Source organism: Coenobita brevimanus, chromosome 52, assembly GCF_032717465.1.
Source record: "Coenobita brevimanus isolate Jiangsu-jjx chromosome 52, ASM3271746v2, whole genome shotgun sequence".
NCBI classification, from domain to species: Eukaryota; Metazoa; Arthropoda; class Malacostraca; order Decapoda; family Coenobitidae; genus Coenobita; species Coenobita brevimanus.
In genome coordinates, this window is record NC_137005.1 from 20,420,425 (window position 1) to 20,564,603 (window position 144,179).

Here is a 144,179-nt window from a genome sequence, read left to right on the forward strand (position 1 = left end):
TTCTCCCTGAATAGCCTACCTTGATTGAACCAATATCTGGCTGCTTTTGCCTGCAAACTTCTCTGTCTCATCTCTCCACCTCGTATATCACCTTTTTCCACTACACTTGCAATCTTTTGGTGTCAGGTCAGTCAGCCTCTTGCTCCATCAGTTATCCGTTATCCTTGCTATATAACCTGTCAACCTCAATTTCTGTTCTCTTATAACGTCTACAATGTATTTTGACTTCAGTCTGCTCTCTCATCCAAGTTGATCCTATCCTGACTCTCAAAGATTTCCCCAATACTGTCCTTTCCATTGCTCTTCGTAAATAGATTATTTGATTTTCCATCGATGTTGTGGGTGTCCAAGTCTCGCAACGGGACATCATAGCTGAGATTATTCGTTCTATACTTTTTGTTTCATACCTATTGGCAAGGTACTTTTCATGATGCTTCTATATTTACCAGAAGCTTTCCATCCAATTGTATTGCAGTCTTCCGTTAGTTTTAGTATTTGCCGAAAATAATATTATTGTACTCCTCTACTTCTTCAAGAATGTATTCGTTTATTCAGATGACTCTCTTCTGTGTATTTGGATTAAACTTTACTTAGTTTTACTCCAGTGCATCTTTAGCCCTACTCTGAGATTTTCTCAATTTAGGTTATTTACCATTTCTTGCAATGTTCTGCCGTTTCTTTGCATAGGACAGCGATAACGGCAAATCTTGAGTTGTTTAAGTTTTCTATGTCAATACTTTGCTTTCCCAGTCTATCTTTTTGAAAATACTGTCAAGCCATGCCGTAAATAATTTTGGTGAGATTGTATCTCCCTGACGCACATCTTCCTCAGCCTTTTTTTTTTTTTTTTTTTTTTTTTTCATATTCCTCATGTAGCCTACTTGTAGCAGTTCCCTCTTTATATATACTCTAGATTATTATTATTATATATATATTTTTTCAGATTCAGTAATTTATTGCCGTAATATAATACAAAGATTTACAATATATAAACTAAACAATATTTGGCCAAGCCTACCAGGTTGTGGTAGACAGAGTGATACATACAAAAGGTTAAGGCATTACTGACTGGTAGCACTGTAGTGCCGGTAAATTAGATTAAGATGTAATATTAGTGTAACTTAGATGTAAGATAGTTGTAATTTAGTAATTAAGAACAATTTATTATGCGTGTGAATAATAATGTATAAGTGTGCTGTATCATATAAGAGTGAATTTTGTACCGCTGAGATAAGTTAGAAGTGAACATCTATGTATTATGTAGTTCACATTATTACATTAGCCGACAACACTCCCTCCTCCCCTCCATACACTTCCCCCCTCCCCCCCTCCATAAAATACGCTGATAGCGGAGTTTGACGAACATTTAAATTGGCTTAATCTTCATAACCTCTTACTTGAGTAAATTCAAAGATATCTTTCGGTCTCAATTCATTTTAGAGTTAGAAATGCTAATTGAGAAAGTGCCAGAAGGGGAGAAACAGACCATAATATTCTATATATTTAGTTACCTCGAAATATCGCTCGTAGTACATTCCCACGCTTAGTTAACTGACAAAATGGCATCCGAACATCATTACGAAGGCTTGATATTAAGTGATGTGATCATTCTCGATACTACTAAAATTTTCCCCATCGTCTTGTAATTTTGGTGAGATACGATAAACTCTAAAGAGGTCAATTCCCAAAAAAGTGTTGCGAGACATACTTGTTAAAGTGAAAGCTGTAACCGGAAGATAACATCCTCGAATGAAATCGGACTGAGGTATCCGAGGTTAAATAAGGCATGGATAAGCATGACTGCGTGCACACACCACAAAGTAGGGGTGGGCGATACCAGCAAAAAATGGTAATCATGATTACTGATTACTTTTATGAAAGTTATCGATTACTATTTCGATTACTATTTCGATTACTATCAATATATAAGTACAGTATAACCATTATAATGTGATGGTTTGAGTGCAGTCAGTTACAAAGTGCTCACAGCAGATAGTTTCCTGGTACCTGGTAGTTTGTGTGTGTGGGTATACGTGTGGTAATATGAAATATCAATATATTTAAAGTTCTGAGAGGGGAGGGTGGAGGTATGTCTGACCACTACCTGGTGGAGGGAAAGTTAAGAGTAGGTAAGAGATGGGTGAGAGCTAGGAGGGTTAGGTGTGGCAGGGAGGTTTTGAAAGTGAGTGAGTTGGATAAAAGAGAGAAAAAGATAGAGTATCAGGAGAAATTGGAAGATGAGTGGAACGCAGTGAAAGATCGTGAAAATGGCAGCGTGGAGGAGGAATGGCAGTTGTTTAAGAGTGCTGTGGTGGGGCATGCAGAAGAGGTGTGTGGTGTGAGACGTGTGGGTGGTGGTGTAAGAAAAGGAAGTGAATGGTGGTGCGAGGAAGTAAGTATGGCTGTGGCTGAGAAGAGACGTGCATATGAAGTGTGGCTGCAGAGGAAGGATGAGATGTCATATGAAAGGTATAAGGAAAAGAGGAATAGAGCGAGAAGGGCTGTGCGTGATGCTAAAGTGGCAGCAGATGAGAGGTGGGGTAGGCGGCTGACAGAGAATTTTCAACAGAATAAGAAAATGTTTTGGAAGGAGGTGAAAAGGGTGCGAAAGGGAGAGTCTGGGAAGGAAGAACGAGTAAAAGTAGAGGATGGAAGGATGTTAATTGAGATGGATGCAGTAAGGAAGAGATGGGCAGAGTATTTTGAAAGATTGTTAAATGTAGAGGAGGAAGGGGTGGCTGAGATTGTGGCGGATAGAAGGGTGCAAGGAATAAATGTGTTGGGAGAGTTAAATGATTCTTTGATCACGAAGGAGGAAGTGGAGAAGGCAGTAAAGGAGATGAAAACAGGGAAAGCTGCAGGTATGGATGGGTGTGCTGTGGAATGCCTGAAGGGTGGTGGAGTGACTATTGTTGACTGGTTAGTAAGATTGTTGAATGTGTGCTTTGAGAAAGGTATGGTGCCATTTGACTGGGCAAGTGCTTGTGTGGTCCCGTTGTATAAAGGCAAGGGTGATAAGTATGAATGTACTAGCTTTAGGGGTATAAGTCTGTTGAGTGTTGTAGGTAAAGTGTATGGTAGAGTGTTAATTATGAGAGTTAGAGAGGGTACAGAGGGAGTGATTAGTGATGAGCAGTGTGGCTTTAGGAGAGGGAGGGGATGCGTTGATCAGGTGTTTGCTGTGAGACAAGTGTGTGAAAAGTATTTAGCGAAAGGCAAGGAGGTGTTTTGGGCATTTATGGATTTAGAGAAAGCTTATGATAGAATTGATAGGGAGGTTTTGTGGACTGTTTTAAGATTGTATGGACTTGATGGTAGGTTACTAAAAGGGGTGAAAAGTTTTTATGTAAATAGTAGAGCGTGTGTAAGAGTGGGAAATGCTGTGAGTGATTGGTTTCCCGTGAGAGTGGGGCTGCGACAGGGATGTGTGATGTCGCCTTGGTTGTTTAACATTTACATGGATGGTGTTGTAAGAGAGGTGAATGCAAGGGTTTTAGGTGGAGGTCTGAGTCTGGTAAATGTCGATGGAGGAGAGTGGAATCTGAAGCAGCTGCTGTTTGCAGATGATACTGCACTGGTGACTGATTCAGAGGAGAGATTGAGACAGTTGGTAGAGGAGTTTGGAAGGGTGTGTGAAAGGAGGAAATTGAAAGTAAATGAGAATAAAGTAAAGTGATGAAGTGTACGAGGTTGATAGATGGTAGGGGGATGAATATAGTTTTGAATGGTGAGTTGCTTGAGGAGGTAGATTGTTTTAAATATCTAGGGTCACATGTTGCTGTGGATGGAAGAATAGATGCAGAAGTGAAGTTTAGAATAAATGAAGTAGGAAAGGTGCTGGGAGGAATGAAAAAAGTGTTTAAATGTCGTTCGCTTAGAATGGATGTAAAGAGAAGGCTATATGAGGGTGTTGTGGTACCGACTGCATTATATGGGGCTGAAACATGGAATATAGGTGTAGCAGAGAGGAAAAGTTTGAATGTAATGGAGATGAGATGTCTGAGGAGTATGTGTGGAGTGACGCGTATGGATCGAGTGCGAAATGATGAAGTGCGAAGGAGAACTGGAGTTGTTCGGGAGATGGCTGGTAGAGTTGAGCAGAGGGTGTTGCAATGGTTTGGGCATATGGAGAGAATGGATAATGAGCGATTGGTGAAAAAGATAACTAGATCTGATGTGAGAGGTGTAAGGCTGAGAGGAAGACCACGAATAGGATGGATGGACAGTGGGAAGAGAGCGCTGGATGCGAGAGGGATGTCTGTTGAGCAAGGAAGAGTGGCTGTGCGTGACAGAAATAAATGGAGAGAAATTGTGAATGAATAAGTGATGACGCAGCCCTGAGGGGATATTCTCCCGCATTTGGTCTGATCAGCTAGTCAGGTCAGGTGCGGGTAAGGGGATGGATCTCTTATGATGTGGCAGGGGTAAACCAGTTCTGCTGTCGGGCCCTGCTGCGGATGTCACTGATTGTATTGCGCAGTTGACCCTTGTGCGGTGTGATGTGGTGAGGATCTGTCCGTTCTCCCCTTTGGAGCTAAGATGCGAATGAATGTGTTTGAATGGATGAGTAAATGGAGAGTGAGTCGTCCTGTCTCGGCTACCTCCCTTTTCTTGGGGGAAGCAGCCTAGGTATATAGATAGATAGATAGAAAATTTATAGCTACATAAGCTAAAAAGTACCCCAAATTGAAGCTACATTACGTAAATAGAAAATATAATAAAGCCTTACAGGAATAAAGGGTATATATTCACAAAGATCTATTTTTATGTTTAATAGCTGTTTGGAAGTAATAGTCATTACATTGTACTGTATTACATCACACTCATGACATAATGATAAGTAGCACATTGATTACGACATATTTCAAATCATCATAGAAAAATATATCTTGTACTATCAAAGTAATTATAAATAAAATAAGCCTCTGTTAAATGTATCACACATTCATAATCACAGACTCACACGACTGATTCCTATTACGATACAATAATAATTGTACTCCATGGAGAAATTATGACTAAAGTTATACTCTTTGCTTTGGTAAGTAACCTATTAATAATGGCGACATACTGTAGAAATCTGAATTAGTTTTCATGAACATTATGAGGTAGGTAAATATTGTACATGAGATATATATACTTTATCCTAATATCAGAATTATCTCCGATGCCTTACCTCCTCTCAGGAAGCTCCCTCAAATACATGTATGAAATATAAAGTTACCCCTCCTGAATAAATAATAAACTCTAATGCTTTATTCTGAATTATATCATGTCTTAACAGATCCTTAGGCTGTCAGGATAAATGGAACTGATGGATAATGCCAAACAAAAACTCCAAAACCTTCCACTAAAAACTAAAACTATAAAGTGGTGGTGGTTTTAGTAGTAGTAGTAGTAGCATCCTCAGCTGTGCATTCCGCGGGAGACAATCTCGTCTTGTGTATGGTACTGTTCTTATGCATGTCTATAAAATCCGCTTCAAAAAGAAATCTTACAAAACTGTAATGTAACATGAATAATAAGCTTAATGTTAAAGAAAATCATATGGGTCATCTTAAAGTTTCTGATGTCCAATCCCCAAAACGAAGATAGGTTATTTGGAAGTCGTCACTTTATTGGTATTTCCGCCAAATATCATGCTTACAAAATGAAATACCAGTGATCAATATCAATGTTCTCACAAATAAAATACATACCTAGGAGTTGGCAGCTAAATCGCCTATCTATGCCACTGAGACGGGGGATTCATTTACAACTTGCTGTATAAAAATGCCTCCAGTTTTTCGAGTCGCGAAGGACTGCAAGTGCATTGCCAAACGTAAGATGTTTAACAAACCATAACCTGGCATGTTAATGGCTAGAAGTATGACAAAAATCCACCAAAAGTACTCAATAAAATAATCGATTACTGGAAAAATAATCGATTACAATATTTTTCTGGCGAGTAATCGAAGTAATCGATTACAAATAATCGACTACGCCCACCCCTACCACAAAGCCCGCCAGGAGACAGGACGTGTGTGCTGGGCAATCCCCAGGTCCTGTCCTCCCCACTTAATATATTTTAACCAGCCCTTACCCCACTGACCGGGCTAATGTATGGCCCGGCCTGCACTATACGTGCAGGAAATCTTCGAACGAACGATGACTGCGTGACTCATTCCACCGCCTTTGATTCACAGGTTAATGCTAGTGATGGGCGATACTCGATATTTACTGTAATCGATTATTTCAATTACTTTTGTGGTCAGTAATCGATTACTTTTTTATTACTTTTACCTTAAAATAGATATTATATGGGTATATAGGTAAAGTACAGTATAATGTAAAATGGCTTCATTGTAGTCTCTCTCCAAGCATGAAGTGAAAGAAAAAGATCCGGGAAAAGTGAAAACATTATTCACTGCTGAAAATTGAATTAACCAGTAATTAGATCTATTGAGCCGCCCACTGCACAGTCACACGACTCTGCCACGCAGCTTGCAGCTATGCAGTGCACACCGGTGTATCATTAAATCGTGAGGACCGTGAAAACCTGAGAACGAGGGCACCAGGCACACCCCAAAAATTCTCGGCTAATTTTCACCATTCATAAGTGAATTCATCGCCATAAAACCTACATCATCGTCTTTGTCGATGTTTTTTCGGTCAAATTTTACACATTGCCCTCATCCGACTTTCGACTTTTCGTTAACATTTTCTAGTAGAATTGGTCATTCTAAGAGTCTTTTCTATGACATTTCTCTCGCAAATTAATAATAAACGAGTTACACGCGATTTACTTCCGCCGATCACAATCACATAGGTGATATTTCGTACTTACACTCAACTCACTGACAACAAAAGTGGCTAACTCACCTTATACTTTACGCAATTCTAAGCATTTTTTCTTCTATGACACTTCCGACTTAAATCAACCGTTGATGAGCTATGCAATTTATTACACTTATTATTTTGAATGCGAGAGATTTTCCCTGCCGTGGTCGGACAGTTGTGTGTTCGTTGGTGCGTGTTGTGTGTGGGTGGATAAAGCGCATGCTTGGCACATGTATCAGCCAATCACAAACTAGAATTTCAAATGCCCCACGTTTGGGCCCTCAAGATTTGAAAGTCAGTTTGTCTGCAACCATGGACTGGGAGGCCTGCAAAATTTATTAGTTCACTGCTATTTCACAGTTCTACCAGCAAGAAGATAAAGCCGTTGCCCTTGTGCGATCGCATGATATTTTACCATCAACAGGAACATAGTACCCAAATCAAGGCAAAAGTCTCATTTTACGTGAGGATCAGAAAGTGTTGCTCTGTCGCCCGTCACCAGTTGCCGTTACAGCTACAGACGACTATTCAGATGCAGATGAGGAACTTAAACTGTTAGGTAAATGCATTATTTCTTATTGACACCCGGTTAGGTTAGGTTAGATGAGGTTTGGTTAATGTCATGGGGGGGTCTGGGGGGCGAAGCCCCCTAGTTAGGAAGCACGGCCAGGGTTGGGGGGTCTGGGGGGCGAAGCCCCCTAGTTAGGAAACACGAACTCCCTAAGAAGCTTAACATTATTTTCTTCCGAAGGATTTTAGTGTTTTTCGTATGATTTTGAGAGTTCCAGTAGGAAATCACTCGCTTTTGCGTGTTTCCCCCACCCAAAATCCCGGTTTCCCACAGGTCCCCCAGTATTCCTGGGGGGAGGGGGAAGAACCGCAAAAAATTACGTTTCACGTGATAACAGGCATTCAACCGGAGTGTTTTCTGTTGTTTTTGGTGTGATTTTTGTTGATTTGGACCGGTCCTTTCCACCGGAAGTCGCTAATGGCGTTCAACAAAAACTGGCGACCTGCGATAGAAACGAAGGTCAAAATCGATCGAATCACACCAAAAACAACAGGAAACACTCAGGTTGGATGAAAAAATCGGATGAGGGCAACGTGTAAAAATTGATCGTTTTTTCCAGCTGTTAAGCTGAAATTCATTTAACTGTGCGTGAGTATATATTTTCTTCACCTTAAGGTGCTAGTATTTGATTTCCCCCCCTTTTTTTCATGCTTATCAACTGGAAAAACCATCGACAAAGACGATGATGTAGGTTTTATGGCGATGAATACACTTATGAATGGTGAAAATTAGCCGAGAAAAGAATTTTTGGGGTGTGCCTGGTGCCCTCGTCCTCAGGTTTTCACGGTCCTCACGATTTAATGATACACCGGCCGTAGTCTACACAGTACACGGCAGTACACAGAAACTGTGCACGAACGAGTTTTTTGTTGTGTTAGATTTGTTTTCTCCAGTGCCTGAGGCCCCGGCTTTTTATTCCACTCGTACTGTATATAGGCGCTATTAATTCTCGGCTACCTCTTTTTACATGTCTTTATATAAATTAATGCGTTTATTATAAAACAGATATATATTAGATAAAATCCATTGAAATGCACGTGTCTATAATATATATTTAATGTGTAATTTATGCTGGGAGTAATCGTTTGGTAATCGATTAGTGGGAACTATAATCGATTAGTGATAATTTTTGCCTTGTAATCGATGTAATTGATTACGCCCACCACTAGTTAATACTAAAGCCTCAATCTCCCCCCTTCCGTTGTTTTCGCATTGAGAGTTACATAAATAGAGTGATTATGATTAATACTGTGTTCAATAGCAAAGTTCTTGTGTGACTTATTCCACCGTCTTTGTCTGATTCACAGATCTTAACATCAAATCAAGTCGTAATCTGCCAAACGCGTCACCACACTTACATATCATACCCCTCCCCCCATTCTTTGTGTTAGGCAAAAATCTAAATCATTGTACCTTAACCTAAGCCGGGGAATTTTATGTATTATGTCACAAGGGAAATAATGTAATTGAAGTGCGTTTCATTAGTCTAAAATGATAAAATAATTCTCGGAAGTTGTGTATTGTTAGGCCATTTTTGGGTCTTACCATTAATTGAGCGGTGTTATGGTTAAGTCTCACCACTGATGTGAAAGTGTTATTGTTGGAGAGGGGTGCAGGATGTATTATTAAGTGGTCTTTATATCGCTTTAGTATCGTCCTTCCTCGAGTCCTTCAGTGACCAAGGAGAACGACATTCACTCGTAACTCGTATGGTCTTTCTGTTTCAAGTGTTATTAGAACAGTGTTAACTAGGAAAGTGAGTCTGGATTTAAGCATTCATATAATTTTGAGTATGATTAAAATCAGTGTTATACTCTTTAAATTTGGGTTTCCAACTACCCTTCTTTGATGGCTATGGTGGCCCGCAAGGTGTATTAGGGGGAAAAACAACTCGATAACCTAAGCCTACCTAAATTCATGCTAACCCATTCGGTATGAAATCTGATCCTACAGTTTGGACATAAGTCGGATAATTCATTGGTATCTATTTCGGAGTAAGGGGAGTAAAACATTCCAGTTGGTTTGGGTTATACTAAAAACAGGCTTAATAACTTAATGGCAGCCACGCTGGTAAGTTCAAAATGTTATGCTCAAGGTCAGTACAGTGACGGCTAGCCATAAAGAATATCACGCTACTACACCTACCATTCTCCATAAATTCTATACAACCTTGAACTATGACGACTAGAACCGGCATAGAAACTTCACCTGATACTAAATTCCCATTACCAACTGACACCTTTATAATCTCAATTTTAAATTCAGTGTGCTTTCTGGTGATTTACACTCCAACGCTAAGCGGTGATATATGATATTGTATAAGAGGAAAGATTGTTGTGACATCAAAGTTTTGTGGGATCAGAATCATCTAACATTACTCTGGCATCATAACAGTGACAGATAATGAAAATGCTCTAGCAGTACACTGTGGTTAGCAGTGAGATATTCACTAAAAAGGCTAGGACAATACACAGGTGGCATATATATTAAATTCCTGCCATTACACTGGTGGCTAGAGTGGTGGGATAATAAATATTCTCCGTAACTAAAGTGCTCTAGAGGCCTGCCTATCTTATATGGTTAACAGTCCCAGGTAACATGCTAAAAGCATCTCTAGTAGGCCATAGTCAGATTCCTTGATTGTTGGAGACCTCGAGTGTAGTTCCCCCTTCCTCTTTTCATTATGAGTAGACACGATACTGCCAGTTGTAGACCTAAGTCCGAGGAAAGGGAGGATGAGCGGTCAGTGAGGGATAGAATAGCAAGAGAGATGAGATGGAGCCCCCATTACCCCCTGCCAACCCTTTTCAACCAGCACACTCAACCCCTCACTCTTTCACGAGAATGAAGGAGATGGTTCACACTAAGCCCCGGGATATTCCAGTCCTGGAACTTCACCATTTGAAAGGACTCGATGCAATGATCAGTTTAGAAATGTTATTTGAACTTGTGGAAGAATGCGACCCAAACAATTCCACCCGCATGGAAATCGCTAAGAGTAGGGTCGGTTTGGAGTTAGCCATATTTATACACAACCATCAAAGAAACCATTGAGCAGACTCCTGTCTAATACTTAAACATCTCCTTAGAACAGAGTTTGCAATAGTAGCGTCGAATCACCCCAGGCTTTTGCCCATGGGTTCATTTGTCAACACGCAGTAATCGAATCAAAGTTCCCTAATGAGAAATTTCCTAATCGAGACCGATGAATAAAGAGGAAGCTGTGGTATGGCTTACCTGCTGCTTCACGAGAGAAGCTGCAGGGATTTCAAGATGATTAGTATCCATTGCGCAAATTCCTTGACAGTATGGAACGTGAACGACAGTTACTGGAAGAGAGGCAGTCCTCTCAAATCAATGCGGTACCAGTGAAAAGTAATAGTAACAGGGAAAAGACCGGCACACGTTCTACCCCTTCTGTTCCTGAGGACCCGGTCAGTAGTCAGAATATGGCAGAAACTAAGAATGAAATGGAAGAACAGAGAGCCCAAGTGTGGGAAGTGAAAACAAACTTAGGGCGCGTAAGTAAGAGGCAAATGAGCGATCAGGGGACCCCCTGTCGAAAATATTGTAGTCACTGCCAAGCAACGTCCCACACTCTACAAGAGTGCTGGCGGAAACCCCCACCCGGTCACTGTTTTGACTGTCGCAGACCTGGATTTTGTCGAGGAAACCGTGGGTCCCCCAGACATAAGCAGGAAGCCTCAACCCAGGCTAATTCCAACATGAACATTTCCCAGGACCCTAGTCCAAGAACATGAGTAGCCGGTGGTCATACCTCTCTTACCACTGGTATCATTGCCAATGGGAAGGTGGTAGAGGCACTAGATGATACAGGGAGCAGTTACACACTAATAAAGGAATCGACTGCCAAGCAAATACGAGGAGAAATAAATTCACAGCGAAACCCTCCTCGACTACAAGGAGTCACAGGTGCACCTTTGAGAATTTTAGGAATGCTTTGGACTGAAATTGGGGTTGGTGATGTAAAAACTCACAAACAGTGGTTCTCCGTAGTACCTAACTCGTACGTCAATGCTGACCTACTCCTTGGGTGTGACATACTGAGTCAAGCCCCCCTTGTTTGGAACGGCAAAAGAAGAGTCATGGAATGGGGAGGCACCTCTTATGCAGTAAATCATATTCCTCACCAGAAGAATAAAGTCAAAAGAGTAAAGGTGAACCCTGTAGTGGTCACGAATCCATCACAACTTTTCACTCAGATCAATCTCTTTATGGTGGAAAAGCTTAGTCCCTACCAGTCCAAATTTGTGTCTGTCCATGTAAGAGAAGACCCAGGAACTAATCTGATTGTTCACCCGCAAGCCAAATTCGTCATAACAGTCACCCCTATCTAGTCCAAGTTCAGACAACACCATCCACCTACCGCTCACTAATGCCACTAAGCAGGAAAAGACATATAAGAAGGGCACAATTGTTGGGTCTTATGAGAAAATCGACAACCCTCCCAACTATTAGCACCACCACCCAAATCCATAACGACTTACTGCAGCAAAATGATCAAGCGCGAGAGAGCAGGATGCATGAACAGAGGTTAAAAGAACTCATCAAGAGGCAAAAGTTGCAACATCTCACCAATGCTCAACGTAAAGACCTGTCACAGTTAATACTCAGGTATGATCCCCTTTTCATCCATGATGAGAAGGAGTTTGGGACTATCAGTGTTCCATTCATATTAAGGTGGCTGATCCCCAGCCCAGTCATGGACCAATGTACCGTTACCCCGAGCATGCCAAGCAGATTATATCGGACATGCTCCAAGACATGGATGATCTGGAGATCATAGAACGATCAGCAGCGGCTTGGTTGTCACCTATAATACTAGTGAATAAACCTGATGAGAGTAAATGGATGTGCTTAGACTACCAACATGTCAACAAACATCTCACCATTGACATTTATCCTCTTCCTTGGTTGGAAGAATTAGTGAAACAAGCAGCCGATCATCAATACTATGTCACCTTTGACATGCGAGAAGCGCACTTTCAAATCATGCTAGATGAAGGGAGCCGCAACCTTACTACTTTCAGCGATGGAGTTACTTTGTGTAGGTTCAGACGGCTCCCATTTGGACTTAACTGCTCCCCTGCGATCTTTTTCAGGCAGATGGCTTCAGTACTTACACCACGCCTACAGGAAGGATGTGTCAGAAATTACGTGGATGACTTGATTCTTTGGGCTCATGACTTTCCTACTCTACTAGATCACCTGAGGCGACTTTTCCAACTACTCACTGAAAATGGCGTAAAACTGAATCTTAGTAAGTGCATGTTTGGTCTTAAAGAGGTTACTTTCTTGGGTCACAAAATCTCAGCAGACAGAAGCAAACACAACCTGAAGAACATAGAGGCGATCGCGAAAATGAAAGCACCCACTACAGTGAAAGAAGTACGTCGTTTCCTAGGCATGTGTGGTTTCTACAGAAAGCATATCCCCTCCTTTGCTAGAATTACTGTACCTCTCACCAACCTAACTAAATCTCGAGTAACGTTTAACTGGATGGACGAATGTCAGAAAGCCTTTCAACATCTAAAGTCTTGTCTCATCAACACCCCTGTCTTGGTTAAAGCTCAGATAGAACAACCACTCATTCTCACCACTGACGTCAGTAACACCCATGTTGGCGGAGTCCTGAGTCAGATTCAATCAGACAGGACTAACAAACTGGTCAGGTATTTCTCTAAAAAGTTGAACCCCTGTGAGACTCAATATTCAGCAACAGATAAAGAGGCCCCAGTTGTAGTTCTTGCGTGTCATAATTTCCATCATTATCTGTGGGGTGCCCGTTTCACCGTAATAACTGACCACCAACCTCTCACTAGTATATTCAAATGGAAGACTAAATCGCCTTGAATGAACCGGTGCATACTTGAAATGCGAGAGTATCATTATGACATCCAGTACCTCCAAGAAGAACAGCATTGTAGCGGACCAGCAGTCACACCCAGTTAGAGTAGTAGTCCGTCCACCTGAAGCCACTTGGCTCGGGTTAGATCAAGAACAAATGAAGGCCCGCCAAAGAGACAAACTCGTGTGGCAAGAACTAGCGCGATATCTTGAGAGTGGAGCAGTCCCGACCAAATGACTGCCCAAGGCTACTTCAGATCAGTTTGCTCTCATAGACGAAGTTCTACATTTTGTGAAAGAGAAGACGGATGGAAGCCTACATTACAGTCTCATAGTCCCTCATGCGTTAGTTAACCTGTCACAACCCGACCGATTTTCCACCACTGACTCCCGCCATTCCCGACCAATTTTGGAAAAAAAAAAAATTGGCTCAAACCTCCGCTTTTGGTGAGAAACATCGAAAATTCATAGAGAAATCGCTCACCTGAGGTTTAGAATACTCAATACAGATAGCAGTACTCCTTACCTTACTGGGTTTTCTATCATGCTGGCTCCAAAGAAAACGAGTTCTGTGGGAGGGTAACTATTCCACACCACTCAGAAATGGTATTTATTTATTTATTTGGTACGAATTTATATGTAGTATGAGAGTATATTGGTTTTCAAACAGTAATATAGGCAATATAAGCATTGTTTCACTCACTGACACAACATACCTGACCTTTTTTGGTGACATTATCTGATCATCATTTCTGACTGTTTCTTCCTCTAATGCTACCTAAACTTTGTCCTCCACATTATCATCGATTGGGGAATCACTCTGGCCCTGAATGCCTTTATTGGCCAGGTCACTGGTAACAGGTGAATTGCTGCGACAATGGCATGCAGGGGGGGGAGGTCATGCAGGGTAAGGCATTGTCCCTGCCTGGCATCTTGTAGAGGAATAGAGGAAGGTGTCCCGTGTATATGTACCAAAAATCACGCACGAAAATTGAAAATTGTGCAAATTATGAACCTTGCAATTGCGCGATGTACCGATACGTCAACGAGTCTGTGACAAAACGTTGCGATGTACCCGTACGTGGGATGCCTCGGGTTAAACAAGCGCTCCAACACACATATAAATTATCAGGACATCTCTGGCAAAAGAAAACTATCAAGATGGCAGAGGAGTTATATTATTGGCAGAATCTCAAGGTTGATGTATGTGAATATGTTAAAAAGTGCATTACTTGTCAAAGATTCAAAGGGGACACTGGATTGCAGCAACAGTGGAAAGAACTGCCTCCAGTGAATAAACCATTGGAGAGGATTGGAATAGATATTACTGATATGGTTGCTGGAATCCAGGGTTAACGATATGTCTTTAAATTAATAGATCATTACATTTGCTTTGTTAGGTTGTTCCCCCTAAAGACCAAACACTCTACACACATAATAGCAAACTTTGGCGATACATGGCAGATTACAGATCACCTCAGAGTATTGTCCTGGATAACATAGGCGAATTCACCAGTAGAGACTTCCAGAAATTCTGCCAGCAACATCAAATCACCTTATACTACACCACCCCTTACCATCCTCAAGGCAACGGTATCACAGAAAGGATGCACCTTACCCTCAAGTCGGTCCTTTCTGTCTTATGTCAAGGACACCCCTTTCGTTGACCCCAACTGCTCCAACTATGTCAGATTGTCATGAATCAGGCTACTTACACCTCAACGGGCAGCAGCCATACTTTGCGTTCTTCTCCCGTCTTCCTCCCAGACTGGTGAATGCACGACTTCCCTTGATCGATTATGAAGAAGACGAGTTGACCACTGTGCACTCACTCATCAGGGAAACTCACCAGAAGATGGCACGCCGGTACTGAGACATAGCAAATAAAAGGAAGAATCAGACTGTCAGTGTGAGGAGCTTGGTGTGGGTCAAAAAGGGAAAAGTGGTGCCAGGTTCTTACCAGAAGTTAAATGTGAAGTGGGATGGTCCATATTGTGTAGTGGAAATGTTGTTGGACGGCAGTGTATATATAGTAGAGAATGTCTTTACTGGAAAGCGAATACAGAGAGCTGCTGGGCAGGTGAAACCTTATCATGGTAGTGAAAAGTGGCTGTTGGAACCCCTAGAAAATGCCTTTATGCCTGACCTGGTAGATGAACAATTACCGCCCCGTGAAAGACGGCCTCCTCTCCGACTCATTGAGGAATGTAGATAAATCTGTGAGGACTAAAGAGTGTAATGATTTATGGAGTGGATAAGGAAGTGTGTGCGGGTCGGACTGGCTGACAATTGACTGCAAAGAGCTATAGTTTCAGGGAGAGAGAGAGTGAAATAGGCTCAGCCCAGTTCAGTTGGGATACTCCGAGAACTTACTTTCAGGGGCCAAGCGCGCCTACCCCTCACATTACAATTGACATGGCCTAGAGTGTGGTCGTGACTTCAGGACCTGTCAAGCACTCGTTATTCACTAGGTGGAAGGCTGGAAACGAAAGTATCGAATGGAAGAAGTGTGAGTGAGACTGAGTGACAGCGAGTGTGAATGGGAAGCGCCCCTGGGACGATCTTGGCAACGAGAGTACGAGTCCACCCAGCTGGGTGACTATGCCATTACTCAGGCAGGAGGTTAACAGGGGTTTCTCTTCTCCACTGGACATATTTTTCTTTGTAAATTCATTAGTGACGTGAAACGACCCCCTGGGGTACGGGGTGTATTATGTGGACCGACAGGTGCCATTTATTGTGGGGAGAGTGTCAATGTACGGTGTGTTTAAAAGGAGTCTCGCAGTCAAGATGGTAAGTCTGTCCCGTCCCCACACGCATCCTTGGAATATGTATTAATGCTTGTGTTGAAAAGACTCCGATGGTGAAAATTTGTTTCCCAGAGGAAGGACCCGTGTAGTGTCAGTAAATTAGGTTGAGATGTAATATAAGTGTTACTTAGTTGTAAGACAATTGTAATTTAGTAATTAACCCTTTTGTGCGCGGATAAATTAATAAGTTTTGTGGGACATGATGCACCTGCTTTTCTCCCTTCCCCACGGCCCACTGCGTGCTCCAAATATTTGTATTCTTGGCTTATTTTCACCACCCAAACATATTTATTTTGCCACAAAACTCACATATTCCTATTCGTCGATGTTTGTTCTACGTGATAAGCAAAAAACACACACACAAAAAAACACGCTATACATATGTTAGGGCTGTGTGAATAAACATTCAAGACCATACATTTCATTTCCCAACATCATAAGTCGAATGTTTACCACTCAATCTCTACATGTTATACTGTCATTGGAAAGAGAATTTTATTAGCTTTCGAATGCCGGAGGTCCTAGTATGGTGTTCGAGTAATTAGTAAAAAAGTAAAACCAATTTCCGACAGACAACAGATTTTTTTTTTTTTTCGGGAGCTCTAATGAAAAACGTTTCTGCCACTGTCATGTTTTTATTTTATCATCATATGCAGAATTTAATTGGCTTTCATTTGAGTCACAAGGGTGATCCTAGGCCTCATAGTTTTCGAGAAAAATGCAAAAAATTATGGTGCACCGTTGCCGTGCCGTGACCGTAGGGTAGTTTCCTGCCTTCCTCTAAGCTACTGCATGTATTTCACCAATTCTTTGTACACTAGATATGCACACTATATTCACATGATTCACTGTCAATATTATTATAGTTGAATACTCACATTTGATGCAGGGTAGAGGCAGTTTAGTTGATTAGAAACAGTAGTATAATCTTCGTTGGGCCAATGATTGATAATGACCAGGATTGCTTCACAAACACCAAATATCCTATTGCAAACACCAAATCTAATCACAACAGTGCCCAAACACTATACACAAGCACTACTGGTATAGTGAAATGTGTTGCACAGCCAGGATGGGAGTAAGAGTAGATTTTTAAAGGGACAGAGCTGTGCAGTACCTTCCCTACTCACAGCTCATTTGGTACTGAATAACCTGTCCGCTTTCTTGCTGGTATCGGGACCCACAGTTGCAAACTCATTACTTTTGACAAGGAGCAGGGAAGCTATGACACCTCCAAAAATGACGCCGATTGGCCCAAAACTTTTCCTCTGATGAAAGTTTTTATGTTTTAATGATGCTAAAAACGTCAGCAAGTATAGTCGCAGCCACACCGTTATGACGACAAATGCGTCGTCATGTACGCTGTAGTATAAGTGTGAAATATTATATTCTAGTATAAGTGTGCTATAAGTATCATATATGAGTGATTTTTGTATCTTACAGATAAGATGTAGTTTGCATTAAGTATTACATCAGCCAGCCACACTCCCTCCTCCCCTCCATACACTTCCCCCCCTCCAGAAAATACGATGATAGCGGAGTTTAACGAACATTTATATTGGCTTAATCTTCATAACCTCATACTTGAGTAAACTCAAAGATATCTGTCGGTCTCAGTTCATTTTAGTGTTAGAAATGCTAATTGAGAAAGTGCCAGAAGGGGAGAAAGTCCATAATATTCTATATATTTAGGTACCTTGAAATATCGATTGTTGTACATTCCCACACTTAGCCAACTGACAAAATACCATCTGAACATCATTATGAAGGCTTGATATTAAGTGATGTGATCATTCTCGATGCTACTCAAATTTTCTCCATCATCGTGTAATCTTGGTGAGATACAATAAGCTCTAAAGAAGTCAGTTCCCAAATGAGTGTTGTGAGACATACTTGTTAACATGAAAACTGTAACCGGAAGATAACATCCTCGAATGCAACCGGACTAATGTATCTGAGGTTATATAAGGCATGGATGAGCAAGTGACTGCATGACTCATTCCACCACCTTTGTCTGATTCACAGGTTAATGCTAAAGCCTCATAATCTCCCCCGTTCCTTTCTTTTCACATGGAGTGATATATAGAATAGAGTGATTAATAGTGTGTTCAATAGCAAAGTTCTTGTGTGACTCATTCCATCGCCTTTGTCAGATTCACAGATCTTAACATCAAATCAAGTTGTAATCTGCTAAACGCATCACCACACTTACATAATTATCATACACCCCCCCCCCATTCATTGTGTTAGGCAAAAATCTAAATCATTGTACCTTAACTTAAGTCGGGGAGTTTTCTGTAATATAAGTCACAAGGGAAATAATGTAATTGAAGTGCGTTTCATTAGTCTAAAATGGTAAAATAATTCTTGGAAGTTGTGTAAGTGTTAAGTTAGGTCATTTTTGGGTCTTACCATTAATTGAGCAGAGTGTTATGGTTAAGTCTCACCACTGATGTGAAAGTGTTATTGTTGGAGAGGGGTGCAGGATGTATTATTAAGTGGTCATTATATCGTTTAGTATCGTCCCTCCTCGAGTCCTTCAGTGACCAAGGAGAACGACATCCACTCATAACTCGTATGGTCTTTCTTTTTCAAGTGCTATTAGAACAGTGTTAACTAGGGAAGTGAGTCTATGGATTTAAGCATGCATCTGATTTTAGGCATGATTAAAATCAATGTTATACTCTTTAAATTTGGGTTTCCAACTACTTTTCTTTGATGGCTATATACAGGGCGGCCCGCAAGGTGTATTAGGGGGAATAACAACTCGATAACCTAAGCCTACCTAAATTCATGCTAACCCAATCTGTATGAAATCTGATCCTACAGTTTGGACATAAGTCGGTTAATTCATTGGTATCTATTTCGGAGTAAGGGGAGTAAAACACCCCAGTTGGTTCGGGTTATACTAAAAACAGGCTCAGGAACTTAATGGTAGCCACGTTGGTAAGTTCAAAGTGTTATGCTCAAAGTCAGTACAGTGACGGATAGTCATAAAGAATACCGCGCTACAAATTCTAATACAACCTTGAATTGAACTAAAACGACTAGAACCGGCATAGAAACTTCACCTGATACTAAATTCCCATTACCAACTGACACCATTATAATCTCAATTTAAATTCAGAGCGCTTCCTTGTGATTTACACTCCAACGCTAAGCGATGATATAAGAAATTGTTGTAAGAGGAGAGATTTTAGTGACATCAAAGTTTTGTGGGAACAGAATCATCGTAACATTATACTGGCGTCATTACAGTGAGAGATAATTAAAATGCTATAGAAGTACACTGTGGTTAATAGTGAGATATTCACTAAAAAGACTAGGACAATGCACAGGTGGCATATATATTAAATTTCTGTCATTACAGCACAACGGACCACGAGCATATTAAGTGACATCAAACACCAATGGTCATAAATACAATAAATAAAAGGTAATCACCAACTTTCGTGTTACAACCTATGATCATTTTAAAATAAAACAAAATGGACCTTTTACATTGTTTGGGGGCTTCTAAAAGGAAATTTTTCAATGTTCTTTTAAAAATGAGAATAGTTTTTGTACCTTTTGTTCCCGCAATGAATTTATGATTGCTATGAGGTCTACTGAGTTGAAAGCCTTTTCGTAATCGAGAGAACCTAATCACAGTGTTCTTTATATTCTGTAAAAATCTCAGTTAGCTGATTCATTGTGTGTATCGATCACTAAACGAATATTGTTTGTAATAACTTTAGTGAATAGTTTGTAAATAACTGATAATAAGCCAGTAAGTTGATAGATAATTAGATAATTTTTTTCCCCTCTCCTGAAAATTTAAAAAAATTATTGTCTTGCACCATATTTTGGGAATTTCCTTTATCGTACAGTCACCCCAAGAAGTGATGGCAGAGTTTTAGATTTCTTTGGTCACTCTGCACTGATATACGTTCAGTGAAAACTTAGTGAATATATGGTAAAACTTCTGTGACGTTTTAGATTTCTTTGGTCACTCTGCACTGATATACGTTCAGTGAAAACTTAGTGAATATATGGTAAAACTTCTGTGACTCCATTACGTCATAAAAAATACAATATATATATATATATATATATATATATATATATATATTATATCACGCTAGGAATCATGTAATAACATGAGGTAGTGATATATCAGAAGTTAACACGCAGATACTTCTCCCGATCTGAATGAATGTGTAATGTGTTACTCGCTCGCGGCGCACAGCATAATCCCACGTTCCTGATGTAAATGCTTCCCAGGATTTCAAATACAGATGCTTTAGTTTCGGAGACCAGTCAAGTTAAAACTCAAGTGACTGCAATACACTATTTTTTTTTTTTTTTCAAATGCTATGGTGATGATACAGCAACAATAAGGATGCCACAACAATGAAGTTTTTCTTAGTAATGATACCCTACCGTGGCGGTATCAGCAAGACCATTCTGCCTTATATTCCTTGTCTTCCCCTTGCCTATAATGATTTGCGACTTTATTCCTAATTAATGCAAAATTATTTCAAGTTGTAAGAAGATATGAGATTTTATCTTTTTCTCATACATTAGGCTGTGAAAAGGACCAAAGCATAAGTTTATACTCTTGCAGTGCAAAAGCACATACCTTTGCTCTATTAATCTCTATTTTCTTTTTAAATAAACTTCTTTGTCCTGCTTAACTGAAAATGCTGATATGAAGGTTCTGAACTCAGTTATTTGCGTATGAACATCTGCATTCTGAGGATACTGGGCTATGACAAGTTTGTCATTCTCCAAGGAGCCCGACTCTCGGGAAATTTTCGAAGTTTTCCTTATTTTTCGTTCATTGATAGTCCCCTGGCTTATCTTAAAACTTAAAGAGAATTTTCTTAATGAAAAACTGGCCAGATGCAGTGTAATAAGTTCATGTCTTTGAGTAAAAGCTGTTACTTTCCGTGCATGTTGATCGAACCATTTACAATAGCCTAGTAACTTACGCCGCATTCCTGCTTTCTGTCGTCGTCCATGGATACAACAATAATGGATATCAATGACTGAATTATTCCTTAGTATTGTAAAGGAAATTATTTTATAAATAATAATGACTGATTATAATTGATTATTAAAGCCTTTTTCTGTTTAGTATTACGCTGCTAAAAAAATATTGCGTTTTACCATATTAGATGTGAACTCCGCAAATTATTTCTGACTGTCCCTGAGCGATAGTTCTGAAGTTTCAGTTAGTTCCGTTCAGAATTTTCTATTATCGTAGTTAACGAACTGCTTCCTACAGCTCTGAAATATACCGGTACTTGTTCATTGACTTACTGTTTTCTATTTGTTTCCCGTAAGCCAAGAAACCATTTACAATGCTGGGTGGTAACTATATAACCAAACCGTACGTGCTCCCTACGTGTCAACAAGTGGGTTGGTGGAGGGTTATCTGTCTATTGACAGACGCCATAATCCCGTAAGGGTGGCCATTTGAGTTATTTGTTTTACGGGGAGGGGCACTAACCTTCCACCAACCCACTTGCTGAGACGTAGGGAGCACGTATGGTTTGGTTATATGGTTACCACCCAGCATTGTAAATAGTTTCTTGGCTTACAGGAAACCATTTGGCCTGTCACTTAATGTAAAGCCACCTGTAATGGAAAGAATAGCAATAGGAAGTGAAAGGAAAGATGGGAGAAATAGGAAGAGAGGAGGGCAGGCACAGAAAAAGAATGATAAAGGCTAAGGCAGAAGTAGGCAGCACTACATCAAGTGAGTGATTGATGGTCGCCGTTTTCTGTAACAATTTTACATAATAAGTTTCACCTGGTAAAGATATAAGGAAGAAAATGTACATTATCGATGACCAAAACTTCTGGATATTCTGTCGTCACTTCTTAGGCCGACCGTACATTGAATAAATGGGTGGGCGAACCTGTTTTGAATTCCTTCATCCGACAATAAATCTGTTAATATTCTGTTTCCTCCGGGGGCCCTCCTTCATTTCATAATTCTAAAAGAAGCTTTTTCTTTCTCTGGTGTTACCTCTGGTATTTCACTTGTGTCAAGTGAAAAGATAGTGGTCGGTACTACTATTTTTGATGCATACTGTTTTGATTGTTTGTTTGTTTTGTCAGTTCCTTCAGCTCTCATCACCATCTTCTGTCTGCATTTAAAGACTTCACCATTTTATCCGTCAGTGATATAATTTGTTGCTTTCCTAGTGCCATTTTGATTAAGACCCGTTTCACTTTTTCCATTTTTTCTTTTTTCTTTTTCTTTTTTGATCTGATTCATGGTTATCTTGCGTCTCTCTCTCTCTCTCTCTCTCTCTCTCTCTCTCTCTCTCTCTCTCTCTCTCTCTCTCTCTTTCTCTCTCTCTCTCTCTCTCTTGTTTATAAGATTATTTAATTCAGCCCTTTCTGTTCCAACTTTATTTTCACTTTTATCTCCTTTCATTCCATGAGCTCCAAAGTCACCTTTGAATACTTGTTAACTTTGGTTGTATTAGCTTCCTCTCCAACCTCCGCTGATTCCCATAACACTGTTGTTAGTCTATCATTACACTCACCAGTGTCATACTCAGCATGATTTTTAGCCTGAAATCTGTTCTTTATTTCTAAAAGGCAGCTTTGTTTTTCGAATACGTATATTGGGCATATCTATTTTTTTCTCAACTTCGTTCTGTCACTTCTGAAATTGAATCTGGCTGTGCAACCCACCGTCCTTTAGTCACTTCCTATATATATTTACTTTGTTGATAACTGTGACGTTAGTGATCGTGTTCTTCTTCTCTGCTATAATGAAGTCGATTTCATTCCTTGTTTCTCCATTTTGGCGACTCCATGTTCATTTTCTCCCTGTTCTGTTGTAGTGGAATATGTTCATATCCTCATCTTATACATTTCAACAAAATTTTCCACCATTTCACTTCTGTAATTCCTTTCTCATATTCCAGATTTTTCCATACATTATTCTCCATTTTTCTGTTTGACAACTTTTGCATTAAGCCTCCCATGAATGTATATATATTTTTTCTTTTTTCGAAACTCTAGGAGATATCATCATAGAATATCTGCTTCTTCATCTGTTTGAAACTTGGGTGCATATACTTGTATTACTTCAAGGGTGTATTTTTTGCATAATCTAATTGCAGTCCATGCTTTTATGTCAGACAGTGCTGAATTTAACAATGTTCTCAGCAAGATTCCTGTTTATTGGAAATCCTACACTACTATTTCATTTATTCTACCTTCCTATGTGGTAGAATAGGCGATTACTGTCTTGGAATTGAATTATATTTTCTAGTTTTTTGTGGATCTCGTTCAGACTTACTAGATCCAAAACTAATGTTTTCTGATATTGTTATTGAGGTTTCAAGTTTGTAATCTTCTGCGAGGCTTCCAACATTGTCTATCTGTCGATCTATTGCCAGACGCCTTAATCCCTTAAGGGGTGGCCACAAACAAATCGTCTCCATGTCGCCCTGTCCCCTTCCATATCTAATACCCTTTTCCCAGCTCACACCCTCCTCTCTCATATACCTCCCCACCCCATCGCTCCACCTCATCCTTGGCCTCCTCATCCCTCTCCTTCGCTCCACCTCATTCACACACACTCTCCCGGTCAGTCGCTCGCTCTCAATCCTCTCCACATGGCCAAACCGCCTCAGTGCGTTCCTCTTGACGCTTCATATCACACCCACATCCACACCACAATGCTCCTTCGCTTTCTCATTGGTCAGTCTGTCTCTCCATGTGACTCCAGATGCTCCTCTCAAATAACTCATTTCCACTGCTCTCACCTTTGACTTGTGTCCCTCCAGCAAGGTCCAGGCTTCACTTCCATACGTTAGAGTTGGTATTACAATACTGTCATTCAGCACCTTCATCATTTCCATGCTGACTTCCCTGTTTCTTATCACTGCCTTCAAAGAACGAGCAACCATTCTTCCCCGTTGTATCCTTTCAAGCACTTCACCCTCTAAACTTCCATCCTTACTCATCACATTACCTAATACTTAAATACACTCACATTTTTCATTTCCTCCTCATCCAGCCTTACTATACATTCAGTGACTTCATTTCTCTCGAAGACCATAATTTTACTCTTCCCTACATTCACCTTTAAATTCCGTTTCTTACACACACGCTCCCAAACTCATTCACCATGCCGTGCAGCTCCTCCTCGTCTTCACTTTACAACACAGTATCATCTGCAATCAACAGTACAGGGAGTTTCCACACACTGCCGTTTCTCATTACGGCCACTTCAACATCCATTGTCTTACCTTGGATCTCTTTTATAACCCCATCCATATACAGACTGAACAACCACAGAGATATGACACAACCTGTTTCAGTCCAACCTTCAAAACGAAAAAGTTACTCAGTTCAATGTCCTCACGCACTGCAGCCATGGCATCCACATACATACTTTTCACGGCATTCAACAACTTCCCATTTTCTCCATATACAGTATTTGATAATACTTTCCACAACCCTTGTCTATCCACTCTGTCGTATGTTTTCTCCACGTCCATGAAGGCCGCATACTACTTCTTTCCGTTCTCTAGATTTTGTAGGTAGGGGATTTAGGATACAACCTTTCACCTGTGTCACGAATCAGTTCGCGACATTTCCCTTTTGTGAGAAGCCACGAACTACTAGTGGAAAACTCACTGTGTATCGCTCAGCTAACCGTTTCTCCCTCCATTTCGGAGTATACTTTTCAAAACATTCGTCACCGTTTTCAAAGGTGACCGATTAGTGCACGTCACTAAGTGCTGTACTGAGTGATACTATTGTTTTTTTATTGTTCGCCTCTGCTTGCCTCTGACCGTTAGAAAATGCGGCCGAGTGCTCCGCTTTTCTTTCCCACGACTTGGTCAGTCCAGTTGTTGCTGCGACGGAGAGAGGTCCTGTGTTAGCAGTGTGAGGTCAGCTAGTACCCAAACTCCACAGTTCTTCAGTACTTCCATCCTAGTTCTGCTTGGGTGATACGCAGCATTCATCGACTATAGTATTTCTTTTGTGTATTTCCTAGTTATAAGAGTTTAATTAAGGTGTTTTTTTTTCTAGACGTAAGTATTTAGCTATTGCGTCTCATTTAATTTGATTTGAATTGTAACGTTAAATTTATTTTTTGTAATTAATAAATTTAACAGTTCCTTTCTCGAGCTTAATGTAAAGTAAAATCTTGTTTCATTTCTCCATAATTAAGCTTATTTTCCATATAGCTCCTGGCTTGCATAAACGTTTGCTTTCATAACTGGTACTTAGACCAGTCTTGTTGTATTAACTTAATATCCGTTGTGCCACCTGGGAGTTAAGCATCAGCAAGAACCTGATGTTAGTATTAGTTATTTATTGTCAGGGGTGATGTAACTTTCTCCAGAGGCTAACAGTACAGTAATTCAGCAATTGTGAGTAATTAGTCTCTGCTGTGTACTGTTGAGAAAGTTTATAAATTCTCGTTCTTGAGAATCTTAGCAAGTCAGCGTAAAGTAATCGTTGCTTGATGTAGCAAGACAATCATTGTCTCTGCTCTTCAATATTATTGAATATTATTATCAAATTAAACAATATTTAACCATTTATTTTAAAATTGCTCTGTTATTATAAAAACCCCGTGACAATTGGCGACCTCATTCCAGGATATTAACTCCTAACCCTAAAGCTATTCACGAGATAGTGCTCACTCATTCATATTTAGGTATTTATCATTAAAGTTTATAGACACAAGTTTACTGGTGTTTACCGTTAATTTAGCAAGTGAATTTTGCTTTATCAATCCATAGAGTACTTAACTCTAGTTTATTTTTGGTAACACCAGACGATTTTATTCACTCCTGAGAAGTCGCCGTACCCATTGTGTTTATTATTGAGTCTTCCCAGTTATTTGCATTTTTTATTTATTCTTTGCCAGTTAACTGGATAAGACTGGTCACCACTAGCTTGTGTCTGTACTCTTTACTTGTGTTTATTAGCATTCGTTTGCGAAGCAGCAATCAGTACTGAGTCGCTAGTTATTTAGATTGAGCCAGCATCATGGCTACAGCTGTATTTTTACAGGAAGCCAAAGATATGGGTCTTACGGACCCAACTGAAATCAAAGAATACATACTTTCACGGTTCAATTACGAGCAAGAACGTGAGAAAGATGCTCGTGAAGAGCTTAGAATTCAGCGCGAATACGAGCGAGAACAGCGTGAACACGAGGAAAAACAGCGCGAACTCGACTTAGAACATGTGCGGGAACAACGTGAATATGAACGTGCCGAACGTGAAGCACGCGAGAAACATGAACTTGAAGTGCTGAAGCTCAAGCGAGATTCCTTGGCTTCAGACACATCTGGTGCAGTTGGTTCAAGCTCCACGACCGCTCTCCCTGCACATGTTATGGCGACCCCACACATCAAGCTTCCCCCATACAAAGATGGCGAGCGAATCGAGCCATACATAGCTCGATTTGAAGACATGGCTCAGCTTTACCAGCTCGATGATGCAGCTAAGCGGCTTCAGTTTCTTAGCCTGTTTGAAGGCCCTGCCATCGATATTCTCCACAGAATTCGTGGAGACAATCTCACGTATGAAGTGATGAAAGCTGCACTCATTAAGGCGTATGGTCTCACAGTAGACGACGCCAAAGCTCAGTTCATGCGAGCTCGTCTCCAAGACAAGGAGACAGCTGTTCAGTTCCTCGACCGTCTTACTGCTTACCTAGGTGAGTGGATGGAGAAAGATGAAACTCCTTCCACGCGTGAGGGGATAATTGACCTTATGCTGCGTACACAGCTAGAGAGGGCGTGGCCTGCTGAGCTCATAGCACAGCTTAAGATCTGCCAGGTGAAAGATGCCAGCCAAATGGTAGAGAAGGCTGACGCATTCTTTACTGCATACGGGTATCAAGCTCGTAAGCAAAACATCTGGAGCAGAAAAGATACTGCCAAGTCTGGGAAGCCGTCTCAGACTGAATCCCAGCACCAAGGCCGTTCTCAGAGTAATGGTCAAGGTCCAAGCAAACCACAGAAGGACCAGGGGCAAAATACACAGCAGCCTGCTTGGAAGCGGTACAACAAGCACCCCAACCAGCAGCAGTTCCCCAAGCAGCAGCAGCAGCAATACAAGGACAAGCCACGTAACCTTCAGTCAGGTCAATTAGTGTATCAGAGGCAGGAGGCAAATGCAGCCTTCATTCCACAAGTACCCGGTGGTGCCATCTCTACCAGTACAGGTACTTCACAACAGTTCACAAGTTCCCCTCCGACCATGAACTCTCCTCAGACACCTAGTTCCCAGGGCGCCACGTTTGCTGCATCGGTTGTTCCGCAGTCTCATGAATGATTGGCTGCTACCTCCTCAGACCCTTCCACCAGCAACACTGCCTTTCTTGTTCAGCCAGGGTCTGTGGGAGGTGTTTCTGTAAATGTCCTGAGGGACAATGGTTCCTCAGGTTGCTCTGTTAAGCAGAGTTTAGTTCGGCCTGATGAGTATACAGGTCGACAGATCCAAGTTAGACTTATTGATGGATCAGTGAGATTGTTCCCTGAGGCACGTATCCAGGTGGCATCTCCATTTTTCACTGGCTTGACAGCTGCAGTTGTCATGCCAGAACCTTTATTTGACCTCATCTTAGGCAACATACCTGGCATCAAAAATAGTTGTGCCGTAGATGTTGCTACTCAGACTTCGACTGCTGCGATAACACGAGCCATGGCCAAGGCTCCAAATCGCATCACTCCGTTGACCGTCGCAACGCCGCAAGATCTGATTCGTAGTCAAGATGTTGTCCAAGAGCAACAGACTGACTCGACACTTGCCTCAGTGCGCAAGAAGCTGGAGGGTAAAGTGATCAAGTATTCACGGGGAGGTCAAGCCAGGTTCCTTCGTAAGCGAGGACGGCTGTACCGTGAGTCACAGACACCCCAGGGTGAGGTTCGACTGCAGTTTGTCGTTCCTGCAAAGTATCGACGAGCAGTGTTTGAATTAGGTCACTGTTCAGCGATGGGAGGTCACATGGGTCAAAAGAAGACCTCTGACCGCATCCATGCTGACTTTTTCTGGCAAGGAATGGGACGGGAAATAACGAGGCTCGTACGTTCCTGTGATGTGTGTCAGCGTACCACTGACCGGGGACGTGTCCGTCCTCCTTCATTGAAGCCAATGCCCATAATCTCTGAACCGTTCGAGAGAGTAGCAGTTGACATAGTTGGGCCAATCTCTCCTAGGGCTAGTGATGGATCAAAGTATATCCTCACTATAGTTGATTTCAGCACACGGTGGCCTGAAGCCGTGGCCCTTAAGAATATAGAGGCCATCACTGTTGCTGAGGCATTAATTGAAGTGTTCTGTCGTGTAGGTATCCCTAAGGAGGTCTTGAGCGACCGGGGTTCGCAGTTCACTTCGGCAATGATGAACGAAACGTTCAGGTTGCTGTCCATCCGAGGCTTACGAACTACGCCGTATCATCCCATGTGTAACGGGTTGTGTGAGAGGTTCAATGGAACTCTCAAGATGTTGAGGCGCATGACCGCCGAACAGCCAAAGGAATGGCCGCGGTTCATCGCTCCTCTTCTATTTGCTTATCGAGAAGCCCCACAGCATTCATTGAAATTCTCACCCTTTGAACTGGTGTATGGGAGGTCGGTCCGAGGCCCACTTCAAGTCCTTCGTGAGTTATGGGACGATGAAGAACCTGACCCTGAAGTCAAGACCACCTACACCTACGTCCTTGATTTGGCTGACCGCCTCCAGTCGACGTGCGAGTTAGCTAAGGAAGAACTGATTAAGGCGCGTGAAGTTCAAAAGGCTTATTACGATAAGAAGGCAAAGCTTCGGAAGTTTAGTCCAGGCGATAAATGCTTGGTATTACTCCCCACTGCCCAGAACAAGTTGTTGGCGCAGTGGAAGGGTCCATTCGATGTAGTAGAGCGCATTTCAGACCTCAACTACATAATACAGATGGGGAATCTTCGTAAAAGGTTCCACATTAACATGTTGAAGGCTTATCATGAGTCAGACCCCGAGGAGACTGGCCTACTAGTAGCTGATGATAGTGACCAGCCACTGGAAGAAACCGGGGCAGCTGCGGTGATCCCAGCTGATGACCATGCCCACCCCCCCCCCCCCGCTCAGTCCCATCAGGAAGAGACTGTCGGAGATATTTTACTTAACCCTGACTTAGCAGTAGGGGACCAAAATGCCTTATGGTCACTGCTCTGTCAGTATGCTGATGACTTCTCAGACCAACCTAGACTTGCAAAGGTTGCGTGTCATAAAATTGAGTTGACCAGCAATGCTCCTATTAAGGTTAAGCCATATCCGATTCCCATGCGACTACAGGGTGCAGTAGATAAGGAAATTGCTGACATGGAGACTGCAGGCATTATCGAAAAGTCCTCATCTCCTTACTGTAGTCCGATGGTAGTAGTCCGCAAGAAAGATGGTGGAGTCAGGATATGTGGTGACTATAGAAGGCTCAATGCAATCACTAAAGTGGATGCTGAGCCAATGGGTGACCATATTGCCATCTTCTCCAAGCTGGCAGGGTCACGATATTTCACGAAGCTTGACCTAGTGAAGGGATTCTTCCAGATTCCCCTTCATCCTGAGAGTCGTCAGTTCACTGCCTTTGCTACTCCTAGGGGGTTGTACCAGTATAAAGTCCTCCCATTTGGACTTACCAATTCCCCAGCAGTATTCAATCGTGCCATGAGACAAGTGCTCCATGGTATTGTAGGAGTAGAGATGTTCGTTGACGATGTCCTCGTTCATTCCGCCACATTGGAGGAGCACCTCAGACTCTTGGAAATTGTCTTCAGTAGACTCCAGAGTTTCAACATGACTGTGAAGCCTAGCAAATGCAAGATTGCTCACAGTGAGGTGGAGTTCCTCGGTCATATTGTTGGCAACAATCACTGCAGGTGTCAGGGTGACAAGATCAGGAAAGTTAGAGAAGCCCCGAGACCCGTGACCAAGAAACAGGTTAGGGCATTTCTTGGCCTAGTGGGATATTATAGGAGTTTTATCCCCAACTTTGCTCTCATTGCCCAACCGTTGTACGAAGTGCTACGGAAATATGCTCCAAACACCATTGAGTGGGGAGAAGCGCAAGAGAGATCCTTTATTGCTCTTAAGAACATGTTGTGCAAGGAGCCTATCTTGCAGTTGCCTGATTCCAGCAAACCTTTCATACTGCGCACTGATGCTTCACAAGATGGAGTAGGTGCCGTATTGATGCAGGAATCGGAAGGTGGAATCTTCCCAGTGGCATACCACAGCCGTAGGCTAAAACCTGCCGAGAGGAATTACAGTACTGTTGAGAAGGAACTCTTGGCTGTGGTTGATGGTGTTAAAAAATATTATTATCTTTTTGGGGCACCATTTACTCTGGAAACTGATCATATGCCACTCACTAGCCTTAGCACGACCAAGACGGCTAATGCAAGATTGACACGCTGGACACTGTATTTACAGCAGTTTAACCTTGTTGTGAGATACATCAAGGGAAGTGATAACGTAGGTGCAGACCTGTTGTCTCGCCTGCTAACTGCTGACTAATATGGGCAATTGTTGCATGCTGGGTTCCGTAAGATAGGCATCCTAAGCGAGTTGAGTAATCCAAGGACCAGCCTGGTTCCCAGTTAAAAGTGTAGACCAGACGTCTCACTCGTCGGCCCTACAGGACACAGTATATCCAGGGCTTGTACATACATGTATACCATAAGTTAAGGGGGAAGTTTGAGAACCTTGCAGAGACAGTCCGAGGCTGTGTATGAATTACCTTGTGGAATGTCTCGAGCTGTGGGCCTGTCTGAGGATTCCCGGAGAATGCACATTACCCACATGAGTGTTCACACCCACGGTGGGTGTTAAAACGTGACCTGCCCGAGATTGCGTAGTGATTTTCGGCTTCCTGTATTACTCGTAAGTGTAGAGTTAGGTTAACCAGTAAACCGCCCGTTCTAAGCAATTTGTGAATTCAAGAACTGGCACGTTTCCTGGTTAATAATGTTAGGTTAACTAGTAAACTGCCCATTCTAAGAGATTTGAGTAATTCAAGAATTGGCACATTTCCTAGTTAATAAGCGTTAACCAGTAAGCTATAAGGGTTTTAAGCAATTTGTGAATTCAAGAATTACGTTTCCTGGTTAATAATGACATAAGTACTGATTGCTAGGCAGAGAGAGAGAGAGAGAGAGACAGAAATAACAGTTTTGATGCTCCACCTTAATTCCTTTCGCAGGTGTAGCTGGTGGGTGCAGCATTGCCGTGCAGATCAACTGGCCATTCCTGTTGCATGCTGACGCCCCTTCTCTTCTGCCTCGTCATCATTATTTTACTATAAATTTGTATTACTGTGTCATTTTACACGTAGGTACAGTTACACTACAACTGTCACACCTACACCGTGTATTACATACACTACACTACATAACAATTAGTTGTTAATGTAAATGTAGCTAACTTTCGCTCAGAGTGACCTGAGTACAGGATTTTCACAGTCGTCACGGAGTTTTTCCCTCAAGCTTGTTTCTATTAACGTAAATACGAGGTTTTTTCGCTCACTGGCGACTGCGACTTTCTCCTGTAGCAGGATAGCACACACACCACAGTGTGAATCTTGTGCGAATGACTTAGGATGTGTACATATATATATATATCCACAAATTTTTTCCCATAAGGAAAAAATTTAACTTTGTAAGGACGTAATGTCACGAATCAGTTCGCGACATTTCCCTTTTGTGAAAAGCCACGAACTATTAGTGGAAAACTCACTGTGTATCGCTCAGCTAACCGTTTCTCCCTCCATTTCGGAGTATACTTTTCAAAACATTCGTCACCGTTTTCAAAGGTGACCGATTAGTGCACGTCACTAAGTGCTGTACTGAGCGATACTATTGTTTTTTTATTGTTCGCCTCTGCTTACCTCTGACCGTTAGAAAATGCGGTCGAGTGCTCCGCATTTCTTTCCCACGACTTGGTCAGTCCAGTCGTTGCTGCGACGGAGAGAGGTCCTGTGTTAGCAGTGTGAGGTCAGCTAGTACCCAAACTCCACAGTTCTTCAGTACTTCCATCCTAGTTCTGCTTGGGTGATACGCAGCATTCATCGACTATAGTATTTCTTTTGTGTATTTCCTAGTTATAAGAGTTTAATTAAGGTGTTTTTTTTCTAGACGTAAGTATTTAGCTATTGCGTGAGTGAGTGAGTGCGTCTCATTTAATTTGATTTGAATTGTAATGTTAAATTTATTTTTTGTAATTAATAAATTTAACAGTTCCTTTCTCGAGCTTAATGTAAAGTAAAATCTTGTTTCATTTCTCCATAATTAAGCTTATTTTCCATATAGCTCCTGGCTTGCATAAACGTTTGCTTTCATAACTGGTACTTAGACCAGTCTTGTTGTATTAACTTAATATCCGTTGTGCCACCTGGGAGTTAAGCATCGGCAAGAACCTGATGTTAGTATTAGTTATTTATTATCAGGGGTGATGTAACTTTCTCCAGAGGCTAACAGTACAGTAATTCAGCAATTGTGAGTAATTAGTCTCTGCTGTGTACTGTTGAGAAAGTTTATAAATTCTCGTTCTTGAGAATCTTAGCAAGTCAGCGTAAAGTAATCGTTGCTTGATGTAGCAAGACAATCATTGTCTCTGCTCTTCAATATTATTGAATATTATTATCAAATTAAATAATATTTAACCATTTATTTTAAAATTGCTGTGTTATTATAAAAACCCCGTGACAACCTGCAGGCTAACAGTAGAGATAAACTTAAAATTCCCAACTTTTCATATCTTCTCCCCCTTCTTACATTGTACGTGTAAGTTTTCATGGATTTCAAAAGAGACGTAGTGGTATGCGAAATCGATTGCGAGATATTGCTGGTTTCGTGTGTTCGGTGCTGGGAGGAGGCAGAGCATAATTAGACTATCAGACATGAAAGGATTCATCTTGCTGGTGAGTCTCTTGGGTATGTTGAAAAGTTTTGTTATCTGGGGGAATGTTATGTGCTCGAGGTGGGGCTGGAGCTAGTAGCTCTGTGGCTAGGGTTAGGAGTTATTGGAGAAAGTTCAGGGAGCTGATGCCTCACCCGACATTGAGAGAGCTCTTGAGGGCTTTCCCTCTGAGGAAAGGGATCTTGATACTTGGCATTTGTTAGGGGTGTAATGTTGTACGGTATTGTGACACCTGGGCAGTAAAGAACGAGGATATTCGTAGGCTCAAACGTACAGGAACGACAATGACTAGGTGGATGTGTAGTGCATCCTTGAATCTGGAGTCTGCTGGGGCAAGTTACGGTATACGATTGTGGAGTTGAGAGGAAGGATGAAACTATAATGTATTAGTGCTGTGATGAGGACGAGCAAGTTAAGACGGTTTAGGGATTTGTGGAGAAGATGGAGGATGACATTTGGGTGCGGAAAGTGAGAAGTGTGAACGTCGGCGGTAGGGTTGCGATAGACAGACCGAAAAGGACTTGGTCATAGATTGTGGCCTCATGGATAAGGGATTGAACAGGAAGGCAGCCAGAGATCAGGCAGCGTGGATAGCCGCCTTTAGGTCACCTAGGCCAATGAATGGAAGAATGTTGGGGCCTTTATATATATATATATATATATATATATATATATATATATATATATATAGATAGATATGTTTGTATATATATATATATATATATATATATATAGATAGATAGATAGATAGATATGTTTATATATATATATATATATATATATATATATATATATATATATATATATATATACATATATATATATATATATATATATATATATATATATATACATATATATATATATATATATATATATATATATATATATATATATATATATATACAGTATATGTATATATATATAATATATATATATATATATATATATATATATATATATATATATATATATATATATATTTGTGTGTGCGTGTGTGTGTGTGTGTGTGTGTGTGTGTGTGTTAAAGTTGTTTGTTTCACAGTGAGCTCATTTTTGTTTCACCGTGCAGGAATGAGTCATATGGAAGAATTCTAAACATGTATAAAATAGTCTCTACCTATTCTTCAAGCAACTATAATCTTTCTCTGTTTTCTACCACGTTATAACCATCTAATCTTCCCTTTACCACTTCGTACAGTTTCTTCATTAAGCATCATTCTCAGACTATCCAGCTCATTCATTTCCTCCGCCAACTGTGCTGGAGTGTATCGCCCCATGTGTGTTTTTTGTTTCTTTGTGTGTCTACATGATAACTCAAGGAGTTAATGATGAATTTCACCGAAATTTTGTGGATGTGTGATTCATGGGTCAACGAAGAGTCGAAAAAAGATTTGTGGCGATCTGTTTTCAAGTCCTGGTTCAGGATATTTTTGTTTGTTTGTCATTATGCAAGGTTATATTTTAAAATGAAGAACATGTAATGTCGCATACTGACAGATGTTTACACTGGCCACGTTCTGGAAATCTACAAACACTGAAGAACGCCCCTCATGGGGTAGCGAGTAACCCGCAGGGCAGACAATACCATTTTTTTTTTTAACCAAAGAACGTGATGTTGTGCACAATGGCAGATTTTTACTGAGGTCACTTTTTAGGCAGGGTGATTCCCCACATGCCATCCCCCACAGGGTACAGGAGAGAGGAAGGAAGACACAAGATGTTCTGGCGCCTTTTTGCACGATCATATGTTTTAACCCATGAATACAATATGTTATATCCTTCCAAAATATCCAGTTCGTTTAGGCGTTGTCCCTCACGGGAGTTCCCCTACGTGCGACGTTGCCACAGTTTCTGCTGGGCCAATTATCGGATTAGAGTCAAGGGTTAACCCTCAATCCCAGCTCTCTCTCTCTCTCTCTCTCTCTCTCTCTCTGCATATAAAATCAACATTTTATGGAGATTTCTATAAAAAGTCTATACGGTTTTATGAATTATTAAAATTTCAAGAAAAGCCTCCTGACTTTGTCTGTCTGTCTGTCTGTCTGTCTGCCTCTCTCTGTTACTTCACTCACGTTAGTGGCCTTTGCTGTTCGAGCAACAGCTTTTGAGGGATCAATTATAGGTCCCCTGTTTGCCTTCTTCTCTAAACAATACTTATTTATGCTGTAAATAAGTTCTTTTTCTCAACTGTGGAGCAGACGAGGGCGAGTAGTAGCGGTAGGAGCTTATCTTTGATGGAGGTCAGAGAGGAAGTGACTTGCTAATTGACACCTGACCTACTCTCACTGACTCACCTACAAGCGTGACAGATTTGGAAAGCAACGTTGCCAAGTGTTGAGGTATTTATAAAAAGTCATTGTTATTATTAAAAACAATAGGGATTTTCTTACACTACATAGCCTTATTAGAGAGTTACCGTATATACATAATTATCATAAATAAATTTCATTTAGGAGTAGTAAATAGCTGACATGAGACAGAGAGGTGTGTTTTGGTACAGATTCAGCAGGGTCGCGCGAAGGGGAACTCCCGTGAGGAACAACGCCCAAACGATCTGGATATTATGGAAGGACTATACATACTGTTATACGCTCACCCAATTGCATTTTAGACAAGGTGCCACCCTTGACGTCCACCCATCATCAGGGAGATTGCTCCTAGGCAGAGAATGCCATAGTTTTGACATAGGCAAACAAAATTTTGCACAGTAGTAGACCTTCACCTAAACCAAAGTTTGTAGAGGGTGGTACCCTCAGAGTTTGCTCCCCTGCCTTCATTGTAAATAATTAGGTCTTTCCCCATACAATATTGCAGGGGCCATTCGAGCTATCAATGGTGTCCTTTGTCTCATTCTAACCATTTTCTGCCATATCCATTACTCTCCTTCATCTGAGCAATATATAATATATACCTAGCCTTATTATCCACTTCTTCTTTATTGCTCCCTGGGACGTTCTTCCCACGTTTCTTCAATTTTTCTTTGCCTCACATATTTCATCGCTTTTATCTGTCCTGTAACCAGTCCTCATAACCTTACGGCTGTGACGCACTCATGACCTGGTACATTTTTCCGGCAGAGAGTACATACATTGCTTCAAAGGTATCACTCCATTTTGGCCCTCGGAAAAGATTCACGAACATTTTCCAAGCAATACTTAGTTGTGTCCATGTACAGCTAGTTCATTTTAAATATTTTGTCTATCTTTGTTTTTTTCACTTACGGTATACGTAATGCCATTGTGCATCACCCTTTACAGACACAACACATTAATGATATTTTCCTTATTGCATCTAGAGGTACACGGATGAAGACTAGTAGGGGTACCCGGCATTGCCCAGGTAAATCCTATTATTGAGCATATCGACATTGCATAGTAGCTTGGACGGCCTCTCCTCTTGCGGGAAAAGACTTCCCTGGGTCCCATTTTACTTACTGAACCAAAGCTCCTATCTGAGACCATTTTCCCAGGGATATATTCCCCTTGATCCTATTCTTAACACTGATCAGTTTTCCCAATACACACCCATGTACCAACCCTTCCCAAACACCATGCATACCTACCTACCCACTTGCCCAACCCATCCATCAACACACCTCCCCACCCAACCTGCCCATCCACTCAAACACTCACCAACCCATCCTGCCCACCCACTCATCAACCCTTGCTGCCCCATCACACCCTACCTTTAAGTCCACCCACCCTGCCTCTCCACACCCACTCATCCACCCAACCCTGCCCACCCTCCCCATCCAACCTGCCCACCTCACGACTCTGTCTACCCATTTGATCAGTTGTAGCAAATAATGATATGGTTGTAGAAGTAACGAACTATATGGCAGTTTGCTACGATGTTTCCATCATGTTGACTTTTTTTTTTAATGCAAGGAAAAAGGAACCAAAGGCTGAGCCAGCAGAACGTTCCTTCCAAGAGAAAAGAAATACAAAAGAGAGCCAAATTCAAGATCCATTCATTTCGATATGCCTGGACATGCTGCGTTTGAAAGACTGGAGATCATAGGAAGTAGGAAATACCGACAAAGGGAGACAGTTCCAGAGTTGACCTGTTGCTTAAATGAAGGACTGGCAGATATGGTTAACTCTTGCATTAGATACTTGGACACAAAAGGGATGAGAGTTTATTGCCAGACAGGTGCTACGCGCCTGTTGTAGAGGTGGAAGGATGCAAACAGACAGTTCAGAGAAGCAGTGATCACTGAAGTTGCAATAGAAAAGAGATAAAGAGGCAACAGTGCGGTGGAGAGACAGAGGTTTGAAGGAGCCGGTAAGAGGAGGAGAGTTGATGAGACGAATAGCATTTGACTCCACCCTATTGAGAAAAGCTGTATGTGGGGAGCCTCCCCACACATGAGAGTTGTTATCTAAACGGGCGAATAAAACCCGTGTATATGCAGGGGTAAAGGAGGCATGGAGTCGGCTTAACACACCTAATCTGTTGGAAGCAGATTTTACAAGAGAAGCAATATGATCTTTCCAAGATAAGTCCCGTGTGAATGAAATCCCAAGCATGTTCAAGGATGATGCAGGATTGAGCTGGATATTATTAAGCATTATTGGGTACTCCTGTGGAAGATTTTGACGGGTTGATAACCATAGAAACTGAATCTTTGATGCATTAAAAACAACAAGATTATTTTTACCCCAGTCAGAGATATAAGCCAAGTCACATTAGGTGTGCAATAGTCTCATACTTTGTTGAAATAACTGCTGAGATGGACGTTGTGGAAACTGAATGGAAATGTGAAAGGTAGAATCATCAGCTTATGAGTGGATAGGATTAGATGTACAGCTTAGGTCTTTAATGAATAAAGAGAAGAGAGTTGGTGATAGCAGAGTCCTGAGGAACACCACTGTTGATAGATCTAGGAGAAGAACGATGGCCGTCTACAACAGCAGCTATAGAACGACCAGAAAGGAAGCTGTAGATGAAGGCACGGATAGTAGGATAGAAACCGTAAGAGGGCAGTTTGGAAATTAAAGATTTATGCCAGACTTGATCGAAAGCCTTTGAGATGTCAAGTGCAATGGCAAAGCTTTCGCCAAAGTCACGAAAGGAGGATGACCAGGAGTCTGAAAGGTAGGTGAGAAGATGGCCAGTGGAGGGTCCCTGAGGGAACCCATACTGAGGATCAGAAAGAAGGTTGTGATAGGAAAGATGCTTTATAATTTTTCTGTTAAGAATAGACTCGAAAACATTTGAGACTCAGGATGTTAAAGCAATTGGACGATAGTCAGCGGGTTGGGAATGGTCACCCTTCTTTGGGACTGGCTGAATGAGAGCAAACTTCCCGCAAGAAGGAAACGTACAAGTTGAAAGGCAAAGGCGAAAGAGTTTACCTAGGCAGGGTGTAAGCACAAAAGCACAGTTCTTGAGGACAATAGGAGGGACTCTATCAGGCCCATATGCCTTGTAAGTATTGAAGCCAGTGATGGCAGAAAATACATCAGCTGAAGAAATTTTAATGTCAGTCATGAGGAAGTCAGAGAGGGGAAGTGATGGAGGAACAGCACCGGAATTGTCTAAGATGGAATTGAAGGAGAAAGTCTGAGCGAAGAGATCTGCTTTATCAGTAGAAGAAATAGCTACAGAGCTATCAGAGTAGAAAAGACGAGGGAAGGGTGATGAGGTAACGTTGTTAGAAAGGTTTTTGGCAAGGTGCCAGAAGGAGCGGGAATTCGAGTTGGAGAGTTCAGAGCATTTAGTATGGATGAAATTATTTTTAGCAGAGCGAAGAACAGACATAACACATTTCCGGGCAGAAACAAAAGCAAGTTGTGATTCAGGGGTGGGTTGGTTCTGGTACCATTTATAGGCCCTAACCTTGTTGCAGACAGCATTAGAATAAGCGCAAAGAACATGAGAAAGGAATGTATGCTTCCAAGCCTGAGAGAATAACCTCCGTAATGCGCAAGGCACACTCGGATGGCTCCAGGCCATGGAAGCAATAATCATTCTAGGGAAAATAAAAGAAGTACTGCCTGATGGCCTTCCAATCCACACCTCCAAAGTACCACAGATGACGTTTCTTTGGAGGGTCCACAGGCCGTACTGGAACGATAGGACTGGTTAAGGTAACAAGATTATGATCGGAGGAGCCCAATGGAGAGAAAAGATTAACACTGTAGGCAGAGGGATCAATTGTAAGGAAGAGGTCAAGTGTGTTGGAGCTCTCTCCAAGGCGGTCAGGGATACGGGTAGGGTGCTGTACAAGCTGCTCTAGGTCATTAATGATAGAAAACTTGTAGGCTTGTCCACCAGGTGGATCAATGAAAGGAGATGAGAACCAAAGGTGGTGGTGAACACTGAAATCTCCTAGAATAGAGATTTCAGGGAAAGGAGAAATGGATAGAATGTTTTCCATCGAAGAAGTAAGATAGTCGAAAAAATTTTCATAGTCAGTAGAATTAGGAGATAAATAAACAGCGCAGATATATTTAGTCAGGGAATGACAGGAGAGCCGAAGCCAGATAGTAGAGAATTCAGAAGAATCAAGTTCAGGAACACTAGAGCAAGAGAGGTCGTTGCTTACATATACACAACATCCATCTTTGGCTTTGTAATGTGTATAGAGAAAGTAGGAGGATACAGAAAAGGGTTTGCTGTCAGTTGCCTCAGACAGCTGAGTCTCATCAAGGAAGTGAAAGTGCGGTTTACAGGAGGAGAGGTGGTGTTCGACAGAAAGGCCGCGAATTTTGCAGAAGTGAAGTGGATCCTGGCATCTCAAAGAGTCGTCCCTGGGAGAGGGGCAGATGGTGGGGGCATTTAGGTCTCCCCTCCACCCCCCGGGACTCCGAGGCATGGTTGTGCCATTTTTCTTATTTTTTCAATTTTGAAAAGGAAGTGTAGTGTGTACTGTTCCAATCATGACCATCATGGGTACCACTTTATTAGTTGTAAGGTACTTTGCACATTTAAAGGCTGAGAGGAAGACCACGAACAGGATGGATGGACAGTGTGAAGAGAGCGCTGGATGCGAGAGGGATGACTATTGAGCAAGGAAGAGTGGCTGTGCGTGACAGAAATGGGTGGAGAGAAATTGTGAATGAATAAGTGATGACGCAGTCCTGAGGGGATATTCTCCCGCATTTGGTCTGCTCAGCTATTTCAGGATTTCAGGTCAGGTGCAGGTAAGGGGATGAGTCTTATGATGTGGCAGGGGTAAACCAGCTCTGCTGTCGGGCCCTGCTGCGGATGTCACTGATTGCATTGCGCTGTTGACCTTTGTGCAGTGTGGTGCGGTGAGGATCTGTCCGTTCTCCCCTTTGGGGCTAAGATGAGAATGAATGTGTTTGAATGGATGAGTAAATGGGGAGTGTGTCGTCCTGTCTCACCCTAGGTATATATATATATATATATATATATATATATATATATATATATATATATATATATATATATATATATATATATATATATATATATATATATATATATATATATATCCTATATATATATATCCTACTCGATTTCTATAAAGAGCAGACAGACGGACAGACTGCCAAGCAAAGAAACATTCTCTTTTACATACATATGGATTATATGATTCATAATTTAATCTGAATCATATTCTCTGAGCCCAACCCTTAAATGTAAATGTGATTTTCTGTTTGCACTGCACGCACCTCTTGCCGGCCTGCTCTGCTCCGATGCAACAATAAACCATTGTTAGATAAACCATAAAGCGTGCAGTTCCAATTTGGACCAACAGAGGGACACTAAGAAAACCCACTTTGGGGCGAATTTTAGTAACGTTTCGCAATTTGGGGGAACTGTAATGTACACCATTAAATTTAGTTCCATATTTCTCAGATGCTTCATGAGTTAACATGAATGACCTTCATTAGTTCCTGTTATATGATTCATCAGTTAATCTGAATTATGCTTTCTGAACCAAGACCTCAAATTCACACATGAATTTTTCGACCTGACGGCGCTGCTCTCCCAGCATGCTTTGCTCCGACACTCCAAAAAGTGCTCCTAACACGTGAAGTTGTAATTTGGTCCAATAGAGGAAACTAAGAAAATTCACCTTCTTGCAGTTTTAGCAACGTTTCGTAAAGCTTTGGTAACTGCAATGTACACATCTAAATTCGCGGTAAAAAGTTACACCTGCCAAAGCTGTTTAGAAAGGTTTATATGCATTCCCCTCGATTTACATGAGGACAGACAGATAGGCAGAAGGACTGACGAACAAACATTATCATTTATACTGTATATATACAAACGACAATGAAAAATGTCAAAGACAGCACAGCTACCCATGCGACAAAATAAGGAGCTATGGTCATGGTGGTGAGGGATTGGAGGCCCGCTCACTAAGACAAGCGTAAAAGTCATCATGACTGCCTCCACCCAAGTGACGTCAAGCGCTGCCCCACAACGTCTATCTACCTATCTATTGCCAGACGCCGTAATCCCGTAAGGGGTGGCCACAAACAAATCGCCTTCATGTCGCTCTGTCCCCCAGCTCACACACCCCTCTCTCATATACCTCTCCACTCCATCCCTCCACCTCATCCTTGGCCTACCCCTCCCTCTCCCCCCCTCCACCTCACTCACATACACTCTCCTCGTCAGTCTGTCATTCTCCATCCTCTCCACACGGCCAAACCATCTCAGTGTGTTTCTCTTAACACTTCCTATCATATCCACACCTCAACGCTCCTTCACTTCCTCATTTGTCAGTCTGTCTCTCCATGTGACTCCACAGGCTCCTTTCAAATAACTCATTTCCACTGCTCTCACTCTTGACTTCTGTCCCTCCAGCAAGGTCCAATCTTCACTTCCATAGGTTATAGTTGGTATCACAATACTGTCATGTAGTAGCTTTTTTACTTCCATGCTCACTCCCCTGTTTCTTGTCACTGCTTTCAAGGAACCAGCAACCTTTCTACCCTGTTGCGCTCTTTCAAGCACCTCACCCTCTAAACATCCATCCTTACTCATCACCACAACGTAAACGGTGCAAAAGAGGTGCCATGTCCGATGGATGAAAGTTTACGAAGTGGTCAACGAATAATAAACATATTCGTTTGCATTCTTTATTAATACTAGGACTAGTTTATACACCTTATGTATATAATGCAAGCTATACTTTGATTATTCTTACTGGAGCAGAAGCCACCCATAATGTAAATTGATAGGCTGGCGTTAGCACGTGTAACAAAGAGATTATTTTATTTTTTATAAAAGGTTTAATAGAGGATGTTTTCAACGTCTGAAAATCACGAAACTAACCCAGAGGTGAATGGACTTACCTGCCAAGAGAAGAGACAGAACATTAACACATCACGAAATTATTTTAATAGGAAACCGAGAATTTCAAAGCCTGAATGACGAGCGAAAGGGAGGCGGTTCAGATTTTATTATGATAGCTCTCATTTCATTTTTTCCCCTCCCCGTTCCTGGCCACTACTTACGCCATTTAAAGCAGAGGGTAATTAGGATAATGATTAAGTCAGAAAACGTTTTGATAAACAATTTGGAAGAAAGGAAATTGGGAAAGTCTTAGGTTATATACAGTAGTCAGATGTGGCAACGAGAAAGGTGTATTTGCATACCAGCCAAGCCGACCATTACGCAGATATACTCCCTGCATATTCACTTGTTTACACATCCACACGCCATAGTACACACAGACGCATGGGCCCACAAACCATGCATTCAAGATGCACAAAAGGTGCGTGATAACGCAGATGCTAAGCAATGTTTGTTTAAGCACTGGGGAGACACTGGGAATTGCGGTGTATCAGAATCAGAGTACTTACAACAATTTCATCTTTATTAATATTTAAATAAGAGAAGCATCAATGTGTGTACGCATAATATTAAGAAGATATAATCAGGAAAAAAATAAAAAGAGGCGCAAAGCTAACATTACCTTAATGCCATACCATATTTCCTTTCTCGCTCCCTGTTCCATACGAATACATTCCATAGTTTCTTTTCATGCTCTGGCTGGAACCAAGGTGTTCTTCTTTCGAACTGTGTGTGCCTTGTTGTCGGCTTCTGAAAGTTTGCCTTACCCTACACTACATTATGCGCTAATAATATGTACTAAAAATACAACCATGTAGGCTACATGCGTACTGCTGAGTCATACCGTTGACATTTACGGACATTGACGCGTACAAATATAGTTAACAGTTCAGTTCTCACTTTGACCATTATTATTATATCCACCCTTTCTCAATTAGCACCGGGACAGCGAAATGAGCTACTAGGTACAGTAAGTTACCTCCCCCCGCCTCCATAAAAATATTTGTACCTGTGGAGAGGCTCACGTTCTTGATTCTTAAGTGATTCATAAATCCTCACTCTCCCTGTCTCTTTTCTTTCCACACTGACCCTCATTACCGATATTTATTTTCCTTTTCTTTTCTTCTTAATCTTCAATTCTCCTTCCACTTCTGTATGGGGTCATACGGCTTGGGCCTGAAGATTCAGCTAGTTTCTCCCCTCTAATAGTTAAACCTGACCCAAGAGTTTAAGAGTGAATGGTAAGGGCAGGAAGCAGGGGAAATAATGATAAAAAAAAAGGATTCGGAATGGGGGAGGGGAAAAAGAGGGTGATAAGAGGAAGGGAGAGGGGAGAGGGGAAAAAAGGAGGAAATAACTTTGAGAGAGAGAGAGAGAGAGAGAGAGAGAGAGAGAGAGAGAGAGAGAGCGAGAGAGAGAGAGCGGAGGGGGGAAAGCACTGATATATTCATTCTTGCAAGGTGATCAGCCGTAAAAGAAGAAGCTCTCATCCCTCTCTCTTTGTTGCTATATCTGTTTTCCTCTTATTATTTATTCATAAATATAATAATAATAAAAGAAAAATCTACTCTAATATCGTATCACTGATAAAATTTAGTTACACATCGCTACCCTACACTGAAGTCTAATGATACAAATAGCTAAACTCCATTTAAGAGTCACTGTGAGTTTACACTAAAAGGTACAATACCTAATCCAACAGAACACCATCCACTGCAAATGTGCCTTGCTCTTCATTACACACTTGCACTCATCAGCTGCTGACTGTCTGGGGTGGCATATATATTAATATGAGGCATCAGTATATGAACAGAATCAGATGAGTCAGGAACAATTCCATACACGACAATTGTCATCCCTAAGAAATATATAAGTTTAGGTAGAAAATTTACATAAGTATGAAAGATATAATACCACACCCAACAGAACACCATCGACTAGAAGTGCACAGTACCTCTCTACACTGCACACTTGCACTCGTCGACTTGTGTGACTCAGGCGAGGCACGTGGTTTAATATAGGGAACATCAATATAGGAAATAAAACAGTCAGAAGTTGAAACTGTTTCAAATACTTCAACTGTCTACCTTAATTAACATCACTCTGAATAACCTGGTCTTCTTCAAGAAAGCCATCAGTTTATGTCATAATAAGATCCCCATCACCCATGATGGTGGAAAGGGTGAAAGGAACGTCAGCTACTCAGCGGTAATTTGTAAGTGAAGCATGTTCATGAATTAATCGCCGAAAGGGTATAGGACAATATGACCGAGAGATAACAACGCACCGTCGTTTTTTTTTCTCTTTCTCTCTCTCATTTTTCAGTATATGGCAATATCCAGAGACGCTAGGAATTCATTCTTAATCGTACCAATATTCTTTCCTCATTGCGATTGGGACGATTTGCCATATCCCATTCGCTAAGCAGTGGCTTCCAAGTTGTAATAAGTCCTATCTAGCGACCTTGCCATAGAAAGTTTACTTATTTTTTTTCTGAGGGATAAACTCTGCATTTGATCATGAGGAACGTCCCAAGTCACCTAGAGTATATGAGTCTCCTCTCTGCTTTCCATCAATTATTAGTTCTGTTATGAATATTGGCTGTTTATCTCCTGGCCCGAATTAAAAATTATGAGGGGTGTTCTAAGTCAGTTTAATTCATCCTGCAATTGCCCCTCAGAATATAGTCTCAGAGCTCGAAGATTAAAGTAGTATGAATTCCCCGTTTGTCTCTTGGTTATTCCAGAATAAAAGTGTACAAAATCATAATAGTGTACACAATCATTTGTTTTCTAAACACTTCAGATTTTAACATGTTACCTTGCTTGATTAAAATTGTGTCCAGAAAAGGTAATCTATCGTCATTCACGTACTCTAGCGTAGCAGAATGTTTGGTTCCACGCAGTTTATCTCTAATATTGTTTAAAGGAAGTCTATACGGAGTTATTAACACGTCGTCGACATACCTAAACTAAATAACATACATAGGAATTACAGTGCTAAAGCTTTCAGTCTATAAAGGTTCTGAAAACAGGTTTGCTAAGACGGCGCTAAAAGAGGAGCCGATCGCAAGTCCCGTCCTCTGTCTGTGAAACCTGCAATTAACAGTAAAACAACAGTATGACATAAAGTGAGATTACCTAGCAAGGGCCAGTAAGTATCTCTGTTCTATGTAATGCACTTTTTTTCTCTCTCTTTCTCTCTCTCTCTCTCTCTTGTAAACAAAGCGGACAACAAAACACGAATGTATAGAGGAGTCACTGTAGCTTCCATTGTACTACCTTGTATTGCAGGTATCAGGGCAAGGGGCAGGGGTGAGCGCGAAAGGGAGAGGGGATGGGTAAAAGGGATTAGAGAAGAGGAGGTGAGGGAGAGGAAAGGTGAAAGAGAAAAGAGAAGAGGAGGGGATAGGTGCTAGAGAGGGGATGTGAGAGGTTAGATATTGAAGTGGTGGTGGAGACGAAAGGGGGCATAAATCCTGGTAAAGGAATGGGATACAGAGGAGAGTTCATGAGAAAAGAACTGAAGGAGTGAGAGAAGAGAAAGTCAATAGGGACTCGAAGAGGGAACTATTATATCTGTGGGTTGTGAGCCCGTAGATTTACCATCGGGATTTCAGGTTAATCTTAAAAATTCAATATTAGTGCTGGTTGCTTTATTGGAAGCTTAGATGTTACACCCGCGGAGTGAAGCTGATCTCTCATATAATCTTTTAGGGCACGAGTAGAGAGTTTCCTTTGTGTGTGTTACCGAATGTCATGGCTACATTGTTAACACATAGAACTGTTTCTTCAGTAGAATTTGCAAGAAGTCAACTGGCCCCTGCCTGACTCAGGAAGTACAGCTTTGTCCGACCTAGATGCATCAGCAACATACATCCGTTCGCTTATATTTCCCTCCCTTGATAGAGTAGAAATCTCTTGACATTTGTGTTTTTACTGATACAGGGAATAATAGAAGAGAACTAAAATGGTAAAACAACACTGATTTTATTAGTGAATAATAAGAAAATTATATGATAATATACTAATAAGAAGAGTATACTAGTTAACAGGGTGAATATCTAAATGTATATGCATAAGAGAAAATATTAATATATGTTACGTACCCTCGGATGCGAAAAGGTAAATTTAGGAATAATTGATGTTCTGCACGTCTTTAACCCCTACATCGCGGGGTTGTTTTAGCGCTCCTTGCGTGTCCCGCGAGGATATTCGCGCTCTGACTGACATTTTAAATATATTTGCTAAAATTCAGTTATTAGTCCTAGAATGTTATAATTAAGTGTCCATATGGCACATACCTTCAGCTTTCTCCTGGGATGTTTGTTGAGCCTTCGTCGAGTACCGTAGGACTTGTGGAGACTTCTGAAGTTGGGTATCGAAGTCTCCACTTTACACTTCCCAACACCCCGTAATATGATTACCACAGCCTGATATTATCACTAGAAACACTATTGTATGATTTTCAAATAGTTTGAAATCCATACTTAAAAAAAAAAAAACACTGTGAAAGCAATGAAAATTACGAGCGCGTACGAGCTTCCCACTTGCGCTCGTTTCCCGCTGGTACTCTGTCATTTATTATTCATAAAAACACTCACACTTTATATTCCTATTACTATATAACACTTATATATATCTGCAGTATTTATCCATAAGTTTCCTTCAGTAATAGTAGTTTATTGTCACTGTAGACATTCAATTTCTCTTTCAGTATAATACGTAGAGAGCCAAGGTTTCACTTTCACAACTTCAAGTATTTCTACTCATATTCTTACAGTACTAATTATTTACATTTCTATTTACATTTTCTATTGTATTTTCAATATTTATGCTTCTATTTTACTTACACTATGTTATGCACTGTCACTTGCAGTAACTTATAAAACTATAATACACTGTTCCCTCATATTTACATCCATTACTTTCATTTGCTATTTACACATTTTTTTACACATTATTTACACATTATTTACATTTTCCACTTGCACTTTTAGAACTGCTTCAGGCTGTGGTAATCAAAAAAGCAGGTAATTCAGAGGGGAACCTGGCACTCAGTGTACTGCCAAGTGGTGCGTTTGTGCTCAAGTGTGTGTCTGGTGGTATGTGCACACACCTGGCACCTGCAGATTGCAGCCTTCCTCTTGGTTGTGGCAGGCATTTGCACCAGTCTGTGCCAATCCATGTACGCCCTCTGCTCAAGTCTGTCGGGAAGTTTTACAGCATGGCGCCTTGGAGCTGCTGCTCTCACCCTGCCATATCTCTCAAGCAGCTGCTGAACACAAGTCCTGGTGAACAACCTCAGGGAGAAGGACTTGGGTGGCTTTACCTTCATCTTGTACAGGATGAAGGCGTTCAGCATCGTCATGTCAATGAGATGCAGAAAAACTTTCCTGTACCACCTAGTATTCTTCCTGAGGCAGTCAATCCCTTCAATCATCATGTCGGACTTGTCCACCAGCCGCATGTTGATATTATAGTCGATGACAGCATCAGGTTTCCTCACAGAATTCGCCTGTCCTACGGTCGACCTTCCCACTGTCTTTCAGTTCCCCCTTGCGTACGGTGGTGAGCATGTGCACGACCCTCTTGTCATGCCACTGTATTGCCAGCATCTTCTCAGACTTGAGTAGGTGCACATCTCCTCGTTGCGAGTTTCCTGCCTCAGGGAATTTGGGGAAGTTGGCACGATTGCTCTTCACAGTGCCGCAGGAGCCAATGCCGTGATCTGAAAGGTATTTAGCATGTTTCAGTGCTGTATAGTAGTTGTCAGTACACAGCACATGATTTCCACCAAAATACCTTTCAAGCAGCACTTTCACTACACAGCCTGAGAAGCCAAGGGGGTGTGTTCTTTCCAGATCGACAGTGCTGGCTGAATAGATGACGAAGACAAGGATGTACCCCGTCTTACAGTCGCACAGCACAAAGAACTTGATTCCAAAGCGATGACGTTTGCTTGGAATGTACTGTACAAACCTAAGACGTCCTCTGAACAAAACCAAGGATTCGTCTATGACAGCCTTCTGAAATGGGTGGAAGAATGACATAAACTTATCCTTCATTCTGCTCAGAATCTCCCGGATCTTCCAGAGTGGGTCAGTCTGGAAAGATATATCGTTGTTGGCGAAGTGCAGGTTTCTCATGATGTTCTGGAAGCGATCTCTGGCCATGTACTGTACTTATTGAAGGTGAGTGAGGGTAGTAAGGAGTCCATGGACCAGTAATCTTGCAACTCATGCTTCTTTGAGTGTGGCATGAGAAGCATGAGGGCGAAGAACACATACAGCTCCTGCACTTCTAGCACGGTCCACTGTTGCATCTTCGCTGCACCTGCACCACTTGCAGCACATTGTGACTCGTACCTGTTTGTCTCATCACATATGTGCTGCATGACTTCATCGAGGAAGGCCAAAAGGAAGTCCACACACTCAGCATCCTCGTCAAGAGTGAAGGCAGGCTGTATCCCTGAGGAACTCTCGTCGAAATGAATATGTTCAGGGACGAAATCGGAACCTTCCGTCCACACGAAGGTGTCCAGGATTCCCTGTCGTGGTGGTGTAGGGTGGGTGAGGATGGAGGGTGGCTGTGAGGCAGACTGGGCTGTTTCAAGGTCACTCTCACTGATCCTAGGTTGCCGTGTAGCACTAGCAGCCCTTACTCTACTTGCTACTCTACTTTTACGTGTCAGGGATTTACCTCTACCCCTACGGCCTGCCTTCACTGTAGGTGCTGGTGGAGACTCCGACAATGAGGACTCAGGAGAAAATTCCGCTGAAGATGAGGAAGAAATTAGTGAAGTGGGGCTGGGGGAGCGGGGAGGTGATTCACCTTGGGACTCATGGCGGGCTGGGTCATGCGGGGCCATTGTTCCGGGGCTAACCTGCCGCCTTTTCACTCCCTTCTCAAATTCCTTCCCTTGCTGCACTAAGGGCTCCTTTCCCTTGGAGCTAAGGATAACTTGGGACACTGAAGTACTCGTACTAGGAGTTTCTGTCACGATTTCATCCCCAGGCTCATCACACGATTCACCCGAAGGATCACTATCCATCATTATCATTGATAATTATGCCAGTTCATGTTCCACTGCTGAGTCACTTAGTCCTTTACTGCTACCCCAGAGTTTCTAGGGGTAGAGGTCACAGGGCCCTTTGCAATGGGCACAGAAGCGGCGGAAATGGCGGGGCACGAGTGCGACATAGTTTCACCTCAGAGGATGACAAGGAACTGAATTACACAGCGTATATGGGCAGGCAAGGGTTGACAATGTCAATAGGGTGACACCTGCTAATTTACATGTTATGAAATGATTGGTAGGAAATCTCAACAATATATAAAAAAATAGGTAGTTTCAGGTGAATGTAAATATGACTTAGGCTTCTCCCTTCCTTTCTTATATATATTTTTATTACAAGAATTGATTATACAGCATATCTCAAGGGGAAATTACCGGGGGAAATTAGCAAACGAGTGCATGTGAGGTGTTGTCAGGTGATAATTAGCCAATTGCAGGTGTATGGCACTATCACTTACCTTATTTCTTTTTTGTATATATTATTTTGTGTAAGAATAGAGCATAGGGCTTATTTCAATGGATGAAATCATTGGAAAACTCCAGGGAAGGTTTGCTTAGCGCTGAGTGGTTGGGCAGGCGAGAGGAGAGGGTAATGGAGGGGAGATAGGGAGGGGAGTCAAGAATGGGGAAAAATGGCTAAATTGTCAACAATGGATGGGAGTAGAGATGACATTAGAAGCGCTGACATTGGCAGTACTGATAGATGATACAAGCCACCACTTGTAAGCCCGGGAGAATTCAAAATAACACAGAATCACAAAAGTGACGCCCCGCGGTATGATCCATTGTGCCCGAGCGTCATGAAAGTGATGCCCCACGGTTAAGGGGTTAAACCATTTAGTAGGACTTCAAAGTTTTCTGTTCTAATTCTTCGATTTATTCTACTTATTTACTTATCTTCATTTACAACATTATATGACTGAGAAATCATATCATAATGTGTTTTTTGCACACTAGGAAACCATTTACTATGCTGGGTGATAATCATATAACCAAATTATGGCACCTAGTGGTTTAGTGGGTAATTAAGGCTCCCAAATCTGATTGAGCGTGGGCAGGTTTATATCCAAGGAGTGGTTGGGGTTTATTACTCATGTAATGCCACTCAGGGATGAGTGAGGCTGGTCACTCTCATCTTAAATGTCAGGACGACCAACTTGCCAAGTCCCGGGCTCCTGCGCTCGTCAGGGGGCAACACAGGATTATGATGATATAACTGAGCATCTGTAAGGACCAAGTTGCCATTAAGTCTGCCCCTAACACTTTTCGAATCACTGGCAATTAGGCAAGAGTTGCCTTGTATGTTTTTCAGTTTTTAGATGTGGGAGTATCTCTACGAACGAGGCTTTCCGTCAGTCACTCGCTGACGGTTTTGGATGACAGGCTAGATGTGCATTAATCAAAGGCACTGAAGCTCCCGCATCAAAGATTTAAGCGCTAGTTCCTTTATCATAGATTCCTCATAATCCTTAACCAAATTTCTATAATTTTTACGTTCCTTTCCAAGCAAGGAATAGTTGTGGTTTGGTGCCGAGCATGGCAGGGGTCTAGTATGGAGAGAATGGTTACATATTTGTAGAGCGAACATGATGGTGTTGTGGCCTTAATGGTGGTGGTGCTGGTGGAGTGGTAGGTTCGTTGGTTCGGGGTGGCAGTGTTTGTAGACGAGTGTTGGAGAGTTAGTGTGGTAGTTGCCAGCATTTTTAATGCATGGAAGAAAGGAACCAATGGCAGGAGGCTAGGAATTTTGACAATAACAAGGGAAAAGAAGATAAACTGAAGATCCGTTGATTTCGAAATGCCATGACTTAATACATTTCAAAGACTGGAGGTCATTAGCAGAAGGAAATAGATACAGGGGAAGGCATAGCACGGTTGACTTGTTGGATACAGGAAGAACTGAGAATATCATTTAATCCTTGTATTAAAGAACTAAACTGAAAAATGGGGAGAGTCTGTTACCAAACAGTTGCTTTCTGCCCACCGTAATGGAGGAAGGAAGCAAGCAGAGAGTTTAGAAAGGGGATAAATAGTGAAACAGCGATAGAAAAGAGATAAAGATGCAACAGTCCGGGATAGAGAGGGAGATGGAAGGAAGTCAGTAGGGGTAGGAGAGTTAACGAGAAGAAAAGTTTTTGACTTCACCCTGTTGAGAAAAGCTGTATGCGGGGAGCCCCTCCCCCGACACATGAGAGTTGTGCTTTAAACAGGTGGCTAATAAAAGCAATAAAAAGTCGACAGATGTGCGGGGAAAAAGAAGGTACGGAGTCGGCTTAACACACCTAATCCAATGGAGAAGGATTTTGCGAGAGAGGTAGCATGACCTTTCCGTGATAAATCACGAGAGAATGGAACTCCATATATCTTCAGAGAAGTTGCAGGACTGAGGTGGATATGTTAAATATTACAGGATACATCTATGAAAGATTTTGGCGAGTCGAAAGTTGTAGAAACTTAGTTTCTGATGCATCAAAAACAACGTTCTTTATACCGGAATGGGAAATATGAGACAAATCAGAAAGCAGATAATGTCATAGCCTCATCCTGTGTTTGTTGAAGTAACCAGTGCGAAAGAAGCTTAGAGGAGAGGATGAAAAGTTAAAGGGTGGAGTAATCAGCGTCAGAGTGGATTCGGTTAGATATACAGCTTAGAAGGTCATTGATGAGCAGAAGAAACAGAGTTGTTGACAGGACGAATTCTGTGGAACACCACTATCGATAGCTCTGGGAGAAAGCTGTTGGCCGTCTTCAGCAGTAGCTATAGAATGACCAGAAAGGAAGCTACTGTAGAATTAACGGCAGACAGGAGGATAGCATCCGTAAGAGGGCAGTTTTGGAAATCAAAGATTTATGCGAGTGGTGGTGGTGGTGTCGTAGGATGTGTTAGTGACGCTATGAGGGTTATGGTGGTGGTTGGTTGGGTGTGTGGTGCTGTGGCAATGAGGGTGGTGGTGGTGGTGTGTACTAGGGTTAGTGAGGTAGTAAGGATGGTGGTGATGTAATGAGAGTAATTGTAGTGTTGCAGGGGCAGAGTAGGATGAGATGGTGGTACTGTGGTAGAATGAGAGTAATGGTGAGGTGGCAAAGTGTGGTGGTTATGTGAAAAATGTGGATGAAACAGCGGTGTTGTAGAAGTAAGTTTGTGATACGGTAGAGGGAGTGTGACTGTGTGGTTCAGTGTGTGATGGTGCTGTGCTAGAAGAGTGATGGTGATGTGACAGACTAAGTGTGGTAATGATGTGGTAGGGTAATTGTGTTGGTGATGTTACTGAGTGAATGTGGTGGTGATGAGATACAGTGAGTGTGATGGTGATGTGGTAGTGAGGCGTGTTGCCAGTGATGTAGAGTGAGTGTTTTGTTGGTGTGGTAGAGTGTGTTGGTGTGGCAGAGTGAGTGTGTTGTCGTTGCGGTAGAGTGAATGTGTTGTCGGTGTCGTAGAGAAAGTGTGTTGTCGGTGTGGTAGTGTGAGTGTGTTGTCGGTGTGGTAAAGTGAGTGTGTTGGTGGTGTGGTAGAATGTGTGTGATGGTGATGTGATAGAGTGGGTGTGATGGTGCTGCCGCAAAGTAAGTGTGTCCGTGTGGTACAGTGAGTGCAGTCGTGATGTGGTAGAATGAGTGTGTTCGTAGTGTGGCAGAGTGAGTTTGGTGCATGTGATAAAGTGGGTGTGGTGGAGATGTGGCAGAGTAAGTGTAGTGATGGTGAGGTAGATTGAGTGTGGTAGTGGTGTGTTAGAGCGAGTGTGGTGGTGTACCGGTAAAGTGAGTGTAGTGACGTGGTAGTGAGTGTCGTGGTGATGTGATGGTGTGCTGGTGTAATGGTAAGGTGAGTATGGTGGTGTGGTAGAGTATGTAAGGTCTTGGGGTAATGAGTGTGGTGGTAATGCAGTAGTGGGAGTGTGGTGTGGTTGTAATAAAAACAGAGAGAGGGTGAAGGTACTGTATGCAAGTGTGGCTGGTGCCAGACAATACAGGTGAGGGCTAGAAGTACAATGCTCTTTTTAATTCGAAATATTTTCTGGCATAAAAATTTAAAACACCAACTCACGTTTTTCCCTAATTCGATAAGGACATGATCAAAAAGGATCCAATAGAATATGAATAATATATGATTTTTTTTTTTTTAGGTATAAGGATAGAATCCCCAAAGCTTTATGCTCTGACACGGTGTACAAGTTTAATTGTTCCTACTGTAATGCAAGATATATTGGGAGTTCTATTGGAAACCTGAAAATTAGGATGTTCGAACACAAGGGCCTGTCATATAGAACCACTTTACCTCTCTCAAACCCCCCCTTCTCGGAAATTAGGGAACATTCATTTGTTTCGGGTCATACATTTGATCTGGATGATTTTGAGATTTTAATGACAAATAATGATAAAACTAGTCTTAGAATAGCGGAATCATTGTTTTATACATGACTTAAATCCTTCACTGAATATCTATGATTCTTCCATTAAATTATTTACTCACTGATTCACTGGTTCGATTCAGCAGTCTCGTACAGCTCATCCAATTTTACCTTTCCACAGACTTTCGTCTACTGAACAGTTGCTTTGTGTAGTTGCCACGGTGTAGACGTATAGGTTAGATTTTTAGTAATTTTGTGAATGACTTTTTTTTTTTTAACATTTTTAAATTTAATTGTATATATTTTATTGGTTTTATTTGTGAATGAGGTTTTGGTGAAACTTCACTTTCTAATTCATTTTACGTGTTTTAGTTTGTCTGATGATGAGGTTGGATTTCCTCGAAACGTCACTGAAATAAATCGTGAACATGGCCCCAGTCCATCGTCTCCTTGTCCTGGCCTTCAGTTTTATATATATATATATATATATATATATATATATATATATATATATATATATATATATATATATATAGTCAAGTTCAAGTTTGAGAAGGTGAAAGTGTCATTGATTGTAGTGATTGCACCGTGTGAGGACAGGAGTGAAAGAGAGAGACGGGATGAGCTGGATGAAGCAGTGGTAGAAATGCCCAGGAGCTACAAGGTGATCATAATAGGGGATATGAACGGATGAGTAGGCACTGGTCCAGAGGATGACATAATGGGTTGTTATGGAGTACCAGGAGAAAATGATAATGGGAATCAACTGAAGGATATGTGCCAGGAGAGGAGGGTGTGCATTTGTAATTCGTATTTCAAACACAAAGATGCACATAAATATACATGGTTTAGAGAAAACAGGGATCATGTTGATAGAAGCCTGATTGATTACATGCTTGTAGAGAGGTCGATGATGGGAATGATTGCTGATACGAGGGCTGTGAGAGGACGAAGTGGAAGTCTGTCAGACCAAATGATTGTGGTATGCAAGATCAAGCTTAGAGGAGTGAGGTGGATCAAGAGAAAGAAGAGCAATCAGGGTGAAAGACTGAAAGTTGAGAAGCTGAGGATCAAAGAAGTGGCAGATGATAAAAGGACCAAAGTAGAGGACAAGTTAGATTCGATGAACTGGATTGAATTGGATCTGGACAGCCTGTGGAATGCATATAGGGATTGCTTAGTTAGGAATGCTAAAGAGGTGTGTGGTGTGGCAAGAGTATCAACAAAAAAGAAGGGTATGGCATGGTGGGATGAGGAGGTTAAGAGAGCGGTGGAGAAAAAGAGGAAGAAGTGGCTAAAGTGGTTACAGGATAGGGGTTCAGTTGAAATAAGAACTGAGTATATCGAGAGCAAGAAGCACGTAAAGAGACTAGTGAAGAGCAAAAAAAAAGGAGGTAAATGATGATCTGGGAAGAAAAATGAATGGTAACTACTCTGAAAATAGGAAGTTATTCTGGAAAGAGGTGCGGAAATGTAGAAGTGAAAGCAGAAAGAAATGTAATTGTGTGAAGGATGCAGGTTGTAGGTTACTAATCCATGGAGATGAAGTAAGGACCAGATGGAAAGAATATTTTGAAAGCCTGATGAATGGGAATAGAGAGAGCAGAGCGGCTGTAAACTTGACTGGTTTTGGGGGTGTGCAGAGAAGGAATGCAGTGCCAGGAGACGTGACACTCGCACAGGTGAAGAGCGCTGTGAAACGGCTGAAAAAAGGGAAAGCAGCTGGGGATGATGAGGTGTAGGCAGAGATGCTTAAGTGTAATGGAAAGAGTGGAATGAAGTGCTTGTTAGAGATATGTAACAAGGCATGGATGAGTGAAACTTCGCCTGCAGAGTGGAAAAAGGCTGTGATAGTACCCCTGTGCAAAAATAAAGGTGAGCAAAGTGAGTGCAAGAATTATATTGGCTTAAGTTTATTTAGTGTGGTAGGGAAGGTATATGGAAGAATTATTATAGAGACAGTAAGAGAGATATCAGAAGTCCTAGTAAGTGATGAACAGGGTAGCTTTAGGAGTGGCAGAGGATGTGTGGATCAAGTATTTGCAGTGAGACAGATAACAGAAGGTTTGTGAGAAGGATCATAAGGTGTTTATGGCATTCATGGATCTGGAAAAAACATACAGTACGACAAGGTAGACAGAGAGGGGTTGTGGAAAGTTTTGCGCATGTATGGTGTAGATGGTAAGCTGCTAGGTGCTGTCAAGAGTTTTTATGATGGTAGTGAAGCATGTATGAGGGTTAATGGGCATCTAAGTGAACAGTTCACGAACCGTGTGGGCGTGCGACAAGGTTGCGAGATGTTCCCATGGTTGTTCAGTGTATATATATGGATGGGGTGATGAGAGAAGTGAAAACACGAGTAATGGAGAGAGGGATGGCGTTGGTAATGAATGGTGATGGATGGAATATTTCAAAACTGTTGTATGCTGATGATGCAGTACTGCTTGCAAGTACCGGACAGGAGCTTGGTAGACTAATGCAGAGTTTTGCTGATGTCTGTGAGCGTCGTGCCTTAAGAGTAAATGTAGAGAAGAGTAAAGTGATGGTTACTGAGAGAGAAGGGGACTCTCAGTGTGATATCATAGTGAGAGACTGGAATTGGTGAGAGAGTTCAAATACTTGGGTACAGTGATAGAAATGAGAGGAAAATGTGCAAAAGAAGTTGAAAGCAGAGTGACACAAGGAAGAAAAGTAGCTGGTACAATGAACGCCTTGATAAGATACGGAGGCTTAAGTGTTGCAGCTGCACGAGGCTTACATGAGGGAGTGCTAGTGCCAACTCTAACATATGGTGGGACTATGGTGTGGCATGAAAATGAAAAGTCAAGAGCAAGAACAGTGGAGATGGGACTGTTGAGAAATATATGTGGAGTACAGAGGGTGGATAGGATACGAAATAGTGTGATTCGTGCAAGGTGTGGAGTGAGGAAGTCGGTGGACACCAGAATTGAAGAGTGTCCTGAGATGGTATGGTCATTGGGAGAGAATGGATAACAATAGAGTCGTGTAAAAGGTATACCTGAGCGAATTTGAAGGAGGAAGGAGGCGAGGTAGGCCAAGGAGAAGGTGGAGAGATATGGTGGATGAGTGTTTGAGGAAGAGTGGATTGGAAGTCGATGAGGCTAGGGAACTGACAAGAGATCAAGCTGCCAGGATGAATGTTGTGAGGAGAAATGCATGATCAGGAATTTTGGCACCCATTGTGAGCATGGCAGCATCCTGATTGACTCAATCGGATACGTTTGTGTGAAGTTGCAGAATGTGGTAAATGTTTTTTGGTGTATCCAATAGAGCCAGGATTCTGGGGGTTTGAATGATGAGTGAATAGAAGTGTGGCCTATTTCGATTGGGCAAGTTTGTGCTGTCTGGACATTGCTACTCCCACCCTGCCCTTGGGTGGGAAAGGAGGTCCGGATGATGATGATGATGATGATGATATACATATACAGTGTATATATATATATATATATATATATATATATATATATATATATATATATATATATATATATATATATATATACTGTATATGTATATCATCATCATCATCATCATCATCATCATCATCATCATCCTGACCTCCTTTTCCACCGCAGAGCAGGATGAGGAGAAGCAATGCATTGCCAGCCCAAGTTTGCCCACTTCAATGGGCCATGAAACCACTCATCATTCAAGACCCCGGAATCCTGGCTGTATCTGATACGCCAAAAAACCTTCACCATATTCCATAGCTTCACATAAACGTATCCGGTAGAGTCAATTCGGACGCTGTCATGTTAAAAAAAAAAAAAAAAAAAAAAAAAAAAGGGTGCCAAATCCATGATCATGCACTTCTCACAACATTCATCCACCCAGCTCGATTTCTTGTCGGTTCCTTAGCCTCACCGATTTCCATATTTCTCTTCCTCACACACGTACCCACCATATCCCTCCACCTTCTTTGCCTACCTCGCCTCCTCCCTCCTTCAAGTTCTCTCAGATATACCTTTTCCATCACTCTATTATTATCCATTCTCTTCACATGACCATACCATCTCAGTACACTCTCTTCGATTCTGATGTCCACAGACTTCCATACTCCTCATCTTTCACGAATCACATTATTTCGTCTCCTATCCACTCTCTGTACTCCACACACACTCCTCAGCAGTCTCATCTTCACTGCTCTCACTCTTGTCTTTTCATTTTCATGCCGCACCATAGGTTCACATTCATATGGTAAAGTTGGCACTAACACATCTTCGTGTAAGCCTCGCTGAGCTTTTTTTTTTTATTATTATTATTGAAAGGTACAAGGAACCAAAGGCCAGGAGCCCGGAAACTGTTCCTGCCAAGAAAAAAAAAAAAATACAAAAGAGAGCCAAATATACGATCCGTTGATTTTGAGACGCCTGGACACACTGCACTTGAAAAAGTGGAGATCATAGGAAGTAGGAAATATAGACAGAGGGAGACAGTTCCAGAGTTTACCTCTTGCATAAATGAAGGGCTGGAAGTAATTGTTAACTCTTGCATTAAAGAGCTGGACAGAAAAGGGATGAGAGTTTGTTGCCAGAAGTGTGCTATGCACCGTCGTAGAGGTGGAGGGATGCAAGCAGACAGCCCAGTGGAGCATTGACCATTTATGTAGCGATAGAGAAGAGATAAAGATGCAACAATGCGGCGTAGAGACAGAGGTTGAAGGAGCCATTAAGAGAAGGAGAGTTAATAAGACAAAAAAAACTTTGACTCCACCGTATTGAGAAGAACTGTGTGTGGGGATCCTCCCCACACATGAGAGTTGTACTCAACATGGGGGCGAATAAAACCTGTGTATAAAGTCAGTAACTGTGCAGGGGCAAAGAAGGTCGGGAGTCCGCTTAGTACAACTAATTTCTTGGAAGCAGATTTTACAAGAAATGTAATATGACCTTTCCAAGATAAATGCCGAGAGAATGAAACCCCAAGTATGTTTAAGGATGATGAGGATTGAGTTGGATATTATTAAACATTAGTGGGTACTCCTGTGAAAGATTTTGTCGAGTTGATAGGTGTAAGATTTGAGTCTTTGATGCATTAAAAAAAAAAAAAAAAAAAAAGATTACTTTTACCCCAGTCAGAGATACAAGCCAAGTCAAACATTAGGTGTGCCATAGCCTCATCCCTTGTTTGTTGAAGTAACTGCTTAGATGGACCTTGAGGGAACAGAATGGAAAGGTGAAGGGTGGAGTCATCAGCATATGGGTGGAAAGGGTTAGATGTACAGCTTAGAATGTCACTGAGGAACAAAAAGAAGAGAGTTGGTAATACGACAGAGCCCCGAGGAACACCACTGTTGATAGATCTAGGAGAAAAACGGTGGCTGTCTGCAACAGCAGCTATAGAACGACCACAAAGTAAGATACAGATGAAGGCACTGATAGAAGGATAGAAACCATAAGAGGGCAGTTTGGAAATTAAAGATTTATACCAGACTCGATCGAAAGCCTTTGAGATGTCAAGTGCAATGGCAAAACTTTCGCCAGAGTCCCGAAACGAGGATGACCAGGAGTCCGAAAGGTAGGTGAGAAGATTGTCAGTGAAGCGTCCCTCACGCAACCCATACTGAGGATCAGAAAGAAAGTTGTGATAGGAAAGATGCTTTAAAATTTTTCTGTTAAAAATATACTTGAAAACTTTTGACAGACAGGATGTTAAAGTAATTGGCCGATAAATAGAGAGTTGGGAATGGTCACCCTTCTTTGGGACTGGCTGAATGAGCAAACTTTCAGCAAGAAGGGAAGGTACAAGTTGACAGACAAAGGCGAAAGAGTTTACCTTGGCAGGGTGTAAGCACAGAAGCACAGTTCTTGAGGACAACAGAAGGGACTCCATCAGGCCCATATGCCTTGTTAGTGTTGAGGCCAGTGATGGTAGTAAATACATCAGCTGAAGAAATTTTAATGTCAGACATGAGGAAGTCACAGGGGGGGAAGTGATGGAGGAACAGCGCCGGAATCTTCTAAGGTGGAATTGGAGGAGAAAGTCTGAGTGAAAAGATCTGCTTCATCAGTAGATGAAATAGCTACAGAGCCATCAGAGCTGAAATGAGGAGGGAAGGATGATGAGGTAAAGTTGTTACAAAAGTTTTTGGGAAGGTGCCAGGAGGAGCGGGAAGAACTCGAGTTTGAGAGTTGAGAGTATTTAGTAGGGATGAAATTATTTTTAGCATAGTGAAGAACAGACTTAGCGTGATTCAGGGCACACACACACACACACACACACACACACACACACACACATACAATGTGATTCAGGGGTGGGATGGCCCTGGAACCTTTTATAGGCCCTCTCCTTGTTGCGGACAGCATTAGCACAAGCGTGATTAAACCAAGCTGTAACACTGAAGCCTGTTTCTAATCAAGGCCCTCATAGCACCAGCTACATTCCACTTCTTTTGCATAGTTTCATCTCTTTTCTGTCACAGTACCCAGCTATTAGAACTCTCAAACCAATTCCAGTCTCTCTCCATTCACTGTAACATCACACTGGGAGTCACCTTCTCTCTCTCGATAAACCACCACTTTACTCTTTTCTATATTTACACTCAAGGCATGATGCTCAAAAACATCAGCAAAGCTCTGCACTAGTCTAGCAAGTTCTTGTTTGGTATTTGCAAGTAGTACTGCACCATCAGATACAACAAATTTGAGATATTCCGTCCATCACCATTCAATACCAGCTTCATTCCTCTCTCCATTACTAGTGTTATTACTTCTCTCATCACCCCACCCATGTATTGTGTGTACTGAACAACCAAGGGGACATCACACAACCTTCTCGCACACCCGCACTGATCGCGAACCATTCAATTTGATGCCCTTTTGCCCTTACACATGCCCAACTATCATCATAAAAACTTTGACGGCACCTAGCAGCTTACCATTTACACCGTACATGCGTGAAACTTTCCTCAATCCTTCTCTGTCTACTTTGTCGTACGCTTTTTCCAGATCCACTAATGCCATAAACACCTTATAGTCCTTCTCAGAAGCCTTCCCCACTATCTGTCTCACTACAGGTATTTGATCCACACATCCTCTGCCACTCCTAAAGTAACCCTGTTCATCAATCACTAGGACTTTTGATATCTCTGTTACATTCTTTATAATACTTCTTCCATACATCTTCCCTACAACACTCAGTAATTTATGCTACGAAAATTCTTGCACTCACTTCGCTCACACACACACACACACACACACACACACACCACTCGCTGGTGCAGTGGTAACGCTCTCGCCTAGCATCTGCTAAGACGGGGGTTCGCGCCTTGCTCGGGATGCGAAAAAGTTTCACTGACAAAGCGGGTGGTCACTGTCCTCCTTGAGCAAGAGGATGGGTGTGTGCGTGTGTGAAGGTCACAGCCTTGCCCTTAGATCGGACTATATGAGCTCTCAGCTCCCTTCCGGGAGGGTAAAAGCTGACGATCACGACCATCAAGTGATCCTGACCAACCCGGTGTATTACACTCATATATATATATATATATATATATATATATATATATATATATATATATATATATATATATATATATATATATCCAGCCATCATCCAATCCTACAATGCCCCATGAGGAGCGTAGGAGCCCGGGGCTAAGCAGTTGGTCCCGAAATATAAGATGAGTGACCAGCCTCACTCATCCCTGAGTGGCATTACATGAGCAATCAACCTCAACCACCCCTTGGATATAAACCTTCACCGGCTCAATCCGATTGGAGCGCAATAATTACCCACTAAACCACCAGGCGCCAAAATTTGGTTATATGGTTACCACCCAGCATAGTAATTGGTTTTCTAGTGCACAAGAAACCATTTGGCTTGTCACTTAGTGTAGAGTCACCCACAGGCTGAAGGAAGTGGAAAAAATGAAGGAAAGAAAGACAGAAGAGGGAGTGTAGAGTCACCCGTAGGCAGAAGGACAATGAGAGAATGAAGGATAGAAAGACAGAAGAGAATGGAAGGAAAGAAGGATGGAGAGGAAAGGGCAGACACCCGAGGCCAGCACTACATCGAGTGAGTGGATGGTAAGTAATATATATATATATATATATATATATATATATATATATATATATGTGTGTGTGTGTGTGTGTGTGTGTGTGTGCATTTTCGTACGCTGGAGAGCGAGGGTCCGTGCTCCGCCAGGGTAGTAAACTTTGGGAGCATTCTCCTGGCCACGTACCGCTTTGGCGGACAAGGGGTGCAGTGGCTGAACCAGTGTCGTATGCTTCCACCTAGTTGGCTTGCGCTGGCTGATTACATTTGGTTCACAGATTGCACACACATCCATAGCCACTCCAACTCTACAATCACACTTACAAGCACTTCTCACTCTACATACAATCTCTACCAGACAGCCAAGCCACTTGGTAAAGATACATAGGCTGTATCTTCCCCACTTCGATTGGGATAGGCCGGCCCTGCAGTGATCCCAGGGGTGCAGGGCGAGGCATCGCACTGGGAGGGTACTAAGCGTACCGCCCTCCGCCTATCGGCTCATAGTCGCGAAGATCATAGGTCCCTACCCGGGGGTTCCCTACTTTATAAAGACTTGAAAAATCCCAGTTCTGTCCGATACTCAGGACACTGGGCTCGAATGTGTTAAATATATATATATATATATATATATATATATATATATATATATATATATATATATATATATATATATTGTTACATAGCCTATGATTTCATCATCCTTTGTGTAATTCTAACGTACAGTATGCTGCATGTTTGATCACGAGCGTGTTCTACCTCACTCTCCCCTTCTACCCTTATAGTAAAGTAAGTCGTTCTTTCTGTTGTTCAGAGCAGGATTGTCAACTCTTTGTCCCCATGGCTTCATTTGCGCGTCATTCTTACAAGTTGTATCAAGCTCAGCTGGCCCCTATATAATGAGCTCAGTCTCTGCATTATTGCCACTTAGATCTACTCCTCATTTTGTTCACATCTCTGTCCTCCCCTGTACAGTTGTTATTATTGTGAGTGCTCAGGAAGTCTCCAACCATCTAGCAGCTGTGTGTAATTTGAGTATAACTGTTATTGCATTTTTTCTTTTACTGTGTAGCGTAAGGTGTTAGTTCTTAGGCCTAGTAAGGTTTTGGTGATTCATGTGTTTTGGGTGTCAGCTCTTATTAATAATACTTTCGTTCGTTCATTCGTTTAAAGTTTCCCTGCACATATAGTGCAGGCCGGGCCATACATTAGCCCGGTCAGTGGTGTATGGGCTGATTAAAAAACAGTAAGTGGGGAGGACAGGACCTGGGGAATGCCCAGCACACACGTCCTGTTTTCTGACTGGCTTTGTGGTGTGTGAATAATACTTTGTATCTGTAATAATATATCTTGCATTCACTGAGTATTATCTGGTATTCTCATTTTATCAGGGCTGACTTAGATAAATTTACTCATGCTAATTTCGTGTTAATAGAGGCTATTGCAGTTAACCATATATTTAACCTGTTTTTTGGCATTACATTATCCTTATGAGTCCTGAATGTTTTATTGTTAGTTTGAGCATTAAACTTTAACTTGTAATTTTACCTAACTCTTTTGTTTTGAACCTGGAACTTTACGGGACAGTAGTGATTTTTAGTATTCTCACTTAAAGTGTACATTATCTTCTGTTCCGTAACAATATATATATATATATATATATATATATATATATATATATATATATATATATATATATATATATATATATAACGTGAGAGATCAATATGAATGAACAGCGCGTGAGGAGACATTGAAGGTGGGGGCTGTGTGAAACAGTGTGTGATGTGGGGGTAGTGTGGGAGAAACAGTGTTATCACAGAGAAAAACATAGGAAGAGAATCTCGGAAAAAAGCAACGGTTGAAACAAATCTGAGGAAGAAGTAGATAGGCACCAATGAAAACTGAAGAATTACAGTAAGAAAACAGCAGTGACAATACTTCGTATACATTTGTCAGACTAGTAAGTTATCACGATTAGAAGTGTTCAGTGAATTAAGTTTCCAAATATATTTTTGGTGTCCCCAGTTAACGGTGCAGCTATTAAAATAGAGGTAGATAGATAGATAGATAGATAGAGAGAGAGAGAGAGAGAGAATGCTCCGTCCTCCGTCAAAAACTCAGATTCTTTTATATACTTACTTGGAGTAACTCTTAAAAGGCTTAAGAGAGAGAGAGAGAGAGAGAGAGAGAGAGAGAGATGCTCCGTTCTCCGCCAAAAACTCGCATTCTTTTATATACTTGCTTGGAGTAACTCTTAAAAGGCTTGAGAGAGAGAGAGAGAGAGAGAGAGAGAGAGAGAGAGAGAGAGAGAGAGAGAGCAAATTAAAACAAACGAGTACTTACTCTCCCTAATGGTCATATTCTTTTTAGTTTAACCCTTCCAGGCGGATTAGCTGACTTGAACCGCAAAGACTATAAAAGGTCACTATAAAAGGTCTTCCCTAAGCTAGGTAGGTTACTGTTGTCTGTGGCGTCACGATTAAGACAGAACAATTAAAACAATAATCCAAAACTTATTTTTACTTTCATTCGCTACAAATGGCCTCTTTAAGCAAAATAAAATCATCTGGATGTGGCAAGATTAAAACAGTACAGGCGTCATAGTCAAGGAGTTGATGGTGGTTGTTCTAACTCATTGATCTACGAGAAGACAAGGCTGACTGAACTCGTTCGGCGGTGGCAGGAGTTAAATGAGACTCCTGTGACGGAGGAAACAAGTGTAATTTTAGCGACTCCCAAGGCCGAGGGAGACTCCAGTTATGTTGCGACTATTTATACAGTATTTACAACAAAAACAATATGATTTTGCTTCAAGACCGAATGGAGTAAACAACTGTAACTTCAGTGATTCCTTAGCTCGTGCCATTCAGTCCCTTTAACACCCACCATATTCCTGTCATGCCGGCCACGACAGGTCTCTCGCCAAGATATTCCCAGAACAGTTCTAATACACCGAGCTGAAATTAGATGTCTTGTCACATACAAAACAATGAACATTATTCATCAATAAATTTATATTTTGTTTAAGTTGGTACACGTTCTCCTTACACTGCAAACATTGGCATACAAAATCACTTTCACTTGTCTCCCACAAAAAGCCAAGCAGTTTTCACAAAGTGTTTACAACGAATCTCGTCAAGGAACAAAAATGCCATACTCTAAAGAATGTTAGTTTTATATTATTAATCTGCAAACACAAAAGTACAGAGCAAACAAACGAAAAAAAAAAATGTTGCATCAAGGAACTTTTAAAGTAAGCATATATTTAGTGAAATGAAATGCAACGAATCATAATACATAAATTATTTGGCATTAAGATGATACTGTATTGTTACGTGAAGACGAAGAGGAACTGCAAGGCTTGTGAATGAGTTTGGAGTATCCCCGTGTTTTTATCGTCCAAGCTGGAGCTTGGGATTCGAAGCGCGTCTTGGGGCGCTTGGTTTGTCCGCAAAAACTGCCGAAAAATTACACTTGCCGAACGCAATGTAAACAGATGGATACGCCAAGACGCCGAAGAAGATATCTGACGAGAAGAAAATGGTTGGAGAACCTTCAGAAAAGCAATATTTAGCTTTGATGTTATCGTAGGTTCTGGATGACGATCCACCAATTCTATTTAAGTTAGTACGAAAATATTACTCCATGAATTTAGTATCTCTCACAAATTGTGTATTTCTTTGTTAAGGGTACATTAAAGTAGATCAAGCATTGCTGATTGCTCTTTTAAGTCAGCAGTATTGTGGTAAAGAGGCAGTGAAGGATTATTAATCTTTGTCACGTACCACCTCACTGAAATAATGGTAACAATTAAAATTTTCAGTGCCATGGCACAAACTGTGCAGCATCAGATTAACACGAATGCGTTGGTACAGTCTGCTCTTCTTGCATCATGTGATAGGTAAGAGGAAATGGGGAATTTGCTGTTCTTGATCACTGTAATATTGATAAGTAAACAGTACATATTTGAGTGTGTCCATGACAGTTGCTCAAGGAAGGTGATGTGAGTCATGATTTTGGCAGGTGATTGATATTATGAACCAAGATTAAGGCAGGTGATTGGTATTATGAGTTTTGATTAAAGAAGGTGATTGATATTATGAGCCTTGATCCATTTCCATGATCATATGCCACACCCAAACTCATGTTTGTTTGCATTGCTTGCCTTGGTTTCAGTTTCAGTGTACAGGTAGTTTCGCATGTTAATTGTGAACAGGTATGTGGAGTGTATTACACCCCATTGATAACCTTGACATAATTACTGTAGAGCATAACCATCTCGGGTAACGTTGTAGAGTTAGAGTACCACCTGAAGCTGCTTATGTTAAAAAAAAAAAAAAAAAAATGGAATACCACCGAGTAATTGGTAGTTATGACAATGTTTGGCATTCTCTTGGTTAGGGACAGTTGCTGATTTAGGTGTTTTTTAAGGTGTTGTATGGTGCTCTCTTGGCATTTTAGGGGGGGGGAGGAATTCTCATGAAAACCGTGAGGATGATTCTCTCAGGACTTTGATATTATTCACAGGAAATAACCTCTGTGAAACCAGACGGAATATGAGCCGCAGTCAAGAAACATCTTACATGCTTACGAACAAAAAAGCGCCAGTGCACCACATAGTAAATCACTCTTCCAGTCTTTCACAGTTAACATTTTCCTCAAGTATTATCCATTCTGAAAACCAACACAACCTACCCTACTCCAACAACCTATCATAATCTAGCCAAATCAACTAAGCTAAGATACAATAACATAACCTATCCAATCCTAAAGTAACTAATCCTTTCATAACCTAACCTAGCATAACCTAAATTGTCTCGTCACGCAAGGAAAGACTTGGAATTACAGGTAACCTCCCTCAAATAATGTTTATTTGCTAAAATTTTTCCCCATCCATTACTGATATGCATGAATAGCCTAAAACATATATACATATTTTGTCTCGTGCAAATTCGTACTCAGTAATATCCTGTATTATCCAAATGTTTATTTGTTAGTTCAGTAATGAAAATATACAAAACAAAAAATCTTTTTCAGGGAAGAACACACGTGACAACAAGGCTTTGCAGACCACCTGCAGGAGAAATCAAATTATGATTTCTTTCGTAATTTAAGGGTTACGAAAGAGACATTCGGTTTTCTCTTGTAGATTTTCAAGAGAGAGTATGACCCTTACCACCAAGGAGGACATCAACATTTGCCAACTGAAACCATTTTGTTTGTTACATTGTGGTATCTAGGTAATCAAGGGAGCTATACAGAAATTGCTGAATTATTGGTGTATCAGAAGGTGCAGTACATAGAAGTGTAAAAAAGGGCATTCAGGTTTTATGTAATGTGGCACCACAGTTTATAAAATGGCCATCAAGTGACGAAAAACCCGAAGTTGAAAACAAATTCAATAACATTCAGGATTTCCTGGTGTGGTTGGGGCTGTACATGGCTGCCATATAAAAATAAAAGCCCCTGAAGAATTTCAAGCTGAAACACATAATGTTAATTGGATGGCTGTTTGTGATGGTGACAAGAAATTTACATTCATTAATGCAGGGTTTGCTGGATCAGCTCATGACAGCAGAGTCTTTAAGCTATGCCAATTGTATAGGAGGATTTTGACAAATCCAGATTCAGTTTTTCCCTCAAATTACTACCATCTCAATGGAGATTCTGGCTTCCAGTTGACACCATTCTTATTAGTCCCCTTTAAAGATTATGAAAACTTGGATGCAGTGAAGTGCAGGTACAAAAGAAAACTTTCACAAACCCGCTGTGTGATTGAGCATGCATTTGGCTTGTTAAAGGGTAGATTTAGAAGGCTAAAATACATTGATGCTGATATAGATAGAAATCCCAATACCATCTTAGCCTGTTGTGACCTGCATAATATCACATTAGGACAAGCTAATGAAGAAGCATTTCTTACGGCTGAGAGGTTCGTCTGTTCCTCAACTGAAAATGAAGACCTGGCAGAAGCCAGAGATCTGCCTGCAGAGAATGGTGGTAGTGAAAAAGAGAGACTTTGTTGCCCCATTTCTCTAACCACAGTAAAAGTATTTTGCTAAAAGCATTTTGTCAGCAAATAGTGATTAGCCCTTCAGATTCTATATAACAAGCATTTGATAGGGTAAAAAGAGAAAGGTTATGGATGTTTCTATATGTAGAGTGTAGATGGTAAGCTTCTGAGGGCTAAGAGCTTTAACGGTGGTTGTGACGCATGTGTAAGTGAGCATATAAGTGAATGGTTTGATATCAGTGTCGGTGCGAGGCAAGGTTGCGTGATGTACCCATGGCTGTTCAATATATATATATATATATATATATATATATATATATATATATATATATATATATATATATATATATATATATATATATATATATATATGGGGGTAATGGACAAAGAAAAAACACAAGAAATCCAAAGAGGGATGGTAATGATTAATAACTATGAAAGTTGGAATATCTCAAAAATTTGATTTATGATGATGCAGTGTTACCAGTAATGAACAAGAATTCTGTAAACTGGGGCAAAGCTTTGTAGATGTTTGTGAGCGTCATGCTTTGAAAGTAAATATACACAAGAGTTAAGTGATGTAGTTGAGAGAGAAGGTGACTCGGATTGTGAGGTTAGAATGAATGGAGAGAAGTTAAAGTACCTGGGTGCTGTAATAGAAAAAAAGAGAAGTAAATGTACAAAAGAAGCTGAGAGTACAGTGGCACCGGGAGGAAAGTGGCAGGTGCAATGAAGGCCTTGATAGGTGCCAGAGGTCTTAGTGTGGCAGCCAAGAGGCTTCATGAAGGAATGTTAGTGCCTGCTCAGGCATATGGATGTGAGACTATGGTGTGGCATGAAAATGAAAAGTCAAAAGAGTAAGAGCAGTGGAGATGGGATTGTTAAAGAATGTGTGTGGAGTCAGGAGAATGGATAGGATAAGGAATAAGGTGATTTGTGAAAGATGTGGAAAAGAAAGTCAGTGGATACCAGAGATGAAGATAGTGTGCTCAGGTGAAATGGTGTTATGGAGAGAATGGATGTGAGTACAATGTTGGAAAAGGTACATCTAAACTAGTTTCAAGGTGCAAGGAGGCGTGGTAGACCAAGAAGGTCACTAGACATGGGAAATGAGTGTTTGAGAAGGAGAGGTAAGGCAAATGTTGAGGCAGGGGAACCTTTGAGAGACTTGAGTCGGCTGGATGAATTTAGTGTGGAGTGGACCACCAGAGGCAAGCATCCCTTTATAACCCAACAGCTGTCGGACTGACTTCAGTGGATGTATAAGTCGGAAGCTACTGTATGTGGTGGAATTTTTTGGCCAACAAGGTCGAGCCAGTAGTCTGAAGGCGTGAATGAAAGTGTGGTCCATTACAATTGGGCAAACTTTTGCTAGTACCTCTCTGCCTTTCTACCAAGATACTTTTCTGGCTCTCTGGACCTTATCTCACCCCACTCTAGGGTGGGAAAGGAGGTCTGGATAATGAATGAATGCAAGGTTATCATCATATCACAATTCAGTTATGCTTTGTTGTAAAGCAAGAGGTATGTTTTGTTTTAGCATCAAATACAAAATATTTTAAGCCTGTCTCAGTTTTTTATTTTTTCACCATCCTGAATTATTACTAAACAATTAAAATTTCCCAGTTATCTGGAGATTTGAAGGGAATATCTGTTAAAACTTGCAAGAACAACGTATAAAAATTTATTCATACTGTGCACCGTAGCATAAAAACACATCACAAAATACTGTATATACTAATTAATGAAACTTCACATACCATAGTTCTGATTGGTAGTTACCTCAACAGAAAGCAATATTTGACTTTGGGCTGAATAAAAATCACAAATTTCCTGAGATTATGGTAAAATAACATTCTACACTGTACTGTACAATAAAATAAAGCATAGAACCACCATAGTAAAGGGGAGAGGGGCAATGCCACGGCTGACAGGGCTGGTATATAGTTACAGAAATATATATACCTAGGCTGCTTCCCCCACGGAAAGGGAGGTAGCCGAGACAGGACGACACACTCCCCATTTACTCATCCATTCAAACACATTCATTCCCATCTTAGAGATTAGTAGGTGCCGCAACAGAAATAAAAAGTTTACTTTGGTAATTTTAAAAGTCCCGTTACTGATGAAGTGATAAAGTATACAATAAAACAACACACTTAACTGATAAGTATTGAATACCTTGGGTATTATAAAAAAAAGAAAAAAGTTGTACAGTTTTAAAATAGGGAAAGATTTTATTAAAACAAATAATTTCTGATTAACATGTTTGGCATAATACTGCAGTATGAGAAAGAAAGTACTTCCTGTGGGACTACATATTATAATTGCAAATCATAATAGATAGATAGATAAATAGATAGATAGAGAGACAGATAGAAGCAGGGAGTCAAATGATGAGAAGGTATTGTGTCTGCGAGAATCGAGCAACGCTAAACATGCTTACACACCCTTAACGCAAGGAATGCTTGATAGGCACACGACAGCGCCTAGTAACCATACACACACATATACACACATACTCACACACAGGCTTCTTAAACTTTCCATCCACGAGGAACACACGTGACACACCCCTGCTACATCAGAATTTAGGAGAGCTCAGACAGAGGTTAGCTATAGAACAGAGAGGTTGAGAAGGAGACAAGCCTTAGAACAGGCAGGTAATGGGGAGAAGGGCTTAGCAACTTTGAGAGAGAGACAGGGAGACAGGGACTCTGCTCAACTCACTTGTGAGTGAGAGACTTGTTAATATTTCCAAGACAAATAAAAATAGTCCCATACTATTCTTTACCTCTCCTGTCACTACATGACAAATGGGAAGCTACTCCAAGATATAACAACCGCTCGTCCATAAATCTAAAATATATATATAACTTAACCACAAAGGAACCTACACAGTCTTTTATGACACAAAGTCATTTATGACATTTGGTGGCAGCGGTGGGATATGAACCCATGCCTCCGAAGAGACTGGTGACATTTGGTAGCAGCGAACGTATACGAACCTCGTCTACGAATCAACATTGAATTCTTACAAAATATCAAGATTGAAAACAAAAAGAATATCTCTCTCAACCAACAACACAACCAGCTCCTGACAGTTTTCTCTTCAACCAGCCCCCTCCGTCTCCCAGATCATCATGCTGATGCAGAGGTGAAGAGATCACACGACGCCTTGCAAGTAGTTTAACAAAACATTGATACGATCTTGCAATTTCTACGACGAACCAGCGAATCTACGGACATCGTCTCCGAATTGAAAGCAAATTTCTACAAAAGCAGGCGAGACTCTACAAGATTAGCTTCAGTCTACAGTGAATCCCTACAAAATACAGCCTACAATGCAAATAGTGTACAAGTCTACAAAACAACTCTATAATCTTCACGTAACTTCAAGCAGCAACAAGAAGAATATAAAACAAAGCAAGTAAAGAAGAGGAGAAAGCAACAAGCACACAAAATCCCCCACCACTCACTCCCACCTACGCCTGACGCAGAGGTCAAGACACGCAGCAAATCACCTGAGCCACATTTATAACGCGACTTACTTACCTTTCTTCACCCAGCTTAAGCATCGCTACTCAGTATTCACCACAGCTACCAGTGTGGGAAGCCGACGTCACCATGTGCTGAGACGACAACACGCCAATCAACCCATGAAGAACAACGCTATCACCACGTGCAACACCACTCACACCATTTCCTCCACGGTAAAAATTAGTGAGTTACATAGTTACTTCATTTATACAATACACAGTGATAGACAATAAGCTTCTGCACAAACATATAAAACGTGCTGTATAATTACAACTTAAATACACATATTTACTTCAGTTATCTGCATAACTCAAACACTAAATAATCACCATCAATAAATATTCTACACTGTATATATTCATTCATTTATTATAACATTTATTTACTACCAACGAGTATTACCATTTATACCTACATAAAATACGTGTTTCATATATACAGCTATACATTATTGCATCTACAAAGTAATAAAGAAAATATACCATCACAGTTACTCAGTGCGCAATTAAAAGAACTGCATTAAACATTTATTAATTAAAGCTACCTAGTGGAAACATATAAATTAAGTTACAAGGTAAACTAGAAAAAAAAAATGGCCAACACAAATGACGTTAGCAAGAGTGAACATCTTCAACATAATCGTGAAGACAATGATTTCCACACAGTGCTGACACACATATTACTCACGATAGGTACAGGTGAACAACAAGTCAGTGTGTATAGTTAATACTGTATATAGTGTATATATATATATATTTTTTATATAAAATAACAAAATATGGGACTATATAATATCATTTTATAATCTCTGTGCAATATAAACTAAACTTTAAAAAAGTATCCCAAGGAAATTAGCCAGTAATTATGCAACCATGAACAACATAGAAAAAGCGTACACAAGCGAAGTAAAACAAACTATGGAAAATCAATACATACAAAAAAAACAAAAAAAGAAAGAAAAGTAAGAAAGAAAAAAGAGAAATAGAGTAAGATCACATAACAAACAAATGAAAATAAGTGTAAGTGTTACTACATATGTCAAAATACCACATAAACTACAAACAAAAAAGCAAATTGTTGTCTCCACAAACAAGTGGCATGGCACATCATCACTATCATCGACCGCAGCATATGTTAGGACTGCAATTATTACAATTATGTAACTCCATATTATAATTATGTAACGACAAACGATTACATTATGTTACACTTGCTACAATTATGTAACTACAAACAATATGTACCAATTTATGTGACAGTTGCATTAACAAGATGTAACTTTTATGTAACCTTAACTACAATTATGTAACTACAAACAATACTACAAACAATATGTACCAATTCATGTGACAGTTGCATTAACAAGATGTAACTTTTATGTAACCTTAACTACAATTATGTAACTACAAACAATACTACAAACAATATGTACCATTTCTGTGACAGTGGCATTAACAAGATGTAACTTTTATGTAACTTTAACTACAATAATGTAACTACAAACGATATGTAACAATTATGTAACGACAAACGATTGCATTGTTACACTTTGCCAATTAACAGTTGCATTAACAAGATACAACTTTTATGTAACTTTAACTACAATTATAAGGCCAAGACACTTATGTAATAGTTGCATTAACAAAATGTAACTACAATTATAAGGCCAACACAATTATGCATTAACACAATATAAGTCATACAATTATAGCACAATTCTGTATTACCAGTATCATCATACAAGTTAGGTGAAATATTAGACATTACTAAAGTGATAACTCTATGTAATGTATAACCTAGCAGTATTACCATTGCACAATTATATGCGTATGTCTGTTGTACATGCATGTCTTACAAAGTGTTATACAACAACCATTGCATTTATTCAAATATGTATACAACTTGTTTAAAATGTAATATTACTGAATAATCACTATTTACTATATTATATGTATACAATATTCATACAATTATGTTACTTTTACAATATTATGTATTTCACTTAATTAGATTATAAGTTCATTATAATGTGTATATAATATATATTAATATGTTAGGACTATTGACTGTCGATGGTACGCCATTTTCACGCTGCCGATCAGTATGTGGGACTACATATTATAATTGCAAATCATAATAGATAGATAGATAAATAGATAGATAGAGAGACAGATAGAAGCAGGGAGTCAAATGATGAGAAGGTATTGTGTCTGCAAGAATCGAGCAACGCTAAACATGCTTACACACTCTTAACGCAAGGAATGCTTGATAGGCACATGACAGCGCCTAGTAACCATACACACGCATATACACACATACTTACACACAGGCTTCTTAAACTTTCCATCCACGAGGAACACACGTGACACACCCCTGCTACACCAGAATTTAGGAAAGAGAGCTCAGACGGAGGTTAGCTATAGAACAGAGAGGTCGAGAAGGAGACAAGCCTTAGAACAGGCAGGTAATGGGGAGAAGGGCTTAGCAACTTTGAGAGAGAGACAGGGAGACAGGGACTCTGCTCAACTCACTCGTGAGTGAGAGACTTGTTAATATTTCCAAGACAAATAAAAATAGTCCCATACTATTCTTTACCTCTCCTGTCACTACATGACAAATGGGAAGCTACTCCAAGATATAAAAACCGCTCGTCCATAAATCTAAAATATATATATAACTCAACCACAAAGGAACCTACACAGTCTTTTATGACACAAAGTCATTTATGACAGTAGGTGCCGCAACAGAAATAAAAAGTTTACTTTTGGTAATTTTAAAAGTCCCGTTACTGGTAAAGTGATAAAGTATACAATAAAACAACACACTTAACTGATAAGTATTGAATACCTTGGGTATTATAAAAAAAGAAAAAAGTTGTACAGTTTTAAAATAGGGAAAGATTTTATTAAAACAAATAATTTCTGATTAACATGTTTGGCATAATACTGCAGTATGAGAAAGAAAGTACTTCCTGAGATGGTTCCTGAAGTAATACTTTATGTGCACACAGACCAGTGTAGGGAATACAAAATAGATCAAACTGTTTAGTGTACAAGCAAAACCATATATGGACATTAGTGTAAAACACTTTCAGCAGGTCCCAGCACTTGACGGATTGGACTGTAAATGGGACATATTAAATAATTAAATTCTATTTGGGTATACAGTGCTATGGCAAATTATCGTCAGAATTGTAAGCACTCTATCCTCTGAGAAAAGAAAATGATAAAAATTTTCAGTGTCTGAGTCCCTACTTTCATTACTCAGATTAAATATTCTTTTCAATAGATTATTCCTCTCTGCTTGTGCCTCTTTGTACATATCTAATACTTTTTGTTGATTTTCAAGTATCTTGATATTCTGCTGTTTGATTTCGTTCAGTAGACTCGTATGTAGTTTTCCATGCGCTCTGAATGGGATGGAGGCCGTACCTTACGTCGCTTTGGCCTCGGCACTGGAGAACAAGGAGGCAAGTGAAAGGGCTCAGTTTCATGTTCCTCCTCCTCTTGAGATCCCTCAGGTTGATCACTAGGAGTTCCTCTTTCCTCTTGGATTGGATTGAGGCCACAAGAAACTGTATGTGGCGTATCCAAAGGTCTCTCCCCATAAATAGAATAAAGAAGATCATAATGGGGAGGTGCCTTAACATGGGGGTTTCCAGTCTTCGAAACTGCTTCCCTATATGAACGGAAAAGCTGCCTGAGGTTTTTCAGCTTGTTCTTGAGCTGATCTTCTGTGACCTCTGGCATGTAAGAGGAAAAAAAAAAAACATTATGATTTCAGTCTCAAGTGGTAAAACTCTAACCAACACTTTGATTATTGCAAGTGTTGATGGCAATAATCCAGACTATTTGAGCCACTTTCCACGACCACTCTGGTCATTAGGAAATGAATATATAGCTGCTTCACAGAAGATATTCACTATAGAATACTGATGTATGATAGTTTAATACAACATCACATTTCAAAAAACAATCAGTGTACAGCACTGAATCCCCACTAAATATAGACCAATAAACCAACAAGCTTCCCAGGCATTTTCACAGAACTGCACAGTCAAGACTGCATGTAGGCAAGCAAGACGCAGGCATTGAAAATAAGACTGACTTACTTCATTACTGGAATCCTGCAGCTGTCCAAAGAAAAAATAAATGACATTAAATCCTCAGGGAAGCTTAGTTTATGGTTGTATGAAAGTCAGCTTCAGTTGCAGAAATGTCACAGTTGAAACTGAAGCATACCACCTGAGAAATATAGGCCTTATTGTTCTCAGAAAAAATATTTTATACTGTAATGAAATATTTCACGGGCCATAATATTTTTTAATGAATTACTTATGTGAAAGAAACTAAGAACAAATAAGTAATTCAAGTTACTGATTAATTTTCTGGCTGACAACTTTTTTGCATGTTTCCAGACCTTGCATATTTTAAAACAATGTCCCTTACAAGATCAGAAAGCTAAATGTGATGTGATTGTTTATGAAAGAAAATTACCATTATCCACGCAACAAGCACACGAGTCCAATAGTTTACTGCCAAATAATGAATGTTCATTACTGCTGACCTCCCCCCCCCCAAAAAAAAAAGAAAGAGGTTCTGGCTCACCATAAGCTGCATTTTCCTGTGAATGTCACGCCATACTTTTGCACGTGTGTGCACCTTCCCACTTAATGCTGCAAAATTCTCCTTGATGATGTGAAGGAAATACTCGGTGAGTGGCAATGTCCATGAATCTACATTCCTAACCCCCCCATGCTTTCGCTTCTTTCCAGTCATCCCAGAATCTGTTGAAGTGCCAGCCACATCTACAAAAAGTTATTGCATAGAACAGGTAGATGAAGGCTGTAAAAATAAGAAGAAAAGTAAAATGGTGGTTTGGCCATGTGGAGAGGATGGAGAGTGAGACTAACGAGGAGACTGTATGTGAGTGAGGTGGAGGCCAAGGATGAGATGGAGGGATGGAGTGGAGATGTATATGACAGAGGGGGGTGTGAGCTGGGAGTGGGGCAGTGAAATGGCAGGGGACAGGGCGAGATGGAGGCGATTTGTTTGTGGCCACCTCTTATGGGATTAAGGGGTCTGGCAATAGATAGACAGATACACAAGTACAGTAGTAGTGGTAGATGATGTTGTTCCCTAAGCAGCCTGGCCGAACAGCCCCGAGTCCCTAAGGAAGGCCACGGCCGAGACTGGGTTTTCCTCCATAGCTTTCAAGGAGTGTATGTTGTGTTGCTGGCGCAGGTGATCATGTGCAATGCAATCTTCCATAATTTACTTAATAGTATGGGGTACTGTGTTGCATCCTGGACAGGCATCAGCGACGGAGTCATTCAGCCTCTCCTTTTCTAACTCAAGAGAGCTGGGTGATGCCCATATCTCAGCCTGGCCAGATGGACCCTGTCATCATGAGGGAGGTAGGATTCAGAAGGGTGGATATCAGGAGGCCGTGCATGCAGCTGTGTGTTGTCTCTGAGTGACTGAATGGAGCGGCGAGTGATCTGAGCATAGATATGCTTCTGGAAGCTGGCCTGAGGTGGGCGAGGGTGGAGAGTTGACAGTATTTGTGTATGATATCGTGTGCTGGGTGTTGTTTTGATGTTCCTTGGTGTGTCTGGATGTGCTGGCTGCAGCAAGACTTTGGTATGTTACACCAAGTACTTTATGTGTGTGTGTGTGTGTGTGTGTGTGTGTGTGTGTGTGTATGTATGGTAGGGGAGTGTTGTTTATGGTGAGGTGTGGAATGTGACTGTTCTGCTGTCTTGTTTGAGATGGGTCACTAGATTTGGCTGGGGCTATTTTGAGCCTGTTTGTGGTGAACCAATTGTGTAGTGTGTTGAGGTAAGGTTAGAGGATGTGTGCGGCTGTGTTTGAGTTTTGGTGTGTACATATAAGTGGTATGTCGACCGCACAGGAAGCTATGTGTATTTCTAATGTGTGGGGTGTGGGTATGTCGTGCACGCAGTAAGGTCACCTGCATCAGGAGTTTGACTAAAAAAAATACAAATAAATAAATAAATAAACTATTTCAGGTAAATAATTAAGTCATACACAATTACAATACTGTACTTTGTATTTCAAAATTTCCATTATGACTTTCTGCTGTGGAAGTTGAGGGTACTGGTCCAGGATCCTGTGAGGCTAGACTTGGTTCCTCAGTTTCAGCCTCTAGAGGATGGGTATGTTTTTTTTTTTTTTTTTTAATGTGTCCGACTCTGGGCATAGGCTTCACAGCCTGCCATCAAGGCCCAACAGTCCTCCTACATACCATACACCTCTACATGTCACCACTTCGGCGCTAACACCCACCGTCCATATTGCATACATGCTAGGGCTGTCTCATACAGGACTGGTGAATTGGTATTAGCGGGGGTATATTTATGACATGTCGGCGGGTCTTCTGGTAGATTAGTAAAGCCTGATTTAATGAAATTCAAATCCTTAAACTATTCCCTGCCCCGGCCGGGAATTGAACCTGGGTCCGTTAGGACTGCAGGCCACCTCTCTACCGATTGAGGCACCGCCTCCCCCAAATCATACACCTGCATGCATCCTCAGGATCACTGAAGGACCTGTCACAGTACATGCAAACAGTATTGGAATAAAAATACCTTAGTTTTACTTCCAGGTGTAACCATATTATGTTGTGACTACTTTATTATTATAACCATACTATATAAGTCTAACCATACTATATAACCATACATTACAGTGCCTTCAACCTGTGTGCTTGATGAAGAATGCATGTATCAGCTAAATTAATAAATTGGAAACGCAAGCACCAGCTGGCTTTGCCATCGCTCTGCCCCTGGGTGGTAGTTGGTGCCTTAACACAGAGCAGATAGGACCTGTGGAGTTCTCTAAATACACCTCTGTTATACACCATTCAAAACCTCTGGATTACTCCTAACTGGGGATCGAGAGGGGGGTGGCAGACTTGAACTGGAAACAGCAACAAGCAAAGAAGTAACTGATAAGACAATTACTGTGGGCTATCTATGTCTGGCACATATGCCTGTAATTCTGTAAAAATATTCTCATCCCTTCTTAAGTTCATGTTACATTTTCCAATGGAAAATGTAATATTTGAGAGGCATGATTTAGCTATAATAGTCACATATGTGATCTCCAAATGCATATACTAGATAAAGGTACTTAACCCGCCACTTCCTAGTAACATATAAGTACGTTGCAATGTTTTGTCATGCTCAGTCCTGACAACGTACTCATATGTTTTGCAATTGCGAGGTCCGTCATTTGGACATTTTTCAAATTTCGCACATGAATTTTGGTATGTATACTCAGGACACCTTCCTCTACCCACCACCAGGTGGGGAGATTACCTTACCCAGCATGCCCCCACCCCCGGAAACCACTGTCTCGGCAACTCACCTGTTAGCAGTGGCCTGGCCAGTAAAGACATGTCGTGCCACAGTACTAAATTCAAGGCGAGAGTGATTCCCCAATCGATGATGATGTGGAGGACAAAGATTACATGGTGCCAGAGGAAGAAACGAGCAGAAGTGATGAGGAGGTAATGTCGCCAAGGAAGGTGCAGTATGTTGATGTGTTCAGTGAGTGAAACAACGCTTATACCGCCTGTATTAATTTGTGAAAACTAATATGTTCTTGTACTACATAAAAATTCGTACCAAATGAACAAATATCTACCTATTCTGAGTGGTTTGCAATACTTACTGCTACCATAGAAAATGCAAAACCCACAGCGTGGCTCCACAGAACACAGTACCAGGTGTTTAAATGGTTACCGTTTAGCCCATTTGTAAGCTCAGGTGAGCATTTTTTCTGTGATTTACCTGTGTTTCTCACAAAGTGGAGGTTTGAGCCACCCCCCCAAAAAAAAATCGAAAATCGGTCAGGATTTGGAGGGGGGGGGGTCATTGGTGAAAAATCGGTCAGGATGCGACGGGTTAATTTTTTTCTATCAATGGGTTAATTAATTTTATTCTAGTAAACTTAACTCCTCACCTAATCTCTGTTAATATTTATGAGAAATGAAATTGTACCAAGTGACAGTTAATAGCATCTTTATAAAGATCTTACCAACTGCAATGAATTTTCCAAACCCAAAACTTTAACCTTGTCTATTTTATTTTATTTAGCCCTCCTATCCTTTGATTTTACAAAGACTACATGATTAGCCTAAACTTAACCTCCTGTCATTTAGTGTTTTACTGATTAGACCTAACTTTCCTGTTATTTAGTGTTTTACTGATTAGACCTAACCTTCCTGTCCCATGGTGATTTACTGAATAGAGCTAACCTTACTATCCTTTGAAGTGTTTTACTGATCAGACCAAACCTTCCTGTACTTTGGTGTTTTAGTAATTAAACCTAACCTTCCTGTCCTTTGGTGTTTTACTAATTTGACCTAACCATCCTGACCATTGGTGTTCTACTAGTTAGACCTAACCTTCCTGTCCTTTGTTGTTTTACTAGTTAGACCTAACCTTCCTCTCTTCTGGTGTTTAACAAATCAGATCTAACCTTCCTGTCCTTTGGTGTTTTACTAATTAACCTAACCATCCTGACCTTTGGTGTTTTACTAATTTATTAGAGCTGACCTTCCTCTCCTTTGGTGTTTAACAAATCAGACCCAACCTTCCTGTCCTTTTGGTATATTACCAAAATGTTACTGGTCGCACCAATCATGTCCTTGGGAGTTTTAATACGATCTGACTAACCAAATACAACCATAATTTTCAGGCTATCGTTGTTATTACTGTACTAGTAAAAGCATTTATTTCCACTGTTAATCCCCAGCTACTGTCAGCATTTTGATAACAAGTACGGACACAGAAAAGTCAGTCAGTTCAAGGGAATTTTCTAATTTTCACATTCCTGCTCAAAGTAAAATACTTGTGAATAACCTGCTGTACTGGGATGATATATCACGACGGTTAACTTCAATATGTAATTTACACATAGCCCTTATTTGTGCTCAAGTGGCTCTTTATGTCGTTAATATTACCCCACATGCATCCAGTTTTATGTACATCGTGCTAATTTCGTTACATTTATCACTTACGTGTAATTCCTGGCCATTCTCACCATCCCCAAGCTGCACCAAGACTGCTCCCGATCCCGGCCACGCTTGGGCCGGCTTCGTATCACTTTGGCTGACAAAAACGGTGCAGCTTGGTTTCACCGAAGATGGCTTCGAATCCGATCCGTCAGCCTGGACGACAAAAACGCGGCTGTAAGAAACGGAATCCAAAGGCAATGTAGGGAAGAGTACAGATTCGGTCTTCGAGAGAAGTCAAGTAACTGAATGCACACTGAGGCTGGATAATGAAGAAATGGAAAATGTGAGTGCATTTAAGTACTAATGAGTATGGATGGAGGTTTGTAGGATTAAGTATTTGAAAGGGTACAGCAAAAAACAAAGTTTGCAGGTTCATTGAAAGCAATGATAAGAAATTGGGAAGTGGGCATGGAAGTAGAAAAGTCGCTGCATGACTACCACTCCAGCGTATGGAAGCAAAGCTTGAACTTTGTTGGAATGACATTAGTCAGGAGTGAGTGCATTGGAAATGAGTTACGGTAGGCCCCTATATGTGTGGAGCATGTGGAGTTTTATGTAGAGACAGACTGACAAATGAGGAAGTGAAGGAACATTGTGGTGTGGATGTGGATGTGACAGGAAGCATTAGGAGAAATAAACTAACGCGATTTGGGCATGTGGAGAGGATGGAGAATGAGTGACTAAGTGGGAGAACGTATGTGAGTAAGGTGGAACAGGGGAGAAGGAGGGGGAGACCGTGGATAAAATGGAGGGTTGGAATAGTGGCATATGTGAGAGGGGGTGTAAGTTGGAGAAGGACAGCGAAATAGCAGGGACAGGGCGACATAGAGGCGATTTATTTGTAGCCACCCCTATGGGATTGAGACGTCTGGTTAAATAGAGATAGAAGATACATCATCATCATCATCATCATCCGGACATCCTCTCCCACCCTAGGGCAGGGTGAGGAGTAGCAATGTCCAGACAGACCAATTTTGCCTACTCCAATGGCCCACGCTTTCATTCACTCATCATTCAAGCCCCCGGAAGCCTGACTCTATCGGATATGCCTAAAACATTCACCACGTTCTGTAGCTTCACGTAATTGTATCCGATAGAGTCAATCAAGACGCTGCCATGTTAAAAAGGGGTGCCAGAATCCCTGATCATGCACTTCTCCTCACAACATTTATCCAGTCAGCTCGATCTCGTGTCAGTTCCCTAGTCTCACCGACTTTCAAACCTCTCTTCCTCACACATTCATCCACCATATCTCTTCAACTTTTCCTTTGCCCACCTCGCCTCCTCCCTCCTTCGAATTCGCTCAGATATACCTTTTTCACCACTATTGTTATCCATTCTCTCCACATGACCATACCATCTCAGTACACTTTCTTCGATTCTGGTGTCCACCGACTTCCTCACTCCGCATCCTTCATGAATCACATTATTTTGTATCCTATCCACCCTCTGTACTCCACATAGATTCCTCAGCAGTGGAAAATAATCCAAAATTTGCAAGAAAAACAGAAATACACATAGACAAATCAGGACAGAGCTGCCTCACTTTCATTTATTAGCTCGTGACACACTGTCGGAAAAATTTCCGCAGCTCCTCTAATTTTCCAACCTGGCGATTCAGTTTTCCGTGTCATTTATGAATACATTCCCATTACTAGCCAACAATCCTTTGTTTTTCCATTTTCTTAGTCTTTCTTGCCTGCCACAATTATTTTACCCATTATTCTTATTGATGACATCCTTGTTGATGTAAATGGGTTGCTCATTAGTAAAATCACTGAGGCCTTTTGAGAATCAGTTTCCTCGGCTACTGTCATTTCCCCATGGCATCTCCTTTGATCTTCCACGGGTCATTCAGGTCCCCCCTCCTCTGCTTTGGATTCTGTAGCACTAATTATGGAAGCCAGCCTGGTATGTTCAGTATGTTATGCCAGTTGCATTAGGTTAGCATTTTATATTGGAGATGTAAGGAACACTCTAGAAATTGTTATGCAAGTGGAATTAGGTTAGTGTTTTATATCTGGAGATGTGAGAAAAATTTTTAAATTAAGTGTTGTGCCATAGGATTAGGGTAATGTTCATATCTGGAGAGGCAAGGAACATTCTGGAGATTTCGGCATCTTTGTTATATTTTATACCTTACCTTAGGAATTAGTTCTTGTCATTATTGTTACTGTGTATTGTTGAGGTATGTTCATTATTGCCTGAGTAAGTGTGAATTCTCTACTAATGTCCAGAATATTCTGTGCTGCGCCAGTAGGGAGAGCCGAGGGGGGGGAGGGTAAAAAGCCTACCGCATCCTAGACGGCCAGACTTAGCTAGTGTGTTTGAGAGTTGAATAACAGAGTGAGCTTATGTGCAGTGAGAACCAATTACAGAGTGAATTGGAGTCAGTAACGGACAATCAGTGAGCAGTGAGACAGCAAACACTTAGTGAGTCAGTGGCAAGCGGACTGATAGTCAGTGACAGTTTGTGAGTCAGACAGCGAGGGCTAATCAGTGAATGTGGCGTAATCAGAGTCTGCAGGTGAAGGTCAGTTAGCCAGTCACTGTATGGACAGTGAGCGAATATTAGTGAGTGAAGGAGTGTGGTAACCTGAGAGGGAATATCAGCGATGTGCTAGTGTACCTATGCTGAGCGTAGGAGGAATAAAACCTAGAAGTGTTCAGCCTGTCTATTTGTCGTCTTCGACATGTCATCGAAACCACAACCATTATGGTGTAACAAGTACATATAGAAACTACCCAATATAGGCCAAGCTGTGCTATCCTCTCGAGGTTGCCTCAAGTTATGAACCAAATTCATCTCGTTCACTGTAATGGGCCGCTACAAGGGAAGCTAGAGGTTGAAGAAACTTTGAAGTATACTGTAGATAAAAGTTGGAGAAAATAATAGTGCTGCCTTCTTGTGGCTAGGGCACCTCGGCAAAGAAAATGGGTATGTGGAAATAAAAGAAAGTTATCAGGAATTGAGGGTACATGTAAACATTGTGTATTAGTCTACCCGCTTCTGAATCCCTCCCCAGACTGTTTGCCAATACTTTATTAATCCATGGTGGCCACTAATGACGTTTTCTCCTAGAATGTTCGGACCAGCAGCAATGTGGTAGGTAATGAAGGCTCACTGTAAGTTCAAAGAAGAAACTGTATTGCAAGGCTATTCAGCTGGCTGGACCAAATCCAGCCCTTGAGTCGTTTTTTTTACTGGACCTTTGACAGACTCGGAAGAATGCAAATAAACAGAGTAACAAAAATAAAAAATTTGCATGTTTATTTTTAATTCAGTGTCTGGCAGAAAATGTAAAAGCAAATTATATATCAGTTTTTCGTATCCTTCTGTGTATACTTGTTTAGATAGTGGAAAAAATGGCGTTTAATAATAAATATAGGGCCCTTCTATCATTCTGAGTGTCATAATTCGGTCCTGCTTCTAAAGTACTTGAACAGCCCTGCTGTATTGTATCATAATTATTCATAGCTATGTAACGAAATATACGATTAACCACTGATGAGCGTTATGAAAATTTTTCAAGGGCTTTACCAATTATTCGCTATAAATAGCACATCAGTTTCATAATGGGTCTTAGAGCCGTAATTCCGGGGGGGGGGGGGGGGCTATAGTGCCCCAGTGTTTTCTGTAACTTCAACTAAGATTGGGAGCTCGGTAACCTGAATCCTACCGCAGACGTGTAGGAACAGTCTTGAGGAGGATCCTGCATAATGCATACAAAATGTTAAGTGGCCAAATTGTTAGTCACAGTCTGGGTCGAAAATTCACACTGTCAGAAAGTGAAGCTTTTTATTTAAACACCCAGCTCCATCACTAAACATATATGCCTCGTAAAACATCAACTTTTAGGTAAAATCGAACTGAAGAATACCGCATGGTCTGCAAACTTATTCGTTTTGGTTTAATATTAAGTTCGTAGTACGGAGATACAAACATTTGTCTAGTCCTCCAAAATCTGTTGAAAATTACGGGACTGGGTTACAGTTACTGTCTATTATTTGTAGTCACACACACACACACACACACACACACACACACACACACACACACACACACACACACACATTTTAGTCTAAATATTCAAGTCAGCATATGCATATATATGCAGCGTTTTTCAGTCCACAATGTGATATAGGCTAATATTAATTTGGCAGGCAGTGCATTTATAGCCGAGTGTTTCCGGAAAGCTGGTAATCCCGTAATGACATAACATGGCAAAACTGTTGGTAAAAGTTTCATCATAGGTTATTTAATAGTCAGTTTCGGAAATCCAGTTTCACTCACAAAGAGGCACTTTCTATTATCTCAGGAGAACAAATGAAGCTTCAGTCGTGGTTAAGTGCAACATTACTTTCCATATGCAAGCATGCTTGAAGTATGAGGGCGGCATGATGACTACGGCGACTGGATAGTTTACATTTTTTACTACTTTGCTCCTTCTCGCCTCACAGCAGCAGACGACAAGAATGACACAACTGCTATCTAGTGCGGAAGCTACAGCGGAAAACTGTCCTCGCTGTGCCCCGTAAAGCACAGAGTCAACATTCTCCAACTCTAACTTCCTTTGCTACAACACATAAAGTCTCTGTTCATCATTTCCGTAATAGTAGATACCTTATCTTCATTTTGTCTGTCAGGACCTCCAGAGATTCATAAATTATTTCTCCTTGTATAATGCTCCTACCTGTTTACTTCATCTTTCAGCCCCCCAAATTCTGCCTGCAGCGCTGATATCTTCTTGTCACACTCCTGAACAAATTGTTTCAACTGATTTACCTCTTTAGTAAGTTGTCTGGATATGAAAGATTCTGATTTTTTTGATGACTGTGAATCACTCAAAGCGAAAATAAAAAGTTTTCACATAATCTTGGTCGATCCCCCACAGTGGTGGATAAGTGCCTTGCCCACATTATGTATCAATAATCCACTTGTTGACGTCTAGCTGAGGGACAGTGTCTCCAATTTCTGCTTCAGTTGCCTGATTTACATCGACTTGAGAACCAACTCACTGATATTTTCATTGTTTTCATCACATACAGTATATAGGTCAGTTTTAATTTGCCGACACAGTATGCTCTTCTTCACGTATTCACAAATTTGTTGTAACATTTTCATCAACCCTGGGACTCTGGGTTCACGGTTGTAATGTCCAATAAATGAGGAGCTCAACAGCTGCCACCTCCCTCCTTCCCAGCCACCACACACGCATAATCTTGCAAAGTTTAACCCGTGCCGTCCCGAGGACGTACTTCCACGTCCTCACGTTTTGTCACAGCTAATCCCGAGGACGTACTTCAACGTCCTGCAATTGCAAGGTTCATAATTTCCACAATTTTCAATTTTCGCGAGTCATTTTTGGTACGTATACACGGGACACCTGCCTCAACAAGATGCCAGGCAGAGACAATGCCTTACCCAGCATGACCTCCTCCCCCCCCCTGCATGCCCTTTTCTCAGCAATTCACCTGTTATCAGTGACCTGGCCAGTATAGCCATGTCATGCCACGGTACGAAATTCAGGGCCAGAGTGATTCCCCAATCAATGACAATGTGGAGGACAAACTTTACATAGCTTTAGAGGAAGAAACAGTTAGAAATGATGATCAGGTAATGTGGCAAAAAAGGGTCAGGTATTAGCGAGTGAAACAATGCTTATAATGCCTATATTACTGCTTGAAAACCAATATACTTTTGTACTACATATAAATTCGTAACAGTAGATAAATAAATACCGTTTATGAGTGGTGTGAAATAGTTATCCTCCCATAGAACTCGTTTTCTTTGGCGCCAGCCTGATAGAAAACCCAGTAAAGTAAAGAGGCTCTCCTACCTGTAATGAGTATTTTAAACCTCAGGTGAGCGATTTCTCTATGAATTTTCGATGTTTCTCACCAAAAGCGAAAGTTTTAGCAAAAAAAAAAAAGGTCAAAAATTGCCCGGGATTGGGGGGTACCAGTGGTCAAAAAGTGGCCGGGACTGGGCGGGTTAAAATAAAATATAGAATGCTTCTTATATGCAGAACACTGAGTTCCCAACTTAGTGAATTTGTCATTAGACCCACAAATATCTTCTTTTGTTTAGTGACAATTATAAAATGTAGGAAACATTATACTAAAATTCCCAAGATATTTCTGTCAAGATTTCTGGTTTCTGTGTTGAGGAAGAAAAACAAGACTTCGACAGTGGGTAAAAATATCTTATATTCTGATGAAAATATTCTCTCTTAAAACGCTAACACTGACGCTAGACTTTTCCGGTCACCAGTTAGGATGGATAATGTCCTATTCTTTCCAGGTATACTAAAGTGATACAAACCCTTCTGGTTTCCAGTGCTGAATGATAGAAAGTATTTTCTTTGGTTAACTTGAAAAAAATGAGCAACGGGCTTAAACAGAGAATTTGGCAAGCGTATTAAACTGTGGAGAAGACATAATATTATGTGGAGTGTGTAAATCTTGTTCTGAAATGCACCGAGATAAAATCTGTGAAAAAGACTTGTGCCTGAATGGCATCATAATTAAGTAATAACTGAGAATATATTTGAAACTAAGTGCAGTAGATATATTTTGTGCTGTGGGGATATAATGACAACTTATTACCTCGTCCAGACGGAGTCCGCGATGTATTGTTTTTGATCGATTGCTTGTTTGTTGTTTGGTTGGTTGGTTTCTTTGTTTCTCAGCAACATTTCGGGAAAACGGCTGAATTAAACTACATGAAACTATCAGGATATGTGGGCACTGGTTACCAAAGAAAGTTATTATAATCTGGAGGTAACTGAGTGACCCTGAAAGGTCAAAATCAAGGTCATGGATTTTCATAGGGCTATAACTTGAAAACCGTTAGAGATATTTAATTATTAGGAACATACAGGAACTCATAATATGGGCTTTTATTTGGCACTAAGACCTTTGACCTTGAATGAACCTAAAAGGTCAAGCTCAAGGTCACGGATATTCAGGGGGCTATTACTCAAAACTGCTGTTGGGTGAGGTTTGTTGTGCCTGGCACCACTATTTTTTCCCCTGCAGGACAAAACATATATATTTTTCTCATAAAAATGCACTGAAAATTAATAGATATTTTTACCTCCTCAGGACGAAGTCCGACTAAGTACTGTTTTTGGTTGTTTGTTTATTTGTGTGTTTGTTTGTTGTTAGCAACATCACGGAAAAAACAACTTAATGAAATTACATGAAACTTTCAGGATATGTGGGCACTGGTCCCAAAAGTAATTGATTAAATTTCGGAAGTAATCAAGTGACCCTGAAAGGACAAAATCAAGGGCATGGATTTTCTGAGGGCTATAACTTGAAAACGGTTGTAAATATATTTATTATTAGGAACATACAGGACATCGTAATATGGGTTTCATTTGACAAAAAGGCCTGTGACTTTGAATGACTTTGAAAGGTGAAACTCAAGGTCATGAATTTTCAGGAGGCTATAACTCCAAACTAGTTGAAGACAGGTATTTACTAGTATCAACATAAAGGAAATCCCATATGGGTTTTTAATTGGTACCTTTACCTTTGACCATAAGTGACCCTGAAAGATCAAACTCAAGGTCACGGATATTCAGGGAGCTATGACTCGAAACTCGTTGAAGATAGAGATATTTATTACTATCAAGATGTAGGAAGTCTCATATGGGCTTTGAATTGGGAGCATGACCTTTGACCTTGAGTGAACTTGAAAAGGTTAGTGCAAGATCACTGATTTTCAGAGGGAATAACTTGAAAACTTTTGTGTCATTACCTTAGACTTTAATTGTGTACTGACTAAATGGTAGAAACAAGTCAAGTCAGTACTTGATAGCAATAGAATGACTGCTGCCGGGCGAGGTTTGTTGTACCTAGCACCAACTATTGTTTTTTATTTTTTTTTTCTCTTGTATTCAGTCAGTGATTTGCCTGCAGGCTGCACAATCATTTTTTTTTTTATCTAGTCAGTATTATGTATAGCAGTGAGCTAAGTTAGCCACCAACCATTTGGAAGTATTGTGGCCTGCCTTCCATGTTTCTTATTCCTCTCCTGTCGGCAGAGAGTATCCTTTCCTCTCATATCCTTCTGTTGTTTGATTCAAGTTGGTATGACATAAATGTATTCCAAATAATGATATCCATTACTGCAGCCTCCAAGGGAAGTGTTTGCAAACTTTGGGTTATGGCTGCACACTGTACAGTCAGCAACATAAGTCCTGCTCAGCTCAAAATCATAGTTTGACCCTAAAGCATCTGAGATTCGAAGACTGAAGGGGTTTATAGACAGCAGATGTCGGAATGAAGTGGTTATGGGGGAAGGGATAAGGGAGGATGAGGGTCGGTGAAGTGATGGGATGGATCTGGAGAAGTTATGATGGATGCAGTCAAGATTAGAATGAAATGTGCAGTCCCATGTTAACCCTGGAACTGTAACACTAAACTAGACTGACGCATAATGAAATGTGGGTCCGTTCAGACCCAACATAGAATAATACAGGGGTAAATTATCACACAAATGAAATTTGTGGGTCAGACTGGAGTCACTCTGAACCTTGATTCTTATCTGCCAGTGCGTACCTAGCATGTGGAGGGAAGAGAGCATCCTGCCACCTCTAGCTGTAACTGGGTTCAGGCGGACCCACTATTCACACCCTGCCACTACTATGAAAAAGAGCGAAATTTTTCAAAATAAAAAAAGTGTGGGTCTGTCCGGACCCACACTTAGCGGGAATGTTAAGAAAAAAAAATGTGGGTCCACCCAGACCCAGCATCAAAATCCCAGGGTTAATAAAACAACAATAGATTGTCTTATTAGTCACACACACACACACACACACACACACACACACACACACACACACACAAAACGATAGTCTGTTAACCTTATCAGCTGAAGAGTTCACCATTAGCTGACTAATCGGTGCTAATATAGTGTGTGGTCTACCGGGACATTTACACTACAGCCTGCGATTAGGATAGGATAGGAAAGGACAGGTTAGGTTAGGTTAGGCTGGGTTAGGTTAAGTTATGATGGGATAAGATATGTTAGGTTAAGATAGAATATGACAGGACAGAACCTAGCCTACACTAACCTATCCTATCCTGTACTCTCCTGTTCTCTCCTAGCCTGACCTAACCTAACCTATCCTATCCTGTTCCAATCGCATGCTCTAATGGAAACGTCCCGGTAGAATGCACGTAAATGTCCCGTTGAGTGCCATGCTGTAGTGCAAATGTCCCAGTAGACTGCATGCTATACAGTAGTGTAATAGTCCCAGGACCCCACATGCTATATAGTAGTGAAAATGTCCCGGTAGACTGCATGCTATAATGTAAATGTCTCGGTAGACCTCATGCTATAGTGTAAATGTCCCGATAGACCTCATGCTATAATGTAATTATCCTGGTAGACCTCATGCTATAGTGCCAATGTCCCGGTAGACTGCATGCTACAGTGTAAATGTCCTGGTAGACCTCATGCTATAGTGTAAATGTCCCGGTAGATCGCATGCTATAGTGTAAACAAGTGCTGGTGGGTCCTTCAGGCCCTATTGCACTTGCTCCTCCAGAGGGTTCTCTCACTGCGCCCTCACTTTCTTGTGCTTCACACTCGTATCCTCGTGCTTCTCACTCGTTTCTGTGTTACGATCATTTCAGGTAATTCGAGTCACGTTAATGTGCTGTTCTAGTCTACCGTTGTCACTAACAGCCATCAAGGTGACATCCAAGGGCCCATTGTGGTCCGTTTATGTGCTGTTCTAGTTTAACTTTGTCACTTGGATTTTTTACAGCAGATAAAACAAAAGTGATGATATCTAGGGTTGGTGGCGGTACTGTCAAAGACGAGGGAGAGTGGCCATGTACAGTTTGCCACAAGGGCGTGGGAAGTAATTCCGTCTTGTGCGGTGTTTGTGATAAATGGGTGCATAAGAGATGTAGTGGGATCAAAGATAGACTGCAAGATCAAGCTGATTTTATGTGTACGGCGTGTCGGGGTGAGCAGGTGGAGATTGTCAGATGTGAAAGGATTGAACTTGCTGGTGAATCTCTTGAGTATATGGAAGAGTTTTGTTATTTGGGAGATATTTTGTGTGCTGGAGGTGGGGCTGGAGCTATCTCTGTGGCTAGGGTGAGAAGTGGTTGGAAGAAGTTCAGGGAGCTCTTGCCTCTCCTGACATGGAGAGGACTCTCCCTACGTGCTAAGGGGTCTTTGTATGCAGCATGTGTTAGGAGTGTAATGCTGTATGGTACTGAGACCTGGGCAGTGAAGGAGGAAGATATCCGCTGGCTCAGACCTACAGAAATGACAATGATTAGGTGGATGTGCAAGGCCTGGAGGGGCTGGGTTTATAATGGAAGAGTTGAGAGGTAGGATGGGACTGGAGTGTATTGGTGTTGTGATGAGGAGAGGTAGATTGAGATGGTTTGGACATGTGGAGAGGATGGGGGATGATAATTGGGTGAGGAGGGTGGGAAGTGTTAATATTGGGGGTGGGGTTGTGAGGGGTAGACCGAGGACATGAGACGAGGTCATTAGGTGTGACCTCGGGGTAAGGGAGCTGAACAGGGAGGCTGCAATGGATCGTGCAGCGTGGAGAGCCGCCATTAGGTGACCAAGGCCGACACATGCAAGCATGTTGGAGCCTTTAAAAATGAAAACGAACGAAAACGAAAACAAAAACGATAACTAATTGATCGTGTTATTTGCAGTTTCGGGAATGGAACCCAAATTGTCCGCACGCAAGTCTGAGATATTAACCACTCAGCCACGACAACCGACCGAGAGCCGGAATTGGCATTTTTTGGTCAAAATTTGATCGCTCATTAAATAAAGTAAAAGTTTTTCAATCGTGGTGGGACAAAGTTTTTTCACATCAGCGAATTTTTTGTGATTTTTTTGCCAATTTTCCTGAGATTTGAATGTGTAGTTTCAGTTGCCCGAAATGCACAGACACACACAGACACATGGCTACTGCTATAGTATATTAGATTTTTTTTTTTATGTGTGGAAGAACGAGCCAAAGGCAATGAGCCCGCAAAACTGTTCCTTCCAAGAGAAAAACAAAATACAAGAGAGAGCCAAATTCAAGATCCATTCATTTCGAGATGCCTGGACACACTGCCTTTGAAAGACCGAAGATCATAGGAAGCAGGAAATACAGACAGAGGGAGACAGTTCCAGAGTTGACCTGTTGCATAAATGAAGGACTGGGAGTAACGGTTAACTCATGCATTAGAGAGTTGGACAGAAAAGGGGTGAGAGTTTGCTGCTAGATGGGTGCTACGCGCCCGTCGTAGAAGTGGAGGAATGCATGCAGACAGTTCAGAGGAAGTGACCATTGAAGTAGCGATAGAAAAGAGATAAAGATGCAACATTGCGGCGAAGAGACAGAGGTTGAAGGGAGTCAGTAAGAGGGGGAGAGTTAATGAGACGAAATGCCTTTGACTCCACCCTATTGAGAAGAGCTGCATGTGGGGAGCCTCCCCACACATGAGAGTTGTACTCCACACAGGGGCAGATAAAACCCCTGCATGGAGTCAACAATTGTGCAGGGGCAATGAAGGAACAGAGTCGGCTTAGCACACCCAATCGCTTGGAAGCAGATTTTACAAGAGATGTAATATGATCTTTCCAAGACATGTCCTGAGCAAATGAAACCCCAAGCATGTTCAGCAATGATGCAGGATTAAGTTGATTATTATTAAACATAAGTGGGTATACCTGTGGAAGATTTTGTCGGGTTGATAGGTGCAAAAACTGTGTCTTTGATGCATTAAAAACAACCAGATTATTTTTACCCCAGTCAGAGATACGAGCCAAGTCAGACATTAGGTGTGCCATAGCCTCATCCCTTGCCTGTTGAAGTAACTGCTGAGATGGACGTTGTGGGAATCGAATGGAAAGGTGAAGGGTGGAGTCATCAGCATATGAGTGGATAGGGTTAGATGTACGGCTTAGAAGGTCATTGATGAATAAAAGGAGAGTTGGTGATAGAACAGAGCCCTGAGGAACACCATTGTTAATAGATCTAGAAGAAGAACGATAGCCGTCCACAACAGCGGCTATAGAACGACCAGAAAGGAAGCTAGAGATGAAGGCACAGATAGAAGGATAGAAACCGTAAGAGGGCAGTTTGGAAATTAAAGATTTATGCCAGACTCGATGGAAAGCCTTTGAGATGTCAAGTGCAATGGCAAAGCTTTCGCCAAAGTCCCGAAAGGAAGATGACCAGGAGTCTGAAAGGTAGGTGAGAAGATCGCCTGTGGAGCGTCCCTGACGGAACCCATACTGACGATCAGAAAGAAGGTTGTGATAGGAAAGATGCTTTAAAATTTTTCTGTTAAGAATAGACTCAAAAACTTTTGCGATACAGGATGTTAAAGCAATTGGACGATAGTTAGAGGGTTGGGAATGGTCACCCTTCATTGGGACTGGCTGAATGAGAGCAAACTTCCAGCAAGAAGGAAATGTACAAGTTGACAGACAAAGGCGAAAGAGTTTGCCTAGGCAGGGTGTAAGCACAGAAGCACAGTTCTTGAGAACAACAGGAGGGACTCCATCAGGCTCATATGCCTTATTAGTACTGAGGCCAGCAATGGCAAAAAATACATCAGCTGAAGAAATTTTAATGGTTGCCATGAGGAAGTCAGAGGGGGGAGGAGATGGAGGAACAGCACCGGAATCGTCTAAGGTGGAATTGGAGGAGAAAGTCTGAATGAAGAGATCTGCTTTATCAGTAGAAGAAATAGCTACAGAGCCATCAGAGTAGAAAAGAGTAGGGAAGGATGATGAGGTAAAGTTGTTAGAAAGGTTTTTGGCAAGGTGCCAGAAGGAGCGAGAAGAGTTTGAGTTAGAGAGTTGAGAGCACTTTGTACGGATGAAATTATTTTTAGCAGAGCGAAGAACAGACTTAGCATGATTCCGGGCAGAAATGTATAAAAGATGTGATTCAGGGGTGGGTTGGCTCCGGTACCTTTTATAGGCCCTCTCCTTGTTGCGGACAGCATTAGAACAAACGTGATTAAACCAAGGCTTTCGTGCATTAGTCAAAGGATATGAGAAAGGAATGTATGCTTCCATGCCTGAGAGAATAACCTCTGTAATGCGCGAAGCACACCCAGATGGCTCCCGGCCATGGAAGCAATAATCATTCCAGGTAGACTGCATGGTATAGTGTAAATATTCCAGTAGACGTCATGCTATAGTGTAAATGTCCCGGTAGACCACATGCTATAATGTAAATGTCCTGGTAAACTGCACACTGTAGTGGCACCGACTAATCTCATTTTAGCTACATTATATGAATAGGTTTGTCAGAGTACAAGCTTCAACCAGGGGCAGCAGCAACACTTGTCAATCTAATAACATAATTTCCTCTGAGAGTTACTCGAAATAAGCATACATTACTTTCATTGTTAATACTATAGGCATCACTTTAAACAATTGGTGATAGTCAATTAAAACGCCAGCAAGGCCATAAGCTTACTTAATAACTAGTGGTAAAGGCCGTGCGAACCAAGAGCTAATAAAATATAGACTAATATTCTTGCACTGAAGCCTAGATGCTTTCAATAGTATGTATAATTTAGGTTTGTGAATGAGATTAGGAACACTCACATTAACTGCCCCATTTTATTAATGCACTGTAATTTCGGTAACATAGAATTAACACTCGTTGTGTCATATGGGGATATGACTATTCCATACATTCATAATCATTATAGTTAAAGTAAAATGTAAACTTTATCATTATATGGAAATTTGATTACATAAATTACCACTAATCAGACCTTTTGCATCGTATTATCGTCACACACCCTCCCTTGCCCTCCCCCCTCTTCCACAACATTCCGACATCTGTTGGCTGGGGAATGAACTACTATTGCCTCCGTCCTCAAACCTCATATGCTTCAGGCTCCAGCGTCGATTGTTGACTGTGCAGGACTTTCGTTGTTGACTGTATACCTTTCCCAAAATTATATACACTATATCCGGTACATATTTTGTATCTCTGCTGTACTCAAATGTATCAAAGAAACTATCTAAAATGTAATGGACAAGTTAGCAAACATTTAACAAAATATTTTTAAAGTCTGGCATATTTTGGACTAAGTTAGCACATTTTAAAAACCAACTTAGCGTATTTTCGTTTCTGTGATATGTTAACACTGTTGCCCGTCGATTCTGCCGTGCTGCGGGGAGATAATGGAAAACTGTGAAGGAGTGGCAAGGGAAATGAAGAGAGCAGGGAAATTACGGAAGCAGTAGGACTGACTTTAAAATAAAAGGGAAGAGGAAGAATACGAGAATGCGGGAGCGAGGGGAATGGAAAATGAAGAGAAGGAAGGATGAGGATGAAAAGTGAAAAACAGTTGGTAGAAGGAATGACTGAGTGTTATATGCGACTGTGAAGTTACCATGGAAAACGGGAGACGTTGGTGAAGGAAAAGGAATGGAAAGAGGGGAGCAGGAATAAAGGAAGGATGAAAGTGAAAGGACTTAACTGCGATAACGTGAAGAAATCGTGGATACAGTGAATGGTCTAAGAATGAGAAAGAAGAAAGGGAGAACAAGAGGAGGGAAAGGATGAAAGATGGGGAAGTACAATGCAGGAAACAGTACAGAAGGAGTTTGGAATGGAGAAATGGAATTTGCGTGGCAGTCCCAAAACAAATGGAAGTGGTGCGAATTATGTGAGAATGAGAAATGGAGATGGAAAGAGGGAACAGAGGGTAGGGAAAATAAAGAATATAAGGAAGAAAAGGGAAAGAGGAGTGCATAGAAAGGGAATGGGAATAACAGAGAAAATGTAAGGAAGAGAGGGAGAACTTTATGCGAAGGTTCGAATATTATCCAAGTGCCAGGAGTCATATGGAAATGAGAACGTAAGAAGGAGAGAAGGAATGAATAAAGAAAAGGGAAAGTGCTGGATGGTTGAATTTTTTTCCGGTGAAAAAAGAGGAAAAAAAAAGAAAGGAAAAGGAGGAAGTAAGGGGTGGAAAGAAAACCAAAAGGGGGAGAAGAGAATGAAGGGAAATTAAACAAGAACTGAGGAACGCAGGAAAGTAATATGCAATAATGCAGACGCTATGAAGGCGGTGAGAGTGATGTGAGCGAGTGAATGTGCGAGAGAGAAGGGGTAGAGACAAACAGCAAAAGATTAATGTATTTAGGAAAAGACTGGACAGAAAGAAAGAGGGGGAAGGAAATTGAGATATACAGGGAATGAAGCACGGGATTATAATCAAGATACCTCATATTTACAAAAGCAGTAAAGCAGTATGAACAATGAGAGAATGGGAGATAAGGAAGAAGGCAGACAGATAAGAAAAAAAATTGTCACTGGAAGGAAAAAAAAGCAGGCAGATTTGAAGTAAGGAAATACACACACACACACACACACACACACACACACACACACCCACACACACATATATATATATATATATATATATATATATATATATATATATATATATATATGTATGTATTGCTTTTACATGTATTAATGTATAAAAAGGAAAATATTTGCATAAACGGCAAGAAAATTTTAACGTAAAGGGAAGACACAACAGTAGAAGAAAATGAAAGAAGAGAACTGAATAATTCAAAGAAAAACGAAATTCAAGAGAAAAATACAGGAAGAGGGAGGCATGAAAAAATAATATGAATAATAAAACAAGACCATAGAGTCATCATCATCATCGCCCTGTTTCCTACTAATCCTTCGTGTTCAAAGGTTTTACATAAAATTATAACATAGTGTCATTACTTTATTAACATTACAATAAAGTGAATGGTTAGAACTGGAATCAGGAAAAATATAGAGGACACAAGATCAGGACATCTTCAGAGTACCCCGCATTACAGGAACACTAATTCACTCATCAAGGATGAGATAAAAAGATAGAAAATAAAAATGAATAACACCCAGAAGAAGGAAGGGAATAAAAAAAAAACGTGTGCAGAAGGGAAGAATAGAAAAAATGCACTGAAAAAGCAGCGCGTTAACACAACCTCAGAATATTGTTGAGAAAGAGAGAGAGAGAGAGAGAGAGAGAGAGAGAGAGAGAATTCATACACATAAATCAAAGGTACTGGAAGGTAGAGTTAAACGGAGCTGAAGGACAAGGTAAGGGAGGGGGGGGGGATGTTTAAAAGGAGCGGGAGGAAAGGAAAGGAAAGGAAACATGAGACACATTGACTGTTGTATAGAAAAATGTAAGACAATGGAAGGGAGGTTTGGAAAAGACGAGAGCGGTGAAGAAGGGAAACCAAAAAATGCGGGAGAGGGGAAAGTGAGCTCAGAGGAGGGAGAGAAAAGGTACGATGAAGCCGAGAACACGATAAAAACTGAGAGAAAATATCAAGATAGGATGGACGGGAGGGACTCAGTGGTGAGGGCTGGTAAGGTGGTAGATGGTGGCTGGCAGGGTCTGTAATAATGGTGGGTGATGTGAGCTGGGATGGTGGCATATGATGGGTGGTGTGAGCTGGGATGGTGGTAGGTGATGGGTGGTGTGAGCTGGGATGGTGGCATATGATGGGTGGTGTGGGCTGGGATGGTGGTAGGTGATGGGTGGTGTGGGCTGGGATGGTGGTAGGTGATGGGTGGTGTGGGCTGGGATGGTGGTAGGTGATGGGTGGTGTGAGCTGGGATGGTGGTAGGTGATGGGTGGTGTGGGCTGGGATGGTGGTAGGTGATGGGTGGTGTGGGCTGGGATGGTGGTAGGTGATGGGTGGTGTGGGCTGGGATGGTTGTAGGTGATGGGTGGTGTGGGCTGGGATGGTGGTAGGTGATGGGTGGTGTGGGCTGGGATGGTGGTAGGTGATGGGTGGTGTGAGCTGGGATGGTGGTAGGTGATGGGTGGTGTGGGCTGGGATGGTGGTAGGTGATGGGTGGTGTGAGCTGGGATGGTGGTAGGTGATGGGTGGTGTGGGTTGGGATGGTAGTAGGTGATGGGTGGTGTGGGTTGGGATGGTTGTAGGTGATGGGTGGTGTGGGTTGGGATGGTGGTAGGTGATGGGTGGTGTGGGTTGGGATGGTGGTAGGTGATGGGTGGTGTGGCTGGGATGGTAGTAGGTGATGGGTGGTGTGGGCTGGGATGGTTGTAGGTGAAGGGTGGTGTGGGCTGGGATGGTTGTAGGTGATGGGCGGTGTGGGCTGGGATGGTGGTAGGTAGTGGGTGGTGCGGGCTGTAATGGTAATAAGTGATGGCTGATACCATCTGGGATAGTGATAGGTGCTGGCTGGTGCTGGCTGGAATGGTGGTAGCTGATGGGTGGTTTGAGCTGCAATGGTGGTAAGTGATGGATGATGCCATCTGGGATTGTGGTAGGTGATTGGTGGTGTGGGTTGTAATGGTGGTAGGTGATGGGTGGTGTGGGCTGGCATAGTATTAGGTGTTGGTGGTGTTGTCTGGAATGGAGGAAGGTAATGGGTGGTGTTGGGTGGGATGGTGGTAGGTTATGAGTGGTGTGGGGTGGGATGATGGTAGGTGGTGGGTGGTGCGGTCTGGGATGGAGGTAAATGATGGATGGTGTGGGCTGTGATGGTGGTAGGTGATGGAACAAGGCCAGTGTAGTACGTCTTCTTGAGATCGAGGTTGTTGGTTGGCTGGTAAAGACGTAATGAATGTCCGTCAATGCTTCCTTTCAAAAAACAAAAATAACTGTGCACATCAGAACAAAGCACATGGCCTGAGAGGGTAAAAGATGAGAGTGTGAGAGAAATAATAAAGAAAATGAAGATAAGACAATGCGAGGAAACTCCGAGGAGGGGGGGGGGAATATGAAAAATCTTTATGTACAAACTGATGAGGGAGAGCGATAACAGAATGAGGGCGACACAATGACGGGAAGCACGAGAGAGAGAGAGAGAGAGAGAGGAGGAGGAAGAAGCCAAGAAATAGGATAATATCTTTGAGAAAGTAAAGACTTGACACTGAGGGAGGTGGCCCGAGGTAGGAGGAAAATGATGACTCCGCCGCATGCAAATATATTTTCTTGATATGGCAGTGTTGGTCTGGAACCAATAACGCTAAGAGGAGTGTTCAATGGACAAGGTGGTAGGACAGGGCAGGAAACTTTACATATGAGAGAGAGAGAGAGAGAGAGAGAGAGAGAGAGACTGGAAGGAAATAATGATGAGAGCAAGAAAGATGAAGAAAGGGAAAGGATACATAGGTTAGGGCGGAAAGCGATTAGGAAGGATAAGGATGTCATTCCAGCCTCCCAGAGCCGAATTACTTATTTCCTTTCCTCCTTAAACGTTCTTTCTCTCCTCCCTTCATTTTCCTCCTCCTCATCTTTCATCGCAGCCCTCTTCCTCCATTCCCTCTCCCCATCATTCGTTCTTCCTTCCCACCTTCTAAAGTCTTCTTCTGTTCCAGGTCTGTTCATTCCGCTTTTTCCAGCCTCATCCTCCAACCGTTCAGGAAACCATAACCATTGTTTCGAGTTTTTTCACACCAAGGTACTCTGAACGCATTGGGCAGGCTTTATGCATCTGTAGTACGTGTACACTTATATCCATGTATGAAATTGAGTTCTCTTTAAGAAAAAATTATACTGTAAATACACCAAACGCGATAAATGCAAGTATTTATCATAAAAATTTGTGTCCACTGTACACAGACCGCAGCGGCAAAGAATACACTCATATTTACATCTTTGCATATTTACTGGCGTCATAAATTACATTTTAAAATATTCCAGTCCGTCAGGAAAAACGCTTGGTATCATAAGTATATTAATAATTGTTAGATATGGCAGTTTTGTTGTCTTTAAGAGGAACGTCTGGGTTAGACAGAACTTTCAAAACCATATGCTAATGCTGACTCCCGATTTTCATTTTCGTCCATGATATGGTATCCCCAGTATCACACCTTACCATATTTTTCAACATCTCAAAAAACGGTAAGGATTTAGTTGCCAAGAATGCACGTTTTTACTGACTTTTCTATAGATCTTAATCACAATACCATATCTTTTTCTGTTATTTATATGAATTAATTTTACCACACGTTAATTGTTGGTTATTTTTACCTCGCCCGGACGGAGTCCGTGAGGTGTTGTTTTAGGTCGAGTTTCTTTGTTTCTTTGTTTGTTTGTTAGCAACATTACGGAAAAACGGCTGAATGAAATCACATGAAACTTTCAGGATATGTGGGATATGTCCCAAAAGAGTAATTAAATTCTGGAGGCAATCAAATGACTATGAAAGGTCAAAATCAAGGTCATGGAATTTCAGAGGGTGTAGCCTTAAACCGATTGAAGATAGAGATACTATTATGAACATAAAGGAATTCGTAATAGGCTACGGGCTTTCATTTGGCACCAAGACCTTTGACCTTGAGTGACCTTGAAAGGTCAAACTCAAGGTCACGGATATTCAGGGGACTATAACACGAAACTGGTTGAACATAGATATTTATATCAACATACAGGAAGTCCCATATAGGTTTTTAATTGGTACCATGACCTTTGGCCGTAGGTGACCTTGAAAAGTCAAACACAAGATGTTGGATTTTCAAAGGGCGTAACTTGAAAACAGTTGCGTCATTACCTTAGGTTTTTATTGTGTACCGTACAAACACTAAATGGCAGTACCTTTTCAGTATTTAAGAGCAATAAAACAATTGCTGCCGGGCAAGGTTTGTTGTGCCTGGCACCACTTGTTGTAGCTGAGATTTGTAATACAATATCATAATTATATCTATAGAAGAATAACGATTTTCCCTGATCTTTCATATGAATGATTCAGCGTTCTATTAAGCACTTATTTATCTTGCAGAAATATTATAAAAAGAATAACGCAGTAAGCTTTTTGATTTAACAAAATATGTACGAGGCACCATCTAAATCAACGGGCATCAAAAACTTCATTTGGTATCCCTACCGTAACATATCTTGATACTCAGTATAAATGTTGCAGGGATGGTCAATGCCTCCATATATTGTTGGAACTATCTATCTATTCCCAAACACTCTCCTTCCGTAAAAGATGGCCACAAACAAATCGCCTCCATGCCGCCCTGCCCCCCGCCATTTCACTGCCCTGCTCCCAGCTCACACCCTGCTCTCTCATATACCTCTCCACTCCATCCCTCCATCTCATCCTTGGCCTCCCCCTCCCTCTCCCCCCCTCCACCTCACTCACATACACTCTCCTCGCTAGTCTCTCGCTCTCCATCCTCTCCACATGGCCAAAGGACCTTAGTCCATTTCTCTTAACTCTTTCTATCACGTCCATATCTACACCACAACGCTCCTTCACTTCCTCATTTGTCAGTCTATCTTTCCATGTAACTCCACATGCTCCTCTCAAATAACTCATTTGTTGGAACTTGGGGACAATATACTGTTGGAACCCGGGGACAATCTTTATGACCCCTGTCCAGAGTTGAAATGGAAAAAAGTAATAAGCAACTCTCTCTCTCTCTCTCTCTCTCTCTCTCTCTCTCTCTCTCTCTCTCTCTCACACACACACACACACACACACACACACACACACACACACACACACACACACACACACACACAGCATGCCAATGAGACATAACAGTAACGCCAGAACATGAAATGTATGATTGCTGCAATTAGGGAGTACTTTGAGAATGAGACATTAACGCTGTTGGAAACTACAGCGAAAAATATTACATTGCACCTGCCCCCTGTGGCACTAGAAGCTGTGAACTTCAGCTGGGATTTGGCATACTACCATCAGCAAAAGTTTGACACTCATGCACCGACCGCGAGTGGAAGCCGCGGCATGAACTATTAATAAATCAGGGCAATAATCGTAAAACAAACAAGAAGAGTTTGAGAAAGAAGGATACTTTAAGCCTTTTAGGAAGGAATGAGCTGGAAGGCAAGACACAGTGCTGGCATAGGGCTGTTAAATAGATATTTGGAAGAGAGAACACAATGCTGGCAAAGGAGCTGTTACTTAGATAAATGGAAGGAAGAGCACAATGCTGGCAGAGGAGTTAGTAATTAGGTATTTGGAAGGTAGGACATAATGCTGGCAGAGGACTGACAAAAATATTTGCGGAAGGCATGACACAATGCTGGCTGAAGACTGTTAATTTGATATATGGAAAACAGAACACAGCACTGGGAGAGGGCTGTCGATGGGATACAATGATGGCAGCATACAATGTTTGTCAGGCACAAACGAAGGAATTCAGTTTTGAGACCATTCAGTTAAAGTCCAAGTTCGCACGGAAAGGTCAAATTTTGACCCTTGTGACTGTGTGATATAAATATTTTTTTTTAGCTCATTAATATCGAATTTGGAGGATAATTTCAGGATCACAGAAGAAGCTGGCCTATTGCATTTAAGAATAGCAGACCTAAGGTAAAGGTTATATGGCAAACCCAACTTTGTGGAGATTAGGCTATAACAAGGGTGACTGAGGACAGCCAGTCTTATGGCAAAGTCACAGAAAATTGTCCAAGGGGAAGATCACTAGACGAAGTCAACTCAAACCAGTTAGATTTGAGCTGAATCATATTTGGCATGAGGGTTATGGCTTATGAAAAAATAATCTGCCGAAGGTCAAAGTCGCTGCACAGTGTCAGATACAAGTATTCGGCTCGTTGATCAGCTAGTGAACCTGGATGTTGCAATCTTTAAGTGTTTCTTTGTGTGTGTGTGTGTGTGTGTGTGTGTGTGTGTGTGTGTGTGTGTGTGTGTGTGTGTGTGTGTGTGCCAATCTTGTAACCACATAATGTTTGAATTTCCACTTCTAGACCACAGTGGATCAGCCTTTACACACACACACACACACACACACACACACACACACGGCCAACTTGGCTAGTGACATTACCTAAATTAGTATCTTTATATGAGTCAAGCTCTGTACAAGGTTAGACTAAATGGTGTTCTAATATAAAAAAATATAAAAAAAAAGAAGAAGTTTTAAGCAAGACTTGTTCAAACAGAAAAGAAAACAAATTAGAGTAAGAATGCGCACAATCAGCTGATCGTTTGTTTAGTCAACAACTGCCCCAGGGAATGTAAGTACCATATGTGCTTTTAGTACTGCAACATGACCACATACATCAGTAAAGCAAATTTAGAAAAGAATAGGGATAAAGGTAGAAAACAGGACGATGATTTCTACCAAGAACTGGTTGAAATGGAGACTCACAATAAACTGGTGGAACGAGTACACAGGCTAGAGATGGCTTTTCAAAATGAGATTGATGACATTAAGAAACAGATGCACTTGCAAAAGAAAGAAATAGAAAAATTAGGAAAGAAAGTCAACAAGAAAGACACAACCATAGATGAGCTAAAAGTAGAATTGTGTTCACTTAGGAGAAAAATTAGTGAAATGGCAAGTACAATATTCAACCACGGGAGTATTATGGAAGAGTTCAAAAATGATACAGAGACAATTAGGCAAGTAAGCAGTCTGATAGACCAGAGCAGTGATATTGAGGAGAAGATAACACAGGTGAATGAAGCTGCGCAAAGCTATAAAAATGATGTGGAAACCACTTATGTTGAAATGGTGAAAGTAAAGAAAGACTTAGAAACAGGGGTGGAAGAAAAAAGCATTAAAAAGGAAGTGAAAAGAATAATCCAAAACAATCCTAAATTAGTCAGAGATTCAGCAGATATCAACAAATCTATAGTAATCACTGGTATAGAAGAGGAAGAAGAAAAAACAAGATCTCAAGAGACAAAATGGAGATGGCAAATGTAATGAGCATATTGAAAAAAGTATCAGAGGAAATCAGTAGTAACGACATTGAGGAACACAAAAGGTTATGGAAATACGAGAGAAACAAGTTAAGACCCCTAAAGGTAACCTTCCAGAGTGTAAACACCGTGGAGGAGATACTAAAAACTGCAAAGAATCTTATGGAGAAAGAGGAGTTCATAAATATATGGATAAAAAGATGCCTAACACAAGAGGAAGTGGAATTACTGAAAGAGAAGAGGGAGGAAAAAAAAAAAAAAAAAAAATAGGGAAGATCAGAGGAGGAGAAGAATACATTTTTTTTTTTTTTTTATAAAGTAATAGGATTGCAGGTACGAGAGTGGTACACAAACAGGAGGGAATAAAAAGGAGGAAGGTAGTAGAACCAAGTCATGACAAGTATATAAACAAGATGATTAAGTTGATGTACTCAAATGTGGATGGAATGGTATCTAAATTATTAGAGATGAATGATTATGTCAGAGAAAATGAACCACATATAATATGCCTAACTGAAACAAAATTAACACCAAGGATATCAAATGACATCCTAAACTTAGAGGAATATAATATATGGAAAAGAGATAGGAATTTAAAAAAAGGAGGAATTATAATATTAACTAAGAAAAATCTAAAAGTCAAAGAAATAGAACTAGATATACCCTCACAAGCAGAACTGATTGCAGTAGAGATCAATATATCTGAAGGGAAAGTAATTGTACCCAATTTGTACATGCCATCCAAGTCAAACACATGGGAAAGAGACGAATATGAGGACCTGGCAGAGAACACAATTCAGAGTTTAAGAGCATTACTACATAAAATGGAAGAGAAATCGGAAAGAATTATACTAACTGGAGATTTTAATACAAATATAAATTGGAATACTCTAGATATAATAAGCCAAGAAAGCTGTTGGGACCAAAAGCTCCTGGATCTCGTGCAAGTTTCTCCTAACGCAACATGTAAGAGAAGGCACCAGAAAAAGAGGACTCGATGTACCCTCAGTGCTAGATCTCATATTTACTAGCCAAGAAAACGATATTGACAATTTAATATACCACCCTCCATTCGGCAAAAGCGATCATGCAGTACTAAACTGCAACTTCAGGATTGCATATGACATAGTTAATAGCAATGAAAGTTACAAAAAGAGCCTAAACTATAAAAAGGGAAACTATCATGACCTAAAGAAGTACTTCTTAGAAACTGATTGGGAAAAGGAGCTTGGTGGACAAGATTTAAATGCTATATATAAATAATTCTGTGAACTTTATGAAATAGGAGTCCAGATATACATCCTTAAGCACAAAGAAGCAGAAAAGAAAATACAGAAATGGTTCAATACTGAATATAAAAAATCAAAAGAAAAAAGAGATTTGTTGTGGAATAGATACAGAAGACACAATAGTGAAAGGGCATATAATAATTACAAACAGGCAAGAAACGATTAAACAAGAATAAGGAGGGAAGCCCAAAAACAGTTTGAGGAGGTTATCATAAATAAAAGTGGTGATCAACCGAAGCTATTTTACAGCTACATCAGAAGCAAAACCAATGTAAAAGATAAAATACAATCCATTATGGACGAGGGAATCACCTATACACAAGAGAAGGATATTTGTGAAGCACTAAACAAGAAATTCCAATCAGTTTTTACAGAGGAAAAATATTTTGAGAGGGATTATGTGGAAGATGCATGCCCACACATACTACCAGATATTAACATCAGAAAAAGTAAGACAAATGGTCCTGAAGAAATTTCATGTTGGGTACTACGTGAATGTGCAAAGTAGTTAAGTAACCCATTATTTTTGATTTTCAAGAAATCCTTGAGTCAAGGTAAACTACTTAATATTTGGAAGAAAGCAAACATTGTTCCCTTAGTCAAGAAAGGGAATAGACAAAATCCACTCAACTACCGACCAGTATCACTAACCAGTGTTGTAAGCAAGGTATTAGAAAAGCTTATAAGAAAAGCTTGGGTAAATCATCTAGAAGAACACAATATGATAACAGAAAGACAGTTTGGTTTCAGAAAAGGAAAATCGTGTGTTACTAATCTGTTGAGCTACTATGACAGAGTAACAGACACATTACAGGAACGAGAAGGATGGGTGGACAGTATCTACAGTATTTAGATTTCAAGAAAGCATTTAACATAGTACCATACCAAAGACTTTTATGGAAACTGTACCATCAAGGAGGAATTCGAGGCAAACTGCATTGTTGGATGCAAGATTTTCTCATAAGAAGAGAAATAAGAACAGTACTAAGGGGAAATTACTCATCATGGAAAGAAGTGACTAGTGTAGTACTACAGGGCTCAGTGCTGGAACCAATCATGTTTTTTAGTGTATATAAATGATATAGACAGTAACACTGGAAATGAAAGCTATCTAAATATGTTTGCAGATGATGCAAAAATACAAAGGAGAATTACTAACATAGGCTCTTGTAAAAAGCTACAAGAAGAATTAAATAAACTTCTTGAATGAAGTAATACATGGCAAATGGAATTCAATGTGGACAAGTGTCATGTAATCAAGTTTGGTAAAAGTGGATAAAGACTTGATTGGGATTATACGTTAGGAAATAAAACCCTACACACATCAGAAAGAGAGAAGGACCTAGGTGTGATTATCAATAACAGACTATCTCCAGCTGACCACGTCTGTGAGAAGGTATTGAACATGTATGCACTGCTTGCAAATATGAGAATAGCATTCACATACATAAATGAAGACATGCTAAGAAAGATAATAACATCATTCATCAGACCAACCCTGGAGTATGCATCAGTAGTCTGGAGTTCTCATCTCAAAAAACACATAGACAAGATTGAAAAAGTTCTAAGGGCCGCTACAAGATGGATACCAAGCTTAAGAGACCTAAGCTACGAAGAAAGACTAAATAAACTGAATCTACCAACACTACAGGAGAGAAGGAAAAGAGGTGACATGATTATGCTATATAAATGCATATCAGGGAAGGAGAAAATAGACATAAATGATTACTTAACCTATGGGGAAGCATTAGCAAGAGGGCACTGCAAAAAACTGCATAAGAAGAGAGGTGATAAAGACGTAAGGAAATTTAGTTTCCCAAATAAAGCAATTGATCAGTGGAATGTACTACCGAATAAAATAGTGTGTGCCAAAACAATTCATAATTTTAAGGATATGTACGATAAATATGGTTTAAGACACGGGACAGTACGAGCTTGACTTATTCCTGTAAAGATACAATTAGGTAAGAACAATTAGGTAAGAACACACACACACACACACACACACACACACACACACACACACACACACACACACACACACACACACACACACACACACACACACACACACACACACAAATCTCTTTAACTGGCATAGTTCTATAAGAATATCTTTTCCCCCATTCATTACTACCCCATCGGGAGTGTAGGTGCCAATGGCTAGGGTAGAAATTGTTTACATTTAAGGTTAGTGCCCAGTGGCATTTCCTTTTGGCTGTTATGTGAGAAACAGACCTCTACAGTCCCTCGCATTTGAAATTTGGGGAACATCTAATAGGAATGCCTTAACCCACTAGTACTCAAGGCGTCCGTTGTATTTTATTGTTGCAGCCAAGAGTAGCAAATTGTACTCTAGGTTACAGGAAGCTGTTTGACATGTCACCCAATGCAGAGTAATATCAGGGTTGCACTACGTCATATGAATGGATGGTCGGTGGCCCCACCTACTATAAATGACATCGAAGAAAATACTGTCATATAAATAAATAAACCCGAAAAAAGAGGTGGTAAAGGACTTCCATTTTTCACTAAAATACAGGCCTTTCTGTCACTGAAAAACTCGTGCAAGGGAACTGTTTCGAATACTCTGCAAACAGGGTATCTTTTGCTTGAGCTGCAGGACATTTATCATTATTATTATCATCGTAACGCTATTCTTGATATTATAAAAGGGCGGATAGGATACAGTAATAAGTAAATCATAAAATATGAGTGAAAATATCCATGACAATACTACCGTAACAAAAATAAGCAAAACGGCCATGTACTTATCATTCATACATTCACATAGCTCACTCTCAGGTATAGAGCCATCAGCTTCGCGCCCGCATTCCTTATACTTTAATCAGTTCATTGTTCGTGTCGGTACATTTATTCTGTCATGTTTCCTTACCGCATTGCACAAGACCTTGTTTCCAACCTTACCTTTATTCCAATAAACTTATCACAGTCGATACGCCAGTCTTTGCTGGTTCTCTTTTTTTACATTTTTATCCAGCAACAACATTTCCAATACGATTTTTTTATTTTTGTCTCTATACAGTTTTGCCCAGGCATACCGAGAGCATCTCCAGCATCGCACACACCTGTCTCAACTCCTTCATCCCGAGGACCATAATTTTATTTCTTCTTTGCCACCATCAAAGACTTTTTATTTTTGCAGTTTTGATGGAAACTGAAAAAGTGGCGAATGAGGTAAAAACTATATCTCACATCTACAGTTCGAATTATTTCCCCTGGAAGGAAACATATAGGACGTCACAATATACGAGTAAAAGGCGTTAAATCAATTTCATGCTCAACATAAATGTATTTCCTCCAGTTTAAATTCTGACACAATATCCAATGCCCACGAAGTCACTCCTACAGGCTGCCAGTAACGTCCCGTCTCTCCAATACACGGCTAGCATCCTCCCTAATAATTCCTGAAGCTCTATCAAGCTTTTTCTCTCCATACACAACAACAACAACACTCGCAGCCTTTTTCAGTGTATATCACTTAATTGCCTCAGCACACAAGGACCCGTGCTCGAAAGTGGTCTTGTATCTCGCTTTCATACACAATAAGAAAGGAAAGGGAGACAAGAGGGAATAAAGGTGCAAAGATAAGACGTGGAATAGAAGTAAAACGAGGAGAAAGGAAAGCCAGGAAAGAGGAGGGAGAGACAAGGAAGAAAGTGGAATAAAGAGACAAATGGAAGAAAGTAATGCGGGGACAGTAGAAGGAGAGAGAGAGAGAGAGAGAGAGAGAAAGAGAGAGAGAGAGAGAGAGAGAGAGAGAGAGAGAGAGAGAGGAGACAAACCGACGGGCAGAAAGAATAATTCGACATGCAGAGAAGAGATATGAAAAATTCAAGCTTAAGAAACAGCATCGCAGCATTAATTTCATCACCAAGTAAAATGTAATTATTTTCAGCAATATTCGAACTGCAAATAATGACACTTCAACAATTACAGTTCCATTCAGAGAGGTCTAATTGTCCTACTTTTCATCAATATTTAATGACTTTGTGCAGTTGCATAGGGTATTACCACCAGTCATCATAATGGCCTCATGGAGAAAGAGAGAGAGAGAGAGAGTGTTTGTTATACGCAGATAGTGTGTGTGTGTGTGTGTGTGTGTGTGTGTGTGTGTGTGTGTGTGTGTGTGTGTGTGTGTGTGTGTGTGTGTGTGTGTGTGTTCTTGCCTAATTGTTCTTACTAACTGTATCTTTACAGGAATGAGTCAAGGTCGTACTGTCCTGTGTATTAACCCATTTTTATCATACATATCCTTAAATTTATTAATAATTTTGGCACACACTATTTCATTTGGTGGTGCACTCCATTCATGAATTGCCCTATTTGGGAAACTTAATTTCTTTTCGTCTTTATCGCTTTTCTTTTCATGTAGTTTTTTGCTGACGCTTCCCCGTAGGTTATATATTCGTTTATGTCTATTTTCTCTTTCCATGATACGCAGTTATACATATATTTTTAATAACAGAACAGAGGGAGAAAAAGCAACTGAATGAAAAAAAAAAATCCATACACCAGATTACTGGCGTCCTTCATTCATAAAATACCTGTAACAGTTGGATTTGAATAGCTGTAGGTTAAAGTTTGGGGGGAAAGAACTCTGGGGAACCAAGTTCCAGAGAGATGCAGCTCGGGGAATAAAAGAATTCTGACAGGCAGAAGTTCTGCAATATGGCTGTGTGACATTCCAGTCATGAGGGCTTCCAGATGCCCGTGTAGCACGAGGGCAGGCATGGAGAGGTGACACAATGGACGCAACATCGTCTTATCATGTACCATAAAAATATCTGTAAATTAATGCAAGGGAGGAAACATTCCCTCATACTTATAGGGAAGGTAGTTTATTTATAATAGCAGGGTTATTAATAATTCCAACAGCTTTGTTCAGAATTTTGTTTAGTTGTTTTAATGCAACCTCTCCACATTCAATCCACAAGGGTGAGCATTATTTAAGCTGAGAGAGCATATGACTTATAAAGTATAGCTAACTGCTCGTCAGTGAAGAAGTTACGGACTCTGTGCAACAATCTAAGTTTCTTTGAGGCGGTTTTAGCAAGTGATCTGGTATGAGAGGTCCAGCTGCCAGCATTGTGAAACACTAAGAATTTCAATATTTTTGGAGATGGGAATAGCACTGAAGGTAACATACGAATCTGGCAATATCTGTCTATTAGTAAATTGAATAAATTTGGTTTTACTAGCATTAAATGAGGCAAGGTTGTTTTGTCCCCATTCACTGATCGTAGATAAGTCTTGATTTATGGAGATGGCTGTACTGAGTTGAGAATTTGAGATATCAGACTTTGTAAATGTGTGTTTGAGTGTGAATGAACTATGAAGTGTTGAGTCATATGCATATAAGTGAATGGGATTGTGGGTGACAGATAAGAGATCATTAACCCCTTAACCGCGGGGCGTCACTTTCGTGACGCTCGGCCACAATGGATCATACCGTGGGGCGTCACTTTTGTGATTCTTTGTTATTTTGAATTATCCCGGGCTCTCAAGTGGTGGCTTGTATCATCTATCAGTATTGCCAATGTCCAACACTAGTCTGCACTCCAAATCTCATCTGTACTCCCATCCATTGTTGACATTTTAGCGATTTTACCCCCTTCGTTACTCCCCTCCCTACCTGCCCTCCATTATCCTCTCCTCTCACCTCCCACGCCGCGCTGCGCTACGGAAAATTCCCCCTGATTTTTCCACAGATTTCATCCATTGAAATAAGCCTTATGCCCTATATTTATACCAAATAATATATACCCAAAAAAAAAAACAGGTAAGTGATAGTGTTATACTCCAGAAATTGGCTAATTATCACCTGACAAAACCTCACGTGCATTCATTCGCTACATTACCACAGTAATTTCCCCTTTGATTTATGCCTTGTAATCGATGTCTGTAATAAAAATATATATCAGAAAGGAAGGGAGAATCCTAACTAACATTTACATTCACCTGGAACTACCTGTTTCTTTATTTATTGCCGAGATTTTCTACCTATAAAAAATTAGCCTGTAAGTTAGCAGCAGTCAGCCTAAAGTGTCATTGTCAACCCTTCCCTTCTCAGATAAGCCACGGCATTTAGTTCCTTGTCCTCCGCTGTAGAGAAAACCTGTCGCACTCGCGCCCCGCCATTCGTGCCGCTTCTGCGCCCATTGCAAAGGGCCCCGTGACCTCTACTCCAAAGAAAAGTGTTGAGGCAAGCAGGAAAGGCCTCAGTGACTCTGCAGTGGCACGAGAACTTGCAGAATTGTCCATGATAATGATGGACAGTGACTATGACGATTTGGGTGAATCGTGTGATGAGCCGGGTGAGGTTATCGCGCCAGAAACAGCGACAACGAGTGCTTCAATAAGTGAATCAGTGTCTAGCTCCAAGGGAAAGGAGCCTTTAGTGCAGGAAGGACAAGAATTTGGGAAGGGAGTGAAAAGGCGGCGTGTTAGCCCCAGAACAATGCCCCCACTTGACCCAGCCCGCCATGAGTCACGAGTGCATTCACCTCCCCGTTCCCCAAGCCCCACTTTACTCATCTCGTCATCATCGTCGGCTGAGTTATTTCCGCAGTCTTCGTTGTCGGAGTCACCACCAGCATCAACAGTGAAGGCAGGCCGTAGAGGTAGAGGTAGATCTAAGAGAGTGAGAAGTAGTGTAGCTAGTAGGGTAAGGGCTGCTAGTGCTGTACGGCAACCTAGGGTCAGTGAGAGTGACCTTGACAGAGATAAGCCTCCCTCACAGCCAACCTCCACCACCACCACCACCACCCGCCCTACACCGCCACGACAGGGAATCCTGGACTCCTTCGCGTGGACAGAAGGGTCAGGTTTTGTCCCCGAAAATCTTGTTTTCGATGAGAGCTCCTCAGGAGTTCAGCCTGCCTTCACTATGGACGAAAATGCTGAGTGTGTCAACTACCTTTTGGCCTTCCTAGATGACGAAGTCATGCAGCACATATGTGATGAGACCAACAGGTATGAATCACAACGTGCTGCAAGTGGTACAGGTGCAGCCAAGATGCAACAGTGGTCCATGCTGGGAGTGCAGGAGCTGTATGTGTTCTTTGCCCTCATGCTTCTCATGCCACACTCCAAGAAGCATGAGTTGGAAGAATACTGGTCCATGGACCCCTTACTACCCTCACCCACCTTCAATAAGTACATGGCCAGAGATCGCTTCCGGAACATCATGGGAAACCTGCACTTTGCCGACAACGATGTACCTTCCCAAACCGACCCACTCTGGAAGATCCGGGAGATTCTGAGCAGAATGAAGGATAAGTTCATGTCATTCTTCCACCCATTTCAGAAGGTTGTCATTGATGAATCCTTGGTTTTGTTCAGAGGACGTCTTCGGTTTGTTCAGTACATTCCAAGCAAACGCCATCGCTTTGGAATTAAGTTCTTTGTACTGTGCGACTGTAAGACGGGGTACATCCTTGACTTCGTCATATATTCAGCCAGCACTGTCGATCTCGATAAAACACACCCCCTTGGCTTCTCAGGCTGTGTAGTGAAAGTGCTCCTAGAAAAGTATTTTGGTGGGAATCATGTGCTGTATACAGACAACTACTATACAGCACCGAAACTTGCCAAATACCTATCTGAGCACGGCATTGGCTCCTGCGGCACTGTGAAAAGTAATCGTACCCACTTCCCCAAATTCCCAGAGGCGGGAACCTCGCAGCGAGGAGACGTGCTCCTACGCAAGTGTGAGAAGATGCTGGCAATATGGTGGCATGACAAGAGAGTCGTGCACATGCTCACCACCGTACATAAGGGGGAGATGAGAGACAGTGGGAAGGTCGACCGTAGGACAGGCGAACCTGTGATGAAACCTGATGCTGTGTTGGACTATAATATCAACATGCGGCTGGTGGACAAGTCCGACATGGTGATTGGTGAGATCAACTGCCTCAGGAAGAATACTAGGTGGTACAGGAAAGTTTTTCTGCATCTCATAGATATGACGATGCTGAACGCCTTCATCCTGTACAAGATGAAGGTAAAGCCACCCAAGTCCTTCTCCCTGAGGTTGTTCGCCAGGACTTGTGTCCAGCAGCTGCTGGAAAGATATGGTAGGGTGCAAGCAGCAACTCTAAGGCGCCATCAAGTTACACTTCCCGACCGACTTGAGCAGAGGGCGTATATGGATCGGCACAGACTTGAGCTAATGCCTGCCACAGGTAAAAGGAAGGCTGCGATTCGCAGGTGTCAGGTATGTGCGCATACCACACGCCGCACACCTGAGCATAAACGCACCTCTTGGCAGTGCGCTGAGTGCCAGGTTCCCCTCTGTGTTACCTGCTTCTTCGATTATCACAGCCAGAAGCAGTTCTAACAGTGCAAGTGTGGAAGCAGAATTATTTGGAAATAATGTGTAAATAATGTCTAAATAATGTGTAAATAGCAGGTGAAAGCAATAAATGTTCAGTTCATATGATTGAGCAGTGTATTATAGTTTTATCTTACTGAAAGTGACAGTGAATAACATAGTGTAAGTAAAATAGCAGGGTAAATATTGAAAATAGAATAGAAAATGTAAATAGTAATGTAAGTAATTAGTAATATAAGAATATGAGTACAAATAAATTATGTTATAACAGTGAGAGTGAATCCGTGGCTCTCTACGTATTTTACTGACTGAAAAATTGAATGACTTCAGTGACAATAAACTAATACGACTGAAGGAAACTTATGGAGAAAGACTCCAGATATATATAAGTGTGATATAATAATAGAAATATAAAATGTGAGGGGTTTTATGAATAATAAATGACAGAATGCCTAGAGCGAACTAGCGCAAGTGCGACGATCAGACGCGCTCGTAATTTCCATTGCTTTCACAGTGTTTTTTTTTTAGTATGGATCCCAAACTACTTGAAAATTGTAGAATAGTGTTTATAGTGTTTGTATCTGGCTGTGGTAATCATATTACGGGTTGTCGGGAAGTGTAAAGTGGAGACTTCATTACCCTACTTCAGAGGTCTCCACAAGTCCTACAGTAACCGACGAAGGCTCAATAATCATTCCAGGAGAAAGCTGAAGGTATGTGCCATAAGCATATGTAATTTTATTATTCTAGGACTAATAACTGATTTTTGGCAAATATTTTTTGAGAGTCTGTCGGAGCCCAAATAACCCCGCGGGACACGCAAGTCATTGGTAAACAAGCCCACGGTGTAGGGGTTAATATGAACCAGGAACAGGGTTGGCGTCAGAACTGATCCCTGTGGCACGCTGGCGTTAAATGAGTGAAAATTGGAATATACATCATCTACTTTTACTCTTATTTTTCTGACACTGAAATATGAGGAAAGCAGAGGAACAAAAGATCTTAGTCCATAGCAAGGGAGTTTGGACAGCAGGGAACGGTGTTACACTCTGTCGAAAGCTTTAGAAATATCAAGGGCTACTGCATGAGTTTCTCCATATAGGTCGATTGATTGATGGATGGTATCAGTCAGGAGATTGATTATGTCAATGGTGGATCTTTCTTGACGAAAACCGTACTGTCTATCACGAATTAAGTTGTTGGATTCATGATTTTTAACTATGTGCTTATTAATTAAAATTCCAATATTTTACCAAGAGAAGATGTGACAGCTATTGGTCTGTAATCAGAGGGGTTAGAGGAACTTCCTTTCTTTGGAATTGGGTGGGAATTGGCTTCTTTCCAAGAATTAGGTAATGAAGAAGTATGTATGCATACTCTGAATAATTTAGCTAGAACAGAGGCAAGTTCTGGGGAACACTTTTTCAAAAGAATTGGAGAAATTCCATCTGGACCTGAAGCTTTGTTGGTTGGTATTTTGTCTAGGATGGATTTTACGTATCTTGTCAGTATTTTAAGTGGAACAATTTCAGGAGAGTCAAGTTCTAGTACTGGAACGTTCTGGCTGACTTCCTCTATGGTAGAATTTCTGGCAAATGTACTGGCAAAGATATGTACTTTCCCACGGGGGTCATTTGTGATGTTCCCATCTGAAGATTTTAGTGGGGAAATGGATGATAACTTGTTAAAGTTATTATTGAAAGAGTTGAGAGTTGACCAGAATATTGTATTGTCATTAGGGTTGTTAAGTAGTGTTGGTGCTTGATTTTGAAGAAAGTTTGATTCAGCGAGATTTATTACAGCATTTGCATTGCTTCTAGGAATTGTAAATTGACAGAGTGATTCAGATTTTTTTTTTAGTAAGAGTTATACAGTATTCTAATGGCTTTTGGGCTGTTGATCTTGCACAGTTGCTATCAAACCATTCTGGAGAGTTCGATCTTTGGATGAACTGTTGACTTGGTATGAATAAGTCCATATCATCAAGTATAAAGTCATTACTGGGAGACTGGGTAGAACTAACATCACTAGAGAAGAGAGACCACCATGGAATGTCAGCAAGATAATTTCTAAATCCATCCCAGATTGCCCCATAAAAGTGCCAATAACTCACCCTGACAGGTTCAGAACAAGGAGGTTGGGGGGGGTGGGCTAACTAATGAGGCTTTGATGAGATTGTGGTTTGAGAATCTAAGTGGTGACAGTACTTCTGTCCTGTAATGATCTGGATTATTTGTCAGGAATAGATCCAAGAGATGGACATTATTGGTCAGGATTGTCTGGTTTTCCGGTTGGTTGCTTTACCAACTGCGTGAGATTAAATGATTCTGTAAACAGTTCGTGCTCTAGACCAGCATCGTCAGTCCTGGCAGAATGCAATAACCATTCAACATTATGTATGTTAAAGTCACTCAAAATGGTAATTTCGGTGCTAAAGGCATGGTTAAGGTTACTCAGCTGTGTGGATATGGAGTCAAATACATTGGGTTCTGAAGAAGCACTGGGGGAGCAATAGACTACACAGATATATTTGGTAATATTTAGATAATTTAGTTTATACAGTGAGTAATAAAAATTAGTTGAAAAGAAGTTTAAAACAGTGTCAACTGGATATTGAGATTTGATATAACAACAGGTGCCGCCCTTGCTACGGAAGTTTGTGAGATGGTACCAGGAAACAAAATGGGGGTATTTCGGTAGAGGAAAAGATTTGTGGTTCAGTAAGGCATAGGGCCAGAGGTATGGACTGTGGGAAAAAATGAACTGAATTTAGATTGGTGCTCAGACCTCGGATATTGGTGAAGAATAAGGCCGCACCTGCACTTGCCTACTGATGAGCATGACTGGAAATTGAAACAGTTGCTGCCGGCACAGTCGCTTGATGGTGACCGAGAGAATCCTGTGCCACCAGCCTTACCCTGCCAGTTGTGGCAATTCGAGATACCAACTCGTCTGCTTGTAATAATGCAGTGGCCATTGCTAAAGAGAGTGGGAATAGGTGTGATATCTTGCGTGCATGTAGAGTGACGTAGACAATTGAAAGTAGAGGTATTAATCTGCCACGTGCCGGCCACTTCAAACCCAAAGTGTCACCCCCATGCCAGCCAATTTTTTATTTTATTTATTTATTTTTTTTTGGCTAAAATGATGGATTTTGATGTGAAAAAAACGAATATGACCATAAAAAAAATTCGCCGGAGGGTGGGAGTGCGTTTTTCGTAGTCCCTCCGGCCGCCCGCAGGTGTGAGCGATGGGGAATCCCAAGCGGCGGTGAGAGAACACGTTTTCTATGCAAGGTAAACTCAGGTATTCTCGCCAACGTGACTCAGAGAAGGTATAGGAATGGTCTTAACACTTTTCTGTCCACTTCACACCCACAACAACAAAAAATCTTTTATAAAGAAATCGTGTTTTGGTGGGGAAAAAATCACTCATGCAACACTATACGTATCACTGTGAATACATTGTCTTAAAGTTACGAGAAAATATGCATAACTTGACTTCACAATGTACACCCCTTTCACTTACAGTAAATTATTTACAACATGCTTTCATTATACACAGACATTACCAGAGTATTTTTGATCATCTCTGTGAATACATCGTCTAACACTTACGAGAACATACGTAAAACTTTACTCCACAACGTTCAGTCCTTACACTTGCGAGAAAATATTTACAATATGTCATCACTGTATGCAGTACTTTTAACACTTTCTGAGTGTCTTTTTTCGTATTTACAACACTTTTTGAGCGTCTTTTTATCGCTCGTCATTAGCACATTATTGTTTCTCAATAGTTAGCGAGAGTATGATACTCTTCGAAGCATGGATATATGTAGTCCTACATCACACTCTGCACACATATACCTTGAGTCCTTCGGCTGAGAACTTTTTTTTTTTTTTTGCGAGGAAGAAGGAACCAAAGGCCACGAGCCTGCAATTGTTGTTCCTTCCAAGAGAAAAACAAAATACAAGAAAGAGCCAAATTCAAGATCTGATCATTTCGAGATGCCTGGTCACACTGCGTTTGAAAGACTGGAGATCATAGGCAGCAGGAAATACAGACAGAGGGAGACAGTTCCAGAGCTGACCTGTTGCATAAATGAAGGACTGGGAGTAACGGTTAACTCTTGCATTAGAGAGTTGGACAGAAAAGGGATGAGAGTCTGCTGCTAGACGGGTGCTACGCACCCACCGTACAGGTGGAGGAATGCATGCACATAGTTCAGAGGAGCAGTGACCATTGAAGTAGCGACACAGAAGAGATAAAGATGCAGTGCGACGAAGAAACAGAGGTTGAAGGGAGTGAGTAAGAGGAGGAGAGTTAACGAGACGATAAGCCTTTGACTCCATCCTATTGAGAAGAGCTGTATGTGGGTAGCCTCCCCACACATGAGAGTTGTACTCAACACAGGGGCGAATCAAACCCCTGTATAGAGTCAACAATTGCGCAGGAGTAAGGAAGGAACGGAGTCGGCTAAACACACCTAATCTCTTGGAAGCAGATTTTACAAGAGATGTAATATGATCTTTCCAAGATAAGGCCCGAGTAAATGAAACCCCAAGCATGTTCAAGGATGATGCAGGATTAAGTTAAATATTATTAAACATTAGTGGAACACCTGTGGAAGATTTTGTCAGGTTGATAGGCGTAAAAACTGAGTCTTTGATGCATTAAAAACAACAAGATTATTTTTACCACAGTCAGAGATACAAGCCAAGTCAGACATTAGGTGTGCCATAGCTTCATACCTTATTTGTTGAAGTAACTGCTGAGATAGACGTTGCGGGAACTGAATGGAAATGTGAAGGGTGGAGCCATCAACATAAGAGTGGATAGGGTTAGACGTACAGCTTAGAAGGTCATTGATGAATAAAAGGAAGAGAGTTGGTGATAGGACAGAGCACTGAGGAACACCACTGTTGATAGATCTAGGAGAAGAACTATGGCCGTCTACAAAAGGAGCTATAGAATGACCAGAAAGGAAGCTAGAGATGAAGACACAGATAGAAGGATAGAAACCGTAAGAGGGCAGTCTGGAAATTAAAAATTTATGCCAGACTCGATGAAAAGCCTTAGAGATGTCAAGTGCAATGGCAAAGCTTTCGCCAAAGTCCCGAAAGGAGGATGACCAGGAGTCTGAAAGGTAAGTGAGGAGATCGCCAGTGGAGCGTCCCTGACGGAACCCATACTGGCGATCAGAAAGAAGGTTGTGACAGGAAAGATGCTTTAAACTTTTCCTATAAAGAATTGACTCGAAAACTTTTGAGATACAGGATGTTGAAGCAATTGGACGATAGTTAGAGGGTTGGGAATGGTCACCCTTCTTTGGGACTGGCTGAATGAGAGCAAACTTCCAGCAAGAAGGAAAGGTACAAGTTGATAGGCAAAGGCGAAAGAGCTTGACTAGACACGGTGTAAGCACAGAAGCACAGTTCTTGCGAACAACAGGAGGGACTCCATCAGGTCCATATGCCTGATTAGTAATGAGGCCAGCAATGGCAGAAAATACATCAGCTGAAAATGTCAGCCATGATGAAGTCAGAGGGGGGATATGAAGGAGGAACAGCACCGGAATCGTCTAAGGTGGAATAGGGGGAGAAAGTCAGAGCGAAGAGATCTGCTTTATCAGTAGAAGAAATAACTACAGCGCCATCATAGTGGAAAAGAGGAGAGACGAATGATGAGGTAAAGTTGTTAGGAAGGTTTTTGGCAAGGTGCCAGAAGGAGCAGGAAGAATTCAAGTTGGAGAGTTGAGAGCAATTAGGACGGATGATATTATTTTTAGCAGAGTGAAGAACAGCCTTAGCACGATTCTGGGCAGAAACGTATAAAAGATATGATTCGGGGGTGGGTTGGCTCCGGTACCTTTTATAGGCCTTCTCCTTGTTGCGGACAGCATTAGAACAAGCGTGATTAAACCAAGGCTTTCTTTTATTAGTCAGAGGATATGAAAAAGGAATGTATGCTTCTATGCCCGAGAGAATAACCTCTGTAATGCGCAAGGCACACTCAGATGGCTCTCGGCCATGGAAGCAATAATCATTCCAGGGTAAATCAAAGAAGTACTGCCTGAGGGCCTCCCAATCCGCAGCTCCAAAGTGCCACAGACGATGTTTCTTTGGAGGGTCCACAGGCCGTACCAGGGCGATAGGACAGGTTAAGATGATAAGGTTGTGATCAGAGGAGACCATTGGAGAGAAAAGATTAACAGTGTAAGCGGAAGGATTAGTAGTAAGGAAGAGGTTAAGTTTGTTGGAGCTCTCTCCAAGGCGGTCAGGGATATGGGTAGGGTACTGTACAAGCTGCTGTAGGTCATTAAGGATAGAAAAGGTGTAGGCTAGTTCATCAGGTGGATCAGTGAAAGGAGAGGAGAGCCTCAGGTGGTGGTCAACATTGAAATCTCCTAGAATGGAGATTTCGGAGAAAGGAGAAATGGATAGAATGTGTTCCATCGTAGAAGTAAGATAGTCAAAGAATTTTTGATAGTCAGTGGAATTAGGAGATAAGTAAACAGTGCAGATATATATATTTAGTCAGATAATGACAGGAAAGCCGAAGTCAGAGTGTAGAGAATTCAGAAGAATCGAGTTCAGGAACACGAGAACTAGACAGGTCATTGCATACATATGCGCAACATCCACCTTTGGCTTTGAAATGTGTATAGAGAAAGTAGGAGGATACAGAAAAGGGTTTGCTGTCAGTTGGCTCAGACAGTTGAGTCTCAGTTAGAAAAAGAAGGTGAGGTTTAGTGAAGGAGAGGTGATGCTCAGCAGAGCGAAAGTTAGAGGAAAGGCCGTGAATGTTGCAGAAATGAAGAAGAAGAGAGTCAGACAGTGATTCCAGGCACCTCGAGTCGTCACCAGGAGAGGGGCAGAAGATTGGGGCATTTATGGTCCCCCCCTTGGGGACTCCGAGACTTGGTTAAACGACGTCATTTTAGTTGAATTTGAATATGAAGTGTAGTTTGTAATGTGCATGTAGTTTGGTGTTGATAGTTAGAGAAACTTGTATTGGAGAGCATGCTGGCCTACTCTCCTTGTTACTGAGACACTGAAAAAGATCAGCAAAAGGGAATGGTCAGGACCTAGTCCCGAGGGCTGATGAAACTGGAGCTCCAGCTCTCCCTGTCATCAGCTTTCCATCCACCTTGGGAGAACTGTCCTGCTCGACTGGTGCTACAGTCTACTCAGTGCTGTTTGCACACACGTGACACCTCCGCTGGGGATTCTGACGAGTTCCACTTGGAGGGACGATTTTGGGGAAGTGTCTAGAGGTGAGGCGGAGAGGTGTGGCGGTGGCGAGCAGTACTTCTATCTTCCCCATATTCTCCCACTATTTCCCGCACCAGCTCGCGAATATAGCCCTCGAAGGTCTCCTGGATGCCAGTGGTATGTGCGTGGAGATAGTGAGCATTGAGGACGGTGATGTCAAGGAGATGGAAGAATAATTTTTTATACCACTTCATCGTGGGCCTGGCACAGTCAACGCTGGAAATCTTGGCGTCTGATTGATCCACCTGTCGCATATTCATATTGTACTCCAAGACAGGTTCTGGTTTCCAGACGTGGCGCCGCCCTTCTGCCCTGTAATCTACACTGTCTGTGCAGTGTACAAGGGGTCGATGAAAAGACGAGAGGAGGAATACTTCGCGGTTGTGGTGCCATGCTGTTGCGAGGATATTATGTGATTTGTAAAAAACAACCTCGATTTTCTGAAGCTTCCTCCCCACCTTCACCGTGTGCCGACGGTTCTTCGTTACAGTGCTGCACAGACCAGTTTCCTGCAGATAAAGGTACCTGGCGAGAAGGGGGCTTGTGTACCGATTATCGAGGTATAAGACGTGCCCACGATGAAGGTATTCCTCGATCATCGTTTTTACCACAGCCCCTGAGAGTCCCAAACTTCTATCTTCTGTGATGTCCGTCTGAACACCTGTGTACAGGACTATGTCCTGCACATACCCAGTCTTACAGTCGCACATCACGAAGATTTTGAAGCCAAACCTGTGTCTTTTGCTGGGGTTATACTGACGGAAAGCAATATTACCTCTCCATAGCACTAGAATCTTGTTTATGACGAGGTCTCGGTATGGAGAGAAGAAGGTACGGAACTTCTCTCGAAGGTGATCAAAAACCAGACGTATTTTCCTCATCCTGTCTGTGTTGTTTTCGTTAGCAGGGTCAAGGGTGTCAAAAACATGAAGGCGGCTCAGGATGTACTGAAAACGATTCCTTCCCATCACCCTGCCAAAAAGTGGTGTCACCATTACTGGATCCATAGTTTAATACGAGGGAAGCTGATTTTTTTTCAATATCCCCATCAAAAGCACAAGTGCTAGGAACACATACATTTCACCCAGGGTCACGTCAGGTTCAAACAATCAGCTGCGTCATGTCTGTGTTGTTCCCCCACGTTCAAATGCAGCAAAGGCGTTGGTCAGGGAACAATCTTCAAAACAAATTCCACAAGGAAGTGGTTCCTGAAAAAGTCAAGCCTACTGGAGGTATGGTGAAGTTCAGGGACACTACACCCGGCTTCATTTTCGTGGGTGAACGGGTGAATGTGGGGGACAAAGTCACTACCGTCCTACCACTCCCACGTCGTTTTCTCATCATCATCGCCTCCATGTTCCTCAGGCTGTGGGGAAGCATGGAGAAGTGGAGGGAATGGGGGAAGAGTTTCACGTGAGGTGCTGGGTGTGGGGAAGGGGGGAAGACTTTGTCCTGAGGTGCTGGGGTGAGCTGGGTCACGTGGAGGCAAGGGAGAGAGTGGGTGAGATGAGTCACTCACCCCCAACAATGGAACTTTCCCAAATCTTCCATATTTCCTCCTCACACTTTCCTCCCTACGTGGTGAAATCCTTTGCCTCCCCAACCACCCCTCAACTGCAGAATTACCTTCCTCCTCCCTTTCCTCCTCATCACCGTGACGTGCAGGTGGCCTCCTACCATGTGTTGCCCTAGTGTAGCCCACATACCTGGATTTTCTAGGTGAGGGAATTTCGTCATCACTACTACTTTCCTCCTCAGGCTGGATGTAGTCCTTATCATGCACGTCGTCATCCTCCAGATCACTTTCCCTAGTGCAGTGAACCCTCAGGAGGTCCTGAATCTCCTCATCAGAGAGACCGCGGCGAGACATCACTGCACTGTATGACTGACACAAGCAGAGTGAGGCAGAGCGAGTGTGAGGCGGGAGTGCGAGGGTGTATGGGCCAGGCCGCCTGAAGGCAGATAGAGGAAGGGTTGCCCTACAAGCACACCAATTTTTGAGCGCCTAGCTTGAAAATTGCGGTCACAATGAATTTTTGAAATCGAGACCATTATAAAACGGCACTGAGTGCCCAATGACATCAGACTGCTTTAAAACGGCACTGGCACGGGACGGGTTAAGAGAGTATGCTGGTCTACTCTCTGTGAAAATGAAAACACTGAAAATGTTCAGCAAAGGAAGATGGTCAGAATCAAGTCCTAAGGGCTGGTGAAACAGGAGCTTCAGCTCTCCCTATCACTAACTTGCCATTCACCTCGGGAGTACTGCCCTGTTCGACTGATGCTATAGTCTACTCCTCTATAGCATAATCATGTCTCCTCTTTTCTTTCTCTCGTGTAATGTTGGTGGATTCAGTTTTCTAGTCTTTCTTCGTAACTTAGATCCCTTAAGCTTTGTACCCATCTTGCAGCTGCCTTTTGTACTTTTTCAATCTTTTCTATGTGTTTTTTGAGATGAGGATTCTTGCATACTCCAGGGTTAATTTGATGAATGATGTTATTGTCTTCTTCAGCATGTCTTCATATATACATGTGAATGCTATTCTCATATTAGCAAGCATTGTATACATGTTACGTACCTTCTCACTGATGTGGTCAGGCGGAGATACTCTGTAATTGATTATCACTCCTATGTCCTCCTCCCTTTTTGATATGTGTAGGGTTGAACTTCCTAACTTATAATCCCAATCTGGTCTTTTTTTCACTTTTACCAGACTTGATTACATGACACTTGTCCATATTTAATTCCATTTGCCATTCATTGCTCCATTCATGGAGCTAATTTAATTCTTCTTGTAGCTCTCTGCAAGAATCCGTGTTAGTAATTTTCCTTTGTATTTTTGCATCCTCAGCAAACATATTTAGATAGTTTCCATTTCCAATGTTATTGTCTATGTAATTGTTATATACTGAAAACGTAATTGGTGCCATCACTGAGCCTTGTGGAACTCCACTAGTCACTTCCCTCCATGATTAGTAATTTCCCCTTAGTATTGTTCTCATTTCCCTTTTTATGAGAAAATCCTACATCCAACAGTACAGGTTGCCTTGGATTCTCCTTCATGGTACAGTTTCCATAAAAGTCTTTGGTTCAGTGCTCTGTGAACTGCTTTCGTGAAATCTAAGCAGATACTGTCCACCCATCCTTCTCTTTTCTGTAATGTTTCTGTAACTCAGTTATAGAACTGTAGCTTAACAGATTAGTAACACGTGATTTTCACTTTCTTAAACTGAGCTGCCTTTTTGTTATCATACTGTGTTCTAAATGGTTTACCCAAACTTTTATCAGCTTTTCTAGTATCTTACAACACTGGTCAGTGATACTGGTCGGTAGTTGAGTGGATTCTGTCTATTCTCTCATGAATAGGGGAATAATGTTTGCTTTCTTCCAAATATCAGGTAGTTTACCTTGACCCAAGGATTCCTTGAATATTATATATATTGGTATACTTAACTCTTCTGCACATTCATATAGCACCCAACCTGAAAATTCGTCAGGACCATATGCTTCTCCTCTGTCCAATTTATTCATGTACTTCTTTTTCTGATATTTGTATATCTGGTAATATGTGTGGGCATGAATGTTCCATTTCATCTCTTTCAAAATTATTTTATTCTGTAAACACTGATTGGTAATTTTTATTTAGTGCTTCGCGAATATCCTTCCTCATGTGTATAGATGATCCCCTCGTCTGTAATGGACTGTATATTTTTTTAACTTTGGTTTTGTTTCGGATGAAGCTGTAAAATAGCTAATATTGATCACTACTTTTATTTACAATGTCCTCCCCAAATTGTCTTTGGGCTTCCCTCCTAATTCTTGTATAATCATTTCTTGCCTGTTTGTAGTTGTTGTATGCCCTCTCATTATTGTGTCTTCTGTATTCCACAGAAAGTCCCTTTGTTTTTATTTTTTACATTCTGTATTAAATCAATTCTTTATTTTCATTTCTGTTTCTTTGTGTTAAGGGATGTAATTTTGACTCCTATTTCATAAAAATCAAAGAATTTTATATATACAGAATATAACATTCAAATCTTGTCCTCTAAGCTCGTTTTTCCAATTTATTTCTAAGAAGGACTTCATCAGATCATGGTAATTGCCCCTCTTGTAGTTTGGACTCTTTTTGTAACTCTCATTACTTGTAACTATGTCATACGTAGTCCTAATGTTGCAATTTATTACTGGATGGTCGCTTCTGCGGAATGGAGGGTGATACAATATACTGTCAATATCTATTTCTTGCCTAATAAATACAAGATCTAGTACTGATGGATCATGATGTCCTCTTTTTCTGTGCATTTTTTTTTCTTATATGCGAGGAAGAAGGAACCAAAGGCCATGAGCCCGCAATAACAGTTCCCTCCAAGAGAAAAACAAAATACAAGAGAGAGCCAAATTCAAGATCCATTCATTTCGAGATGCCTGGACACACTGCGTTTGAAAGACTGGAGATCATAGGCAGCAGGAAATACAGACAGACGGAGACAGTTCCAGAGATGACCCGTTGCATAAATGAAGGACTGGGAGTAACGGTTAACTCTTGCATTAGAGAGTTGGACAGAAAATGGATGAGAGTTTGCTGCTAGACGGGTGCTACGCGCCCGTTGTAGAGGTGGAGGAATGCATGCAGACAGTTCAGAGGAGCAGTGACCATTAAAGTAGTGATAGAAAAGAGATAAAGATGCAACAGTGCGGCGAAGAGACAGAGGTTGAAGGGAGTCAGTAAGAGGAGGAGAGTTAATGAGACGAAAAGCCTTTGACTCCACCATATTGAGAAGTGCTGTATGTGGGGAGCCTCCCCACACATGAGAGTTGTAATCCACACAGGGGCAGATAAAACCCCTGTATAGAGTCAACATTTCTGCAAGGGTAAAGAAAGAATGGAGTCGGCTTTGCACACCCAATCTCTTGGAAGCAGATTTTTACAAGAGATGTAATATGATCTTTCCAAGATAAGTCTCGAGTAAATGAAACCCCAAGCATGTTCAAGGATGATGCAGGATTAAGCTGAATATCATTAAACATTAGTGGGTATACCTGTGGAAGATTTTGATGGGTTGATAGGTGTAAGAACTGAGTCTTAGAAGCATTAAAAACAATAAGATTATTTTTACCCCAGCCAGAGATACGAGCCAAGTCAGACATTCGGTGTGCCATAGCCTCATCCCTTGTTTGTCGAAGTAACTGCTGAGATGTGCGTTGCAGGAACCGAATGGAAAGGTGAAGGGTGGAGTCATCAGCGTATGAGTGGATAGGGTTAGATGTACAGCTTAGAAGGTCATTGATGAATAAAAGGAAGAGAGTTGGTGATAGAACAGAGCCTGAGGAACACCACTGTTGATAGATCTAGGAGAAGAACCATGGCCGTCTACAACAGCGGCTATAGAATGACCAGAAAGGAAGCTAGCAATAAAGGCACAGATAGAAAGATAGAAACTGTAAGAGGGCAGTTCGGAAAATAAAGATTTATGCCAGACTCGATCGAAAGCCTTTGAGATGTCAAGTGCAATGGCAAAGCTTTCGCCAAAGTCCCGAAAGGAGGATGACCAGAGTCTGAAAGGTAGGTGAGAAGATCGCCAGTGGAGCGTCCCTGACGGAACCCATACTGACGATCAGAAAGAAGGTTGTGATAGGAAAGATGCCTTAAAGTTTTTCTATTGAGAATTGACACGAAAACTTTTGAAATACAGGAAATTAAAGCAATTGGACGATTGTTGGAGGGTTGGGACTGGTCACCCTTCTTTGGGACTGGCTGAATGAGAGCAAACTTCCAGCAAGAAGGAAAGGTACACCTTGACAGACAAAGGCGAAAGAGCATGACTAGGCAGGGTGTAAGCACAGAAGCACAGTTCTTGAGAACAACAGGAGGGATTCCAACAGGCCCATATGCCTTGTTAGTATTGGGGCCAGTGATGGCAGAAAATACATCAGCTGAAGAAATTTTAATGTCAGCCAGAGGCGGGAAGTGATGGAGGAACAGCACCAGAATCGTCTAAAGTGGAATTGGAGGAGAAAGTCTGTGGGAAGAGATCTGCTTTATCAGTAGAAGAAATAGCTACAGAGCCATCAGAGTAGAAAAGAGGAGGGAAGGATGATAAGGTAAAGTTGTTAGAAAGGTTTTTGGCAAGGTGCCAGAAGGAACGGGAAGAATTCGAGTTTACATACTGTGTTAGGAAAAAATCCTGCATGAGATCCAGGAGCTTTTGATCCCAACAGCTTTCTTGGCTTCTTTCATTTTAGAGTATTCTAATTTAGGTTTGTACTGAAATCTCCAGTTAATATAATTTGTTTTTTTTTTTCTCTTCCATTCTATGTAGTAATGTTCTTAAACTCTGAATTGTACTTTCTGCCAGGTCTTCATATTCATTCCTTTTTATTCCTCTTCCATTCTATGTAGTAATGTTCTTAAGCTCTGAATTGTACTTTCTGTCAGGTCTTCATATTTGCTGCTTTCCCAAGTGTTTGTTTTGGGTGGCGTGTATAAATTTGCCACAGTTACTTTCCCTTCAGATGTGTCAGTCTCTAATGCAATCAGTTCAGCTTGTGAGGGTATATCTAGTTTTATTTCTTTGACTTATGGATTTGTCTTTAAGATTATAATTCCCCCCTCCTTATCTTAAATGTCTGTCTCCTTTCCATATACTGTATTCCTCTAAGTTTAGGGTATCGTTTGATATCTTTGGGGTTAATACTGTTTCAGTTAGGCAAATAACATGTGGTTTGTTTTCTTTGGTATAGTCATTCATTCTAATAATTTAGACATCTTTCCATCTACATATTGAGTACATCAACTTCATCATCTTATTTACATACTTGCCATAGCTCGAGTCTAGTACCTTCCTTCTTTTTATTCCCCATTGATTATGCACCTCTTTCGTACCTGCAGTTCAATTACTTTGTACAAAAATTCACTTTTCTCTTCCTGTGACCTTTCCTCGTTCTTTGTTTTTGCTTCCTCCCTCTTCTCCTTTAGTATGTCCAATTCCTTTGTAGTTAGGCATATTTTACATGCTTTTTTAAATTCCTCTTTTTCCATGAGCTTGTTTGGATATTTTTAGTATTTCCTCCACAGTGTTCACACTATGGAAGGTTACTTTCAGAGGCCTTGACTTATTTATCTCATAGTTCCCTAGCCTTTTGTGTTCCTCTACGTCATTATCACAGATTTCCTCTGATATTTCCTTCAATATGTTCATTGTATTTGCCATTGCCTTTCTGTCTACTGAAATTTAGTTTCTTCTTCTTCATCTGTACCACTGATTACTATAGATCTGTTAATATCTGCTAAATCTTTGACCAGTGGGTTGTTTTTAATTCTTCTTCTTCACTTCCTTTCTGATATTTTTTTCTTCAACTTTCGTTCCTAAGTCTTTCCTTAATTTGACCATTTCAGCATACTTAGTTTCTACTGCATCTTAGCAACTTCTCATTACTTTGTTCACCAGGGTTATCTTCTCTTCATTATTACTGCTATGGTCTATCAGACTGCTTGCTTGCGTAATTGTCTGTGTAGTATTTCTGAACTCCTCCATATTACTCTCATGGTTGACAGCTGTACGTGCCATTTCACTAATCTTCCTTCTAGGTGAACCTACCTCAAATGACAGCTTATCTATTGTTGTCTTTTTTGTTTAATTACTTTACTAATTTTTTTTATTTTCTTCCTTCTGCATGCATAATTCGTTTTTGATTTCATCTATTTCACTTTGAAAAGTTTTCTCCAGTTTATTCACTTTCTCTACTAATTTATTATATGTATCCATTTCAACCAGTTCTGGGTAAAAATCATCATGCTATTTTCTAGCCTTATCCCTTATCTTAACTCCTTTCACATTCACTTTACTGAAGATGGTGCTCATCTTGTGGTAATTTTCAATTCGAAAGGTAACCTCTACTTGCAAGTTTGCATCTCCCTGTCACCCGCCTGGTGACAGACGACACCCAGCAGTTGATCCATTGTATCAGCAGACTATTGCAAAATTTAGATGTATTCTATTATCTGGACAACACCCTTGCATACATTAGCTCTACTACATTTGAACATCATTTAGTTTAACCTGGTACAGAGCTTGACACATATAAAGATACTATTTAGGTGTGGCCAGTTGTGGCCAAGAGTGGCCAGTGAGAAGTGAGGTGACGGACATCAACTGCCTCTCTGGTGCCTCAACTGTGTCAGTGTGTGTGTGTGTGGGTGTGTGTTGAGGAGCAGGGTCGGTTATTAAGTGGCTTCGGTACAATTTAAAATGCACTTATTCATAATTTTGATTAGCATCTACGGTTTTTATTCAGAATTCATGTTTTTTGTGGTATTATTAACAATTATTTTTTTTTTTACTTTCATGGCTTTGCTAACCACTTACGGATTTCTTTGTCATTCATTATTTACTAGGCGGTCATGCTTTTGTTTAATATTCTTGTGTTTGTCTGCGGTTCCAAGGTTTGTTTTGTGTTCATGGTTTTGTTTGGCATTCGTAACTCCGAACAAGAGTTTTATTAACCCTCACAGTGTACTTTAGTACAAAAATAACCTCGAGTCTCCTGCAGTGAAAATAGTAGAAATAGGAGAGGGGATAAAATTAGGCATGACAATCACTGTCCGCCATGTGGAGTAGGGTATAAGGTACAATTTATAGTGAGAGCCGGAAGTGGTGCGCAACTATTTAGATTGAAAAAGACAACTGGTGCATATATTTGCGTAATGTGACCACTGGAATAGACCTGTTACCATCTCCTATGGGTTCTGCAGTATAGCCACCGCGCTTCGTAGTGGAAAAGATGATAGTAGCTGAGTAGATAAATTTACCATCTAATGAAATGCCCATTCTTTATAATACTATGCAAGCAATGTGATAATGGAACTACTACACTCTAAAAGAAAAACGGTGAATTCAGAAATATTAGAAACTAAGGTCAATCTATATATATATATATATATATATATATATATATATATATATATATATATCATCGAATCCTACGTTGCCCCATGAGGAGCGTAGGAGTCCAGGGCTAGGCAAGTTGGTCCTGACATTTAAGATGGGAGTGAGAATATACCGAGAGAGAGAGAGAGAGAGAGAGAGAGAGAGAGAGAGAGAGAGGGAACAAAAGGCCAGATGACCGCAAGACTATTCCTTCCAATATAACAGAAAGCCAAAAATATAACAGAAAGCCAAATTCAAGATCCATTCATTCGAGATGCCTGGATGCACTGGGTTTAAAGGACAGGAGTCCATAAGCAGTAAGTAATATAGAGAAAAAAACAGTTTCAGAGTTGACCTGTTGCATACATGAAAGAATGGCGGAAATGGTCAACTCTCCCATTTGATGGCTGGACAGAAAAGAGATCAGAGTTTGCCATCAGACTGGTGCTACATGCTCACCGTAATAGTAGGAGGATGCAAGCAAACAGTTCGGAGGGTTGAAACCACTGAAGTAAGATAAAGATGCAACAGTGCGACGAACAGACAGAAACTGAAGGAGCCAGCGCGAGAAGGAAAGTTGATGGGATGAAAAGATTTTTGACTCAGCCTTGCTGAGAAGAGCTGTATGTGGGGAGGCTCCTCACACATGAGAGCTTTACTCAACGTAGGGGCGAATGAAATCCCTGTATAAGTCAACAACTGTGCAGGAATAAAGATGTCACAGGGGCAGCTTAGCACCTCTGATCTCTTGTAACCAGATTTTACAGAAAAGGTAATACAATCTTTTCAAGATAAATCCCAAAGGAATGAAATCTGAAGTATATTAAAAGATGATGCAAGATGGAGATGGATATTGTAGAAAATAATTGGAGGCTCTTGCGGTAGATTTTGATGGGTCGAAAATGTAAGAACTGACTTTTTGATGCATTAAAAACAAGATTACTTCAACCCCAATCAGGGATGAGCCAAGTCAAAAATTTGTGGGTCATAGCCTCATCCCATGTTTGTTGACGTGTTTGCTGCAAAAAACAAATGGAAAAAAGAGGGGTGGAGTCATCAGTGTATAAATGGATAGGGTTGGATGTACAGTTTAGAAAGTACTAGTGAAAAGAAAGAAGAGAGTTGGTGATAAGACAGAACCCTGAGGAACATCACTATTGATAATTCTAAAAGGAAAATGGTAGCCATCTACAACGACACCTACAGAATGATGAAAATGGAACCTAGAGGTGAAGGCACACACAGAAGGATAGAATCCTTAAGAGGGCAGTTTCGAAATTAAAGATAGGAAGCCTTTAAAATCTCAGAAACAATGGCAAAACTTTTGCCAAAGCCCCGAAAGGAGGATGACCAGGAGTTTGAAAGGAATGCGAGAAGATCGCCAGTGGAACCCATAATGGCGATCATAAAGGCTCTGCTAGGAATTTGTTTTTCTTTCTGGAAAATATATTACAAAACTGTAGAGGTACAGGATGTTAAACCAGTTGGGTGATCATTAGAGGGTTGGGAATGGTCACCCTTCTTTGGTACAGGCTGAATAATAGCAAATTTCTAGCAAGGAGGAAAGGTACAAGTCGACAAACAAAGGTAAAAGAGTTTTCCTAAGCAGGGTGTAAGCACAGATGAATGGCTCTTGAGAGCAGCAGGAAGGACCCCATCAGGGCCATATGCCTTGTCAGTTTTGTTGCCAATGAGGGCAGAAATTCCCCCAGTTGAAGAAATTTAATGTCAGTAATGAGGAAGTCAGAGGAAGATGTGATGGAGGAACAGCACTGGAATCATCTAAGGTGCAGTTCATGGAGAAAGTCTGAGCTAGGATTTTTTTTTTTTTTTTTAATAGAAGAAATAGCTACATAACCATCACAGAAGAAAAGATGAGGAAAGTAGCATGAAGTAAAGTTGTCAGAGCAGTTTTTGGCAAGGACCCAGAAGAAGCGAGAACAATTTGAGTCAGAGAGTTCAGAGCATTTGATGTGAATGAAATTATTCTCAAAAGAGCGGAGATCAGACTTAGCATGTTTCAGGTCAGAGGCATTAAAGATATGAGATTCAGGGGTGGGTTGTCTCTGGTACCTTTCATAGTAGACCAGGCAGATTTTCAGAAAAGTGCAACATTGGGTGTATTTTTGAGGAAAAGCTGGTAAACAGCATTTTCCAAACAATTTGGGTGCGCTAAATCAGAATCTTTTGTTTACCACCCTGGATTTTGATGTTTAAATGCTGAAAAAAATGGCCGCCCTGTAACTCATAATGGATAATATATATTGACACAGAAATGTAATATAAATGTAGTTCATGTGTTTTCCATTGATCTTGTAGTTATGGTTAGAGATCTTACTTTATAAATAAGTTGTTGAGCGATATAGGAAGATTGGAAGACATATTTAATTATTCTTTTATGTGCAATGAATCACCATATCCATTACAGTTTATTTGGTAACTTACCTGTATATTTCGTCTTCAAGTATCACACACACACACACACACACACACACACACACACACACACACACACACACACACACACACACACACACACACACACACACACACACACACATACACACACACACACACACACACACACACACACACACACACACACACGAGACACGTGAGAGAGGCAGGACGTACCACACATCGCTCCGTGCATGGCCAATCTTGGCCACAAACTAGCCATACCTATTTAGTATCTTTATATAAGTCAAGCTCGGTACTAGGTTAAACTAAATGATGTTCTAGAATAAAAGAAAAAGTTTAAGTAAAAGTGTTGTTCAAATAACAAAATACAACAAAGTAGTGTAGGAATGCGCTGGGCAAGCTAAATCAGCTCTTTAGTGTTTCGTCTGCGACGTAGAGGAATGCAAAACTGTAAGTAGAATCTTTCTCTCAGTACCACAAGATGACCACCATCTTTAGCAAAGCAAATTTGGAAGGAGTTAAGAAAAGGGATAAAGGTACACAGCAGGATGATGATTTCTACTAGGAACTGGTCGAAATGGAGACGTACAATAAGCTGGTAGAACGGGTAAACAGATTAAAGAAGGCATTTTTGAGTGAAATGGATGAAATTAAGAAGCAATTGCACATGCAGAAGGGGGAAAATGAAAAATTAGTAAAGGAGGTTAACAAGAAAGACCCAACAACAGATGAGCTGTCAGTTGAGGTGGGTTTACCTAGAAGGAAGATTAGTGAAATGGCAATCTCAATTGTCAACCAAGAGAGTATTATGGAAGAGTTCAAAAATGATACAGAGGCAAGAAGGCAGGCAAGCACTCTGATAGATCATAGCAGTGATATTGAGGAGAAGATAACCCAGGTGAATGAAGCGATGCAAAGCTACAAAAATGATGTAGAAACCACGTATGCTGAAATAGTGAAGGTAAAGAAGGACTTAGAAACAAGAGTCGAAGCAATGAGCATTAAAAAGGAAGTGAAGATAATAATCCAGAACAATCCAAAATTGGTCAAAGATTCTGTAGATATCGACAAATTAATAGTAATCACATGTATAGAGGAAGAAGAAACAAAAAACATGATTTCGAGAGACAAACTGGAGATGGCAAATGTAATGAGCATATTGGAGGAAGTATCAGAGGAAATCTGTAGTAAAGACATCGAGGAACACAAAAGGCTCGGGAAAATGAGAGAATTAAGTCAAGGCCACTGAAAGTAACCTTCCAGAGTTTAAACACTGTGAAAGCTATACTAAAAAATGCAAAATTATGGAAAAAAGAGGAATTCAAAAATGTATTGATAAAAAGATGTCTAACTCAAGAGGAACTGGGATTACTAAAAAAGAAGAGGGAGGAGGCAAAAACAAAGAACGAGGGAACATCAGAGGAAGAGAAGAATACATTTTTTTACAAAGTAATTGGACTGCAGGTACGAAAGTGGTAAATAAACAGAAGGGAATAAAAAGGAGGAAGGTAGTAGACACAACTCATGACAAGTACGTAAACAAGATGATTAAGTTGATGTACTGTAATGTACTTGGAATGGTATCTAAATTATTAGAGATGAACGAACCACGTATTTGCATAACTGAAACAAAATTAACACCAAGGATATCAAACGATACCCTAAACCTAGAGGAATACAATATATGGAGATGAGACAGGAACTTAAAACAAGGAGGAGGAATTATAATATTAACAAAGAAAAATCTGTAAGTCAAAAAATAACTAAAATATACCCTCACAAGTAGAACTGATTGCAATAGAGATTAATACATCTGAAGGGAAAGTAATTGTGGCAAATTTACACATGCCACTCAGATAAAATGCTTGGGAAAAGGGCGAATATGAAGACCTGGCAGAGAGTACAATTCAAAGTTTAAGAGCATTACTACATAAAGTGGAGGCGAAATCTGAAAGAATTATACTAACTAGAGATTTCAATACAATGAGGAGTAGACTGTAGCACCAGTCGAACAGGGCAGTACTCCCGAGGTTGATGGCAAGCTGGTGATAGGGAGAGCTGGAGCTCCCGTTTCACCAGCCCTCAGGACTTGATCCTGACCATCTCCCTTTTCTGAACATTTTCAGTGCATTCATTTACACAGAGAGTAGGCCAGCATGCTCTCATAATACCTTTACCTTCAACTGTCTACACCACACTACATGCGCATAACATATCACACCTTCTATTCACATCTTTAGTAATGGCCACTACAATCTCACAATCAAATGAGGTGGTACCTCGGATTGCCACCACTGGCAGGGTAGGGCTGGAGGCACAGGGTTCTCCCGGTCGCCATCAAGTGACTGTGCCGGCAGCGACTGTTGCTATTTCCGGGAATGCTCGTCGGCGAAGAGGTGATGGTGCGGCCTTATTCTTTACCAACATCCGCAGCCTTACCACAAATTTAAACTCAGTTCATTTTTTCCTTCAGTCCATATCCCCTTTGGCCCTCACAGAACCACAAATCTCACCCTCTACCGATATATCTCCATTTTGTTTTCCCGGTTACCATCTCCTTACAAACTTTCGAAACAAGGGCGGCACCTGTTGTTATATCAAATCCCAATATGCAGTTGATACTATTTTAAACTTCACTTCATCCAGTTTTGATTACTCATTATATAAATTTAATTGCGAAAACATTACCAAATATATCTGTGTAGTTTATCGTTCCCCCAATGCTTCTTCGGAACCCAGTGTATTTGATTCCATATCCACTCAGTTGAGTAACCTTGACCTTGCCCTTGGCAATGAAATTTCCATTTTGGGTGATTTTAACATACACAATGTTGAATGGTTATTGCATTCTGCCTGGACTGACGACGCTGGTCTAGAATGCGAGCTGTTTGTGGAATTGTTTAATCTCACCCAGTTGGTAAAGCAACCAACCAGAATACCTGATAATCCTGACCATAATGCCCATCTCTTGGATTTATTCTTGACAAATAATCCAGATCAATACAGGATCAGGATAGAGGTACTGTCACCACTTGAATCCTTTGACCACAATCTCATCAAAGCCTCATTAGTTAACCCTCCTACACCTCCCCATTCCGAACCTGTCAGGGTGAACCGATGGCACTTTGACAGGGCAGACTGGGATGGATTTAGAAATTATCTTGCTGATGTTCCATGGCAGTCTTTCTTCTCTAGTGATCCCAATTCTACCCAGTCCCACATTTGCGACTTAATACTAGCTGGTATGGATTTATTCATACCAAGTCAACAATTCACTAAAAGATCAAACTCTCCAAAATGGTTTGATGGCAATTGTGCCAGAGCAACATCCCAAAAGTCATTAGCATATAACTCTTACTTAAAATCAAAAACATCTGAATCACTCTCCCAATTTAAAATTGCTAGAAATCATATCTATCTAAATCAAACTTTCTTCAAAAGCAAGCATCAAAACTACTTAACAACCCTAATGACAATAGAATATTCTGGTCAACTCTTAATTCTTTCAATAATAACTTTAACAAGCCATCTTCCATTCCCCCACTAAAATCTTCAGATGCCAATATTACAAATGACCCACGTGGGAAAGCAGATATCTTTGGTAGTACCTTCGCAAGAAACTCTACCATAGATGATACCTACCAACAAAGCTCCAGGCCCAGATGGAATTCCGCCAATTGTTTTGAAAAAGTGTTCCTCTGAACTTGCCTCTGTCCTAGCTAAATTATTCAGAGTAAGCATACGGACTTCTTTATTCCCAAATTCATGGAAAGAAGCCAATATCCACCCAGTTCCGAAGAAAGGAAGTTCGTCTGATCCCTCCAATTACAGACCAATAGCTGTCACATCTTCTCTTGGTAAGGCATTTGAAACTTTAATTAATAAGCATATTGTTAAACATCTTGAATCCAACAACTTAATTAGTGATAGACAATACGGTTTTCGCCACGAAAGATCCACCATTGACAAACTCAATCTCTTAACTCATACCATCCATCAATCAATTGATCTTTTTGGAGAAACTCATGCAGTAGCTCTTGATATCTCTAAAGCTTTCGACAGAGTATGGCACCGTTCCCTGCTGTCCAAACTCCCTTGCTATGGACTAACGTCTTTTGTTCCTTTGATTTCTTCTTATCTTAGTGACAGGAAAATAAGAGTAAAAGTAGATGATGTATATTCGAATTTCCACTCAATTAATGCTGGCGTGCTGCAGGGATCAGTTCTGGCGCCAACCCTATTTCTGGTTCATATTAATGATCTCTTATCTGTCACTCACAATCCCATTCACTCATATGCAGATGACTCAACACTACATAGTTCATTCACACTCAGACAACCATTTACAAAGTCTAATATCTCTACCTCTCAACTCAGTACAGCCATCTCCATAAATCAAGATCTATCTACAATCAGTGAATGGGGACAAAACAACCTTGTCTCTTTTAATGCTAGTAAAACTAAATATATACAGTTTACTAATAGACAGATATTACCAGATTCGTACATTACCTTCAGTGCTACTAATATTCCCATCTCCAAAAATATTGAAATTCTTGGTGTCTCACTTAACAGTACCCTCAGCTGGACCTCTCATGTCAGATCACTTGCTGAAACCGCCTCAAAGAAACTTGGATTATTGTACAGAGTCCGTTACTTCTTCGCCGATGAGCAGTTAGCTATAATTTATAAGAGTCATGTGTGCTCTCAGCTTGAATAATGCTCACCCTTGTGGAATGGTTGTGGAGAGGTTGCATTAAGACAACTAGACAAAATTCAGAATAAAGCTGTTAGAATCATTAACAACCCTGCCATTACATATAACTACCTCCCCTACAAGTAAGAAGGAATGTTGCCTCCCTTGCATTATTTTACAGATATTTTTTTGGCAAATGCTCAGACGAAGTTGCGTCCATGGTGCCACCTCTCCATGCCTTCCCTCATGCTACACGGGCATCTGGTAGCGCTCATGACTGGAATGTCACTCAACCATATTGCAGAACTTCTGCCTATCAGAATTCTTTCATTCCCCGAACTGCATCTCTCTGGAACTCGCTTCCCCAGAGTTGTTTTCCTCCAAATTTCAACCTACAACTGTTCAAGTCTAACTGTTACAGATATTTTATGAACAGAGAACACCAGTAATCTGCTGTATGGATTTTTTTTTTTCCTCATTTGTTTTTCCTTCCTCCGTTCTGTTATAAATATATATATATATATATATATATATATATATATATATATATATATATATATATATATATATAAATGGGAATACTATAGATATAAAAAGCCAGGAAAGCTGTTGGGACCAAAAGCTCTTGGATCTTTGGAGGAATTTTTCCTAAACCAACATGTAAAAGAAAGCACCAGAAAAAGAGGACTTGATGTACCATCAGTACTAGATCTTCTGTTTACTAGGCAAGAAAATTATATTGACAATGTTATGCATCACCATCCAGTCGGCAAAAGCGACCAAGCAGTATTAGGCCGCAACTTCAGGATTGCATATAACACAGTTAACAGTAATGATAGTTACAAAAAGGGCCATAACTACAAAAAGGGCAACTATCATAACCAAAAGAAATACTTCTTAGAAAAAGATTGGGAAACAGAGCTTTGAAGACAAGATTTAAATGTTTTATACAGAAAATTCTGTGAACTTTATGAAATAGGAGTCCAAAATTACATCCCTCAGCACGAAGATGCAGAAATGAAAATAAATGGTTTAATAAAGAATGCAAAAAAATCAAAACAAAATGAGCCTTGTTGTGGAATTGATACAGAAGACAAAATATTGAGAGGCCATATAACAACATACAAGCAAGTAGCGACTATACAAGAATAATGAGAGAAGCCCAAAAATAGTTTGAGCAAGACATCATAAACAAAAGTAGTGATCAGCAGAAGCTATTTCACAGCTATATACGAAGCAAAACCAAACAAAAAGATAAAATACAATCCATTACGGATGAAGGGATCCTCTATACACAAGAGAAAGATATTTGTGAAGCCCTAAATAAGAATTTCCAATCAGTTTTTATAGGAAATTATTTTGAGAGGGGTTATATGGAACATGCATGCCCACACATATTACCAGATATACAGATATCATAAAAAGGAATACAGAAGGAGTTAAGTAAATCTGACAAAGCAAAAGCAAGTGGTGCAGACGAAATTTCATGTTGGGTGCTACATGACTGTACAAAGGAGTTAAGTAGACCATTATCTTTAATATTCAAGGAATCCTTGGGTCAAGGTAAACTACCTGATATTTGGAAGAAAGCAAACATTGTTCAAGAAAGGGAATAGACACAATCCACTCATCTACTGACCAGTATCACTAACCGGTGTTTTAAGTAAGATACTGGAAAAGCTGATAAGAAAAGTTTGGGTAAGCCATCTAGAACACAATATCATGACAGAAAGGCAATTTTGTTTCAGAATGGGAAAATCATGTGTTACTAATTAAGCTACTTTGACAAGAGTTACAGAAACATTACAGGAATGAGAAGGACTGATGGACAGCATCTATTTAGATTTCAAGAAAGCATTTGACAGAGAACCGCATCAAAGGCTTTTATGGAAACTGTACCATCAAGGAGGAATCTGAGGGAAACTGTACTGTCGGACGCAAGATTTTCTCAGAAAAAGGGAAGTGAGAACAGTACTAAAGGGAAATTACTCATCATGGAGGGAAGTGACTTGCAGAGTTCCACAGGTCTCAGTGCTGGGACCAATTATGTTTTTAGTGTATATAAATTACATAGATAGTAACACCGGAAATGAAAGCTATCTAAATATGTTTGCTGATGATGCAAAAATACAAAGGATAATTACTAACACAGACTCTTGGAATGAGCTACAAGAAGAATTAAATAAACTTCATGAATCGAGTAATACATGGCAAATGCTATGTATCACCATCCATGCGGCAAAAGCGACGAAGCAGTATTAGGCCGCAACTTCAGGATTGCATATGACACAGTTAACAGTAATGAAAGTTACAAAAAGAGCCTTAACTACAAAAAGGGCAACTATCATAACTTTAAAGAAATACTTCTTAGAAAAAGATTGGGAAACAGAGCATTGAAGACAAGATTTAAATGTTATATATAGAAATTTCTGTGAACTTTATGAAATAGGAGTCCAAAATTACATCCCTCAGCACGAAGATGCAGAAAAGAATGCAAAAAAAGAATGCAAAAAAATCAAAACAAATGAGCCTTGTTGTGGAATAGATACAGAAGACACAATAGTGAGAGGCCATATAACAACATACAGGCAAGAAGCGACTATACAAGAATAATGAGAGAAGCCCAAAAATAGTTTGAGCAAGACATCATAAACAAAAGTAGCGAACAGCAGAAGCTATTTCACAGCTATATACGAAGCAAAACCAAACAAAAAGATAAAATACAATCCATTACGGATGAAGGGATCCTCTATACACAAGAGAAAGATATTTGTGAAGCCCTAAATAAGAATTTCCAGTTTTACAGGAAATTATTTTGAGAGGGGTTATATGGAACATGCATGCCCACACATATTACCAGATATACAAATATCATAAAAAGGAATACAGGAGGAGTTAAGTAAATCTGACAAAAGCAAGTAGTGCAGACGAAATTTCACGTTGGGTGCTACATGAGTGTACAAAGGAGTTAAGTAGACCATTATCTAGAATATTCAAGGAATCCTTGGGTCAAGGTAAACTACCTGATATTTGGAAGAAAGCAAACATTGTTCAAGAAAGGGAATAGACACAATCCACTCATCTACTGACCAGTATCACTAACCGGTGTTTTAAGTAAGATACTGGAAAAGCTGATAAGAAAAGTTTGGGTAAGCCATCTAGAACACAATATCATGACAGAAAGGCAATTTTGTTTCAGAATGGGAAAATCATGTGTTACTAATTAAGCTACTTTGACAAGAGTTACAGAAACATTACAGGAATGAGAAGGACTGATGGACAGTATCTATTTAGATTTCAAGAAAGCATTTGACAGAGTACCGCATCAAAGGCTTTTATGGAAACTGTACCATCAAGGAGGAATCTGAGGCAAACTGTACTGTCGGATGCAAGATTTTCTCAGAAAAAGGGAAGTGAGAACAGTACTAAAGGGAAATTACTCATCATGGAGGGAAGTGACTTGCGGAGTTCCACAGGTCTCAGTGCTGGCACCAATTATGTTTTTAGTGTATATAAATGACATATATAGTAACACCGGAAATGAAAGCTATCTAAATATGTTTGCTGATGATGCAAAAATACAAAGGATAATTACTAACACAGACTCTTGGAATGAGCTACAAGAAGAATTAATAAACTTCACGAATCGAGTAATACATGGCAAATGGAATTCAATGTGGACAAGTGTCATGTAATCAAGTTTGGTAAAAGTGGGAAAAGACCAGATTGGGATTATAAGTTAGGAAGTAAAACCCTACACATATCAGAAAGAGAGAAGGACCTAGGTGTGATTATCAGGAATAGATTATCTCCGGCTGACCACATCAGTGAAAAGGTATGGAACTTGTATACACTGCTTGCAAATTAGAACGGCATTCACATACATAAATGAAGACATACTGAGAAAGATAGTATCATCATTCATCATACCAATCTGGAGTATGCATCAGCATTCTGGAATCCTCATTTTAAAAAAAACACATTGATAAGATTGAAAAAGTTCAAAGGGCCGATACAAGATGGGTGCCAAGCTTAAGGGATCTAAGCTACGAAGAAAAAATGGAAAAACTGAATCTGCCAACACTACAAGTGAGAAGGAAAAGATGAGACATGATTATGGTATATAAATGCATATCAGGGAAGGAGAAAATAGACATAAATGAATATATAATCTATGGGGAAGCATCAGCAAGAGGACACTGCAAAAAAACTGCATAAAAAGAGAGGCGATAAAGACGTGACGAAATCTAGATTCCCAAATAGGGCAATTGATCAGTGGAATGCACTACCAAATGAAATAGTGTGTGCCAAAACAATTCATAAATTTAAGGAGATGTATGATGAAAATGGTTTAATTCACGGGACAGTACGAGCTTGACTCGTTCCAGTAAAGATAAAATTAGGTAAGAACAATTAGGTAAGGTAAGAACACACACACACACACACACTCTCTCTCTCTCTCTCTCTCTCTCTCTCTCTCTCTCCCCCTAGATATTTGTTAATTAAATGAAATAAATATGATTAAACTGAAAATAAATATACACCACTACATTTGTAAGGTCTTTTGTCACAGACGCTCGAGAGAGAGGGTGGCTGGGTCACCTCTGTACTGCAGAGAGAAGAGGAGTAGAGAAGGCACCATCAAAGCTGACAGGAAAATTTTCCAATGCTAAATCACTACCTAACAAGCTGGAAGGAAAACTGATCTCCACAAAACCTTACAGGATGAGCTTACATCAGTACTGCTTACTCTGGCTGACACAAATGGAGTGTTACGTACAGGTAACAAAGCCCTCCTTGCTGATGATTTGACCACTGGTACTGAGTTTCCTCTAAAGTTTAGTCCGGAAGAATCGTCCTGCCTTGTCGTTGACAGTCAAACTCTAGTGATGGCACTGGGGAAACCCTATGGACTCGTAACCAATGGAGAATTAAGTGACATGTTTGTTCAGCTTGTCCTAAATGTTGGCAGATCTTTTGAGAGGACTAGCATCACGTTTGATCAATACCATAGAGATTCCATAAAAGCAGGAACCAGACAGCGCCGCTCCAAACAGTCACCTGCAATTTGGAGGGTAATTGAAGATGAAAATCTGTCACTACCGAACATCTGCCAGATTTCATTGCATTTTCTGAAAATAAAGCAGACCTGGCGTCCTTCTGTCTCATCCCTTCCTGAGCCATACGCCCACAAACAAAACTTTAGTTGTTGCTGGAGATTTTGGAAGGACAGACGAAGTCCACTCCTCCAAACCACCTACTGACCTACAAAACATTGCTGGCTCAGCATGAAGAGGCAAACACGAGGATAGTTCTGCACTGCCTTGAAAGTACTGCAGACATTACTGTATCTGCACATGTCTTGGTTCCGCTGACAGCACATTTTCATCGGATGACATGCAGTGAGTTATGGATGAAGGCAGGGACTGTCAAAATGCTTAAGTACATCCCGGTGCATGGTGTGTGTCAAAAGATCTCTGAGAAGCTGCCTGATTTGGAGACATTTCTCCCAAATCATGCACTCGTTGGATGTGACTTCATTTCCTGCTGGTCACAGCAAGAAAGCAACCTGGAAGATATTTATTGAAAATTCTGAGTTGCTACAAGGCCTCGGCAAAGGAGACCTGAATGCACACACACTAAGGTGTCTGGAGAAGTTTTTGTACATCTATGCAATGTTCCTGAAACAGATGGCTGTAACAAGGCAAGAGTGATATTCTTCTGCAAATGTAAGTCCCCAGAAACATTGCCAGCAACTAGTGATGCCCTGAGGTTTCACATTCAGAGGGCCTATTATCAGACAATGCTTTGGTGGCAGACAGTCATCTCAATTCCCATTCTACCAGAACCAACTTCAATTGGATGGTTTCTGGATGGTGGCTTAATGAAGCTAAAGCTCACATCTTTGCCTCCGATCCCAGAAGCATGTGAAGAGTTTGTGACATGTGCTTGTATCACATGATTTACCTTGAAGAGATGTTCTTCCAAGAGAGGGATGCTTTATTGTGGACGTGCTTGAAAATGTAATGATGGAAACATCCCTTGCAGAAACAGAGCAGTGACATGATTTGTAATTTCAGCTGTCACTCATACATGTGTTTGCAGAGTTTAATGTGTTCTTTTGTGACCTGCTGTAATGCCTAAATGGTATTGATACACTGATACAGGCATATATCTTTGTGTGTATCCTAACATGGGTGTGTATTAAAATAGCTTTAACACCCTTTAAGTAACATATCCTTAACCCCTACGTGCCGGTTGACACATATAGCTGTCATGATTTTGGGTGCAGACCAACGCTGGTTGATGTGTATAGCCACAAGGGTCTTCCCACCACCACTTGAACGTGCGACCATTTTCTGTGACAGCCCTAGGGTAGATAGGTACCCTAGGTACCCTACTGATGTGCAGCTCAGTCTGTACACGGCACTGGTAGAGTTTAGAGTGATGTCTTCCTCATCCTCCTCGTGCGATAAAACTCCCCCAAGTGCGGGGCCGATTGCTTCATTGACCTCCACGAAAGTTCTGCCCTTGCTGCTGGGGAAGGGCTCAATGACATTGCCATCAGTCGTGTCTTGGACAATACAGTGTCCTCACATACTCTCAGTGAAAATATTTCTTCAAAAGAGAGAAAAAGTTATCATGTTGAGAGTGAACTCCCGCCCTCCAACTCCTCACTCTCAGATGCCTGAATAGTTCTCAAACTGCTGCAGGAGGAAGGCAGGGCCTTTGACATTGACGAGTTCACTGAAGAAAAGGAGGTTGATGACGCAGCATACTGGGCAGGTGAGCATGGAGTTGGTGGCCATCTGGAAAATGAATGCCGAGGAGCCATCTCACCACCACTCTTGCAGCCCTGTCCCCACCTTCTCGCCCTCGAACATCCGGCATCACATCAGCCTACTACTTCAAGGGCCAAATCACCACAACCAGGTCCCCATGTGGTGTGACTCAGCAGACCACGTCTCCCCAGGAAAGCCCTGCATCAGGTGAGTCATCACCCTCATACTCCCATACCTCTCCCTCTCCTTCCCCCCCTCACCCCCTGCCCGTTGGCGTGCACGCACTTAGATACGACGTGCTGGCCATGGAAAGCAGCCAATTCTACCAGGTGTCAGCAGAGCTGATACCTTTGTGTGGTAGGAAGGGCAGGATTTGATCCCTCTGTGCCTGTTTTTGATGAGGTAGGGACAGGTGTTCAGGAGGATCAGCTTCCACCCCAGGGCCTGGATTATAAGCAGTATTTTTAGGGCAATATTTACCACTGCCATAATGCAATACCTCGTGGAGGAAATTAATTTCCACCAGGCTGTGAGTGTGTGGTGGCTGGACAGGGCTGCCAGCGAAAGCAAGCACACGAGGGACTGGGTATCTGTGGAAGTGGGGGAGTTGTTTGTGTGGCTAGCCTTGACCATGTTGATGGCACATGTAAGAAAACATGTGCTTCATGACTATTGGTTGGTTGATGAACTCGTGGGCACACCTATATTTGGTAAGCATATGGCCCATGAAAGTGTACATGGCAATCTTTCGGTTCCTTCATTTCAACAGAAATTATAGGCCTGCACAGAATGACAGGTTATGGAAAATTAGACCCATCCTGACCATGCTCAAGGAGTCATTTTCCAGGGTTTTCCGTCCGTTTCGGAAAGTGGTTATTGATGAGTCACTGAAGTTATTCTGGGGCCATTTGGCATTCTTCAGTATGCACCGTCCAAGCGTCACTGCTTTGGGCTAAAATCCATTATCCTTTGCAACTGCAAAGATGGATATGTGCTTGATGTGATAGATTATTTGACTACAAAGGCTGATATGCCTAGTGACAATCCTCATGGTTTCTCGGCATCAGTCTTGAAAGTGCTGATGGAAAGGTACATCAACAAGCACCACATTCTATACATCAATAACTATTACACAGCCCCAGTGTTGAACAAGTATTTGCCTGGACACAGTACTGGGATCTGTGGTACTGTCCGGGCAAACATAAAAAATTTCCCTGAATTCCCAGCAAATACTGAGAAAGGTGCCCTCCTTACCAAGAAATGTGACAACATGTCAGCCCTTCTCTGGCATGACAAGAGTTGGGTTAACATGTTGTCAACAGTACATAAGGATGTGTTTGAGGAAACAGGAAAGACAGACTTCAGGATCAGGGAACCCCTGTTCAAGCCC